We start from the raw sequence: 144,179 nt of genomic DNA on the forward strand, positions 1-144,179 counted from the left end.
CTGTGTCCCCTCCTATCTGCCCCCCTCTCTCTCTCTCTGTGTCCCCTCCTATCTGCCCCCCCCTCTCTCTCTCTCAGTGCCCCCTCCTATCTGTCCCCCCTCTCTCTCTCTCAGTGCCCCCTCCTATCTGCCCCCCTCTCTCTCTCAGTGCCCCCTCCTATCTGCCCCCCCTCTCTCTCTCAGTGCCCCCTCCTATCTGCCCCCCCCTCTCTCTCTCAGTGTCCCCTCCTATCTGCCCCCCCTCTCTCTCTCAGTGCCCCCTCCTATCTGCCCCCCCCCTCTCTCTCTCTCTGTGTCCCCTCCTATCTGCCCCCCCTCCTCCCTCCCCCTCGCGGCTGCGCAGTGTCTCGCTGTCGGTGTTAGTGGATGTGGTGATCTCGGTGTTGGAGCTGCGGACTGAGGGGGCGGATTCTCTCGGTTTATGGAGAGAGTGTGACCGGGAGACACTGACCGACCGACCGAACGACCTACCGGGGGGCACCGAGCGGTGAGTGATAGCACTGCGTCACCATGGCAACACTGCAACCTGGCAGCACTGCATCACTAGGCCACCATAACCACAACGTGACAGCACTGCATCACCATGGCAACACTGCAACCTGGCAGCACTGCGTCACTAGGCCACCACCATAACCACAACACGACAGCACTGCGTCACCATGGCAACACTGCAACCTGGTAGCACTGCATCACTAGGCCACCATAACCACAACGTGACAGCACTGCATCACCATGGCAACACTGCAACCTGGCAGCACTGCATCACTAGGCCACCATAACCACAACATGGCAACACTGCATCACTAGGCCACCATAACCACAGCATGACAGCACTGCATCACCATGGCAACACTGCATCACTAGACGACCACCATAACCACAACATGACAGCACTGCATCACTAGGCTACCATAACCACAACATGACAGCACTGCATCACCATGGCAACACTGCATCACTAGACAACCACCATAACCACAACATGACAGCACTGCACCTCTAGGCCACCATAACCACAACATGACAGCACTGCATCACCATGGCAACACTGCATCACTAGACAACCACCATAACCACAACATGACAGCACTGCACCTCTAGGCCACCATAACCACAACATGACAGCACTGCATCACCATGGCAACACTGCATCACTAGACAACCACCATAACCACAACATGACAGCACTGCACCTCTAGGTCACCATAACCACAACATGACAGCACTGCATCACCATGGCAACACTGCATCACTAGACGACCACCATAACCAAAACATGACAGCACTGCATCACTAGGCTACCATAACCACAACATGACAGCACTGCATCACCATGGCAACACTGCATCACTAGGCCACCACCATAACCACAACATGACAGCACTGAATAACTAGGTCACCACCATAACCACAACATGACAGCACTGCATCACCATGGCAACACTGCATCACTAGACAACCACCATAACCACAACATGACAGCACTGCATCACTAGGCCACCACCATAACCACAACATGACAGCACTGCATCACTAGGCCACCACCATAACCACAACATGACAGCACTGAATAACTAGGTCACCACCATAAGCACAACATGACAGCATCGTTCCCTTGATGCTTTGCATGCCGGTAGAATGCATCATGGACGCTGTATTTTTAAAACATCTAGGGAGCTACCTTTTGGGCAGCCCTGGCTTAACGTACAGTATACGCCGTAGTGAAGTTGTTCTGGTGAGTACAGTCCCTGCAGGCAATTGTAACGTAAACATTGCCTTTTCAGAGAGGCTAATTGGGTGTCTGTCTGTTGGTGTTGATTGTCTGTCTGTCTGTCAGTCTCTGTTTTTGTTGATTGTTTGTCAGTCTCTGTTGTTGCTGATTGTTTGTGATTCTCTGTTGGTGCTGATTGTCTGCATGTCTGTCTCTGTTGGTGTTGATTGTCTGTCCCTGTTGGTGTTGAATGCCTGTCATTTTCTTGCTGTCCATTGTCTTTCTGTCTCTGTTGGTGTTGATTGTCTGTATTTCAGTCTTTTTTTTGTGAAAATTCTGCAATTTGCACTTTTTCAGACTAGATGGGAATGAAGTTCCGATCTAAATTGTTGTTTTTATTTTGACAGTTACTCATGGTACATACATTATTATTATTATTATTATTATTATTATTATTATTATTGCCATTTATATAGCGCCAACAGATTCCGTAGCGCTTTACAATATTATGAGAGGGGGGATTTAACTATAAATAGGACAATTACAAGAAAACTTACAGGAACGATGGGTTGAAGAGGGCCCTGCTGTAGGAGGTGGGGTATAAAACACATTAGGACAGGAAACAGCAATCAAATAGGGTGGGAGTGAAGCAGAGCTGGAGGAGAGAGTAAAGAAAGTACTGCCCTTTAGTAGAGAGCGAGAGACAGGTATGTGAGGTAGAGGTTAGTCTGGGAGGCCATAAGATTTCCTAAAGAGATGGGTTTTAAGGCACTTCTTAAACTAGGGGAGAGTCTGATGGCGGTAGCCTGGCTATTCCATAGGAAGGGAGCCGCCCGCGAGAAGTCCTGCAAGCGCGAGTTGGCCATACGGGTGCGAGCAGCGGACAGGAGAGACCGAGAAGGAGCATACCTATGGATCTGTGAAGAGATATAAGATGGGCTAAGATTATTCAATGCTTTATAGGTATGGGTTAGCACTTTGAATTGACTCCTATAGGATACAGGGAGCCAATGTAAGGACTGACAGAGGGGTGAGGTGTGAGAGGACCCACTGGAGAGGAAAATCAGTCTGGCGGCAGCATTCATTACAGACTGCAGCGGGGCAATACGGCTTGTGGGGAGACCAATCAGGAGAGGGTTACAATAATCCATGCAGGAAATTACTAGAGCACGGACAAGCTCCTTGGTAGCGTGTGGACATAAACAATAACACCCATGATCTCTAATTGCATAATTAGTTGAATGACCATGTAATAATATATATAAAACAAGATCATTTCTGCAAAGCTTATTATTCCCTGCGTCTAAGAAGTCTCCATTGTAATATGGACGACAGTGCTGCTACAATATTAAAGGGACACTATAGTCACCTAAACAACTTTAGCTTAATTAAGCCGTTTTAGTGTATAGATCATGCTTCTCAGGTTTCACTGCTCAATTCTCTGCCATTTAGGAGTTAAATCACTTTGTTTCTGTTTATGCAGCCCTAGCCACACCTCCCCTGGCTATGATTGACAGAGCCTGCATGAAAAATCAAAACTGGTTTTACTTTCAAACAGATGTAATTTACCTTAAACAATGTTATCTTTTGCTCTGTAAATTAAACTTTAATCACATACAGGAGGCTACCATAGCAGGGGATAAGAAAATCTAAATTAAACAGACCTTGCAATAAAGGAAGGATTAGAACATTAGATTAATCTTTACAGGAAGTGATTAGGAAGGCTGTGCAAGTCACATGCAGGGAGGTGTGACTAGGGTTCATAAACAAAGTTATTTAACTCTTAAATGGCAGAGAATTGAGCAGACAGACTGCAGGGGCATGATATATACACCAAAACCGCTTCATTAAGCTGAAGTTGTTTCGGTGACTATAGTGTCCCTTTAACTTTGCTGAGGGCAGATAATTGTGGGATGACAATCACTGAAGCAGCATTGTGACCAAACGTTGGGAGTCCCTGTACTTTTCATATATAAAATATCTAGCTAAGAGTGCCTGGAGTTTACATGAACTCTTCAAGCAGTGCTGCAGTGGTTATGGTGATATGAGTACCATGCCCTCCCCAACGTAAGTAGTTACATTGTTTGCTAATGGACTTATTACTTTGGGTCAGCTGTGGCGATGATCATTTACTGTAAGATACTGGAGGGTACTGGAGGGTGACCGGTTTCTGCCAGTGTTACTACCCATTGTTGTGCTGGTGAGGTGTGACAGCCTGGGCTAGAGGGATGCTGTGTATCTGCGTGTTTAGTGTTCTGGCATTTCCCATGATGCTGGGCAAGGGACAGAGAGGTGGGCTGGTCTGGCTCACTTTTAATTATTATAAAACCAATTTAAACATCATTAAACTGAGCATTAACCAGTTTCCTCTCAAGGTGCGAAATGCGGAAGCCAGATGTCCTGTCCGTAAAACGTTCCACGTGGCCGCCAGATGTCCTGTCCGTAAAACGTTCCACGTGGCCGCCAGATGTCCTGTCCGTAAAACGTTCCACGTGGCCGCCAGATGTCCTGTCCGTAAAACGTTCCACGTGGCCGCCAGATGTCCTGTCCGTAAAACGTTTCATGTGGAGGCCAGATGTCCTGTCTATAAAACATTCCACGTGGAGACCAGATGTCCTGTCCGTAAAATGTTCCATGTGGAGAACAGATGTCCTGTCTGTAAAACACACCACGTGGCCGCAAGATATAGTGTATCTAGAATTATCTTTTTGTGGTGGATGTTCAGTCCCTTCATTGAACATTTTATAACAATCAGCCATTTTATAACGATAACGACTTCTTCATATTGTCATACAACCTGTGCTGTTTTTCACTTGGTCAATTCTCTGATGACAGAATATGTTCACACCTCAGAGTTTCATGTTTGGTTCCCAGCAGGGGAACAGAAGCATTGCATTACATGTGGCTTTATTACTAAATAATGTGGAATTAGGCTTTCTGGCAGAAGTAAGTTTCCATCCCTGTGATGTGGTAGAGGAAAGGCTTACATCCCTAGAGGCGCTTCCAGTTTGCACAGACACAGTGATGGGTGCAGGGAGAGTTCCTTCAGATAGTCTCAGCTCTCTCTCGTTGCAGAGAGTGGTTCATAGCGTGCATGCATTGCTAAGAACCACCACGTCTCATCATTTCTCATATTTTCTTTCCTTATCCCCCATATTTAGTAAATATGTGCTAGTGAGTTGTGAAATATAAAATGAAACGTAGAAATCCTCACGGCTGTATTTACATCTTGTCTGGTACTGCTGGGCGCCTCCATCTTGGCTCCTTGTCATTTATTGTTATAAGCTCCGCCCATTGCACCTGGCATTCAGCAATGTGTGCCTTGACTGTGCCAAGACTGAATGTTTTTCTAAACATTTATTGCTGGATTGATTAGCACTCTATATGACTCTGCATAGAGTATTTTAGCTTCACATGTAGGGGGTTCTGAAAGAGGATAAATGAATAGAGAAAACCCATAATAGACATGGATGATCAATGACAGTTACATGTGCTTTATTGTTTAAACATTAATAAGTGAGAGATAGAAGCGATACCTGTAAATGTCCCTTGTTCACTCTAGTTGCTCTCGATATTTATCAGTGATTGTGCCGAGGTCAGGAATAGCTGAAATCCCTCAGCCAATCCTGGGGATCTTTTTGCGCAGATTATAGAGGTTGTTCCATAAGGTGCGTTCCATACTGCAAGGTGTGAATTACCTCGCTATTCACGCGGGAAGGGAAAATGTAATATTACAATCATGTTTAAAGTGAAACTATTCCAGTAATGGAGAAATCATTTCATTCAGTTGTGTTTGGATTCAGGATTCATTGGACCCTACAGGATGGGGGTAAATATGAGCGACTGGCGTAACCCTGAAGGTGGCCCTGGCACCCTGCAGCTTTATTGATTTTGTTGCTGTTGTGTGGTGGCTGCTGTGAAGCTGTAGATGTGAAGCTGCAGCTGCTGCAGCTCCTCTTGGCCGACAGATGTGTGAGTTAGTGTAGTGTCATCCGTAGGGGCCAGAGTGAATCAGAGAAGTTTCACGCAGGATTGTCTGTAATACTCTGTATTGTGTCTGCCCCAACCCCTGCATTGTGCTCGGATTATAGGGATCACAGGATCTATAGATATTGATGACGGGGCAAAACTCGCTGTAGAAAAATAGGCACTATATGAATGCCCCCTCCCCCTGCGTGGCGTGAGCAGGCAGGCACATACATCACATGCTCTAGCACTTTCTATACGGTGATCCCAAGAGGTAAGAACAGGATTTAATATTATGGTTACAGAATCCAATCCGATCTAATTATCCTGCTGGCGGCCTCTTGCAGGATGGACACAGTATTACTCTGGCACTGAGAGGGTTAAATCCATTGCTTCGCATCGTGCTAGGAAACCGATCGGGGAGATAAATAGCCCTCACACATACTACGGCCATATAATATTACTATTTATAAAGCACCAACAAATTCCGCAGCGCTGTACAATGGGTAATAAAATGAAAAATGAAAAAAAGTAAGAATATAATTGAAATGTATAAAGTAATGTTCTGCTTCAGCGTGGAGCGGATTAGGTAACATTGTCAATATGAATGATATAGATATATTTAGTTAATTACCTGAACATATCGTGCTGCCGATGACATTTTGAAGATCTGTACATTTTATTATATTTACTTATCCCATTATTCAGTAAAGACGCCTGGAAAATGAAATGTATAAAAAATTCACAATATCTTGGGTCCCTGTCAGTCGTCATTATAAGCTCTGCCGTTTACTGTCAATCAATATAGTGGTGGGGTCTTAGCCAACTATGCGGAAGAGGGTCTTTTATTCTTGGTCTCTAATCTGTTTGTATTTATTATTTATTATTTATTTTTTCAAAATGGCCCAAAAAAATTTAACTTTTCTCTTCCCAAATTTTTCCATTTTTGGCAGGAATATCCAATTTTAAATACACAAGAAAATTTTGAGTGGTAAAAAAAGATAAATTCTACTTAAATAATTAGTTAAAAATAAACTATTTTCAGAAGCAAAAAATGATGGACAGATTGGCCTATTGTACAGCGCTACGGAATCTGGTGGCGCTATATAAATAATAATAAAATAATAATAATATATCCACTGCAGCGCCGAAATATATGCCGTTCGTTCAGAATAGCGGACGGAACAATTAACTTTCAATAGATTGCACCAAGAAAACTGTCTGCGATACTTTGACAAATCTCTCTCACTCAGCGGAGGAGAAACAGAGCACAAACATCATCGGAAAGGTGTCTTTAATTTTCATATTTATTAAAGAGTTCTAAAAACAGCCTAAACAATCTTTAATTTCGTTTTATTTCCTTATTTCCCAATCTGCCAGTATCCTGTGTTCATGTCAGGTTGATTCTGGCGGTTTACAAAAAAAGAAAGCTTAGACACACCGCCTTTGTGGGGACTTAAGTGATCGAAAAGTTGATACATTTATTGTGATGCTGAAAAAGCCGCGCGATTTGAAAAACGAAGGTTAGCAACCAAAAAAAAAGAATTAATAAATTGGGCCAAAAAAAAGAACATAACTGAGATGCTTTGCCGAATCCCCACAATGTTCCTATTACTCCTCCAACGCAGCGTGCTGAGCTGGGAAATCATGGATATGAATTGAAAGTTAAACAGACCATCTCATGGAAACCATTAACACAAATTGTAGGGGATTTACAAGGTTTTATTCAGTATTGCCCTTCCCAGGAAGTTGATAATCAGTCACTTTTATCAGTAATATCACAAAGTTTGACATTATTCTCGAATAGTCCTTTTTTCCACAGAATTTAGTTTTTTACTTAATGGGGCACCCGTTATAAACTGTTACATATTCTCTCATCGCCTTCGGTCCCCTCATATAACACCTGGCTGCCCCCCACACTCAGCGCTGGGGCACCCCGCCTGCTATCGAACAAATTGAATTTGTTTTACTTGTAACCACTGAGCGATAAAAAAGCCTAATGTTGATATTATCTATTAAATGTTACAATAGTTGCCCTAAAGGACCATAACATCACATTGTTGCCTCTAAGCTCCATAACGACTGCATGTCCCCCTGAGCTAAGTCAGGGCAGTGCCAGCCCATTGGCAGAGAATGCCAGCTGGGAGTGCCCTGTGCCGCCAGTCTTAGCTCAGGCAGAGAGATCCGTCTCGTACCGAGGTAGATTGGAGGCCCCTGGTAAGACGTCAAACCTTTCATTGACTACTTGCCGCGGGCGGGGGGGCACCATAACCACTGCTGTATTCTTTTTAAGTTGGACCAGAGATATTTTTAAGACAGCTGCCCTTGACCTGATTTAAGACGCAAATCGCTGAGCATTGTGTTTATGGCTGCGTCTCATTGCATTAATTGTGTTAATGACAGTCATCAGAAATGACATGATAATGTTGTTTTAAGGGTGTAACTCTGTGAGAACTGTGTGGGTTTACATAAAATAAAAAATAAAATAAAAAATCACATTTTGGGTGTGTATTTATCATTTAAACCCCTGTTTATATTTGCCCATACAGATCCCATTAGTTCATTCACTCCCTGATTTAAAAATGGAAGACACTGGGGGACATTAAAATTGTTTATAGAGGGGTGACCGCAGGCTCCCACACACGTTAGATGCACTGTGTAGGTTAGGTTACAGTTAGTTATACTGGGTGGGTTTATATTATTAAAGGGACACTCCAGGCTCCCACACACGTTAGGTGCACTGTGTAGGTTAGGTTACAGTTATACTGGGTGGGTTTATATTATTAAAGGGACACTCCAGGCTCCCACACACGTTAGATGCACTGTGTAGGTTAGGTTACAGTTAGTTATACTGGGTGGGTTTATATTATTAAAGGGACACTCCAGGCTCCCACACATGTTAGGTGCACTGTGTAGGTTAGGTTACAGTTAGTTATACTGGGTGGGTTTATATTATTAAAGGGACACTCCAGGCTCCCACACACGTTAGGTGCACTGTGTAGGTTAGGTTACAGTTAGTTATACTGGGTGGGTTTATATTATTAAAGGGACACTCCAGGCTCCCACACACGTAAGATGCACTGTGTAGGTTAGGTTACAGTTAGTTATACTGGGTGGGTTTATATTATTAGAGGGACACTCCATGCTCCCACACACGTTAGAAGCACTGTGTAGGTTAGGTTACAGTTATACTGGGTGGGTTTATATTATTAAAGGGACACTCCAGGCTCCCACACACGTTAGATGCACTGTGTAGGTTAGGTTACAGTTAGTTATACTGGGTGGGTTTATATTATTAAAGGGACACTCCAGGCTCCCACACACGTTAGGTGCACTGTGTAGGTTAGGTTACAGTTATACTGGGTGGGTTTATATTATTAAAGGGACACTGCAGGCTCCCACACACGTTAGATGCACTGTGTAGGTTAGGTTACAGTTAGTTATACTGGGTGGGTTTATATCATTAAAGGGACACTCCAGGCTCCCACACACGTTAGATGCACTGTGTAGGTTAGGTTACAGTTAGTTATACTGGGTGGGTTTATATTATTAAAGGGACACTCCAGGCTCCCACACAAGTTAGATGCACTGTGTAGGTTAGGTTACCGTTATACTTGGTGGGTTTATATTATTAAAGGGACACTCCAGGCTCCCACACGTTAGGTGCACTGTGTAGGTTAGGTTACAGTTATACTGGGTGGGTTTATATTATTAAAGGGACACTCCAGGCTCCCACACACTTTAGATGCACTGTGTAGGTTAGGTTACAGTTATACTGGGTGGGTTTATATTATTAAAGGGACACTCCAGGCTCCCACACACGTTAGGTGCACTGTGTAGGTTAGGTTACAGTTATACTGGGTGGGTTTATATTATTAAAGGGACACTCCAGGCTCCCACACACGTTAGATGCACTGTGTAGGTTAGGTTACAGTTAATTTTACTGGGTGGATTTATATTAATAAAGGGACACTCCAGGCTCCCACACACGTTAGATGCACTGTGTCGGTTAGGTTACAGTTAGTTATACTGAGTGAGTTTATATTATTAAAGGGACACTCCAGGCTCCCACCCCCGTTAGATGCACTGTGTAGGTTAGGTTACAGTTAGTTATACTGGGTGGGTTTATATTATTAAAGGGACACTCCAGGCTCCCACACCCGTTAGATGCACTGTGTAGGTTAGGTTACAGTTATACTGGGTGGGTTTATATTATTAAAGGGACACTCCAGGCTCCCACACACGTTAGATGCACTGTGTAGGTTAGGTTACAGTTAGTTATCCTGGATGGGTTTATATTATTAAAGGGACACTCCAGGCTCCCACACACGTTAGATGCACTGTGTAGGTTAGGTTACAGTTAGTTATACTGGGTGGGTTTATATTATTAAAGGGACACTCCAGGCTCCCACACACGTTAGGTGCACTGTGTAGGTTAGGTTACAGTTAGTTATACTGGGTGGGTTTATATTATTAAAGGGACACTCCAGGCTCCCACACACGTTAGATGCACTGTGTAGGTTAGGTTACAGTTAGTTATACTCGGTGGGTTTATATTAATAAAGAGACACTCCAGGCTCCCACACACGTTAGGTGCACTGTGTAGGTTAGGTTACAGTTAGTTATACTGGGTGGGTTTATATTATTAAAGGGACACTCCAGGCTCCCACACACGTTAGATGCACTGTGTAGGTTAGGTTACAGTTAGTTATACTGGGTGGGTTTATATTATTAAAGGGACACTCCAGGCTCCCACCCCCGTTAGATGCACTGTGTAGGTTAGGTTACAGTTAGTTATACTGGGTGTGTTTATATTATTAAAGGGACACTCCAGGCTCCCACACACGTCAGATGCCCTGTATAGGTTAGGTTACACATAGTTATACTGGGTGGGTTTATATTATTAAAGGGACACTCCAGGCTCCCACACACGTTAGATGCACTGTGTAGGTTAGGTTACAGTTAGTTATACTGGGTGGGTTTATATTATTAAAGGGACTCTCCAGGCTCCCACACACGTTAGATGCACTGTGTAGGTTAGGTTACAGTTAGTTATACTGGGTGGGTTTATATTATTAAAGGGACACTCCAGGTTCCCACACACGTTAGATGCACTGTGTAGGTTAGGTTACAGTTAGTTATACAGGTTGGGTTTATATTATTAAAGGGACACTCCAGGCTCCCACACACGTTAGATGCACTGTGTAGGTTAGGTTACAGTTATACTGGGTGGGTTTATATTATTAAAGGGACACTCCAGGCTCCCACACACGTTAGGTGCACTGTGTAGGTTAGGTTACAGTTATACTGGGTGGGTTTATATTATTAAAGGGACACTCCAGGCTCCCACACACGTTAGGTGCACTGTGTAGGTTAGGTTACAGTCATACTGGGTGGGTTTATATTAATAAAGGGACACTCCAGGCTCTCACACACGTTAGATGCACTGTGTAGGTTAGGTTACAGTTAGTTATACTGGGTGGGTTTATATTATTAAAGGGACACTCCAGGCTCCCACACACGTTAGATGCACTGTGTAGGTTAGGTTACAGTTAGTAATACTGGGTGTGTTTATATTATTAAAGGGACACTCCAGGCTCCCACACACGTTAGATGCACTGTGTAGGTTAGGTTACAGTTATACTGGGTGGGTTTATATTATTAAAGGGACTCTCCAGGTTCCCACACACGTTAGATGCACTGTGTAGGTTAGGTTACAGTTAGTTATACTGGGTGGGTTTATATTATTAAAGGGACACTCCAGGCTCCCACACACGTTAGGTGCACTGTGTAGGTTAGGTTACAGTTATACTGGGTGGGTTTATATTATTAAAGGGACACTCCAGGCTCCCACACACGTTAGATGCACTGTGTAGGTTAGGTTACAGTTAGTTATACTGGGTGTGTTTATATTATTAAAGGGACACTCCAGGCTCCCACACACGTCAGATGCCCTGTGTAGGTTAGGTTACAGTTAGTTATACTGGGTGGGTTTATATTATTAAAGGGACACTCCAGGCTCCCACACACGTTAGATGCACTGTGTAGGTTAGGTTACAGTTAGTTATACTGGGTGGGTTTATATTATTAAAGGGACTCTCCAGGCTCCCACACACGTTAGATGCACTGTGTAGGTTAGGTTACAGTTAGTTATACCGGGTGGGTTTATATTATTAAAGGGACACTCCAGGTTCCCACACACGTTAGATGCACTGTGTAGGTTAGGTTACAGTTAGTAATACAGGGTGGGTTTATATTATTAAAGGGACACTCCAGGCTCCCACACACGTTAGATGCACTGTGTAGGTTAGGATACAGTTATACTGGGTGGGTTTATATTATTAAAGGGACACTCCAGGCTCCCACACACGTTAGGTGCACTGTGTAGGTTAGGTTACAGTTATACTGGGTGGGTTTATATTATTAAAGGGACACTCCAGGCTCCCACACACGTTAGGTGCACTGTGTAGGTTAGGTTACAGTCATACTGGGTGGGTTTATATTAATAAAGGGACACTCCAGGCTCTCACACACGTTAGATGCACTGTGTAGGTTAGGTTACAGTTAGTTATACTGGGTGGGTTTATATTATTAAAGGGACACTCCAGGCTCCCACACACGTTAGATGCACTGTGTAGGTTAGGTTACAGTTAGTTATACTGGGTGTGTTTATATTATTAAAGGGACACTCCAGGCTCCCACACACGTTAGATGCACTGTGTAGGTTAGGTTACAGTTATACTGGGTGGGTTTATATTATTAAAGGGACTCTCCAGGCTCGCACACACGTTAGATGCACTGTGTAGGTTAGGTTACAGTTAGTTATACTGGGTGGGTTTATATTATTAAATGGACACTCCAGGCTCCCACACACGTTAGGTGCATTGTGTAGGTTAGGTTACAGTTAGTTATACTGGGTGGGATTATATTATTAAAGGGACACTCCAGGCTCCCACACACGTTAGATGCACTGTGTAGGTTAGGTTACAGTTAGTTATACTCGGTGGGTTTATATTAATAAAGAGACACTCCAGGCTCCCACACACGTTAGGTTAGGTTACAGTTAGTTATACTGGGTGGGTTTATATTATTAAAGGGACACTCCAGGCTCCCACACACGTTAGATGCACTGTGTAAGTTAGGTTACAGTTAGTTATACTGGGTGGGTTTATATTATTAAAGGGACACTCCAGGCTCCCACACACGTTAGGTGCACTGTGTAGGTTAGGTTACAGTTATACTGGGTGGGTTTATATTATTAAAGGGACACTCCAGGCTCCCACACACGTTAGGTGCACTGTGTAGGTTAGGTTACAGTCATACTGGGTGGGTTTATATTAATAAAGGGACACTCCAGGCTCTCACACACGTTAGATGCACTGTGTAGGTTAGGTTACAGTTAGTTATACTGGGTGGGTTTATATTATTAAAGGGACACTCCAGGCTCCCACACACGTTAGATGCACTGTGTAGGTTAGGTTACAGTTAGTTATACTGGGTGTGTTTATATTATTAAAGGGACACTCCAGGCTCCCACACACGTTAGATGCACTGTGTAGGTTAGGTTACAGTTATACTGGGTGGGTTTATATTATTAAAGGGACTCTCCAGGCTCGCACACACGTTAGATGCACTGTGTAGGTTAGGTTACAGTTAGTTATACTGGGTGGGTTTATATTATTAAAGGGACACTCCAGGCTCCCACACACGTTAGGTGCATTGTGTAGGTTAGGTTACAGTTAGTTATACTGGGTGGGATTATATTATTAAAGGGACACTCCAGGCTCCCACACACGTTAGATGCACTGTGTAGGTTAGGTTACAGTTAGTTATACTCGGTGGGTTTATATTAATAAAGAGACACTCCAGGCTCCCACACACGTTAGGTTAGGTTACAGTTAGTTATACTGGGTGGGTTTATATTATTAAAGGGACACTCCAGGCTCCCACACACGTTAGATGCACTGTGTAAGTTAGGTTACAGTTAGTTATACTGGGTGGGTTTATATTATTAAAGGGACACTCCAGGCTCCCACACACGTTAGATGCACTGTGTAGGTTAGGTTACAGTTAGTTATACTGTGTGGGTTTATATTATTAAAGGGACACTCCAGGCTCCCACACACGTTAGGTGCACTGTGTAGGTTAGGTTACAGTTAGTTACACTGGGTGGGTTTATATTATTAAAGGGACACTCCAGGCTCCCACACACGTTAGGTGCACTGTGTAGGTTAGGTTACAGTTAGTTATACTGGGTGGGTTTATATTATTAAAGGGACACTCCAGGCTCCCACACACGTTAGGTGCACTGTGTAGGTTAGGTTACAGTTAGTTACACTGGGTGGGTTTATATTATTAAAGGGACACTCCAGGCTCCCACACACGTTAGGTGCAATGTGTAGGTTAGGTTACAGTTAGTTATACTGGGCGGGTTTATATTATTAAAGGGACACTTTAGGCTCCCACACACGTTAGATGCACTGTGTAGGTTAGGTTACAGTTAGTTATACTTGGTGGGTTTATATTATTAAAGGGACACTCCAGGCTCCCACACACGTTAGATGCACTGTGTAGGTTAGGTTACAGTTAGTTATACTGGGTGGGTTTATATTATTAAAGGGACACTCCAGGCTCCCACACACGTTATATGCACTGTGTAGGTTAGGTTACAGTTAGTTATACTGGGTGGGTTTATATTATTAAAGGTACACTCCAGGCTCCCACACACATTAGATGCACTGTGTAGGTTAGGTTACAGTTAGTTATACTGGGTGGGTTTATATTATTAAAGGGACACTCCAGGCTCCCACACACGTTAGATGCAGTGTGTAGGTTAGGTTACAGTTAGTTATACTGAGTGGGTTTATATTATTAAAGGGACACTCCAGGCTCCCACACACGTTAGATGCACTGTGTAGGTTAGGTTACAGTTAGTTATACTGAGTGGGTTTATATTATTAAAGGAACACTCCAGGCTCCCACACACGTTAGATGCACTGTGTAGGTTAGGTTACAGTTAATTATACTTTGTGGGTTTATATTATTAAAGGGACACTCCAGGCTCCCACACACGTTAGATGCACTGTGTAGGTTAGGTTACAGTTAGTTATTCTGGGTGGGTTTATATTATTAAAGGGACACCCCAGGCTCCCACACACGTTAGATGCGCTGTGTAGGTTAGGTTACAGTTACTTATACTGGGTGTGTTTATATTATTAAAGGGACACTCCAGGCTCCCACACACGTTAGATGCACTGTGTAGGTTAGGTTACAGGTTTACTGGGTGTGTTTATATTATTAAAGGGACACTCCAGGCTCCCACACGTTAGGTGCACTGTGTAGGTTAGGTTACAGTTAGTTATACTGGGTGGGTTTATATTATTAAAGGGACACTCCAGGCTCCCACACACGTTAGATGCACTGTGTAGGTTAGGTTACAGTTAGTTATACTGGGTTGGTTTATATTATTAAAGGGACACTCCAGGTTCCCACACACGTTAGGTGCACTGTGTAGGTTAGTTTACAGTTAGTTAAACTGGGTGGGTTTATATTATTAAAGGGACACTCCAGGCTCCCACACACGTTAGATGCACTGTGTAGGTTAGGTTACAGTTAGTTATACTGGGTGGGTTTATATTATTAAAGGGATACTCCAGGCTCCCACACACGTTAGGTGCACTGTGTAGGTTAGGTTACAGTTAGTTATACTGGGTGGGTTTATATTAATAAAGGGACACCCCAGGCTCCCACACACGTTAGATGCACTGTGTAGGTTAGGTTACAGTTAGTTATACTGAGTGGATTTATAAAATTAAAGGGACACTCCAGGCTCCCACACACGTTAGATGCACTGTGTAGGTTAGGTTACAGTTAGTTATACTGGGTGGGTTTATATTATTAAAGTGACACTCCAGGCTCCCACACACGTTAGATGCACTGTGTAGGTTAGGTTACAGTTAGTTATACTGGGTGTGTTTATATTATTAAAGGGACACTCCAGGCTCCCACACACGTCAGATGCCCTGTGTAGGTTAGGTTACAGTTATACTGGGTGGGTTTATATTATTAAAGGGACACTCCAGGCTCCCACACACGTTAGGTGCACTGTGTAGGTTAGGTTACAGTTAGTTATACTGGGTGGGTTTATATTATTAAAGGGACACTCCAGGCTCCCACACACGTTAGATGCACTGTGTAGGTTAGGTTACAGTTAGTTATACTGAGTGGGTTTATATTATTAAAGGGACACTCCATGATCCCACACACGTTAGATGCACTGTGTAGGTTAGGTTACAGTTAGTTATACTGAGTGGGTTTATATTATTAAAGGGACACTCCAGGCTCCCACACACGTTAGGTGCACTGTGTAGGTTAGGTTACAGTTATACTGGGTGGGTTTATATTATTAAAGGGACACTCCAGGCTCCCACACACGTTAGGTGCACTGTGTAGATTAGGTTACAGTTAGTTATACTGGGTGGGTTTATATTATTAAAGGGGCAATCCAGGCTCCCACACACGTTAGATGCACTGTGTAGGTTAGGTTACAGTTAGTTATACTGGGTGGGTTTATATTATTAAAGGGGCAATCCAGGCTCCGACACACGTAAATGGTGTACTTTGCAGACTGTTTTAGTTGTAAGCAGCCTGTTTTTACTTGCTGATATTATAATTTGTATCAGTAAAACAATGAGCTGTAACAATAATGTAACTAACACCCATATACGGAGTATGGGGTTTATTACTAACCCTGTACAGACACTGCTTTACCTGCTAGATTCCCTGTGGACACTTTGCATTCTGTAATAAAGGCGTGCAATGCATGCTGGGCCTGTAGTGAGTGCTGCGGCCTCCGATGGCAGTCAGTACGGAGAAGGATTATTTATAAAACGTGCTCCTGGGTGTCATGAGAAATCTAAACTGCAAACAATCACCACAATGTGATGCCACAGAAATCTGTCCGTGGATGTGGCTGGTGCTTTCTGTTTAGAATAGAAACATAGAATAAGATAAGAACCATTCGGCCCATCTAGTCTGCCCAGTTTTCTAAATACTTTCATTAGTCCCTGGCCTTATCTTATAGTTAGGATAGCCTTATGCCTATCCCACGCATGCTTAAACTCCTTTACTGTGTTAACCTCTACCACTTCAGCTGGAAGGCTATTCCATGCATCCACTACCCTCTCAGTAAAGTAATACTTCCTGATATTATTTTGAAACCTTTGTCCCTCTAATTTAATACACTGGGTTATTTTTATTGATATAATTCACAGTAAGTGTGAAGTGGTAGGAATTCAGAGATAAAACCAAACAATACACAGAGTCATTGTCTTCACTTTGTTACTGTGAGCTGATGTTATGTGTAATTTGAGTTGACTTTGAATTCTCCGTTTGACACAGTGAATTGTGTTTCTCGCACAGTACTTTCTGATAGTGACATTCTATTTAACTCTTTAGTAAATGACTAGAACCGTTTTGGTTATATTAAATCATGCCTTGTATAAAATGCAGATTACTTTACTGTGTTATGTATGATACAACTCCCTGTACACCATAAATAGTGTACATACCCCATCGGGCTTGTTTTATTAATTGAATGCACAGTGTGATGGTTAGGGCTGGCTTTACCATCTCTGCTACCCAAGTTTAGATTCCTCAGCTTGGGGTGTGTTTGGATGGATGTGACTAGTTTGGGGTCTGTGATTGGAGGGATGTGGCTAGTTTGGGGTCTGTGATTGGAGTGATGTGGCTAGTTTGGGGTCTGTAATTGGAGGGATGTGGCTAGTTTGGGGTCTGTGATTGGAGGGATATGGCTAGTTTGGGGTCTGTGATTGGAGGGATGTGGCTAGTTTGGGGTCTGTGATTGGAGGGATGTGGCTAGTTTGGAGTCTGTGATTGGATGGATGTGGCTAGTTTGGGGTCTGTGATTGGAGGGATGTGGCTAGTTTGGGGTCTGTGATTGGAGGGATGTGGCTAGTTTGGGGTCTGTGATTGGAGGGATGTGGCTAGTTTGGGGTCTGTGATTGGAGGGATGTGGCTAGTTTGGGGCCTGTGATTGGATGGATGTGGCTAGTTTGGGGTTTGTAATTGGAGGGATGTGGCTAGTTTGGGATCTGTGATTGGAGGGATATGGCTAGTTTGGGGTCTGTGATTGGATGGATGTGGCTAGTTTGGGGTTTGTGATTGGAGGGGTGTGGCTAGTTTGGGGTCTGTAATTGGAGGGATGTGGCTAGTTTGGGGTCTGTGATTGGAGGGATGTGGCTAGTTTGGGGTCTGTGATTGGATGGATGTGGCTAGTTTGGGGTTTGTGATTGGATGGATGTGGCTAGTTTGGGGTTTGTGATTGGAGGGATGTGGCTAGTTTGGGGTCTGTGATTGGATGGATGTGGCTAGTTTGGCGTCTGTGATTGGGGGGATGTGGCTAGTTTGGGGCCTGTGATTGGAGGGATGTGGCTAGTTTGGGGCCTGTGATTGGAGGGATGTGGCTAGTTTGGGGTCTGTGATTGGAGGGATGTGGCTAGTTTGGGGCCTGTGATTGGATGGATGTGGCTAGGTTGGGGTTTGTGATTGGATGGATGTGACTAGTTTGGGGTCTGTGATTGGATGGATGTGGCTAGTTTGGGGCCTGTGATTGGATGGATGTGGCTAGTTTGGGGCCTGTGATTGGAGGGATGTGGCTAGTTTGGAGTTTGTGTTTGGAGGGATATGACTAGTTTGGGGTCTGTGATTGGATGGATGTGGCTAGTTTGGGGTCTGTGATTGGAGGGATGTGGCTAGTTTGGAGTCTGTGATTGGAGGGATGTGACTAGTTTGGAGTCTGTGATTGGAGGGATGTGGCTACTTTGGGGTCTGTGATTGGAGGTATGTGGCTACTTTGGGGTCTGTGTTTGGAGGTATGTGGCTAGTTTGGGGTCTGTGATTGGATGGATGTGACTAGTTTGGGGTCTGTGATTGGAGGGATGTGGCTATTTTGGGGTCTGTGATTGGAGGTATGTGGCTAGTTTGGGGTCTGTGATTGGATGGATGTGACTAGTTTGGGGTTTGTGATTGGAGGAATGTGGCTAGTTTGGGATCTGTGATTGGATGGATATGGCTAGCTTGGGGTCTGTGATTGGAGGGATGTGGCTAGTTTGGGGTTTGTGATTGGATGGATGTGACTAGTTTGGGGTCTGTGATTGGAGGGATGTGGCTACTTTGGGGTCTGTGATTGGAGGGATGTGGCTAGTTTGGGATCTGTGATTGGAGGGATGTGGCTAGTTTGGGGTCTGTGATTGGAGGGATATGGCTAGTTTGGGGTCTGTGATTGGAGGGATGTGGCTAGTTTGGGGTCTGTGATTGGAGGGATGTGGCTAGTTTGGGGCCTGTGATTGGATGGATGTGGCTAGTTTGGGGTCTGTGATTGGAGGGATATGGCTAGTTTGGGGTCTGTGATTGGAGGGATGTGACTAGTTTGGGGTCTGTGATTGGAGGGATGTGGCTAGTTTGGGATCTGTGATTGGAGGGATGTGGCTAGTTTGGGGTCTGTGATTGGAGGGATGTGGCTAGTTTGGGGCCTGTGATTGGATGGATGTGGCTAGTTTGGGGTCTGTGATTGGAGGGATATGGCTAGTTTGGGGTCTGTGATTGGAGGGATGTGACTAGTTTGGGGTCTGTGATTGGAGGGATGTGGCTAGTTTGGGGTCTGTGATTGGATGGATGTGGCTAGTTTGGGGTCTGTGATTGGAGGGATGTGGCTAGTTTGGGATCTGAGATTGGAGGGATGTGGCTAGTTTGGGGTCTGTGATTGGAGGGATGTGACTGTACTTAACTTCCTACTTCCCATTAAGTACCGGGCTCTGCAATGTATGCAGGGTTAATAGAAAGTAGGAATGGAAGTACAGGGTTAATGGGAAATAGAAAGGGAAGTACAGGGCTATGCAATGTATGCAGGGTTAATGGGAAATAGGAAGGGAAGTACAGGGCTACGCGATGTATGCAGGGTTAATGGGAAGTACGAATGGAAGGTCTGGGCTCTGCGATGTATGCAGGCTTAATGGGAAGTAGGAAGGGAAGTACAGGGCTATACGATGTATGCAGGGTTAATAGGAAGTAGGAAGGTAAGGTCTTGCCTCTGCGATGTATGCAGGATTAATGGGAAGTAGAAAGGGAAGTACAGGGCTATGCAATGTATGCAGGGTTAATGGGAAGTAGAAAGGGAAGTACAGGGCTATGCGATGTACGCAGGCTTAATGGGAAGTAGAAAGGGAAGTACAGGGCTATGCAATGTATGCAGGGTTAATGGGAAGTAGGAAGGTAAGGTCTTGCCTCTGCGATGTATGCAGGATTAATGGGAAGTAGAAAGGGAAGTACAGGGCTATGCAATGTATGCCTCTGCGATGTATGCAGGATTAATGGGAAGTACAAAGGTAAGTATAGGGCTATACGACGTATGCAGGATTAATGGGATGTAGGAAGGGAAGTACAGGGCTATGCGATGTACGCAGGATTAATGTGAAGTACAAAGGTAAGTACAGGGCTATGCGACAAATGCAGGGTTAATGGGATGTAGGAAGGGAAGGTCTGGGCTCTGCGATGTATGCAGGGTTAATGGGAAGTAGAAAGGGAAGTACAGGGCTACGCGATGTATGAAGGGTTAATGGGAAGTAGAAGGGAAGGTCTGGGCCCTGCGATGAATGCAGGATTAATGGGAAGTAGAAAGGGAAGGTCTGGGATCTGCGATGTATACAGGGTTAATGGGAAGTAGAAAGGGAAGTACAGGGCTATGCAATGTACGCAGGGTTAATGGGAAGTAGGAAGGGAAGTACAGGGCTATGCGATGTACGCAGGCTTAATGGGAAGTAGAAAGGGAAGTACAGGGCTATGCGACGTATGCAGGGTTAATGGGAAGTAGGAAGGGAAGGTCTGGGCCCTGCGATGTATGCAGGGTTAATGGGAAGTACAAAGGGAAGTACAGGGCTATGCGACGTATGAAAGGTTAATGGGGAATAGGAAGGGAAGGTCTGGGATCTGCGATGAATGCAGGATTAATGGGAAGTAGAAAGGGAAGGTCTGGGATCTGCGATGTATACAGGGTTAATGGGAAGTAGAAAGCGAAGTACAGGGCTATACGATGTATGCAGGGTTAATAGGAAGTAGAAAGGGAAGTACAGGGCTATGCGATGTATGCAGGATTAATGGGAAGTAGAAAGGGAAGGTCTGGGATCTGCGATGTATGCAGGATTAATGGGAAGTAGGAAGGGAAGGTCTGGGATCTGCGATATATGCAGGATTAATGGGAAGTAGGAAGGGAAGGTCTGGGATCTGCGATGTATACAGGGTTAATGGGAAGTAGAAAGGGAAGTACAGGGCTATGCAATGTACGCAGGGTTAATGGGAAATAGGAAATGTTCTGTGCTATGCGATGTATACAGGGTTAATGGGAAGTAGGAAGGAAAATGGATGTTACTAAAGGGTTGGATGTGAATCTCATGTTGATTATGAACATGTAACTCTCGTTCCAATTTAACATTACTGGTTTTCTAGTTTTTACATTTAGTGTAAGTTAAAGGGACACTCCAGGTCCCTAAGGCAGTTTCTATTGCTGAAGAACTTGTGTAAAGCGTTGGTACTCTCTTTTTCATTTTACATAAAATGCAGATTTCAATAGAAATTGACAGTTTTGTAAATGAACTTTGTTACACCCCCCCTGGCTGTCAATCAGACCTGTCCTGTTACTTCCTGGTTTGGTTAGCTCAAGGGAGATAAACACAAGAGGCAGCTGTGGCAAAACTAGCCACTTCATTGTACAACTGGGTCCATTCGCTTATTTCCATGTGCAAAGACTATGTGCATTCGTTAATTTAACTTCACGAACAGAACAGGGATATACTGTTCATGAAAACGAATAAAATACCGAATGGAGGACCACACAAGGGAGTCGTGTGTCCCCAATTAAGAACTGGAAACATAAGGAAACCACAAACACCTAATGGTTGAATGGGTGGTCACGGTTCGTATGAAGGAACACACGGCGGCGGCCATCTTTGTTTTACGAACGCCCAGCGGTGTTTGGTCGTCGAGTGCATGGAACTAAAATCATCTACCCGACCTTGCGAACACCGATGGACTTCCATACCGTTCGTGTAGATAGTTCAGTTCGCCTAAATTAAACCACCGACCTTACTACACACGACTAACCAGTATATAAATGTGTATGTTCATCTGTTAATTCGTAGGAACTCCCGAAAGAAGCCTGCAATTGCTTGGAAATGTTTTGGGGCTCTCCCCTCGTGGCTGACCGGTCCATAACTTAACTCGAATGGCTTTTCTATTCTAACGTACGGATCTGAGCGGTATTTCGACAGATTGTGCGCTCAGATCTCAGCTATTTAATGAAGTGTCTTTCGTGGAGTTCGGGTAAATATTATATGAATTATGATATTTTAACCACTATTGTGTGATTTTCTGTACGGAGAGATAATGTAATTAAAGGTGTACTCTTACGCAATTATCTCTCCAGTACAAAAAATGATTATGGGAAATGTTATTGTATACTAAGTTTTCCACAAGGTCCACCAGGGGAAAACCCCTGCAATGTCATTATAGAAAACCCTTGCATGGGGATTTGTATTATACCGGCTATGGTTCAATAAAAGTTCAGTTTACTCCCAAAACTGTGTGTCGTCCAGTTGTTGGGGAATGGGATTGGAATTACTACGCTACTCTTTATTTACATTCTGACTATGTCTACCAGCGGAGATATTGCAGGTTACACTTCTACTCCGCTACAGCAGCAATTGCCCAGAGGACCTGCCGTGCAAAGACTTCTCATTGAGCTGCATTGGGAAGGCTGTGATTGGACAGTCACAGAACGTCTGGGCGGGGTTAGAAGGGGAGGGTTTGTAAAGACTGCAGACAAGAGAGCTGCTGCTTTATTCCATGTTGTTTTTAGATATACTCTCTAATAATGTAAAAATGCATAATTAAATCTATGCACGCTTTTATTTGCGGCACATATTTTAAACAGTGATATTTCTTTATTTTTTTATTTGAGCTGTGGATCGTCCCTATAATAATACTTTTTGTCCCATCAGTCTAAGTGAAAAGTCCCTGAAAGTGACTACATCCTTTAACAAATGTTCGTGTTCAGGGATCTGAGCAGAAAGGCTTTTTACCCTGGTTATAGAAAAACCATGGTATATGTTAAAGGGAAACTCCAGTGCCAGGAAAACAATCTGCAGGTCCCCTCTCCCTCCCACCTCCCATCCCCCGCCCCTTCAGGTCACTTACCTGAGACCCCGCCGATGTCCCTCGGCGGTGTTTTTTTTTTTTTATAATTCTTTCTTTTATTTAAGGCATATGAGATGGGGTACAGAAGGTAGAGCAGGGGAAACGTATGCATAGGTACATCATGGGATCAATACAACACTAGCATTAATGCAACACATTTCTAGGATTTAGATGCCTCATTTTTATGTTTTGTTGTTTAACGAGGGTGAAACCATAGTAGATTTAGATTAAGATTAACCAGGGCATCATAGCCCAGTGATAGTGACACGAAGTAAACTTATATCACATGCATAGTTATACCGTTGATTTGTCTGTGCCTTACGGCTGCTATTTTCGTGACAGCTGAATTAGTGTAAGAGTAACAGGCTAGGTATAGAAGTAGAACAGTGTGTGTAGACTATATAGCGGGCTATAGAGCTGTAAGTCATAGCATGCTAATACATATGGCGTAGGTAAAATTAAAGGGCATGAGTATTATCGGCATACATAACATTACAGGCATAGCAGGTGATAACTAAACTAAACATGCTATATAGTGGGGTCTGAGCATTAAGAGTAAAACTTATGAGGAACAGGCTACGTAAATAACTTTGTTCTAGCTGTACAAAGCTGGGCTGTTTAGCTTAAACAAGTGAGAGAGTCTGGTGCATATCTAGCGTAAAAAATACCAGACAAATAGAAAAATATCAGGTTATGAATATGGCATGAAACAGGTGCTCAATAGTTCTCTAACCCCGTGTGTTCAAATTCAGCCACATGTACAGGCAGTTAGGCATGCTTATGTCCCAGTATGGTGTGCCTGGGGCTGTATGAGTAGTCCAGGTAGGTTCATTCAGCCGACACCCTTGCGTGAGGTCGATTCTAGCGTGTCCGCCGGTGTTGCCGCTGGGAGTTGCTTCCATACGTCCTGGGGCTGCGGCCTGCAGGGAGCAGTTGTGGGCGACTGCTTGCTTGTGATGGTGACTGGTGTTGCTGTCCCAGGGTTTGGTCGCTGGGTTAGGTGGAGTCGTGGGTGGCCTTGGTGTTTTACACCCAGTGGGCGCCTCAGTTGTTCCTTTCTCAGGGCATGCATGCGCCGTTTGTGCTGTGCTTGGTTGTGGAAGGCTGTTCGCTCCCTTGGGGGGTGGCGGGGTACCCGTGGCTGACCTAGCTTGTCTGCCTTCCTGGGGCCTCGTGGGGTCTTTGGCGTGGCGCGCCTGGCAGCAATGGCGGGCTCCGCCACGTGTTTAGTGCTTGGCTTTCTTTGTGACCCGGGGGGCTCCCCTTGTTGATGGCCACCCCCTGTGGGTGTGTGTCTCCGCTGTACCTGTTTGTGGTGGTCGGCTTTGTGTGTGAGTTTGCGCCAGAATCTCTGGATCAGGTCGTCCAGTCGCTGTTCCAACGATTTATGCTGCTCATCTGTCTCCTGCTCGAGGGCAGCTGCCGCCATCTTGGAATCTGTAGCTTGGCAATGCGTGCAGCGTTAGCTGTCCCGTGGGGATGTTCAGGTGAGTCGAGCTGCTTGATGACCGGGATAACCCCCTCCGGTCGGGGGGGGGGGGGAAGAGAGAGATTTCCTTGCCGCGGCACCTGTTGAAGCTGTTACCCCGGAGAGCGGCCGTCTCTCCGTGGTCCGTCCTCAGGTAGGCCGCAAGCCCCCTTGCGTCAGGGCGGCTGTGCAGAGGGTCGTAGGAGGTACCGTTTTGGTCGGTAGCCCTTCCTGATGCGAGGTACGGTGTGCAGCAGTCTGTGGGGTGTCGTGTTCGGGCGCTGTACCCCGGTTTTCCCCTCCAGACGCGGGAGCTCCGGTAAGGCACGTCTGGACTGCTTGCCTGCTTGGCTCCGCCCCCTCCTCGGCGGTGGTTTTGGGTCGGTGTCGCTCCTCCCAGTAATCGCGTCACCAGGTGGGCGAGACTGATCCCGCCCGCCGACTGAGGAAACCTAATGCGCATGCGCGTCAATGCCGCGCACGCGCATTAGGTCTCCCCATAGGAAAGCATTGAAAAAGATTTCCTATGGGGAATTGTCTAATAGACAGCCACTAGAAGTGGAGTTAACCCTGCAATGTAATTATTGCAGCTTATAAAAAACTGCAATAATTACAGTTGCAAGGTTAAGAGTAGTGGGAGTTGGCATCCAGACCACTCCAATGAGCAGAAGTGGTCTGGGTGCCTGGAGTGTCCCTTTAAGAAACCCGTGCATAGCCTCTCCCTTTTGTACAGAACTTCAGAGGTAAAACACAGGCAGAAAGGAACTGTTTACCTCCTGCAGGGTTTGGTTGTTACAGCCATGGAGTCACTGTCACTCACAGCACATTCCGGATCTCATGGTAACCAGACACACAGAGCCCCAGGGCATCTCCATTGGTGTCACTGACCAGGTGAGTAGATCTGTGTGCTCTGATAGTGAGTATATCTGTGTCACTGTCTGACTGCTCTCATAGTGAGTATATCTGTGTGCTCTCATAGTGAGTATATCTGTGTCACTGACTGCTCTCATAGTGAGTATATCTGTGTCACTGTCTGCTCTCATAGTGAGTATATCTGTGTCACTGTCTGCTCTCATAGTGAGTATATCTGTGTCACTGACTGCTCTCATAGTGAGTATATCTGTGTCACTGACTGCTCTCATAGTGAGTATATCTGTGTTACTGACTGCTCTCATAGTGAGTATATCTGTGTCACTGACTGCTCTCATAGTGAGTATATCTGTGTCACTGACTGCTCTGATAGTGAGTATATCTGTGTCACTGACTGCTCTCATAGTGAGTATATCTGTGTCACTGACTGCTCTCATAGTGAGTATATCTGTGTCACTGACTGCTCTCATAGTGAGTATATCTGTGTCACTGTCTGACTGCTCTCATAGTGAGTATATCTGTGTTACTGACTGCTCTCATAGTGAGTATATCTGTGTCACTGACTGCTCTCATAGTGAGTATATCTGTGTTACTGACTGCTCTCATAGTGAGTATATCTGTGTCACTGACTGCTCTCATAGTGAGTATATCTGTGTCGCTGACTGCTCTCATAGTGAGTATATCTGTGTCACTGACTGCTCTCATAGTGAGTATATCTGTGTCACTGACTGCTCTCATAATGAGTATATCTGTGTCACTGTCTGCTCTCATAGTGAGTATATCTGTGTCACTGACTGCTCTCATAGTGAGTATATCTGTGTCACTGACTGCTCTCATAGTGAGTATATCTGTGTCACTGACTGCTCTCATAGTGAGTATATCTGTGTCACTGACTGCTCTCATAGTGAGTATATCTGTGTCACTGACTGCTCTCATAGTGAGTATATCTGTGTCACTGTCTGACTGCTCTCATAGTGAGTATATCTGTGTCACTGACTGCTCTCATAGTGAGTATATCTGTGTCACTGACTGCTCTCATAGTGAGTATATCTGTGTTACTGACTGCTCTCATAGTGAGTATATCTGTGTCACTGACTGCTCTCATAGTGAGTATATCTGTGTCACTGACTGCTCTCATAGTGAGTATATCTGTGTCACTGTCTGACTGCTCTCATAGTGAGTATATCTGTGTTACTGACTGCTCTCATAGTGAGTATATCTGTGTCACTGTCTGCTCTCATAGTGAGTATATCTGTGTCACTGACTGCTCTCATAGTGAGTATATCTGTGTCACTGACTGCTCTCATAGTGAGTATATCTGTGTCACTGACTGCTCTCATAGTGAGTATATCTGTGTCACTGACTGCTCTCATAGTGAGTATATCTGTGTCACTGACTGCTCTCATAGTGAGTATATCTGTGTCACTGTCTGACTGCTCTCATAGTGAGTATATCTGTGTCACTGACTGCTCTCATAGTGAGTATATCTGTGTCACTGACTGCTCTCATAGTGAGTATATCTGTGTCACTGTCTGACTGCTCTCATAGTGAGTATATCTGTGTCACTGACTGCTCTCATAGTGAGTATATCTGTGTCACTGACTGCTCTCATAGTGAGTATATCTGTGTCACTGACTGCTCTCATAGTGAGTATATCTGTGTCACTGTCTGACTGCTCTCATAGTGAGTATATCTGTGTCACTGACTGCTCTCATAGTGAGTATATCTGTGTCACTGTCTGCTCTCATAGTGAGTATATCTGTGTTACTGACTGCTCTCATAGTGAGTATATCTGTGTCACTGTCTGACTGCTCTCATAGTGAGTAAATCTGTGTCACTGACTGCTCTCATAGTGAGTATATCTGTGTCACTGACTGCTCTCATAGTGAGTATATCTGTGTTACTGACTGCTCTCATAGTGAGTATATCTGTGTCACTGACTGCTCTCATAGTGAGTATATCTGTGTCACTGACTGCTCTCATAGTGAGTATATCTGTGTCACTGACTGCTCTCATAGTGAGTATATCTGTGTCACTGTCTGACTGCTCTCATAGTGAGTATATCTGTGTTACTGACTGCTCTCATAGTGAGTATATCTGTGTCGCTGACTGCTCTCATAGTGAGTATATCTGTGTCGCTGACTGCTCTCATAGTGAGTATATCTGTGTCACTGACTGCTCTCATAGTGAGTATATCTGTGTCACTGACTGCTCTCATAATGAGTATATCTGTGTCACTGTCTGCTCTCATAGTGAGTATATCTGTGTCACTGACTGCTCTCATAGTGAGTATATCTGTGTCACTGACTGCTCTCATAGTGAGTATATCTGTGTCACTGACTGCTCTCATAGTGAGTATATCTGTGTCACTGACTGCTCTCATAGTGAGTATATCTGTGTCACTGACTGCTCTCATAGTGAGTATATCTGTGTCACTGTCTGACTGCTCTCATAGTGAGTATATCTGTGTCACTGACTGCTCTCATAGTGAGTATATCTGTGTCACTGACTGCTCTCATAGTGAGTATATCTGTGTTACTGACTGCTCTCATAGTGAGTATATCTGTGTCACTGACTGCTCTCATAGTGAGTATATCTGTGTCACTGACTGCTCTCATAGTGAGTATATCTGTGTCACTGTCTGACTGCTCTCATAGTGAGTATATCTGTGTTACTGACTGCTCTCATAGTGAGTATATCTGTGTCACTGTCTGCTCTCATAGTGAGTATATCTGTGTCACTGACTGCTCTCATAGTGAGTATATCTGTGTCACTGACTGCTCTCATAGTGAGTATATCTGTGTCACTGACTGCTCTCATAGTGAGTATATCTGTGTCACTGACTGCTCTCATAGTGAGTATATCTGTGTCACTGACTGCTCTCATAGTGAGTATATCTGTGTCACTGTCTGACTGCTCTCATAGTGAGTATATCTGTGTCACTGACTGCTCTCATAGTGAGTATATCTGTGTCACTGACTGCTCTCATAGTGAGTATATCTGTGTCACTGTCTGACTGCTCTCATAGTGAGTATATCTGTGTCACTGACTGCTCTCATAGTGAGTATATCTGTGTCACTGACTGCTCTCATAGTGAGTATATCTGTGTCACTGACTGCTCTCATAGTGAGTATATCTGTGTCACTGTCTGACTGCTCTCATAGTGAGTATATCTGTGTCACTGACTGCTCTCATAGTGAGTATATCTGTGTCACTGTCTGCTCTCATAGTGAGTATATCTGTGTTACTGACTGCTCTCATAGTGAGTATATCTGTGTCACTGTCTGACTGCTCTCATAGTGAGTAAATCTGTGTCACTGACTGCTCTCATAGTGAGTATATCTGTGTCACTGACTGCTCTCATAGTGAGTATATCTGTGTTACTGACTGCTCTCATAGTGAGTATATCTGTGTCACTGACTGCTCTCATAGTGAGTATATCTGTGTCACTGACTGCTCTCATAGTGAGTATATCTGTGTCACTGACTGCTCTCATAGTGAGTATATCTGTGTCACTGTCTGACTGCTCTCATAGTGAGTATATCTGTGTCACTGACTGCTCTCATAGTGAGTATATCTGTGTCGCTGACTGCTCTCATAGTGAGTATATCTGTGTTACTGACTGCTCTCATAGTGAGTATATCTGTGTCACTGACTGCTCTCATAGTGAGTATATCTGTGTCACTGACTGCTCTCATAGTGAGTATATCTGTGTCACTGTCTGACTGCTCTCATAGTGAGTATATCTGTGTCACTGACTGCTCTCATAGTGAGTATATCTGTGTCGCTGACTGCTCTCATAGTGAGTATATCTGTGTTACTGACTGCTCTCATAGTGAGTATATCTGTGTCACTGACTGCTCTCATAGTGAGTATATCTGTGTTACTGACTGCTCTCATAGTGAGTATATCTGTGTCACTGACTGCTCTCATAGTGAGTATATCTGTGTAACTGACTGCTCTCATAGTGAGTATATCTGTGTCACTGACTGCTCTCATAGTGAGTATATCTGTGTCGCTGACTGCTCTCATAGTGAGTATATCTGTGTTACTGACTGCTCTCATAGTGAGTATATCTGTGTCACTGACTGCTCTCATAGTGAGTATATCTGTGTCACTGACTGCTCTCATAGTGAGTATATCTGTGTCACTGTCTGACTGCTCTCATAGTGAGTATATCTGTGTCACTGACTGCTCTCATAGTGAGTATATCTGTGTCGCTGACTGCTCTCATAGTGAGTATATCTGTGTTACTGACTGCTCTCATAGTGAGTATATCTGTGTCACTGACTGCTCTCATAGTGAGTATATCTGTGTCACTGACACAAATAAGCTGGTGTGCTGTAAGTCACTATTGGTTGTTGTATGTGGTGTGTTGTTATGTGTGTGTTTATGTTTTATTTACTGTATTTATTTTTAATTCTTTTGTGCACAGTGTTAATGTGTCACCAAATGAATGTGTGCACCTGACCATCACACCAAAACAGCTTGTCGGGCATCCCATTCCAAAACTTGTTATTATTTTGGAATTCACCCACCCTTAGAATCTCCATACACAGTTCGTTAGTGAGGTAGCCTGTCCATCGTTAGTGAGGTAGCCTGTCCATCGTTGGTGAGGTGGCCTGTCCATCGTTGGTGAGGTGGGCCTGTCCATCGTTAGTGAGGTGGCCTGTCCATCGTTAGTGAGGTGGCCTGTCCTTCGTTAGTGAGGTGGCCTGTCCATCATTGGTGAGGTGGCCTGTCCTTCGTTAGTGAGGTGGCCTGCCCATCGTTAGTGAGGTGGCCTGTCCATCATTAGTGAGGTGGCCTGTCCTTCATTAGTGAGGTAGCCTGTCCATCGTTAGTGAGGTAGCCTGTCCATCGTTGGTGAGGTGGCCTGTCCATCGTTGGTGAGGTGGGCCTGTCCATCGTTAGTGAGGTGGCCTGTCCTTCGTTAGTGAGGTGGCCTGTCCTTCGTTAGTGAGGTGGCCTGTCCTTCGTTAGTGAGGTGGCCTGCCTATCGTTAGTGAGGTGGCCTGCCCATCATTAGTGAGGTGGCCTGTCCATCGTAAGTGAGGTGGCCTGACCATCGTTAGTGAGGTGGCCTGCCCATCGTTAGTGAGGTGGTCGCTCATTCTTTCATGATATGCCCTGTCTAGTGAGTGAGGTGGCCTATCCATTATTAGTGAGGTAGCCTATCTATCGTTAGTGAGGTGGCCTATCCATCGTTAGTGAGGTGGCCTGTCCATTATTAGTGAGGTAGCCTATCTATCGTTAGTGAGGTGACCTATCCATCGTTAGTGAGGTGGCCTGTCCATCGTAAGTGAAGTGGCCTATTCATCATTAGTGAGGTGGCATGTCCATTGTTAGTGAGGTGGCCGCTCCTTCTTTCATGTCATGCCTTGTCTTTCTTTAGTGAGGTGGCCTGCCCATCGTTAGTGAGGTGGCCTGCCCATCGTTAGTGAGGTGGCCTGCCCATCGTTAGTGAGGTGGCCTGCCCATCGTTTGTGAGGTGGCCTGTGTATATTATCCTTTTGTTCTTCGAGTTCTTGTGATCCTCTAAATCTTTTTTTTCTGACCGAGAAAATATTGCTACGCACCCTTTAGTTTGGTTCTGGTGGTCCCACCCATTGGATTTTTTTTCATTGATTTTTAAATGGATTTGTTATTAGACTGGTTATAGTCTGTCTTTTCTTTGTATTATTTCCATATCTTCTGTGACATCCCCCACCCATTGATTGACCATTCTGCATGTGTGTACCTGGCACCTGAGCTTGTTGTTCTTTGAATCAAGGGTACATTTTTGGTTTAAAAAAAAATAATACATTTCAATTTTGAATCAAACAGCCAGACTTGAAATATGCACTATATAAATTATCTACCATGTTAGAATTGGTGTAGAACCCACCATTATTCGGGGACTCTGACGTAATTAGTGTAGGAACCACAGATATTGGGGTTCTCTGACGTAACTAGTCTAGGACCCACCGATATTGGGGTACTGTGACGTAATTAGTGTAGGACCCACTGATAGTAGGGTACATTGACGTAATTAGTGTAGGACCCACCGATAGTGGGTTACTGCGACGTAACTAGTGTAGGACCCACTGATATTGGTGCACTGTGACATAATTAGTGTAGGACCCACCGACAGTGGTGTATCCTGGTTTTGTGCTGCCCTAGGCCAGCGCCTCCCGCCCGACCGTCCGCCCACCTGGCTTGTCAGTTAGCCGCAATATCATTGGGGTACTGTGATGTAATTAGTGCAGGACCCACCAATATTGGGGTACTGTGATGTAATTAGTGCAGGCCCCACCAATATTGGGGTACTGTGACGTAATTAGTGTAGGACCCACCGATATTGGGGTACTGTGATGTAATTAGTGCAGGACCCACCAATATTGGGGTACTGTGATGTAATTAGTGCAGGACCCACCAATACTAGATTAGTTTGATGAGATAGACGATTGTAAGTACGTAACCTTATAAAATGTAAACCTTCATTTTTATGTGTGCTGTCCCTTAATCTGTATTATGTATACATTTTGGTCTCTACGTCAGAATCATTCCTGTAAAATGCATGTTCTGTTAAACTTACATTTCTGTTAAATTGACATTTCTTTGTTAAACTTACCGATCATGCAGGTATCTTGTATACTGAGCATTGCTAGTTCCTGAAAGGGACACTTCATCTGATGACTCTCAGTGAAATGGTCTGGGTGCAGTAGCCCTATAGTTTGAGCCCTTCAATGTAAAACATTACAGTTTTATAAAACCTCTAGGGTTAAATCCATCTCTAGTGGCTCAAGTGGCTGTCTTCCTGACATCTGCACCGACTAAGCTAAACTCGGTAACGCTGCAGCGCTGTGCAATATTATAAAGGGGTACATTTACCAATAGCTCTCTCTATCCTTGGTGATACATTAATGTGAGAAGTGGCAGGCCAAAATAGTCCATCTGGAAAGAGTCACGCTATGTGTCCAGTATGGCTAATTTGAATTTAAATTTAAAATTCACTTTGAATTCCTGACACTTCTCGTTTTTTTATATCCCTGAGAGTCCCGCGGCAGCCAGCAGGGAAATGGTTAGTGAATCAGCCCTGAGTGACATTGTTGCAAAATCTAGTTTTATTCTCACTTGGCATGATCACACTCCCCTCTCTATATTTCTGGCCTTTCCTGATTTCGATACAGCCTCTGCCTGTCCTTGTGATAACGGCTTTATTCAGTGAAGCTCTCGGAATGCAGATATTTGCTGGTTAGGCTGCACACTCACACTCCCATGACTGCCAGTCGTCTGAGCCAAGCACATAAACTAACACAGACAACTCCCAGTATGCTCAGCCAGGCAGCTACCTATATCCTTCCTAGCTCTGAGGTTTACCAGTCACAAAGGAAGACGGTGTTTTGATTGACAAATCTGTTGTAACAAAAAGTACTACGAATGACTTTTACCATCACAGAAAAATCTTTACATTAATTATCATCACACTTTAAAGGGGCACTCAAGACTTCTATTCCTACAGCACTTGAGCTTGCCGATAGAAATTGAGACTGTACTGAATTAACTTTGTTACATCCCCCTGGCTGTCAGACACCCGTCCTGTTACTTCCTGGTTTGTTTAGCTCAGGGGAGATAAACTCAAGGAGGCAGCAACTGCCCAGAGCACCTGCCGTGCAAAGACTTCTCATTGAGCTGCATTGGGAAGTCTGTGATTGGACAGCCACAGAGAGTCTGGGCGGGGTTAGAAGGGGAGGGCATGTAAATACTGCAGACAAGAGAGCTGCAGCTATTACAAGTTGTTTTTAGATATACCCCAAGAAAAAATGCATAATTAAATGTTATTTACTACGCAATAATTTATATTATATTTTTTTTCTTTGGGCAGTGGGATGTCCCTTTAAACTGCAGACGTTTGAGAAGCAGTTCCATTGTAGAAGGGATAAAAGCCAGAATCTTTGCATTCTACATTGGACTTCAGTCGGATCCTATTTGACCGGTACGGATCTGGATCTGGCTAGATTTGTTCATATTTCATTAGAGCACAATAAGACCATAGAGGACTAATTAGTATCTCCCAGAAATATTGCTGGATCACAACAGAACCAAGGCAAAGGGGGCAATCCAATCCTTCTGGATCCATTGCTATTTCCTGAATACATTTCATAGAATTGTTTTTTTGATCAGGACAGATTCATTCATAATTAATAGGAAAGTGATCCTGCCACATCCATCAATATTTCCCAAAGCTTTCACCAGAAATTACCATTCCATCCAGCAGCCTTTATTGAATAATTGACAAAAACTGAACTGAAAGACGTTTTCTTAGTTAATCGTATCGATCCTGTAAGTGTCTTCTTGTGCGTCGAGTACCGCTTTGCATTAAGGGTTAACAGTTAGAATGAGAAGTATTGGCAATTAATAACTATTGGCAGCATGATCAATAAGCATTTAAACAGGACAAAGTGCAAACTGGTGTCTGAATGATTGGAAGAAAGAACCTTGTAACGGATCCCCTATACTCCGAGTATATCCGTTATACGTCTCCCAGCTCCCAAGTAAACCAGTGATCAGAGCGCTTGGTTACCCAAACATCAGCCGAGACAACATTTTATTATGCCACACTCGGCTTTTATGCACAGCCCCATGCAAGGGGTCTTCAGTACCAACAAACAGGGGTCGTATCCCAGGGTCCTCTACACCGGGAAGCCAAAACGATGGTGGGGGCTTCATCCCAGGAGCCTCTGTGCCTGGGAGTCAAGGCGTGGGAAGAGAGACTGTCTCTTTTTCTCCCAGGCACAGAAAAGCCCACCAAACTAGCCAGTGCCTCAAAAGTTTCCCCACTAACCCCAGACGTCATTGGCACATTCTCCAATCCAACTCTGTTTGCAAGGTTCCTGTGCAAGAAAACTGTCTCATTTTGGGGTACGAATGCTCCTCATTAATTACTTCCCTTGCGGTTTCACACTTATGTTGCCAGTGCGAACATTGCGGTTTCTCATTCTAAATAATTGGTGGGAGCGTTCTAATAGGGCACTGGGGCGGTGCCCATTCAGGAGACGAATAGGTTCCATTCTTATGACGCGCCCGAACAGGGGGTCAGGGTGTTGCACAGTAATACTGGGTGAAAGTCCATGAATGAACACAGTTCTTGTCACTGGCACCAAATAGGTCGTTTCGGTACATTCAGGGCTCGCGTCTCTCTCTGGTGGATATCTCCACGTAGGTAGCACCAGGGAGAGCGCTCTTTGGGCAGACAAACAAGGGGCTGGGACAATGGGATTGAAGGGGTGGTAGAGCGGGGCAGGTGGGACGCAGTTCGTTACAAACCTCATTGTTCTTATTGATAGATGGCCAGCATATTGTCAGGGTACCTGTGGTCTCTACCTCCGAAAGAGGTAGAGACTTAGCTGTTCCTCCATCCAGACGGTCTGATGGCTCCCTTCCCCGCGGTCTATCCGGTCATGCTAGGCCGGCCGCGAGGGAGTGACTGCCTTTTACAGCATCTAGGCAGGAAGTAGTCATCAGGACACTCCCCCGGAACGACCTGTCAGTCAATTGCTGCAGGACCAATCAAGACGCCTCGAAGGCGTGGTTACTGCTCTGAACAGGGTATTTAACAGAGCTTCTTTCATTAGCTCATTGCCCTGTCGTGGTTCTAGCTTGTTCTAGTCACTCAGTGCTTGTGTATTCTATTTTCCCTTTTGGTTTTGACCCGGCTTGTTTACCTTACTCTGCTTATCTCTGTTACCCTTGATTCGGCTTGTCTCTCGCTTACCTGTCTTCTGTTACCCTCGACCTCGGCTTGTCTTTGACCATTCTATACAGTGCTACTTACGTTAGTCCGGCCATTCTAAGGTCCGGTATACGTATCTGGCTACTGTTTGTACTCTGCGTGTTGGATCCCTGTCCCGATCCTGACACATATTCCGCAGCGTTGTACAATGCTTCGATAAAACTTGTTTGTCACTTAGTTTAAAGGGTTAACTGTATCGCAAGGAAGTGGTTAATGTATCAGCCCTGAGTGACTTTCCCGATTTCGATACAGTCTCTGCCTGTCCTTGGGGTGGGGGTGTTTATTGCTAGCTGACAGAGAATCCATTTAGGTAAAGTCGTTACTAGGTTTCTGTTTATTTTTAGGGATTGTTTATTTTCTAGTTTTGTTAAACTTCCGTCTAAGTTTCTTCACATTCTTGAATCTGTCTTCTTTGGACTGATCGGACACATGTCTGTGCGGTAAGGCTCTCTGACCGGCGTTGGGCTTTGTGATTTGAGAGCGATTGCAGGGCCACCAGCCTGCATTGGGTAGGATCCATTTTTAAATAGTGGGGCATTGACACGGGAATTTTCAGCTGAAATCTTAGCTAAGTTGGGTAATTTTGGTAAATTTTTCCAGTTAAGACATAATGCCCTAAAGTTGGCCATTCGCCACAATTCACAGGTAAATAAACCATTGTGTGTGTTTATTTCTGCATACAGTTACTGCTACCATTATGTAACTAAAGGCTTATTCGTAGATACGTCAACAAGGCACCTCCTGCCAGAGTTCACTGTGAGTGGATAGAAGCCGAGGAACAGTGGTGAGTTCTGTTGCAGCCATGCATGTGTGTATCTGAGACTGTCCGGTAACATTGTCGGCGCAGTGAATTTTGTTGAATTTTGCTGACTGTCTCTATAATCCTCTGTGCTGTCGTAGTGGGAAGAAAGGTAAACAGAATGATTGGAATATTAATTTAGAATCCAAAGAAAGCATCCCAGGAAGTCTTCTTTCTCCCCGATATTGCTGCATTTTTCTTTCCTCTTTTCTGCGCTCTTATCGCCTGCACGGAAGAGAATTGTTTGAAGGCGGTATAATTTATTAATGTACAGATTGATTAATGCCTCCTATAAGATCAGTTTATATCAGGAGAGCTTGGATTGTAATTAAGTTGTAAATAAATCCGTGTTTACTGTATAGCAGCTAGTAGCCACGCGTTGGCCGAGGGCTGTAAAAGCATTATATCCTTTATTATACAGAAAAATACAAAAAAAAACACAGTTACAATAATTGTTAAAGAGACAGTCTGTGTGTAGATGATAGTAATCTGTATTATTATTTCTCTAGCTTGTTATATGATAAGGAAAAGGATCCTCCTTGTAATAATTCCATACAAATCCTTTTGCTATGTGGGTCTTTCCTCTCTGGGTACATTCCACATCTCCGGTAAAAACCCGTTACAGCACGATCAGCACACCTTGCAGCTTATCACGTAACAACTTTTAGGTTCTCTCTGTTTATAGCGTAGAGAGATCCCAATGTCCAGCTTTTACTCTTTGTTATTGTGTGGGACATGTGGCCTCCGTAGTTGGGTGTTTTATCAAGGTGTGCGGATTCTGTGCTGGCAAGGTGTGCGGGTACTACGCTGACAAGGTGAGGGTACTATGCTGGCAATGTGTGCGGGTACTTCGCCGGCAATGTGTGCGGATACTACGCTGGCAATGTGTGTGTGTACTATGCTGGCAAGGTGTGCAGGTTTTACGCCGACAAGGTGTGCAGATTCTATGCTGGCGAGGTGTGCGGGTACTACGCTGGCAATGTGTGCGGGTACTATGCTGGCAAGGTGTGCGGGTACTATGCTGGCAAGGTGTGCGGGTACTATGCTGGCAAGGTGTGCGGGTACTATGCTGGCAAGGTGTGCGGGTACTATGCTGGCAAGGTGTGCGGGTACTATGCTGGCAAGGTGTGCGGGTACTATGCTGCCAAGGTGTGCGGATTCTATGCTGCCAAGGTGTGCGGATTCTATGCTGCCAAGGTGTGCGGATTCTATGCTGCCAAGGTGTGCGGATACTACGCTGGCAATGTGTGCGGATACTATGCTGCCAAGGTGTGCAGGTTTTACGCCGACAAGGTGTGCGGATTCTACGCTGGCAAGGTATGCAGGTACTACGCTGACAAGGTGAGGGTACTATGCTGGCAATGTGTGCGGGTACTTCGCCGGCAATGTGTGCGGATACTACGCTGGCAATGTGTGTGTGTACTATGCTGGCAAGGTGTGCAGGTTTTACGCCGACAAGGTGTGCAGATTCTATGCTGGCAAGGTGTGCGGGTTCTTTGCTGGCAAGCTGTGCGGGTACTATGCTGCCAAGGTGTGCGGGTACTATGCTGCCAAGGTGTGCGGGTACTATGCTGCCAAGGTGTGCGGGTACTATGCTGCCAAGGTGTGCGGGTACTATGCTGCCAAGGTGTGCGGGTACTACACTGGCAAGGTGTGCGGGTACTTCGCCGGCAAGGTGTGCGAGTACTTTGCCGGCAAGGTGTGCGAGTACTTTGCTGGCAAGGTGTGTGGGTACTACCTTGGCAAGGTGTGCGGGTACTATGCTGGCAAGGTGTGCGGGTACTTTGCTGGCAAGGTGTGCGGGTTCTATGCTGGCACAATGCCTGCTATTCTATACATTTTATTGCTGTTCAGACGACGCAGTGTAGATAGACAGAGTGCGGAGTCCGATTCCTCTGGCGTCTTATCAGTGAAACTCTCGGAAAGCAGATATTTGCTGGGTGGCTTTGAGTTTAAGTACACTCACACACCCATTACTGCCAGTCGTGCGAGCCAAGCACATAAACGGGCATATCAGCGCCTGACAACTCTGTGTAAGTACATACACTCCCCTGAACATGCATACATTGTAAGGGTGCTGCTGGGGCCAATCTAATGTGCAGAGTCCCTGGAGGAAGTATTTCCCAAGAAAATGGATTCATCTTATAAGATCAGACATTGGGCTGTTAGAGTAGGACCTGCCAAAGATGGGGTACATTGACGTTGTGGCAGACTAATGCAATGTATGATCATATACTGTAACTAAACCCACATCATTTGTTGCCTAGATTAGGTGTTTTTAAATAAAACGATTCCATTGTGTGAGCTTTGAAGTTGCTGTTTAGTGCGCTGGATCTTGTGTATTGTATAAATTGGCCCCAGCAGCACCCTATAATGTATGCCCTATAATGTATATCCTATAATGTATATCCTATAATGTATGCCCTATAATGTATATCCTATAATGTATATCCTATAATGTATATCCTATAATGTATGCCCTATAATGTATATCCTATAATGTATATCCTATAATGTATGCCCTATAATGTATGCCCTATAATGTATGCCCTATAATGTATATCCTATAATGTATATCCTATAATGTATATCCTATAATGTATATCCTATAATGTATGCCCTATAATGTATATCCTATAATGTATGCCCTATAATGTATATCCTATAATGTATGTCCTATAATGTATGCCCTATAATGTATATCCTATAATGTATATCCTATAATGTATGCCCTATAATGTATGCCCTATAATGTATGCCCTATAATGTATATCCTATAATGTATGTCCTATAATGTATATCCTATAATGTATATCCTATAATGTATGCCCTATAATGTATGCCCTATAATGTATGCCCTATAATGTATATCCTATAATGTATATCCTATAATGTATGCCCTATAATGTATATCCTATAATGTATATCCTATAATGTATGCCCTATAATGTATGCCCTATAATGTATATCCTATAATGTATGCCCTATAATGTATATCCTATAATGTATATCCTATAATGTATATCCTATAATGTATATCCTATAATGTATGCCCTATAATGTATATCCTATAATGTATATCCTATAATGTATGCCCTATAATGTATATCCTATAATGTATATCCTATAATGTATGCCCTATAATGTATATCCTATAATGTATGCCCTATAATGTATATCCTATAATGTATATCCTATAATGTATATCCTATAATGTATGCCCTATAATGTATATCCTATAATGTATGCCCTATAATGTATATCCTATAATGTATATCCTATAATGTATGCCCTATAATGTATATCCTATAATGTATATCCTATAATGTATATCCTATAATGTATATCCTATAATGTATGCCCTATAATGTATGCCCTATAATGTATGCCCTATAATGTATATCCTATAATGTATATCCTATAATGTATATCCTATAATGTATGCCCTATAATGTATATCCTATAATGTATGCCCTATAATGTATATCCTATAATGTATGCCCTATAATGTATATCCTATAATGTATATCCTATAATGTATATCCTATAATGTATATCCTATAATGTATGCCCTATAATGTATATCCTATAATGTATATCCTATAATGTATATCATATAATGTATATCCTATAATGTATATCCTATAATGTATGCCCTATAATGTATATCCTATAATGTATATCCTATAATGTATGCCCTATAATGTATATCCTATAATGTATATCCTATAATGTATATCCTATAATGTATATCCTATAATGTATGCCCTATAATGTATATCCTATAATGTATATCCTATAATGTATGCCCTATAATGTATATCCTATAATGTATATCCTATAATGTATATCCTATAATGTATGCCCTATAATGTATATCCTATAATGTATGCCCTATAATGTATATCCTATAATGTATCCTATAATGTATGCCCTATAATGTATATCCTATAATGTATCCTATAATGTATGCCCTATAATGTATATCCTATAATGTATGCCCTATAATGTATATCCTATAATGTATCCTATAATGTATGCCCTATAATGTATGCCCTATAATGTATATCCTATAATGTATGCCCTATAATGTATGCCCTATAATGTATATCCTATAATGTATATCCTATAATGTATATCCTATAATGTATATCCTATAATGTATATCCTATAATGTATATCCTATAATGTATGCCCTATAATGTATATCCTATAATGTATATCCTATAATGTATATCCTATAATGTATATCCTATAATGTATATCCTATAATGTATGCCCTATAATGTATGCCCTATAATGTATGCCCTATAATGTATATCCTATAATGTATATCCTATAATGTATATCCTATAATGTATATCCTATAATGTATGCCCTATAATGTATATCCTATAATGTATGCCCTATAATGTATATCCTATAATGTATGTCCTATAATGTATGCCCTATAATGTATATCCTATAATGTATATCCTATAATGTATATCCTATAATGTATGCCCTATAATGTATGCCCTATAATGTATATCCTATAATGTATGCCCTATAATGTATATCCTATAATGTATGTCCTATAATGTATGCCCTATAATGTATATCCTATAATGTATATCCTATAATGTATGCCCTATAATGTATATCCTATAATGTATGCCCTATAATGTATATCCTATAATGTATGCCCTATAATGTATGCCCTATAATGTATATCCTATAATGTATATCCTATAATGTATGCCCTATAATGTATATCCTATAATGTATGTCCTATAATGTATATCCTATAATGTATATCCTATAATGTATATCCTATAATGTATGCCCTATAATGTATATCCTATAATGTATGCCCTATAATGTATATCCTATAATGTATGTCCTATAATGTATGCCCTATAATGTATGCCCTATAATGTATATCCTATAATGTATGCCCTATAATGTATATCCTATAATGTATATCCTATAATGTATGCCCTATAATGTATATCCTATAATGTATATCCTATAATGTATATCCTATAATGTATGCCCTATAATGTATGCCCTATAATGTATATCCTATAATGTATATCCTATAATGTATGCCCTATAATGTATATCCTATAATGTATATCCTATAATGTATATCCTATAATGTATATCCTATAATGTATGCCCTATAATGTATGCCCTATAATGTATGCCCTATAATGTATATCCTATAATGTATATCCTATAATGTATGCCCTATAATGTATATCCTATAATGTATATCCTATAATGTATATCCTATAATGTATATCCTATAATGTATGCCCTATAATGTATATCCTATAATGTATATCCTATAATGTATATCCTATAATGTATATCCTATAATGTATATCCTATAATGTATATCCTATAATGTATGCCCTATAATGTATATCCTATAATGTATATCCTATAATGTATATCCTATAATGTATGCCCTATAATGTATATCCTATAATGTATATCCTATAATGTATATCCTATAATGTATATCCTATAATGTATGCCCTATAATGTATGCATGTTCAGGGGAGTGCAGCCTCTTGGTTTTTATATATAAATATATTTGGAGTCTAGGCCAACTCCCCAGTTTTGCACCCCTGCCTGTCACAGGTGCCTCCTTTAATCTTGACCTGCAGAGAGCCCCAGGAGGAAGCATTTCACTGGTAAGTGAGTTAGTCTCAGATATTAGGACAGGACCTGCCAATGATGGGCTACGTTGACGTTGTGGCAGGCTTATATGATCATATGCTGTAACTAAACCCACATTATTTTTGCCTCAGTCTGGTGTTTTTGGAGAAACGATTACATTCTGTGAGCTTTGACATTGGTGTTCACTGAGTGAGCTGGATCTTGTATGTATCTCCTAGAATGCTCACCCAGCCGGCTGCCTATCTCATAGCTCTCAAGTTTACCACGTCCATGTTTTGTTTGACAAATCTGCTGTAATAAAAAGTGCTATGAATGGAAATACAATTCTTAAAGGGACACTATAGTCACCAGAACAACTACAGCTTAATGTACGGAATACAGTTTAAAGGATCACTATTGGGTCAGGAACACAAACATGTATTCCTGACCCTATAGTGCTAAACCCACAGGGAAAGCATTGGATTGGCTAAAATCGGCACAAAATGCTGTTTTGTCCAATGAGCACCTCCTCATAGATGCATCTCTATGAGGAAATTCAGCGTCTCCATGCAGAGGGTGGAGACGCTAAACGTCAGGGCTGCTTACTGTGCAGCCAGGAAGCCCCTCTGTAGCGGAGTAGAAGTATAAACTGTAATATCTCCGCTGGTAGACGTAGTCAGCATACAAATAAAGAGTAGCGTAATAATTCCAATCCCATTCCCCAACAACTGGACGTTAACACAGTTTTTGGAGTCAACTGAACTTTTATTGAGCAACAGCCGGTTTTATACAAATCCCCATGCGAGGGGTTTCCTTAATGACATTCCAGGAGTTTTCCCCTGGTGGACCTTGTGGAAAACTGAGTGTACAATAAAATTTCCCGTAATCCTTTTCTGTACTGGAGAGATAATTGTGTAAGAACAATCTTTTAATTCAATTATCTCTCAGTGCAGAACATTACACTATATTTTTAAAACATAATAATTGGTATAATATTTATCAGAACTCCACGAAAGACACTTCACTGGATAGTTGGGATTTGAGCGCCCAATCTGTCGAAATACCGCTCAGATACGTTCGGTAGAATAGAAAAGCCATCAGAGTAAAGTTTTGGACCGGTCAGCCACGAGGAGGGAGCCCCAAAACAATTCCAGGCAATTGCAGGCTTTGACCAGTCTTCTTTCGGAAGTTCATACGAATGAACAGAAGAATGTACATAGTTATATACTGGGTAGTCGTGTGTCTAAAGGTCTGTGGTTTCTTTTGAGCGAACTCCTCTCTATTTGGACAAACGGAATTATCTGTACGAACGGTATGGAAACTTTGGCCAGTGTTTGTGACCAAATGGCTACTAAAAAAGACTGGACATACCCCATTTGCAATACCTTGGGTTGTCTACTATTGCAAATGGTATGCCATTATGGGTGTAAATTTAATTCCTGGGCTACTATACAATCTCAAAGGCAACGTAACCAATCTGGGGGATTTCAATGTCAAATGTAACGTGCTATATTTGACTCTGTAACTTCCCAAAACACCATAAAACCTGTACATAGGGGGTACTGTTTTACATGTGAGACATCGCTGAATACAAATATGTGTATTGTATTGCAGTAAAAGCAAACAGTATTATGACATTCACAGTTAAAATGTCATGTAGAGGGGGCGGGGCCGGACCGCCGAGCTGGCTGGTCGCATGCAAGACCAGCTCCTGCAACCTAAAATGAAACCATACACTGACCTTAAGATTATCATCTCGAAACAGACCGGCAACGGCGGCCCCCACCGGGCGGAGTATCCTGGACCCAGGGTGAGGCTGGCCTGATAGGCTTCAGTCCCCTGGGAGAGAAAGCCGATCTGACTCCATTGCGGCCTACCCCGGAGGCAGGCGGGGCGGACGGCCGCCGCCCTGCAGCACACCGTCCAGCACTCAGAGTCAGACCCATGGGGACACCGGCCCCGTACCCCCCCCCCCTATGGACCGGGGGGGTGATCCCGGTCTACACATCCTCGAGATCCGATCGTTACAACCGATCAGCAGGGAGCCCAGCATGAGACCGCATGGGATGCAAAATGGCCGCCGCGCCTAACACACACCGGAGAAACAGGGGGCATGACAGGCACGAATGGCGAAACCTGCAATCCAGCCACAGACACCAAGTTGGCGGAGGCCAAGTGGTAAGGAGTCCTGGTCAGTGCCCTCTTGGGCTGCTCACCCACAACGGCAGCGCATAATGGGCACAGGTCCAGGCCGTAATCCCACACCTGCTAGCACCCCTGCAACCTAGCATGCCGCCTGCCCCAGACTTCACCAACCTGCCGGACCCATGTGGCTGCCACATAAATCAAGGATATTGTCCTGAGCTTACCAGCTCTAAGCGCTGCAGAATATGTTGGCGCTACCCTACCTCACCACTCGAACGGAATACAGACCTCGGAGCACAAGTTCAGCACAGCCCACAATGCGACAGGGCTGCTGCCCAGCGAACTACACCGGCACAGAGCCCATCCACAACCAACGAGGGAAGATACCCTGCAGTGCTCTGGGCCCAGCAGCCTATCCTCCAGAGCTGGTGTGGGCTGACCGAGGTGGACTGACCCAGAGACAATCTGAGGCCCTGCAGGCCCTACAACAGAGACACTGCAAAATCCCACTGCACAGTATGTCTCACAGTATGGCCCTGGCACAACGCCACCTGGGGAAACAACAACATACCAGCAGCTGGGGTGGGCTAGGTGACTCCCGAGACTACTGAGTTAATTATCCTATTTATGCCGACCTACTTACTGCTAGACAACCTAATACAGTTGATTTTACCGGGCCTCATTGTTTTTGGTTCTGCCTAATGTATCCCCTAGCGTACCTCTATGATACCTCCTTTAACGTGACATATACCGTAGTGCCAACATGATCTTCTCTGTTTTAACAATCCCTATGTCTACTATTTACCAAGCCTGAATACAACTGTTTAATCATAAGATCTTTTGTTTGTATGCTAGTTGAGTTGGTGCTGTCTTTTTCATGCACATGGATATCTCATGGCGAGCATAATATGCTACCAGTGTGAGCCTGATCAGTTACCAATATGATGTTTAGCTGCCCACTCTGACCATGTTAATGTCTGCCTACCCAATGTGCCTTGATAACACGGTCTCACCAGATGGTCTCTCTCCTGATGCCCATAACAAATTGTAACGTGCCCCCTGTGCCTAACCGAGTTTAAGCTACCGTATTATTATTTTCATTTCAGGGAGCGCTACGTTAACATTTTGTCACTCATCACTATTTTATACCTAACGGGACTTTTCGCAACTAAATGGTTAACGCTTGTTTAAACATTAATATAAAAATGTGCCTGTTCCTCAAATGTCACTTCCAGTTTTGGATGTATAGTATTGAAACTTGTTTACGATGCTGTGATATGTAAAACGCTTATATGTAATTTTCATAAATGCACAACCAAAATAAAGAATTTAAAAAAAAAAAAAGTCATGTAGAACTAAAAAAATAACAACATTTCTTATTTTCTCCCATTCTTTTCATATTAAATGATGTTTCATAGCTAAATATTTGATATTAAATGAAAGCCCTGCTTCCCCTGAATAAAATGATATATAATAAGGGACAGACATATAGCGCAAATGCCAGGTTTTGTTTACGTTTTGTTCACAACGTGTACATATGGCTCAGTCCTCAAGGGGTTAATCTACAGTATACAGCTTAATGTACGGCATACAGCTTAAAGGATCACTATAGTGTCAGGAAAACAAACAAGGGCTCCCCTCCCTTGGCCCTTCAGTTACTTACCCTAATCCAGCTGTGGGCTCCCTATCACTGTTCTCCTATGGGCGTTCTGCACGCTGGATGCAATTTTATATCTGAGGGGTTAAAACCTGAGGGACTCGGCACCCAGACCACTTCATTGAGCTGAAGTGGTCTGGGTGACTATAGTGTCCCTTTAATGTACAGTACACAGCTTAATGTATAGTATATAGCTTAATGTACGGCACACAGCTTAAAGGAACACTATAATCACCTTAATGAAGCAATCTTTGTGTGTAGATCATGTCTCTCAGATTTTACTGCTCAATTCACTGCCATTTAGGAGTTAAATCACTTTGTTTCTATTTATGCAGCCATTGTCACACCTCCCCTGGCTATGATTGACAGACAGTCTGCATGGAAACCAAAACTGGTTTCACTTTCGATCAGATGTCATTTACCTTAAAGAATTGCTCTGTAAATTGAACTTTAATCACAGACAGGAGGCTGTTGCAGGGTCTAGCAAGCTATTAACATAGCAGGGGGAAAGAAAATCTAAATGAAACAGAACTTGCAATAAAGAAAGGATAAACTTTAGATGACTCTTTACAGGAAGTGTTTATATAGGCTGTGCAAGTCACATGCAGGGAGGTGTGACTAGGGCTGTATAAACAAAGGGATTTAACTACTAAATGGCAGAGGGTTGAGCAGTGAGGCTGCAGGGGCGTGTTCTATACACCAAAACTGCTTCATTAAGCTAAAGTTGTTTTGGTGACTATAGTGCCCTTTTAATTAAGTGGTTCTGGTGTCTGTATCCTGCCCCTTTCAAAGAAAAGGCAGTGTTTACATTACTGTGTAGTAACACCGCCAGTGACAGTCCCTCAGACAGATACTAGAGGTGCTTCCTAATCCAGTGGTGGACAGTGTGCAGCACCTACGTCCAGTGTGTCCACGCTCTGTATGGAGCTGCTGATCGTTCCCCATAGAGATGCGATTAGCGCAGCGTTTTACCATGCATGTGAACTAGCCTCTCGATATTTTCCTATTGGCTGAAATAGTCAAGTTTGATTGTCTCAGCCATGGAGGCGGGGCCAGCCACGGGGATACCGACATGGCGTGGGAAAAAAGTAACGCAGGGAGCAGAGCAAGAAGATTACAGCTCCCCGCCTCCATGCTCTCCTAGCCGGCTGGATGCCTCGGCTGACCGGGCTGACTAACGCCCAGTCACTATGGCGACCTGGGATGTGTCGAGCCCTGCTCTATAAGGGATTTAGGTGTGAACACTAAAAGTGCATCTGGCCATTGGTGCAGGTTACTGTGAGAATTGCCATTTAGGTTTATGTTTGACTATTTTCACAATATTTTGTCCATCCTGGCCATATCCACAGGGCTATTTACCAGTGTGAGGATTGCAGGGATTTCAAAGTGTATTTTCAGTTCCCCCAGCCTGTATTTCGGGAGCGTTTACCGGAGTCAGACCTGCCTTTTCTTAGAGAATGTTTAACGAGAGCAGATAATGATCTACTGACAGAACAAGTCTCCACATGTTTAAATAACACTCCAGCGTTTCACATGTAGGCCCCTGGTAACCAGACTGAAAGCAGAGCCAGTTTAGAGAATCTGCCCAGTTTGGCTTTTCTCGCCTTAACATAAAAATTCACCTGGAATTGTCAGTTTACTAAATAACCCAAATATACCAAAGAATGTCTTTGTGTATCACAGCCTTGCATCACCCGAATCAAGTGTACAACACACACCACACACTGTGACACTCAGCCTCCCAGGTGGTCTTCCCAATTTACCATCCCGATAACAGCAAAATGTGCAAACACTAATCTGGGATTCAGCTAAACATCGAAAATAGGGATAAACAAATAACACACGGTTAGACTTTGTGCTGTAGATGTGCCTTGGGGTGCCTCCCCTGATTTAGGCTGGGGGACACCTCGCCAGCAGAATGTCCAGACATCAGAAGTAAGGTAAAAGCCACTTCTTGCAATAATTTGTGTATATTTATTGCATACAAATTATTTGTAAAGAACGACAAGCGGGAATTATAAAATAAATAAAATAGTTCCAACGCGTTTCTTCCACCTAGTTACTACACACGAGCAGTAACAGTGATATAGAAATATGTTAAACAAAAGTACAAAACTACAAGCAATTGCCAAAAAACATACAGCCTGAAAAATCCCTACCCTCCCATTGTCTTTATATAGGGCCAGCTCAGCCATCGGTATTGGGGTTCGCTCAGCCATCGGTATTGGGGTTCGCTCAGCCATCATTCTTGGTGTTCGCTCAGCCATCGGTATTGGGGTTCGCTCAGCCAGCAGTATTGGGGTTCACTCAACCAGCATTCTTGGGGTTTACTAAGCCAGCAGTATTGGGGATCGTTCTGCTTGCATTGTTGGGGTTCGCTCAGCCAGCAGTATTTGGGCTCACTCAGCCAGTGGTATTGGGGTTTGCTCAGCCAGCATTGTTGGGGTTCGCTCAGCCAGCATTCTTGAGGTTCGCTCAGCCAGCAGTATTGGGGTTCGCTCAGCCAGCAGTATTGGGGTTCACTCAGCAAGCATTCTTGGGGTTCACTGAGCCAGCAGTATAGGGGATCGCTCTGCCAGCAGTATTGGGGATCGCTCTGCCAGCAGTATTGGGGATCGCTCTGCCAGCATTGTTGGGGTTCACTCAGCCAGCATTTTGGGGTTCACTGAGCCAGCAGTATTGGGGATCGCTCTGCCAGCATTGTTGGGGTTTGCTCAGCCAGCAGTATTGGGGTTTGCTAAGCCAGCAGTATTTGGGTTCACTCAGCCAGCATTATTGGGGATCGCTCTGCCAGCATTATTGGGGTTCACTGAGCCAGCAGTATTGGGGATCGCTCTGCCAGCATTGTTGGGGTTTGCTCAGCCAGCAGTATTGGGGTTTGCTAAGCCAGCATTATTGGGGTCCACTGAGCCAGCAGTATTGGGGATCGCTCTGCCAGCATTGTTGGGGTTTGCTCAGCCAGCAGTATTGGGGTTCACTCAGCCAGCAGTATTGGGGTTCACTCAGCCAGCAGTGAGCTCCATGACCTGACTGATATCTCCAGAGATTTGGAGTATTGCTGGCTCAGAGCGACTGCTGTCTGTTTCTGTGCCTCCAGCGTGCTGCCGTACAGCCTCAGCAGATTCATTGTATCAGCAGGTTTCATTCTGTTATAGTGTAAATTATCAGTGGCAGTCTGTGCCCGCTGCTGCCAACGGGCTGCATGAATAATTCCATAAACGGGCAGTGCCACACGGCACTCTCACTGTGACGGGTTTACAACCTGGAAATGTATTGTCTCATTAAAACAAAGGAAAAACATTTAACATCTCTCTAACTGTCCTGTATCTAGAAATATCCGTCTTGGTTAAATAGAAACACCCCATGTCCTCAGATACAGAATGTCTCACAGAGGGACAGAATATCTCTGGATAAGCCTGCATACTTTTATAGTGATACAAAAGGGTAGTAGATACCTGGAATAGCCTTCCAGTGGGAGCAGTAACAGTGATATAGAAAGGGTAGTAGATACCTGGAATAGCCTTCCAGTGGGAGCAGTAACAGTGATATAGAAAGGGTAGTAGATACCTGGAATAGCCTTCCAGTGGGAGTGGTAACAGTGATATAGAAAGGGTAGTAGATACCTGGAATAGCCTTCCAGTGGGAGTGGTAACAGTGATATAGAAAGGGTAGTAGATACCTGGAATAGCCTTCCAGTGGGAGCAGTAACAGTGATATAGAAAGGGTAGTAGATACCTGGAATAGCCTTCCAGTGGGAGTAGTAACGGTGATATAGAAAGGGTAGTAGATACCTGGAATAGCCTTCCAGTGGGAGAAGTAACAGTGATATAGAAAGGGTAGTAGATACCTGGAATAGCCTTCCAGTGGGAGCAGTAACAGTGATATAGAAAGGGTAGTAGATACCTGGAATAGCCTTCCAGTGGGAGCAGTAACAGTGATATAGAAAGGGTAGTAGATACCTGGAATAGCCTTCCAGTGGGAGCAGTAACAGTGATATAGAAAGGGTAGTAGATACCTGGAATAGCCTTCCAGTGGGAGCAGTAACGGTTATATAGAAAGGGTAGTAGATACCAGGAATAACCTTCCAGTGGGAGCAGTAACAGTGATATAGAAAGGGTAGTAGATACATGGTATGACCTTCCAGTGGGAGTAGTAACGGTGATATAGAAAGGGTAGTAGATACCTGGAATAGCCTTCCAGTGGGAGCAGTAACAGTGATATAGAAAGGGTAGTAGATACATGGTATGACCTTCCAGTGGGAGTAGTAACGGTGATATAGAAAGGGTAGTAGATTCCTGGAATAGCCTCCCAGTGGCAGAACACACGCTAACCATGTAATTAGAGGCTATTGAAGCTCTATAAGTTAGATTTCGCGTGAATTGTTTTATTCCTGCTGGTACAATGTAACTTCCTCTCTGACGGAGTAGTTATACAGTTGCATCATTGTTGTACTTGACACAGTCCCTGGGGACGTACCCTTGTTCTCTGTGAGATGGTTGTTTATTTTGTTAATTACTAGTAAGAATAATTTCCTTTGTGGCACTTGTTTCTAGACTGGCAACAACTAAATATGAGGTAAATTAGTCTTTTTTAAAGCTTTTTCCACTGTAGCACCCCCGTTAATTCCTCATTATTTTCCCTGCATGCTGTGCTTGGCTCATCATTGAGTTGATTGGCATTTTATTGGCATGTATGGTGGGGGCATGCGCCGTAGCTGGCATTGTGATTCAATTACGCCTGACAGGGCTCATTGTTTTACTTTAATTTCGCTTGAAGTTACTTTTGTAATCCAACAAAAAGCTGGGTTTTCTCTCTACCCTTCGAAGCTCCCGATAGACAATGGATATGGCAAGGTTGTGTATAAACCCCTACAGTCCCGCTACTTCCCCATAAAAACATCATTTTGTAATATATTTACTGCATTGCCAGTATTTAACCCATTGAGACATTCATTACAAATTAGTTCTATGTTTAAGACATAAAATGGTGATAATCAGAGACTGTGTTAGTTACAATGAAATATTAAAGATGGTATGACCCAGTGTGAGTTCCCTGTGAATGGTGAGACAGGTGGTATGACCTAGTGTGAGTTCCCTGTGGATGGCGAGACAGGTGGTATAACCCAGTGTGAGTTCCCTGTGAATGTGAGACAGGTGGTATAACCCAGTGTGAGTTCCCTGTGAACGTGAGACAGGTGGTATGACCCAGTGTGAGTTCCCTGTGTAACAGAGCTTCCTGTAGCCCGGTTGGGTACCTCCGCCGACGGATGCTCCTAGTGCTCACCGAGGAATCCGAGCACTCCTCCAGACACCATAAGTACTGAATACCCCACACCCGCCGCAGCTTGGTTGGGGTCTCGCCGTCTCCTACCCACCCTGGACCTACGACAAGGCTCCAGGTTCCAGTGGGTGAACCTCTCTTCCTCCAGAGAGTCAAGCAAGAATAGCTATTACAAGTGCTCAGAGAATCCAAAGGAGTATAGTGATTATAGCAATCCGTTGTAGTGATATAGCTATCCCCTCCACACAGGAGACAATTAAGTTGAGGGTGAAGAGGAACTGAATTTTAATGGATACCTTTTATGCAAGTTTCCCAACAAGGGTGAAACCCACGTGGACCTTGTTGGGCCCAGGGACACAAAGTTAACAAACCAATAAAAATAGTTCTACAGTTAGACACTCCCATACAATATACACAATCCTTCCCCTCTGCCTGGGAGATAATTAAGGTAGATAATGCATTAACTTAACCATCTCCAGGCAGAAAAATGTTACATCCCCTGATAGCCCTGATGATCTGGGTGAACAACATATCCAAATATCACCCAGATCAGATCAGGGGTTCAGAAATGTTATGGAAGTCAGAGTTTTGCCAAGGCGTGGGCATGGTACCATGCCTACAACAGTTCCAGAGAATCGTGGCTAAGTGCCGCTGGAGGACCGACCGGGAACCATGAGGTTTTCAGTCCGAAAATAGTTCCAGGGCATTCGCGGCTAAGTCCCCCTGAAGTCTATTTGCGGTTTTGCGAACTGTGGCCATAAAAATCCAAAAAGGCATAAAACCAAGTTTTATCACAGGGCCATTGTCACAGGGTAGGAGACTGGCAAACAGGCCCCTCCAAAAACCAGCGGTGAGGTCACTTTCGCCACAAGATCTCTCTTAGAGAAAGAGACAAAGTAAGGCTCCTGCTATCTAACCACATACATCTGTCATGCCAGAAAATACTTAAAATCTCTTAAAGGAACACTATAGTCACCTAAATTACTTTAGCTAAATAAAGCAGTTTTAGTGTATAGATCATTCCCCTGCAATTTCACTGCTCAATTCACTGTCATTTAGGAGTTAAATCACTTTGTTTCTGTTTATGCAGCCCTAGCCACACCTCCCCTGGCTATGATTGACAGAGCCTGCATGAAAAAAAAACTGGTTTCACTTTCAAACAGATGTAATTTGCCTTAAATAATTGTATCTCAATCTCTAAATTGAACTTTAATCACATACGGAGGCTCTTGCAGGGTCTAGCAAGCTATTAACATAGCAGGGGATAAGAAAATCTTAATTAAACAGAGCTTGCAATAAAGAAAGCCTAAATAGGGCTCTCTTTACAGGAAGTGTTTATGGAAGGGTGTGCAAGTCACATGCAGGGAGGTGTGACTAGGGTTCATAAACAAAGGGATTTAACTCCTAAACGGCAGAGGATTGAGCAGTGAGGCTGCAGGGGCATGTTCTATACACCAAAACTGCTTCATTAAAGGGACACTCCAGGCACCCAGACCACTTCTGCCCATTGGAGTGGTCTGGGTGTCAACTACCACTACTCCTAACCCTGCAGCTGTAATTATTGCAGTTTTTTATAAACTTCAATAATTACATTGCAGGGTTAACTCCACCTCTAGTGGCTGTCTGCTAGACAGCCACTAGAGGTCACTTCCTGATTTCTAGCAAGGATTTTCCTTGCTAGAGCGTCGCTGGATGTCCTCACGCTGTGTGAGGACCTCCAGCGTCGCTCATTTCCCCATAGGAAAGCAGTGAAATTCGTTTTCAATGCTTTCCTATGGGGAGACCTAATGTGCATGCACGACATTGCCCCGCATGCGCATTAGGTCTCCTCGGCCGGCGGGCGGGATCAGTCATGCCCACCGGCCGACGGAATCAGAAGGAGGAGCGGCGCGGAGGAGACAGCGACAAGAGACATCGTCGCTGCCTCAGGTAAGTGACTGAAGGGGTTTTCACCCCTTCAGTAACCGGGGATTGGGGGGTGGGAGGGAGAGGGGACCTCCAGTGCCAGGAAAACAGAGCGGAGAGACCGAGAAGGAGCATACCTATGGACCTGTGAAGAGATATAAGAGGGGCTAAGATTATTCAATGCTTTATAGGTATGGGTTAGCACTTTGAATTGACTCCTATAGGATACAGTGAGCCAATGTAAGGACTGACAGAGGGGTGAGGTGTGAGAGGACCGACTAGAGAGGACAATAAGTAATGTTTAAACTCCTTCACTGTGTTAAGCTCTACCACTTTTGCTTGAAGGCTATTCCATGTATTCATGGAGTGTGATCTGTCCCTTTGTATCTGCTTACTAATTGTCAGGGTACCTGCGGTCTCTACCTCCGAAAGAGGTAGAGACTTAGCTGTTCCTCCATCCAGACGGCCTGATGGCTCCCTTCTCCACGGTCTATCCGGTCATGCAAGGCCGGCCGCGAGGGAGTGACTGCCTTTTACAGCATCTAGGCAGGAAGTTGTCATCAGGACACTCCTCCGGAACAACCTGTCACTCAATTGCTGCAGGACCAATCAGGAAGCCTCGGAGGCGTGGTTACTGCTCTGAACAGGGTATTTAACAGAGCTTCGTTCATTAGCTCATTGCCCTGTCGTGGTTCTAGCTTGTTCTAGTCACTCAGTGCTTGTGTATTCTATTATCCCTTTTGGTTTTGACCCGGCTTGTTTACCTTACTCTGCTTATCTCTGTTACCCTTGATTCGGCTTGTCTCTCGCTTACCTGTCTTCTGTTACCCTCGACCTCGGCTTGTCTTTGACCATTCTATACTGTACTACTTACGTTAGTCCGGCCATTCTAAGGTCCGGTATACGTATCTGGCTACTGTTTGTACTCTGCGTGTTGGATCCCTGTCCCGATCCTGACATTACGACAGGGCCAATGGATCCTGCAAGTACAAACAGTCAGCTTGCTTCTCCTGATCCTAGGTTTGAAGCCATGGATCACAGAATGGATCAGATGGCGCTTGCGCTACAGGCTCTATTATCTCGTGCCAATAACCCACCAGAGGAGATACGTAATACCCCTGTTTCTCCTGTCGGTTCAGGTCTAGAGGTAGCCACAGTGGGTGCTTCTTCTCGCATTACCCCCCCAGTACGCTATGGTGGGGCTCCTGAGAAGTGTCGTGGTTTCTTAAACCAGATTAGTATCCATTTTGAATTGCAACCTCGCTCTTATCCTACAGATAGGGCAAAGGTAGGATTTATTATCACCCTACTTATTGAGAAAGCTCTGAGATGGGCCAACCCATTATGGGAGAACGATAACCCATTAGTTTATAACTATAACGCCTTTGTAGCTGCTTTTAGAAGAACATTTGACCCTCCAGGTAGAAAGGTTAATGCAGCCAGATTACTGTTGCGTCTGAAACAGGAGAACCGAACACTGGTGGATTATGCACTAGAGTTCAGGTCTCTGGCGTCAGAGGTCAAGTGGAATGAGCAGGCGTATATGGATGTATTTTTGAATGGCTTATCTGAAGTAATCCTTGATGAGGTTGCTACCAGAGAACTCCCTGAGAATTTAGAGGATTTAATTTCGTTCATCTCTCGTATAGATGAACGTTTAAGAGAGAGACAGAACACTCGAGAGAGGAACCGGAGACCTTCTTTTAGGTTAGCCCCCGCTTTTCCAAGTCCTGACTCCACGGTATCTTTGCTTCCTGAACCTATGCAGATAGGGTATACCCGCCTCTCTGAGGAGGAAAGACAGTACAGGAGAAGAGAGGGTTTGTGTATGTATTGTGGAGCTAAGGGTCATTTACTCTCGAACTGTTCTAACCGCCCGGGAAACGCTCGCACCTAAGTCTCTCTAGAGGACAGGCCTTGGGTGTTTCTATTTTGTCCTCTACTCCTAATTATAAAGATCACAGGCTTCTGCTACCAGTTTCCTTAACTTGCGGGAGGGAAGTAGTAAGGGCTATGGCTTTGATAGATTCCGGTGCTGCTGAGAATTTTATCGACCAAGCCTTTGCTAGTAAGAACAATTTCCCATCCCAGCTAAGGGAGACACCCTTGGCCGTTGAGGCCATAGATGGTAGACCACTACTAGACCCTGTTATCTTTCGTGAGACCATACCCATTGAGTTAAATGTTGGTATCCTACACGTGGAGAATTTATCTCTTCTGCTCATTTCGTCTCCTTCCGTTCCCATAGTTCTGGGGTACCCATGGTTGAAAGAACATAACCCTATTATCGATTGGGAGTTAGGGGAGATACTCTCGTGGGGCCAGGGCTGCCAGGATCGGTGTTTGTGCAAGGTTTCTCCATTAGCTAATATTAACATACAGGAGAATCCTACTCAGTCCACAGAAAGACAAATACCAGACCTTTACCTAGACTTAAGGGCAGTGTTTGACAAGAAGAATGCCGATTCTTTGCCGCCACACCGGTCATTTGACTGTAAAATTAAGCTTCTACCCGGGACTATGCCTCCGAGGGGCCATGTATATCCTTTGTCTGTTCAGGAAAACTCGGTTCTAGAGGAGTATATTCAGGAGAATTTAGAAAAGGGATTCATCAGGAGGTCTTCTTCTCCGGCCGGAGCGGGGTTCTTTTTCATTAAAAAGAAGGATGGCACGCTGAGACCTTGTATCGATTACCGAGGCTTGAATAAAATAACTGTCAGAAATGCCTATCCTATCCCACTGATTACCGAGTTATTTGATCGTCTTAAGGGCTCCAAAATCTTCACCAAGTTAGATCTCAGAGGGGCTTACAATTTGGTGAGAATCCAGCAAGGTCACGAGTGGATGACGGCATTCAATACCCGGTATGGCCATTACGAATACACTATTATGCCATTTGGACTATGCAATGCTCCTGCAATATTTCAAGAGTTGATTAATGAGGTACTTAGGGAGTTTCAGCACGATTGTGTTATTGTTTACCTGGACGACATACTAATACACTCTAAGGAGATTGAGACTCACCATAGACAGGTCAGAAAGGTGTTACACAAACTTCTGCAACATGGTCTATACTGCAAATTGGAGAAGTGCAGTTTTGATCAGTCTCAGGTAGACTTTCTTGGGTACGTGATTTCTGGGGAAGGTTTTAAAATGGATCCTGGTAAACTCCAATCTATTTTAGACTGGCCTTTGCCCAAAGGACTCAAGGCTATCCAAAGGTTTATTGGTTTTTCCAACTACTATAGGCGCTTCATTAAGGGTTACTCCTCTATCATTGCGCCTATTACCAATATGACGAAACAAGGGGCTGATACTAAGTTCTGGTCTGAGGAGGCTCTTGGTGCTTTTAAGACTCTCAAGGAACTTTTTGCCTCAGCTCCCATTCTAGTTCATCCTGATACGACTCTGCCTTTCTTGCTCGAGGTCGATGCTTCTGAGACAGGAGTTGGGGCTGTTCTGTCTCAAAGGTTAGGGGTGGATAAACCGTTACACCCTTGTGGTTTCTTCTCTAAAAAATTTTCTGGGCCTGAGAGCAGATATGACATCGGGGAGAGGGAACTGTTAGCGGTCATTAAGGCTTTAAAGGAGTGGAGACATTTACTGGAAGGGACACTACACCCTGTTACTATCCTAACGGATCATAAGAACTTGTCTTATATTGGGGAGGCTAAGCGCTTGTCCGCCAGGCAGGCTCGCTGGGCTTTGTTCCTCACTCACTTTAATTATGTACTTACGTATAGACCTGGTTCTAAGAACTCTAAAGCCGATGCTTTGTCTCGTCAATATGAACCATCCACTATAACTGAACCACTTCTGTCCTCCATAGTTCCTAAGGGGAATATCATCGCGAATCTCAGGATTCACTCTCCATTGCTTTCTTTTTTTTTTTTTAATTCTTTATTTTTGGTGCAAATAGAATTAACAAACATTCCTGTGGTGCCACGACAGCAGGCACAGGTGGAATAATGCATACAAAGTCATGACGGTATACAGTTGCACATTTTTTGTTATGAAATAGTTGGTATACATACCAGTGGGCGTTGCGAGTAGAATAGTTACATCGGCAATTTTAGTAAAGAGTGATTAAAATATAAATTATATTCTTTGCCGTGAAAATAATAACATGCTTGGGGACCTAGGCTAAGAATACTTCGAACAAATATATCTCAAAACTTTCCTACGAACAATCTGATTGAACAATATAACTGAGGTTCAGGAGGTCAACAACATTCAGCTGCTAATGATCTGTCTAGCCCTGTAGTGTACAAACAGTTAAGGTCATACTGTGTGACATATTTCTCAACAATACAGAGAATAAAATTGCTCACGTTAGAGCTAAAACAATAATTTCCGCGCTTGAAAAGTATGTTGCATAGCTACACTGCGCATACATGTCTACCTCATTCGATCAGGCATATTAGCTGTGACTATGCATAGGCTGAAACAGATTAATCAGTGGAACGCACTGCATTTAAAAACAGCGTGCGTATGGCGGTTCCAACGTCTATAACTTGGGTTAAACCTTAATTAACCGGTACTGCCGTGCAGTGTGTGGGTGGTTGGATTAAGTTTGTGCGTCTATGCATGGTTGTGTAGTACCGCCGTGTATTAGAGGTTTGGGTATAGTAGTCTGAGTGAGTAACAGGACTGGCTGAGCAGACACGGGGTACAGCGGGCCTGTGAAGTGTAGCATGCGTCTGTAAGGTAGACCAATGATTAGTTGGGAAAACTATTGGACTAGTATAACAGACCCCCCACGTTGTCCTCCTTCAGTAGATCTACAATTTGTGTTGGTTTGGTGTGGTGAACAGTATGAGAGGTCTGGAAAAGGGTAATATACAGTGAGACATCAGTGGAGAGCGCCATGCCTATGAGCTAACAATATAATAAACTTAGATAACAGAAAACAACGGATTGCTGAGGCCTTATTGGGAGCAATCACACAATTGGGTGTTTCAACCTAGTCAGGGTGGCCGTCGTGGTGAGCGTTACTGGTGTTTAATCGCCAGTGTAATGTCACCAGTGGTGTACTAGGATGGCGAGCTGTATCTATATCTGGTAATGATCATTACACACGGTTAAGGCAGGGTTGAGCTCAAGAGGTATGCTAGACTATTGTCGGGTGGGGGAGGGGGAGCAACGCGGTCGAGAGGCCTTTTTGCTAAAGAAATGTAATCAGCTAGCGTTTAATTTAAGTAGCTTAATAGCCGTATCTTGGCTGTATAACAGGTAAGTATATTAAACAGTTGGATTGTTAAATCCGGCACAACAAGGTTCAGTGTCCGACATATAACAGGCAAGCACAGTTCCCCTCAGCGCGGCCTTGGGTCCGCACGGGGTTAAGTGTGACTCTTAAATTATGCATTTAACGAAAAAGAAAAACGAAAACAGAACAATACATATCAGGGTATAGTAGGCAGGATAGCGTCCCTTTAGATATGAGGCGGCGGCTTTTCAGCTGATCATCAGCGGGGTGAGGCCAGGGCGGTCTCAAGTCGTAGCTGTGATCCCAGAAGTTGAGGCTGGTACTCTGGGTATGAACACACGGGTGGTTGCGGGGTCCCAGCTATGCGGGTTCAGGCCTGTCTGTGTTGCCTGGTTTAGTGAGTCCGGAGGGAGTCCCAGAGCCTGCAGGCATTTTGCCGCGTCCTGCTGGTCACGGACGGTGATGGTGGTGTCTTCCCTTGGAATTAATAGCGTGCGAGCCTGGCCCCAGCGGTAGCTGGTGTTCTTCATGCGCAGGAGGGAGGTGAGCGGACGAAGTGTTCGTCTCCAGGCAAGTGTACCCCCAGAAAGGTCTGCAAAGAATCCGAGTGCCATTCCTTCGAAGTTGTAAGGTGTGTGTCCCCTGATAGCGGCCAGCAGCGCTGCCTTGTCTTTGTGGCACTGGAATTGTATCACTAGGTCACCCTGAGCTGAGGGAGGTGCTTTGGCCGATTTAGGGATTCTAAATATCCCGTCTAGTGGCACTGTCTTCGCCTGTTTTGGGGTCAGGATGGCTGTGAGGAGGCGCCTGGCAAAGTGGGGAAGTTCTTCTGCCGGTATGTTGTCCGACACCCCTCGAATTTTTAGATTCTTCTGTCTCCGTTTATCTTCCAGGGCATCAAATTTGCTTTCTTGTGCCCTGGTCAGTTGTCTGAGTTCCTCCACCTCCTGTCTCAGCTCCGTCAGCTGCCTGCCTTGCTCTCTCGAGGTGTTTTCCACAGCGCCAATGCGTCCTGTCAGGCCTCGCAGGTCCTCTCTTAACAAGGCCACATCCGCCGATATTTTCATTTGGAGGTTTGTGATCAGTTCTCTGATTGCGGGTAGCGTTGCCGGGGTTGTGTCGGGCGCAGGGCAAACAGGTGCTGTGCGGATCGCCGGTGGTGCTTTCTGCGGTGTGCAGTCGGTTTCCTCCTCCTCCGATGCTCCGTCGGTGAAATCGGAGCAACCGCCATGGAGGGACGCCATTTTAGCCTCGTGTGTGCTGTAGGCCTGGCGCCAGAGGTCTCCAATGTCCATACCCTGTCTGGGTCTGTCAGGCTTTGGTTTTTTTGCTTTCCTGCCCATTGGGTGGCAATTGGGGTCTCCCTGGTCGTTTCTGGGGTGTGGGTCCACCCTATTATTTGAGTTTTGTCGTCGGTATAGCCGGAGCTCGGAGGCCATGCGACTGTCTCCTTCGCTTGTCAGGCCACGCCCCCCTCCATTGCTTTCTGAGATCATGAAGTTTCAGCATTTGGCACCCAAACAGACTCCTGGGGATCGGCACTTCGTTCCTGCCGCTCTCCAACTGGAGGTGCTACGCTGTCTCCATAACAGCAAGGTGGCTGGGCATCCTGGCATCCGCAAGACTTATGCGCTGGTCTCTAAAGATTTTTGGTGGCCTGACTTACGCAAGGATATTAAAGAATTCATCGGGGCATGAGAAGTTTGTACCAAGACCAAGCTACCCCATTCGCTTCCATGCGGATTTCTGCACCCTTTAGAGGTTCCTGAAAAGCCTTGGTCCTGCCTGGCAATGGACTTCATTGTTGATTTGCCTATCTCTAAAAAGCAGACTGTCATCCTCACTGTGGTAGACAGATTTACTAAAATGGCTCACTTCATTCCCTTACCTAAACTCCCATCTTCGCCCGAATTAGCGGAGATATTCGCCAGGGAGATTTTCCGTTTGCATGGGATACCTTCCCAAATTGTCTCTGACAGAGGCTCCCAATTTGTTTCCCGTTTTTGGAGATCATTCTGCTCCCAACTAGGCATCAAATTGAATTTCTCCTCTGCCTATCATCCTCAGTCCAATGGAGCTGCTGAACGCACTAACCAAAAAGTTGAACAATATTTACATTGTTTCGTTTCAGAACACCAGGACGATTGGGTCGGTTTGATTCCTTGGGCGGAGTTTGCACATAACAATCTCATTTGTGATTCTACGCATTCTAGCCCTTTTTTCTTGCATTATGGCTTTCATCCTTCCATCCTTCCTTCGGAGTCTTCTTCTCAAGGGATACCGTCGGTGGATGTTCATGTTGCCAATTTAAGAGAGTTGTGGGATCAAACTCGACAAATCCTTTTGCACAATTCTACGCTGGTTAAAAAACACGCTGACAAACGTAGAAGGGCAGCACCGGTGTTTGTTCCAGGCGATAGAGTATGGTTAAGTACTAGAAACATTCGGTTAAAAGTGCCGTCCATGAAGTTTGCTCCTCGATATATTGGACCTTACAGGGTACTGTCTCAAATTAACCCAGTTGCGTATCGTTTAGCGTTGCCTAATGCCTTACGCATTCCTAATTCATTTCATGTTTCCTTGCTAAAACCATTAATATGTAACAGGTTCTCCTCCACGATCGCCCCTCCCCGCTCAGTTCAGGTGGAGGGTCAGGAGGAGTATGAGGTCAATTCCATCGTTGATTCTCGAATCTCCCGGGGGAAACTGCAATATCTGGTCGATTGGAAGGGTTATGGTCCTGAGGAGAGAAGTTGGGTACCTCAGGAGGCGGTGCGTGCTCCCCGTCTCCGCAGGGCGTTTCACTCTCGATTCCCTTCTCGCCCTGGTGTATTCCGCCCGGTGGGCGTATCTGAGAGGGGGGGTACTGTCAGGGTACCTGCGGTCTCTACCTCCGAAAGAGGTAGAGACTTAGCTGTTCCTCCATCCAGACGGCCTGATGGCTCTCCACGGTCTCCACGGTCTATCCGGTCATGCAAGGCCGGCCGCGAGGGAGTGACTGCCTTTTACAGCATCTAGGCAGGAAGTTGTCATCAGGACACTCCTCCGGAACAACCTGTCACTCAATTGCTGCAGGACCAATCAGGAAGCCTCGGAGGAAGCCTCGGTATTTAACAGAGCTTCGTTCATTAGCTCATTGCCCTGTCGTGGTTCTAGCTTGTTCTAGTCACTCAGTGCTTGTGTATTCTATTATCCCTTTTGGTTTTGACCCGGCTTGTTTACCTTACTCTGCTTATCTCTGTTACCCTTGATTCGGCTTGTCTCTCGCTTACCTGTCTTCTGTTACCCTCGACCTCGGCTTGTCTTTGACCATTCTATACTGTACTACTTACGTTAGTCCGGCCATTCTAAGGTCCGGTATACGTATCTGGCTACTGTTTGTACTCTGCGTGTTGGATCCCTGTCCCGATCCTGACACTAATAAAATAATTACTAATCTAATCACTGTAATTAATCCTCTTCTTATATTTCTGACTAACAAGGTAAGCTGTCAGTTAGTGAATATGGTACCAGAGAATGTCCTGTATGGCGGGAGTCTCCTGTCCATAAATGTCCTGTATGGCGGGAGTCTCCTGTCCATAAATGTCCTTTATGGCAGATGTCTGCTATCCATGAATGTCCTGTATGGCAAGAGTCTGCTGTCCATGAATGTCCTGTATGGCAAGAGTCTGCTGTCCATGAATGTCCTGTATGGCAGATGTCTCCTGTCTGTGAATGTCCTGTATGGCGGGAGTCTCCTGTCTGTGAATGTCCTGTATGGCGGGAGTCTCCTGTCTGTGAATGTCCTGTATGGCGGGAGTCTCCTGTCTGTGAATGTCCTGTATGGCAGATGTCTCCTGTCCGGGGATGTCCTGTATGGCGGGAGTCTCCTGTCTGTGAATGTCCTGTATGGCAGATGTCTCCTGTCCGGGAATGTCCTGTATGGCGGGAGTCTCCTGCCTGTGAATGTCCTGTATGGCGGGAGTCTCCTGCCTGTGAATGTCCTGTATGGCGGGAGTCTCCTGTCTGTGAATGTCCTGTATGGCGGGAGTCTCCTGTCTGTGAATGTCCTGTATGGCGGGAGTCTCCCGTCTGTGAATGTCCTGTATGGCAGGAGTCTCCCATTTGGGAATATCCTGTATGGCAGGAGTCTCCAGTCTGAATGTCCTATATGGCTGGAGTCTCCCATTTGGGAATATCCTGTATGGCGGGAGTCTCCAGTCGAGGAATGTCCTGTATGGCGAGAGTCTCCTGTTAATTAATATATTATTATTATATGGTTTTTATAGAGCTCCAAAATGTTCCATAGCACTGTACATGAGTACTGTTGGTACAATTAAAAACACAAAGATAAAATACATCAGAGACCATACAAAATGTGACAAATAAATACAGGAGGGGTTAAGGGCCCTATTCCAGTGGTAACAATCTAGAATGGTTGGATAAAAGTGGGGAGAAACGGGATGTGGGCTCTGCAAATGTGAGATGAGGGCTACTGAGTTAAGTTGATTAAACCATTTTCCAAACAGTTAGATAACCGTTTAATTTCATAAGGTTAGATTCCCCATAAAAAACTTCACTGAGATGATGTTAAAGGGGTCGATTTTCCCTTAACAAAAACATCATGTTCAGCAGCTCTGAAGACTAACTGTGTTTTCACTCAAATGTGTCGTCTCGGGTAGATTTCTTTTTTATTTCAGTACCCATTGAGCATTTTGGTACACTGTTGAGCAATTCATTGAAAAGGTATCAAAAGCATTATACATGTTGCAGTGCTAGAATTTATATTGATAGATTGCAAAAATAGCAGTGTATTGATTTCCCTTGTTATTTAGTCTATAAAAGATACTCTCTATGGACTACACAATGATCAAACTGCATGACAATACCACACTGAATATGTCATGGGTGGTGGGTGCTCGGTACTACTATATGTGAGATGGAAGGATTGCCGCAATTAAAAGCAATCTTTTTTATTTTCTTGCAGCTGGGGGATGGCGGTCAATGTTCATTCCACGTCTGTGAGCAGTGAGAACCTGAGTCGCCATGACTTTTTAGCGTGGGTGAATGACTCCTTACAGCTAAATTATTCCAAGATCGAACAGATGTGCTCAGGTAAGAAATAGGACAAGGCAGTTAGATGCGCTCCGGTAAGGAATAGGACAAGGCAGTTAGAGGTTTTCCGGTAAGGAATAGGGCAAGGCAGTTAGATGCGCTCCGGTAAGGAATAGGGCAAGGCAGTTAGATGTGTTCCGTTAAGGAAAAGGACAAGACTGTTAGATGTGTTCAGGTAAGAATTAGGACAAGGCAGTTAGATGTGCTCCGGTAAAAAAATAGGACAAGGCAGTTAGATGTGCTCCAGTAAGGAATAGGAATAGACGTGCTCAGGTAAGGAAAAGGACAAGACTGTTAGATGTGTTCAGGTAAGAATTAGGACAAGGCAGTTAGATGTGCTCAGGTAAGGAAAAGGACAAGGCAGTTAGATGTGCTCCCGTAAGGAATAGGACAAGGCAGTTAGATGTGTTCCGGTAAGGAAAAGGACAAGGCAGTTAGATGTGCTCCGGTAAGGAATAGGACAAGGCAGTTAGATGTGTTCCGGTAAGGAAAAGGACAAGGCAGTTAGATGTGCTCCGGTAAGGAATAGGAATAGACGTGCTCAGGTAAGGAAAAGGACAAGGCAGTTAGATGTGTTCTGGTAAGGAAAAGGACAAGGCAGTTAGATGTGCTCCGGTAAGGAATAGGACAAGGCAGTTAGATGTGTTCCGGTAAGGAAAAGGACAAGACAGTTAGATGTGCTCCGGTAAGGAATAGGACAAGGCAGTTAGATGTGCTCCGGTAAGGAAAAGGACAAGACAGTTAGATGCGCTCCGCTAAGGAAAAGAACAAGGCAGTTAGATGTGCTCCGGTAAGGAATAGGACAAGGCAGTTAGATGTGCTCCGGTAAGGAAAAGGACAAGACAGTTAGATGCGCTCCGGTAAGGAATAGGACAAGGCAGTTAGATGTATTCCGGTAAGGAATAGGACAAGGCAGTTAGATGTGCTCCGGTAAGGAAAAGGACAAGACAGTTAGATGCGCTCCGGTAAGGAAAAGGACAAGGCAGTTAGATGTGTTCCGGTAAGGAATAGGACAGGGCAGTTAGATGTGCCCCGGTAAGGAATAGGACAAGGCAGTTAGATGTGCTCCGGTAAGGAATAGGACAAGGCAGTTAGATGTGTTCCGGTAAGGAATAGGACAAGGCAGTTAGATGTGTTCCGGTAAGGAATAGGACAAGGCAGTTAGATGTGCTCCGGTAAGGAAAAGGACAAGGCAGTTAGATGTGTTCCGGTAAGGAATAGGACAAGGCAGTTAGATGTGCTCCGGTAAGGAATAGGACAAGGCAGTTAGATGTGCTCCGGTAAGGAATAGGACAAGGCAGTTAGATGTGCTCCGGTAAGGAATAGGACAAGGCAGTTAGATGTGCTCCGGTAAAAAAATAGGACAAGGCAGTTAGATGTGCTCCAGTAAGGAATAGGAATAGACGTGCTCAGGTAAGGAAAAGGACAAGACTGTTAGATGTGTTCAGGTAAGAATTAGGACAAGGCAGTTAGATGTGCTCCGGTAAGGAATAGGACAAGGCAGTTAGATGTGCTCCGGTAAGGAATAGGACAAGGCAGTTAGATGCGCTCTGGTAAGGAATAGGACAAGGCAGTTAGATGCGCTCCGGTAAGGAATAGGACAAGGCCATTAGATGTGTTCAGTTAAGGAAGTGCTGCCATATTATGAATATTTAGTATTTTTAAGCTGGATGGGGTTTATGTCAGTTTATGCAGCTGAGCATTCGGGATTCTGGGTCAGCAGCCAAAGATGCCCTCCTATATATTTACAATGTTATTGAGTGCATGGTACATGGCAAACTTACTGGAGCCCTTCTCCTAGACTTTCCACAGGCATTCAATAAAGTTAACCATAACATTAATCATAGGTCATCTCTCTCTAAACTGGTCTTTAACATAGGTAGATTACAGATCTCCTGCCCTGCCCTGCAGCTGGGTGAGGTTAGGAGGGAGGTGACCTGGATGGGGGTTTTAGACTTCTACTTCTAGAATGCTGCATGATATTAGGAGCGAGATTACCTGCATGGTAAATTATGCCTTAATAACCCTACAAATATTTTCCCAGCCGTATAATTTAAGCTCATGTGTCTATAATTTCCAGACAATGATTTTAAACCATTTTGAATATAGGAATTACATCTGCCTTCCTCTAATCCCCCAGTTTCTGAAAGAAAATAATCTTTAGCAATTAAAAATAAAGGTTCACTTATTCCCACAGTTAGGGACACTATAGTCACCTGAGCAACTTTAGCTTAATGAAGCAGTTTTGGTGTATAGAACATGCCCCTGCAGCCTCACTGCTCAATCCTCTGCCATTTAGGAGTTAAATCCCTTTGTTTATGAACCCTAGTCACACCTCCCTGCATGTGACTTGCACAGCCTTCCATAAACACTTCCTGTAAAGAGAGCCCTATTTAGGCTTTCCTTATTGCAAGTTCTGTTTAATTACGATTTTCTTATCCCCTGCTATGTTAATAGCTTGCTAGACCCTGCAAGAGCCTCCTGTGTGTGATTAAAGTTCAATTTAGAGATTAAGATACAATTATTTAAGGTAAATTACATCTGTTTAAAAGTGAAACCTGTTTTTTTTTCATGCAGGCTCTGTCAATCATAGCCAGGGGAGATGTGGCTAGGGCTGCATAAACAGAAACAAAGTGATTTAACTCATAAATGGCAGTGAATTGAGCAGTGAAATTGCAGGGGAATGATCTATACACTAAAACTGCTTTATTTAGCTAAAGTAATTTAGGTGACTATAGTGTTCCTTTAATTACTTGTGAGTGAATGCCATTTGGCCCTATGGCTTTGTTTACATTAACTTTCTTTAGTTGCTGTAGCACATGTTTTAGAGTGCTGGTTGAGGTTGGGAGAGAGGTGACCTGTATGGGGAGTTTAGTGTTACAGTTTTAGAGTGCTGGTTGAGGTTAGGAGGGAGGTGACCTGTATGGGGATTTGTGTTCCAGTTTTAGAGTGCTGGTTGAGGTTAGGAGGTTGGTGAACTGTATGGGCATTTGTGTTCCAGTTTTAGAGTGCTGGCTGAGGTTAGGAGGTTGGTGACCTGTATGGGGATTTGTGTTCCAGTTTTAGAGTGCTGGCTGAGGTTAGGAGAGAGGTGACCTATATGGGGATTTGTATTCTGGTTTTAGAGTGCTGGTTTAGGTTAGGAGAAAGGTGAGCTATATGGGGATTTTAGTGTTCCAGTTTTAGAGTGCTAGCTTAGGTTAGGAGAAAGGTGAGCTATATGGGGATTTGTGTTCCAGTTTTAGAGTGCTGGCTGAGGTTAGGAGAGAGTTGAGCTATATGGGAATTTTAGTGTTCCAGTTTTAGAGTGCTGGTTGAGGTTAGGAGGTTGGTGACCTGTATGGGGATTTGTGTTCCAGTTTTAGAGTGCTGGTTGAGGTTAGGAGAGAGGTGAGCTATATGGGAATTTTAGTGTTCCAGTTTTAGAGTGCTGGTTGAGGTTAGGAGAGAGGTGAGCTATATGGGGATTTGTGTTCAAGTTTTAGAGTGCTGGTTTAGGTTAGGAGAAAGGTGAGCTATATGGGGATTTTAGTGTTCCAGTTTTAGAGTGCTGGTTGAGGTTAGGAGAGAGGTGAGCTATATGGGGATTTTAGTGTTCCAGTTTTAGAGTGCTGGTTGAGGTTAGGAGAGAGGTGAGCTATATGGGGATTTTAGTGTTCCAGTTTTAGAGTGCTGGCTGAGGTTAGGAGGTTGGTGACCTATATGGGGATTTGTGTTCCAGTTTTAGAGTGCTGGTTGAGGTTAGGAGAGAGGTGAGCTATATGGGAATTTTAGTGTTCCAGTTTTAGAGTGCTGGTTGAGGTTAGGAGAGAGGTGAGCTATATGGGGATTTTAGTGTTCCAGTTTTAGAGTGGTGGCTGAGGTTAGGAGAGAGGTGAGCTATATGGGAATTTTAGTGTTCCAGTTTTAGAGTGCTGGTTGAGGTTAGGAGAGAGGTGAGCTATATGGGGATTTTAGTGTTCCAGTTTTAGAGTGCTGGCTGAGGTTAGGAGAGAGGTGAGCTATATGGGGATTTTAGTGTTCCAGTTTTAGAGTGCTGGCTGAGGTTAGGAGAAAGGTGAGCTATATGGGGATTTTAGTGTTCCAGTTTTAGAGTGCTGGCTGAGGTTAGGAGAAAGGTGAGCTATATGGGGATTTTAGTGTTCCAGTTTTAGAGTGCTGGCTGAGGTTAGGAGAGAGGTGAGCTATATGGGAATTTTAGTGTTCCAGTTTTAGAGTGCTGGCTGAGGTTAGGAGGTTGGTGACCTATATGGGGATTTGTGTTCCAGTTTTAGAGTGCTGGCTGAGGTTAGGAGAGAGGTGAGCTATATGGGGATTTTAGTGTTCCAGTTTTAGAGTGCTGGCTGAGGTTAGGAGAAAGGTGAGCTATATGGGGATTTTAGTGTTCCAGTTTTAGAGTGCTGGCTGAGGTTAGGAGGTTGGTGACCTATATGGGGGTTTGTGTTCCAGTTTTAGAGTGCTGGTTTAGGTTAGGAGAAAGGTGAGCTATATGGGGATTTGTGTTCCAGTTTTAGAGTGCTGGTTGAGGTTAGGAGAGAGGTGACCTATATGGGGATTTTAGTGTTCCAGTTTTAGAGTGCTGGTTGAGGTTAGGAGAGAGGTGAGCTATATGGGGATTTTAGTGTTCCAGTTTTAGAGTGGTGGTTGAGGTTAGGAGAGAGGTGACCTGTATAAGAAATGATTCTAGTTATAGGAAGTGGAATGTCTTCTGATGGGATGTTATAATAGAAATTGCTCTTGTCTCCGCCTAGGGGCTGCTTACTGTCATTTCATGGATATGCTATTCCCAGGATGTATACAATTAAAGAAAGTGAAGTTTCAAGCCAAACTAGAACACGAATATATCCACAACTTTAAAGTCTTACAAGGGGCCTTCAAAAAGATGAGCGTGGACAAAGTAGGTGCTGTGTGTATTACCTGTGTGTACTTTATCTTTCTGTGTCTTTACATCAGAATAATCTTTACTACAGCTTTCACGCCATTTGTATCCCCTTTATAAATAAATGAGAGTAATACAGTGGGTGATTTTCTGCATTGTGTCTATTGCGTGTGTGCTTAATTAAGTGTAATGTATATGTTTCATAGAGCATGTAGAGAGGACCTTTTCGTACCTTCCTTCTGCCTCCCTCATCTCAAATTCTGCCTTCTACCATACTCTGATTTCTGTCTCCACTTCTCTCCTACCTATGCTGACTGCTGCCTCCACTTTCCTCCTACCCAGACTGCTGTCTCCACTTTCCTCCTACCCAGACTGCTGTTTCCACTTTCCTCCTACCCAGACTGCTGTTTCCACTTTCCTCCTACCCAGACTGCTGTTTCCACTTTCCTCCTACCCAGACTGCTGTCTCCACTTTCCTCCTACCCAGACTGCTGTCTCCACTTTCCTCCTACCCAGACTGCTGTCTCCACTTTCCTCCTACCCAGACTGCTGTCTCCACTTTCCTCCTACCCAGACTGCTGTCTCCACTTTCCTCCTACCCAGACTGCTGTCTCCACTTTCCTCCTACCCAGACTGCTGTCTCCACTTTCCTCCTACCCAGACTGCTGTCTCCACTTTCCTCCTACCCAGACTGCTGTCTCCACTTTCCTCCTACCCAGACTGCTGTCTCCACTTTCCTCCTACCCAGACTGCTGTCTCCACTTTCCTCCTACCCAGACTGCTGTCTCCACTTTCCTCCTACCCAGACTGCTGTCTCCACTTTCCTCCTACCCAGACTGCTGTCTCCACTTTCCTCCTACCCAGACTGCTGTCTCCACTTTCCTCCTACCCAGACTGCTGTCTCCACTTTCCTCCTACCCAGACTGCTGTCTCCACTTTCCTCCTACCCAGACTGCTGTCTCCACTTTCCTCCTACCCAGACTGCTGTCTCCACTTTCCTCCTACCCAGACTGCTGTCTCCACTTTCCTCCTACCCAGACTGCTGTCTCCACTTTCCTCCTACCCAGACTGCTGTCTCCACTTTCCTCCTACGCTGACTGCTGTCTCCCCTTTCCTAATGTGCCATCGAATCTAGTGCGCCATTAAATCTAATGTGCCATCGAACCTAATAGATATGCGCACTATCCATATATAATCACACACAAACTGTCCATGTATATATATATATATATATAATCACACACACAAACTGTCCATATCTGTAGCGGAGAGCTGATTTCCCACAGCTTAACTCCACTGGTATATTAGAATAATGCAAGTAATAAATCCAAGAGAGTATCCACCACAATCAGCAATAAAATCCAATAGTATCCCATCACCTTTCCCAATCACTGGACGACACACAGTATCAGGAGTTGAACTGAAGTTTAATGGCAACATTCCTGCTTTTATGGGATTCTCCCATGCAAGGGAGGGATTCACCACAATTAGTACAGTAACCAATCACATAGACGTTACCTCCCACACATCTCTTCCCCTTAGCTTAACAGTTAAAGGGACACTCCAGGCACCCAGACCACTTCTGCCCATTGGAGTGGTCTGGGTGCCAACTCCCACTACTCCTAACCCTGCAACTGTAATTATTGCAGTTTTTTATAAACTGCAATAATTACCTTCCAGGGTTAACTCCACCTCTAGTGGCTGTCTAATAGACAGCCACTAGAGGTCACGTCCTGGATTATAGCAAGGATTTTCCTTCAGTAACTGGGGATTGGTGGGTGGGAGGGAGAGGGACCCTCCAGTGCCAGGAAAACGTATTGTTTTCCTGGCACTGGAGTTTCCCTTTAACATAATTATAAAGTACATACTTTTCCCCAATTCCTGGATGTACCCCAAATATGGTAGGCACACCTTTAATATGGTACCCCCCTGGTAGCCCTGATCTGGGTGAGGAACATATCCAAAAATCACCCAAATCACCCAGATCAGACCAGGGGTTCGGGAGTTATGAGAAGGCAAAGATTTGACCGACCGCATGGGTAAAGTAGCCAAAAATAGTGAGATCTGACCCTGACCCTGTTCGTGCATCAAAAGTCCCGAATGGCTATGCCATCCATGGTTGAGTTGGTAGTCGGATGAATCCCCTAGTTCGTGGGATTCATCCTACCGAACGACGGGGCCGTTCGTGTGTTTCAATCGGCACTTTCTGAAGTCCTGGAGGTCTTAGCGGTGTTCGGTTAGTCGAGTGTCCGTTTTGAGTTCCAGACACTCGACGACCAAACACCGCTGTTCGCGGGTTTAAGATGGCTGCCACCACGTGTTCGGCTGCCGCCAATTGTTCGGCTGCCGAAATGGTGTCCACCTAGGGAATACAACAGAGTGTTCGTGCGTTTAAACCAAGGGAATGGAACGATCATACAGGGAGGTAAATTACAGCCACACTTCACACCAGGGTGGTCCGGTTGTTCGGTACTTTGGTTCGTATGGTGAATAGCCGTTCACATGCAGACTTGTACATCTTTTTACCGAACAAAGCATGGCCACATATGGTTGTACAGGAAAAACTCTTAGGTTCCAACAATAAAAGGGAATATATTGGACAGCCAAAGGGGTTCTGCTACAATATCTATATATATATACATACATACACTCACACACAAACTGTCCATATCTATATATATATATAATCACACAAACTGTGTCTCTTGCAGATAATCCCAGTGGAACGATTGGTGAAAGGAAAGTTCCAGGATAACTTTGAGTTTGTCCAGTGGTTTAAAAAATTCTTTGATGCCAATTATGATGGGAAAGAATATGATCCAATGTTGGCCAGACAAGGACAGGATGTGGCACCTATGCCAAACCCAGGAGAACATAAAATCAAGAAGCCAATTGGCACTGCAGGTACATAAATACAATACAATAAAACAAGCGGAACAAATGGCGCTATCAATAAAGTTATAAAATAAAAATACAAAAAAGGAGAGCAGCACCTAAACAAACAGTGTATTAGCCCCCAAAAACTCCTAAAACCACAAAAAACAGACAATAGATGCGCTATGATCTAAAGTACAATATTGTTCAAACAACACAAAGTGCAAATCCCAGTGCAATGGTATAAAGTGCTTAATGTGACAAGACACTTATACACATTTATAACAATCTGTGTCACCAATGACATAAGGTGATAATGTACAGCAATCTGTGTGAGTAATTCACTCTAAAGGGCACTAAAAACGTGTAAGCTAAAAAACACTTATGTGATATTGTGCAAAAAATATGTATAAAACAACTTACACTAGCAGCAAATTCTCAGGTAAATTTCCAATAATAGAAGCATAGAAAACAGAAAATATATATAGTGTGAAACTGTAAAATACAGAGAACATAAAAGTGTAGGTGAGGTAGGTAATCAACTCACAGACATAGAGCAAATGAGTCTGCTCTAACTTTCACAGCCTTAGTAAATGGACTTTCACTCCAGCCAGTGGTATAAAATGAACAGCCTTTATTTCAATATGGATAAAACACCAAAGCTTCCAATATTACCCTGTTCCCTTGTAGCAAAACGACGGTCCTGCTGCTGGGTACATGCAGTAGCCGGCCGGCCAAAGTGTCCTGCAATTTACTGTTGCAGCTCCGTTTTTCGATCGAGCTACTCCGGGAGGCGGGGTCAAGCGTGATGATGTCAGATGACGCGTTTCGCCGAATCACACGGCTTCCTCAGATCTGCCGTTCTCCCTCCACGCAGTCCCTTATAAGTCCGCCCAGATGGGCATAATATGTAAATAAAAGGTTCTCACTGGCTGACTTCAAAGTCCATCAATCCTTATGATATTTTCGGCTCTCTCATATTTAAAGTGCAAACACCTTTTAGTATAACATCAACTATTGCTTAAATAAACCTAGAGTTACCATTCCTTAGAGACATCGCACATCCTGCCATATATTAATACATGTTAACCTTATGGGAGATATTTTATTTAAAACATAAACACCAATTTATTCCAAGTAACCAACTAAAGTTACATACCCCTTACTAAATAGTAAAAAAAAACAGTAAGATTAAAAGGGACAGCTCATTATTTACAAGACTGATATCAAATACAAACAACAAAAAACCTGCTTAGAGAAGGGAAAGAAGAGTAAAAATCAAAAAATTAATTAAAGTGAAAAATTTAAAAATTAACAATAGCATCATACAGGTATCAAAAATGTATATAATTTTTTTTAATAAAAAAATATATAAAAAAAAAAATTATATACATTTTGATACCTGTATGATGCTATTGTTAATTTTTAAATTTTTCACTTTAATTAATTTTTTGATTTTTACTCTTCTTTCCCTTCTCTAAGCAGGTTTTTTGTTGTTTGTATTTGATATCAGTCTATCTTAGGGGGGGGATCAGCTGGACTGCCCAAGTAACCGAGTGCCCACGGCACCAAGGATCTACCCACCGACGGACTGGAGTCTGCCCAGGGTGGGGGCACAAGAGGGTGACCCATTGCGGAGATGCCCGCGGGTGTGAATGGCCCATCTTAACTGGACAACATAAAGGACTCATCCTGCTGAAAGCTCAGATGCTGAGGACAACACTGCTCCTGTCTTATTTAAAGTTTTATTATTATTTTTTCTTTCATAAGCATTCATTAATTGACATAACCAATTGTAGACGACTGTTATGGATCACTGAAATTAATATATGCGTTAGTCGTGTTTAACCTGTTTTTGATCATTTTAAATATAACGTTTTGAGACTGACATACATGGTGACATAATTTGACTAAAATGTGTGCTGTAGGCTTATGTTATTTTCTGCTATGTATTTAAATAATACGCTATACCATGAAACTGTAAAGCTACATATTATCCTTGATGCACATATTTGCCTTCCCTGATGTATGTAAAAATTACGCAAAAAGTGCACTGTTCCTCATGGCACATACCTGCTAAACTTCTACTCAATATTAAGCTTATGTTTCTTTACTTTTTTTATTCTCACGCTAAACTTGTTAGCAATACTATGAAACGTCTAATTAACTAAAAAATGTGCAAGTTATTTTTATGCCACAACTATGTCTATCACTCTATGAACACCGTGCTTGTTTGAGCTGTTGTGGCTATACAAGCAATGTTGTAATCTCCTATGCACAACGAAAATAAAGAATTAAAAAAAAAAAATAAATATATAAAAAAAATATACTATAAAAAGTTAAAAAGATCAAATTCTATGTTTAGACCTCCAAAGTATCAAGTTTATACACCCACTTCATCTCCTCTTTTCCTATATTATTTATATGATTGCCACCTCGCCACGTTTTGTTCGCTATTTTAATCCCTAAAAAAAACAGACCCTTGGGGTCCTGGTTATGATACTTTTTGAAGTGGGCTGAAACGCTGTGGTTCTCATAACCTTTAAGGATGTTATTTACATGTTCATAGATTCTCTTGTGCAAAGGTTGAATTGTACGGCCTACATATTGCAGCCCACAGGGACAAATTAAAAGATAAATACAATTTTTACTAAAACAAGTCATAAAATCTTTTATATAAAAATCCTTGTCTACGTATTTTGTCCTAAACTTATTTATTCCCTTAAGGCATTTATTTTTATTTAGGAAGGGTGTAGAAAGTAGGCACTCTGACACTTTGTCATCACTTAGTCGTTTAAAACATTCTTTAAGATAGTCATTAGTGTCTTGTATAACTATACTAGCCCCTTTATAAATTCATATTACAGCAATACCCCAGAGTGCCTACTTTCTACAGCCTTCCTAAGATTCACAAGGATGCAAAACATCCCCCGGTAGACCTATCGTTTCGGGGATAGACTCAGTGTCTGCGAATCTCTCCAAATACGTAGACATTTGGTTACAGGATCTAGTAAAAACCATGCCTTCGTATGTCAAAGACACTGTATTTTATTTTTAGCCACCACTGTATACTGTTGCAGGACACTTTGGCTGGCCGGCTACTGCATGTACCCAGCAGCAGGACCGTCTTTTTGCTACAAGGGAACAGGGTGATATTTGAAGCTTTGGTGTTTTATCCATGTTGAAATAAAGGCTGTTCATTTTATACCACAGGCTGGAGTGAAAGTCCATTTACTAAGGCTGTGAAAGTTAGAGCAGACTCATTTGCTCTATGTCTGTGAGTTGATTACCTACCTCACCTACACTTTTATGTTCTCTGTATTTTACAGTTTCACACTATATATATTTTCTGTTTTCTATGCTTCTATTATTGGAAATTTACCTGAGAATTTGCTGCTAGTGTAAGTTGTTTTATACATATTTTTTGCACGATATCACTTTAAGTGTTTTTTAGCTTACACGTTTTTAGTGCCCTTTAGAGTGAGTTACTCACACAGATTGCTGTACATTATCACCTTATGTCATTGGTGACACAGATTGTTATAAATGTGTATAAGTGTCTTGTCACATTAAGCACTTTATACCATTGCACTGGGATTTGCACTTTGTGTTGTTTGAACAATATTGTACTTTAGATCATAGCGCACCTATTGTCTGTTTTTTACTGCAGGTACATAGGTACAACCCTTGGTGGGCTATTCCTCAACTGGTTTATACTTTTAATTGAGACAATTTGAAAATGTCCCATCAGTCATCAGAGCCATTATTTATTTACCTGTGAGGGTCTCTGTGTTACAGTATGGTAAGGCCCTTGGCATTGTGGGTAATTGTGTACTCTGGCTGATTCCTATTATAATTACCTCTAATGACCGGAAACATACTGTATTCCAGGGTTGGTCACCATCTGCTGTCCGTGAACTACAATTCCCATCACCCTCAGCAAGGTTCATGTAATGGGTCTTTGATTATTGAGTCCAGATTTGTTCAGTCTGTTTGCTATACTTCTAATTCGCAGTGTCTCACTGTTTACCCCTTGCGTGTATATGCAGGTAAAGCACATCATTGCTATAACTTCATTCCTTGTTTCTCCAGTCCCACAGAGAACGTCCCCCACAGCTCCCAAAATCATGCAGCCCATTGTCAGAGTGCACAACGCAGCACCCCCAGTCAGAAAAAATATGCAGATCACCAGAAATGGGGGCCACGAGATGGACACGCAGATAATGGAGCTCAACCAACAGGTGAGAGCTGGATGCCTTACTGTATGGGAACCCAGGAATAGTCTCCACAGCCCCTAATCTACAAATCCCACTACACTAGCATTTTATAATATATAATATGTCCTGGCCACTCGTTATATTACACAGGGAAGGAAAATACACATAGGGCATGTGGGGAATGGTTGTTTAATACAGTCTGTGTATAAATGGGGGCTCATCGTACAGACTGTGTATAAATGGGGGCTCATCGTACAGACTGTGTATAAATAGTGTCTCATCGTACAGACTGTGTATAAATGGGGGCTCATCGTGCAGACTGTGTATAAATGGGGTCACATTGTGCAGACTGTATAAATAGGGTCTCATCGTACAGACTGTGAATAAATGGGGGCTTATCGTACAGACTGTGTATAAATAGGGGCTCCTCGTGCAGACTGTGTATAAATAGGGGCTCATCGTACAGACTGTAAATAAATGGGGGCTCATCGTACAGACTGTAAATAAATGGGGGCTTATCGTACAGACTGTGTATGAATGGGGGCTCATCGTACAGACTGTGTATGAATGGGGGCTCATCGTACAGACTGTGTATAAATGGCGGCTCATCGTACAGACTGTGTATAAATGGGGTCACATCGTGCATACTGTGTATAAATAGGGGCTCATCGTACAGACTGTATAAATAGGGGCTCATCGTACAGACTGTGAATAAATGGGGGCTTATCGTACAGACTGTGTATGAATGGGGCTCATCGTACAGTCTGTGTATAAATGGGGGCTCATCTTACAGTCTGTGTATAAATGGAGGCTCATTATACAGACTGTGTATAAATGGGGGCTCATCATACAGACTGTGTATAAATGGGGTCTTATCGTTCAGACTGTATAAATGGGGGCTCATCATACAGACTGTGTTTAAATTGGGGTTTATCGTACAGACTGTGTGTAAATGGGGTCTCATCATACAGACTGTGTATAAATGGGGGCTTATCGTACAGACTGTATATAAATGGGGGCTCATCGTACAAACTGTGTATAAATGGGGGCTTATCGTGCAGATTGTGTATAAATGGGGTCACATCGTGCAGACTGCGTATAAATGGGGGCTCATCATACAGACTGTATAAATGGGGGCTCATCGTACAGACTGTATAAATGGGGGCTTATCGTGCAGATTGTGTATAAATGGGGTCACATTGTGCAGACTGTATAAATGGGGGCTCATCGTACAGACTGTAAATAAATGGGGGCTTATCGTACAGACTGTGTATAAATGGGGGCTCATCGTGCAGACTGTATATAAATGGGGGTTTGTGACGAAGTGCCCTTCGCCACTTGTGCCTGGAGGGGACTACTGGCTAGCCTCCTGCCTTCCGACTATGGCCCCTGTGCTGATAGCTGTATTTTACCCTGCAGAAAGGTTTATTTGTGTATTTCTACCGGGGCGTTCGGTACTTTCAGTATGTGAGTAGTGCTACCCCAGATAGCTATGCCATGGAGCCTATTTGTGTAATGAGAGACTATGGAAAAGACTTTGGCTCCATGGCGATTGCACTGTATGTAGGTGATCTGAGCGCCATTCAGTAATAATGTGCGCTCAGATCTAAGCTATCTGGGGATATGTTGCATGTATATGGTTTATGTAGTAATTGTAACATTGTGTAATTTTATGTCTTTTTGTAACCATGTGGTTAATGGAGTCTTGCCTCTGCCCTGGGAGATAATTTGATTACTTCCCAATTATCTCCAGGATAGAGAGGAGGGATTGTGATGTCACTGTGGGGGTGTTTTGTTTGTATTTTCTGTGATTGGCTAATATCCAATATGTGTCCCATTGTTCCATCAGATCCCCTAGGGGAGTATCCACCTGGTGGACACTTGCATAAATACCGGGCAGGTAGCCCTCAATAAACCAGACCTATTTGCACCTTTCTTGAAGCCTTGGCTCATGCTTGGGGGATGGGATAACTACACTCTGGGGATTGCTATAATCACATACTCCCCAGAGTCAGCTCTTGCAAGAGCTTGTTTTGTTCCTGGTTCCTGCTCTCTGGATTTCGGAGAGGTTCACCCACTGGAAGCTGGATCCTCGGCAAGCGCTAGGAGCACCGATTGGCGGAGGTACTCGGTCGGAGTGCCAGCGGTCCGTCACAGGGCTTATCGTACAGAGTGTGTATAAATGGGAGCTTATCGTGCAGACTATATAAATGGGGGCTTATCGTGCAGGCTATATAAATGGGGGCTTATCGTACAGACTGTGTATAAATGGGGGCTTATCGTACAGACTGTGTATAAATGGGGGCTCATTATACAGACTGTGTATAAATGGGGGCTCATCGTACAGACTGTGTATAATTGGGGGCTCATTATACAGACTGTGTTTAAATGGGGGCTCAGCGTACAGACTGTGTATAAATGGGGGCTCATAATACAGACTGTGTATAAATGGGGGCTCATCGTAGAGACTGTGTATAAATGGGGGCTCATTATACAGACTGTGTTTAAATGGGGGCTCAGCGTACAGACTGTGTATAAATGGGGGCTCATAATACAGACTGTGTATAAATGGGGGCTCATCGTAGAGACTGTGTATAAATGGGGGCTCATCGTAGAGACTGTGTATAAATGGGGTCACATCGTACAGACTGTGTATAAATGGGGGCTTATCGTGCAGATTGTGTATAAATGGGGTCACATCGTGCAGACTGTGTATAAATGGGGGCTCATCGTACAGACTGTGTATTAATTGGGGCTCATCATGATGATTGTGCATAAATGGGGGCTTATCGTGCAGACTGTATAAATGGGGGCTCATCATACAGACTGTGTATAAATGGGGTCTTATCATACAGACTGTGTCTAAATGGGGACTCATCGTTCAGACTGTATAAATGGGGGCTCATCATACAGACTGAGTATAAATGGGGGCTTATCATACAGACTGTGTGTAAATGGGGGCTCATTATACAGACTGTGTATAAATAGGGGCTCATCGTACAGATTGTATAGTAATGGGGACTCATCGTACAGACTGTATATTAATGGGGGCTTATCATACAGACTGTATATAAATGGGGTCACATCGTGCAGACTGTATAAATAGGGGCTCATCGTACAGACGGAATAAATGGGGGCTTATCGTACAGACTGTGAATAAATGGGGGCTTATCGTACAGACTGTGTATAAATAGGGGCTCATCGTACAGACTGTATAAATGGGTGCTCATCTTACAGACTGTGTATAAATGGGAGCTTATCGTGTAGACTGTGTATAAATGGGGACTCATCGTGCAGACTGTATAAATGGGGGCTCATTGTACAGACTGTATATAAATGGGGACTCATCGTGCAGATTGTGTATAAATGGGGACTCATCGTGCAGACTGTGTATAAATGGGGGCTGATCGTGCAGACTGTGTATAAATGGGGGCTTATCGTGCAGACTGTGTATAAATGGGGTCACATTGTGCAGACTGTTTATAAATGGGGGCTTATCGTGCAGACTGTGTATAAATGGGGACTCATCGTGCAGACTGTTTATAAATGGGGGCTTATCGTGCAGACTGTGTATAAATGGGGACTCATCGTGCAGACTGTTTATAAATGGGGACTCATCGTGCAGACTGTGTATAAATGGGGACTCATCGTGCAGACTGTTTATAAATGGGGGCTTATCGTGCAGACTGTGTATAAATGGGGACTCATCGTGCAGACTGTTTATAAATGGGGGCTTATCGTGCAGACTGTGTATAAATGGGGTCACATTGTGCAGACTGTTTATAAATGGGGGCTTATCGTGCAGACTGTGTATAAATGGGGACTCATCGTGCAGACTGTTTATAAATGGGGACTCATCGTGCAGACTGTGTATAAATGGGGGCTGATCGTGCAGACTGTTTATAAATGGGGGCTTATCGTGCAGACTGTGTATACATGGGGACTCACCGTGCAGACTGTTTATAAATGGGGGCTTATCGTACAGACTGTGTATAAATGGGGACTCATTGTACAGACTGTGTATAAATTGGGGGTTGTCGTACAGACTGTATATAAATGGGGGCTTATCGTGCAGACTTTTTATCAATGAGACCACATTCAGATTTTCTGAAGGGGTATAGAACAGACTTAGAGATGCTTCTGCCTGGCAAATACTATGTTTTTTTTTTGTTGTTTTTTTTTTTTTATGGGTCCAAAATCCCCATTCACATTATCAACTTGATTACAAGATTTCACTCCCAAAGTCTCACAGTTCTTTAACTATCACCAGATTAATCAGACTTGCATTCAGACCCTAGATAAGCATGAATGACGAGGACAGATTTTGAAGATTTGTGGTATGTTGGTACCAAAAGATGGTTCTCACACTCGATAACACAGGGATTCCAAATATCATCTTTACCCTCAGCATCTCGTAGATATTCTGGATATAACCTGGGGTTACTGGTGTGGACATGGCACAGGAGACTTTTAGTGGACCTGTCTCAGGGTCCGACCCTTTTTGAATTAAGTCTGTCGGGTTATGATCCTGTGGATCTGCTTTTTTCATTTACCCACTTACTGCTCAGGGTCTAGAAGAATTCTGTCAAAATGATTGCGGCAAAGCACATTCTCCAGCTCACTTGGAAGAGAACTTCTGCCCCCTCCTTGGTGGAAGAAATTAGAGTGTGAGAAATGCCATTTCTTACGCTGTAAGCAACAGGTTCTATAGGCTGGAATCCCTCTCACCCTGGAGTTTCCTGGCGAGGCGTTTGTGATTAACTGCCATTAGCTATACGAGTTCCATACAATAACTCCGTTTGATAGCTTGTTTCCCCAGGATGCTGCATACTTGTCATGTTTTTTTTTATTACTTCTGGTCCCCTGTCTACGAGGCTCACATGGGAACCTTGGTGGTGGGGGTCTCGTTGCTGCACTCCAGTTTTATACAGTCTGTACGATGAGCCCCCATTTATACACAGTCTGTACGATGAGCCCCCATTTATACACAGTCTGTACGATAAGCCTCCACGTTATTTATGATGATTTTTATACCCTTTGACCTGCGTTTTTTCTATATACCCTGTACATGGATCACAGACACATTTTGTACCTTGTTATCTATAGCAACTCTCGAAATATCAAAGTGAGTGAGACTTGCAGGGTTAGTCACTATCATTAGTGATGGAATGAAGGTCAACCTTTTTTTTATTTTAATTAGTAGAGTCAGTTATTACCTTTTTTGGGGCTGGAGAACAAAAAGAGATCCACATCTCTGTCGGGGTACCGTCACAAGTCACATGAAATGGACAGAAAGTATATTAACAGAATAATTACAGAGTAAAATATGAAGAATCCTGCTTCGTCCTGGCACATTGGACACTAGTTATTTGGTGTAACTATAGTAAGAAGTCCACCTTAATGCAGGGTGTTGAGATCTGGTTTAAAGGCACACTATAGGCACCTAGACCACTTCATCTCAGTGCAGTGCCCTGGGTGCATTACCCTGTAGTTTTAGTCCTGCAATGTAAAACCGTTACGTTTTGGAGATACAGCAATACATTGCAAAACTAACCATTTATCCAGGGGATGTCTTCCTAACAAGCACAAGAGGGCGCTTCCGGTCCGACTCAGTTCTCTAATCAATGGTTCTCATAGAGGGTATTTAATTGGAGGAGCGCAGCGCTTGTGAAAGAAGTCCGCATGCTTGCCAACGTTAAATATATTAAGCTTACATTTTATGACAGAAAAGAGGGTGGGCAGAGGTCAGTGTAATGGCATGGAACGTAGTCCTGACAAAAAGATTGTTTTAGGTTCCCTTTCATTGTAGGACCTGTCAGTGTCTGCTTATTACCAAGTCCAATATTCTGATTCTCTACTCCACACCATGTAGTTGATGGAGATGAAATTGACGGTGGATGGACTGGAGAAAGAGCGAGACTTCTACTTCAGCAAACTCCGAGACATTGAGTTGATCTGCCAAGAACACGAGAGTGAGAATGCAGCAGTCCTCTCCAAGATCATCGACATCCTGTATGCTACAGAGGTGCGTCTTGATTTTCCTTCCCATGGAAATGACAGTGTTTAGAATCCATTATGCAGTATGACAATCCTAGTATATTATAAGTAAAGTCTGAAAACTTACTTATCTTACAGCTGCAGAGCGGGACGTCAGGTCAGGTATTTATTAGATACACTTAGAACACCTGATTGTTTACGATTATTGCTGTGTGTGTTGGAAAGGCGCTTTACTGTGTATATCATAAATTCAAGAGTTATCCTCTGTTTCTACACTCTCACCCACCTCAAACCATGCAAAAATAAAAAGGTTAAGGAGGATAAACTACCGCCAACCTGTAGTGCGGAGCAAATATCGGTGTTTGATTTAGACACCTATACCTATTTAGGATACTGATGATTAATTCAAATACTGCAAATATGAGAGAGACAAATCCTCTATAGTGCAAAACCTTATAACACAAAGACATGGAGTGTGAAGACGCTGGTTAAACTCACATGGAACTGGGCCTCAAATGAAAGACTCAGATGGTATTTTTACTAGTGTACAAAGATCCCCCTTCTGGATTCCTTGAGAATAAGCTCAGGATAAAGAAAGAAATAGAAGCAATAGCTCCTCTCGTAATGTATCCAGGTACCAGATAACTAGTATGCAAAACAGATGACTGCTCACCTTTACTGGAGTCCACCTGGCTTTAGGTGGAATGGCCAATGTGCCTGATTAGAGGGCACCCTTTTTGTGAAAGCAGACCGTAGTAAAGCTCTCAGGACTTCAAAAGATGCATTACAAATAAACATAAAAACAATAGCTAAAAGGCTAAATATATTAATTAATAGTCCAGAGGTTTTCCTCCTTCCGAGGCGCGTTTCGCCCACTCTGTGGACTTTGTTAATCGGTAAAGTCTGCTTCCTCCTTGACATTTTAAAATGTACCGGTTCTAGGCCCATTGGTTGCCGCTTTCCCAATGCTGCCAATGAAATGCACTAGATTGGAAACGTGGTCTTCTCAGCTGGTACATGTGCACTGTATCCATCATGGAAATGATGCTGTAGACCAAGCCGCATCACTTCCTTCTACAATTCCGCCATCTTTGTTATGGGGAGGGTCAGTCCTCTTAAACCGGAAGTGACGTGGCGCATCATCTTTCGCACGTCAATTCCATTGTAGTGGGAAAAAGACTTGTGAGTGTTCATGGCTTGCTCCAAAATTACAGCAACTCACACACACACATTTCCATTAACATACATACAAAAGAGAGGGGAAAAAAATTAAATATATAAATCAATTAACTGCATATATTTACAAAGCTTTAGTAAACTCAAAAATGTATGTTATAAAACAAAAGGGGATTTCTATAGCCCTGGGTGTTTTATTAAACCGATAGTTAATATTTACTGCATAAATATTCCAATAAATATACATATTTTATAAATTTCCACATGGATTTGTGAGAGGTATATTCATCACCTCTTCTCTCACATATACATTACAGTTATACGATAATCAATCAATATCGCTCAATAAATACTACCTAAAAACAATAAAATAGAGAAATGAAAAATGCCATATTTTGACATCACTATTCAGGACAAATGGTGCCAAAGAATTCTGTAGTGGACCCCGGATAACCTGACCAGTTACCTCTGCTAATAGCTTCCTTCAGATGTTTAGGAACCACTTTTGAATATCAAGAGACCCATTTCCCCCTAGTAATTGGACGACACACAGCTCTGGAGGTATAACAATTTTATTGAGCCACACACAATTTTATGCAAAGACCCATGCAAGGCGTCTACAACACACACAAACAGGGGTCGTATACCAGGATCCTCTATACCAGGAAGCCCCAGCGTGGGAACGGGGGGTCGCTGTCCCTTTGTCTCCCAAATATGGAAAGCCCGCCACACAGGGCGACAGAGAGGCCTTCATCAAAAGAGACCGTCCCTTTGTCTCCCTGGCTCAGAAAGTCCACCAAACTGGCCAGTGCCCCAAAAGTGTCCCCACCAGCCTCAGACGACCGCACAATGGCACTTTCCCTGACTAATCTCTATTCGCGAGGTTCTTGTGCTGAAACCTGCAATGGGGTACGAATCCTTTCCCTGGTTGGCGTTCGCCTATACGAAATGGCGGCCACTCAGAGGAGCATTCATTAATTACTTCCCTTGCGGTTTCACACTTATGTTGCCAGTGCAAAGTTGTGGTTTCGCACTTATGTTGCAAGAGCGAACGTTCTGATTAATTGGTGGGAACGTTCTAATGGGGTGCCGGGGGGAGGGTGGGCGGGGCTTGCCATCAGGGCCGGCCTTAGGGGTGTGCGAGCTGTGCGGCCGCACAGGGCGCCATGGACCTGGGGGCGCCCTGTGGCCGACACAGCTCGCACATGGCCGGAGTGCAGGGGAGCTAAAACAGGTACCCGGGTGGAGGATTAATTATTCTCCACCCGGGTCTATTAAAAAAAAAGTTTTTTTTAAATCGCGGCAGAGGGGGCGGGGCTTACCGCAAGGCTGGGACGGGGCTTATCGCGAGGCGGAGGCAGGGCTAATACCTCCCGAAGCCCCTGCTGCACAGGAAGAGGGAAGGAGTCCCTGCTTCCCCATCAGCCAACAGCATCCACTGGAAAGAGGTAAGTGTGTGTGTGTGTGTGTGTGACTGTCTGTCTGTCTGTCTGTCTGTCTGTCTGTGTGTGTGTGTGTGTGTGTGTGACTGTGTGTGTGTGACTGCCTGCCTGTGTGTGTGTGTGACTGTGTGTGTGTGTGACTGCCTGCCTGTGTGTGTGTGTGTGTGACTGTCTGTGTGACTGTCTGCCTGTGTGTGTGTGTGTGTGACTGTCTGTGTGACTGCCTGTGTGTGTGTGACTGCCTGTGTGTATGTGTGTGTGACTGTCTGTCTGTGTGACTGCCTGCCTGTGTGTGTGACTGTCTGTCGGTGTGTGTGTATGTGACTGCCTGTGTGTGTGACTGCCTGCCTGTATGTGTCTGTCTGTGTCTGACTGCCTGCGTGTGACTGTCTATCTGTATGTGTGTGTGTATAACTGTCTATGTGTGTGTGTATAACTGTCTGTTTATGTGTGTGTAACTGTCTGTCTATGTGTCTGTCTGTGTGTGTGACTGTCTGTCTGTGTGTGTCGCTGTAGCTGTGCCATTGTGTGTGCCTGTACCTGTATGTGTGACTGCCTTTAACTGAGTGTGTGTGTGTACATGCTTGTAACCAAGTTTAAATTTCCCCCACCCCTTCCGGTCAAGGCCGCACTTTGACTGACAGACGCTCACTCACTGACAGACGTTCACTCACTGACAGACGCACACTCTCATATACACTGACAAACAATGACATACACACACTATTACTTGGACACTCACTGACAGACGCACACTCTCACTGACAGACACACGCCGCCACTGACCGAAACATACACACTAACTGACCGGCACACACACACTCACTGACTGACACATACACACTCACTGACCGACACACACATTCACTCACAGACACACACATTCACTTACAGACACACACACTTACACACTTACAGACACATACAGACACACACATTCACTTAGACATACACACTCACAGACACACACACACAGACATTTCCACTAACACTCACAAACTAATATTTTTTTTTATTTTATTTTAAATCTACCCAGCCTCCCTGGGAGACCTGGAGTGGATTTCTTACCTGCAGTCCAGTGTGGCTGCTGGGCCGGCAGGCAGGGGGCGCACAGGCTGAGTAGGTGGCGCTTAGTGATACCGGGAGCCGGACTGACGTCATATTCCGTCTCCCAGCTTCATTAAGCGGCGCAGAGGGAGCTGAGCAGGAAGAGCTCAGGTGAGTATGCTCCATCGCTGCCAGCCTCGTGGGGGCTCAAAAGTGGCCAGCCGGCCAGCTCTTGAGCCCCCCAGGACGCGAGGCAAGCAAGGGATCTGCCTGGGGGTTTAGCGGCTTTTTTTTCCGCCCCCTGCAAAGTGCCGCCCAAGGCAGATGCCTTGTTTGCCTTGCGATACACACGACCCTGGTACCTGTGTGTGTTACTGTATTCAGGCAACTTGGTGGGGGGTGAAGGGGGTGCCATGAAGACTTTTCGCACAGGGCGCCTAATTGCCTAAGGCCGGCCCTGCTTGCCATCGAACCTGTTCATACGCCATTTGTCATGGCTCCATGAGAAATCTTCTAATCTGCTCCATCCCTGCAAAACTAAAGCTGATACAGCTTCATAAACTATCTAGCCTGATTAACAGTATAAATAGTGGTGCAAATCTGCGGCCTACCTCAAACCACGGCTCCTGGATCTCGAGGTATTCCTCGGCGGAACTACTGTGGAGAGAGATGGGCTTGCTTTACCTCCCACACTGACTCCCACGCAAGACAACAGGGCAACTATGGGGCGCCGATCTCAAAAGCCCACGGCCAACGGCAGGGACATAGGGTCTATGTTGCAGAGGTCTGCACAGCACAAACCAGCACCAGCAACAGACCCACCCGAGCACGACCCAGCTTCCACAGCAGGACGCAAGGAGACAGAGACAGTGCAGGACTCCCTGCAAATCTCACCTGCTGACCCCTAGGATGACTCGGCTCCTACCACTAAACGTAACCTGCGTATCCTGCTAGAGGACATCCATAGACTACTGACGGCGGACTCCGCTCTGCTCAAGACTGAAGTGCAGGCTGTCACAGAAAGGGTAAGGGCCTCGGAAGAGGACATTATCAATATACACATTACCCTGGCCACCCTCAATGACTCAGTGCACCAACTCCAGACCCAACACAGGACCCTATCAGTTAAACACAGGCCATGGAAGACCACCAACGCTACTCTCACATTAAAATACGTGGTGTCCCCAATACTAATGGGGCACCGAGGAGGTCCTCGTTCGGGAGACGAACGAGAAGGGAAGCAATCCACGAACACTCCCCCTGGCTGGCATTAATCTATACGACATGGCGGCCACCGAGGGGAGCGCTCATTAATTGCTTCCCTTGCGGTTTCGCACCTGTGTTGCGAACGTTCTATTTGGACGTTCTAACCAGCGTTCTAAATGGGATATCAGGGTGGTCCCCGTTCGGGAGACGAAGGAGTTCCTTTCGGATTAGCGCTCCTGAATGGGGAGCAGATTACACTATACGAAGGCAAGGGAAAAACACCCTAAAAAGCGGTGGTACCACCACAAATTCAAATTAAAAGTCCATCTCATCTTTTGTTGTTGCATCTATATAATCAAGTCTTCCCCCCTCCAATTTGTCTCCACTCTCTGGATACCAATAAATTGGAAGTGTTTGGGATCAGTATCAAGTCTATGGTTAAAGTGCAGTCAGAGATTTTCAAACCCATTGTTAAAGAACCACTATAGTGCCAGGAAAACCAACTTGTTTTCCTGGCACTATGAGGTCTTTAGGTCCCTCCCACCCTCATGCCCCCCCTCCTGTCGGTCTGAAGGGGTTAATCACATACCTTTCTCCAGCACCGGGTTCCCACGGCGCTGGGGAAATCTCCTCCCTCTTCCGACGTCAGCGCTGAATGATTTTCACAGTGAGAAGCGCCTCTTGCGGCTGTCAATGAGACAGTCACTAGAGGCTGGATTAACACTAATGTAAACATACAGCTGCAGGGTTAACCCTAGTTGGACCTGGTACCCAGACCACTTCTCTGGGTGCCTATAGTGGTCCTTTAATATTGTGTATGTGGTCTCGTATTCTTACGAGATAATATCTTACAGAAAATATCGTGCATAACGTTACATGGAGGTCAAAGCTATACCATAATGTATTACTCCAGGTGTAACAAGGCAGAAAGAGGTATATAAAACCAATAAAAACATTCAAAACAAGTGAATTATAAGAAGGGGGCTAATAAATGTAAAAAAGATCGGAAGAAATGAAAAATAAGTAAAAATAATAAGCAGATCTGTAAAAAATCTATAAAAAATCTTTAAATATGATGAAAAATAGTTAAAAAACTCTAAAAGTCTTAGGATCATTATTAGCCCCCCTCTTATAATTCACTTGTTTTGAATGTTTTTATTGGTTTTATATACCTCTTTCTGCCTTGTTACACCTGGAGTAATACATTATGGTATAGCTTTGACCTCCATGTAACGTTATGCACGATATTTTCTGTAAGATATTATGTTTAACTTACTTATGTATTATATATGCATAATGTTTATAATTTAAACTTCCTCACTATATTTAGTGCAAGATATATTGATTCTTATGTTACCTATATATTGTTATGTACATATTGTTTTAAATGTATTACCCCTAAGTTCAATAATATACCATCCTTATGTTATACCTATATCTCTTCAAAGTAGAGTGTAATATATAATATATACATAAATCGAAGTGCTACTAATATGACCTTAAGCTAAGCATATTCGATGCCCATATCTAAGATGGCGGTTATGCACTCAAATAACCAAGCTCACATGTATTCATCTACTTTAGCTATTAGCTAGCATACACGCTCTGGAACGCAACGCACGCTGTTCCCCTAGCGTTGCGTGCGTTCCACCTGAGCGTCGTCATTACTAATTACACCAAGATACCGTTCCGGAATGACGCGTATATCACGTCACTTCCGGTGCGACGCGAATGCCGCGTCATCAGTTTGGCGACATTTGCGTTCCATATAGACCACCCGGAAATAGAAACACAAACAACCCGGAAATTGGAACCACCACACCATCAACGAATTTCCCAATCTACAGCCATATTTAAACGGATCCATGAGGGAGATGTTCCACACTTCTGAAGAAGCCCTGTGAGGCGAAACGCGTAAAGTGGACTTTTTATACTTGTTATTATATTTGATTGTTATATATATTAAAGTACTTTTTATAGTATACTTTTTTTATATTCCAATTACTATTATTTTTTTACTCCCTGGATCCTGCATATCCTCGGTGGGGATTATACCACCTAGGCTGTTCACACTAGAGCAGGTTTTATGCTCTAGAAATTGTAAGTACAATACTATTTATACTTTTAATCATCCTATTAGTACTTACTTCACCATTTGCTGCTATATTTTCATTTTATGATCTACGTACTACTGCACCTTGGAAAATCCCTGAAGCAACACCACCATATATCCCGAGACGGGGATTATACCGTCCAGGCGCATCACAGCTGAGCTCTGTTATAGCTCATCCCTATGTGAGTGGACTGTGTATAGCTTTATTTATCCTTTGCACTTACTTACTGTACTGCACTATTATATTTTACTTTTTATTTTGAGGTTACCATCTACTGTCGAAATATCCATCAAATATATGTATGTATAATTTTTTATACCAATACCTCTAGGCGCGGTATACACTCTCTTTCTCCAATTTCTATTCACATACAAGGTTTTGGGAATCCTTGTTTTGTACACTGCTGCCTGTTCACCATTTACTATAGCGAGCGCCTATTATCCTCTTGTTTTTTGGGTAGTTTTGCCTGTCTATTTCATTAAGTAGCAAAAAACGAATAATCCCACGAATGGTTTCCCCTGGCTCCTAGCAGCGATTGTTCCCCTCATTCGAATGAACAAAAGTGCCGAACAGCACTCTTCTAGCTGTTTGGGAAATAAAGATCCAGCGTTCGTTTGGGACTGGTGTTCGGGAAGTCGAGTGTCCGATTTTAGTTCCAGACACTCAACGACCAAGTCCTGCTGCCTTTGTTCGCATAAAAAAAAAGATGGCCGCCATTTTCTCAGCCACGTGGCATTCGGTAGTACAGGCCGCACAGGTAGAAGGTTCAATTGAGGCATTTCTTTGAAGTTTAACGAGCCAGGGGGTGGTCTCTGTTCGGTAGTTACATCTACCGAATGAACAGGGAAGAAATATTGAACATAAAAGAGGGATTTCTTCACATGGAAACATAGAATGTGACGGCAGATAAGAACCATTCGGCCCATCTAGTCTGCCCAAATTCACAATTACATCTCCCTCAATATAAATGTTTAGATCCAGAAAATGAACGTAATTCTTACTAATATCACTCCAGTTTGATGCCCAAATCCTTAGTATTTAAATATTTTAAAGAGGAGGTTAGGGAGAATTTGTCACCTCTCCAGATATGTTATTAATGTAACGGCGATATAGCACCAGGTTTGCCTCTCAGCAGCCCAGCATGACGTGAGGTGTTAGTATTTATTAGATACACTTACAGCAATGTGTTGTTACTGCCGATACTGGATACTGTTCTATTTGCATTTATGTATAAAATATCTCTAAGTGACTGTAAGATATGGTTAACATATTCATTTCATGCAGTATTCCCTGTCACGTGTTACTAATATAACCTCACTCTCCTATTTTTGAACACTTTAAATGACACTATATCCGTGATGATATGTCCCTTGCGTCTCTGGCACTGCAGGTGTACCATTCAGGCACGCTGTCGTCCCTGGGTTTCTTTTACCTAACCTGCACCACTAACTGCTCCACTAAATGCTATGACTCCGCTTTGGTAGCGTATCAACTGGCAATGCAAGATATACTGCACTGGTTTTACTAACAAAGTAGCGTTTGTCCAATCTGTCAGGGGGAAGGATTTTCATATATCCCTTTCCCATTTACCAAATGAAGGAACATGGGAAACGTTATCTAGTGTATCAAACAATTTATTACATTGGAAATTCCTCCCTTCTTTTGACTACAAATGATATGAGAATTAAGATAATGATCTTTAATTATCGTTTTAGTTAACAGAAAATTCTTGATCCTTAAATATTGGAATATTTCCCTAGATAAAAGATTATACTTAGATTGTAGTTGTGTAAATGTCACCGGTTTAGATCCTTCAAATAAATCTCCAATTTTTTTTTTATTCCAAGATGTGCCCAGGTTTTAATATTCATATCTGACATAGCATAGTGGAGTATTTCTATTGGTGTATTAGATAATAAATTTCCTTTAAGTTCCAGTTTATTATTCAAATATTTTGCAAAATCTACCATGTCTCTTATAATTTTATTAGAAAATTGCTCCGTTTCCAAGACCCCTAGATTCAAAAGTCCTAGCCACCCTAAAATGTGTAGCTTTTGTCCTGGTCCTAATTCCTGTTCTATTTTAGTCCAAGATTTAAAGATGTTTTGGACCAAGTTTAACCATAACATAAGCTGGGAGGCCCTACTTGCTTCATACATCTTGGTCACATCAGGGCATGCTATACCCCCTTTCCGGTAGCTTCTGCAAAGAATCTCCGCCGCTATTCTAGGTGGTTTATCACGCCATATAAAGCTAGAGAATAGGCTTTGAAAGCGCTTGAGAGTCCCCCGTTCAATTCTATATGGGATCATCCTAAAAAAATAGAGGAGTTTTGGGATCAGATATGATTTAATAATATTAACTCTCCCTATCCAAGATGATTCTAGCCTCCTCAATTTGTGTGTCTGGAGTTGCAGATCTTTATATAGATGATCAAAATTCATTGAAATTACCTTGACTGTATCAAATGATATCTTTATACCTAGGTAATCAATTTTATCTTTTACACATGCTACATGAAAATGGGAGGTCAAGGTTTCTAACTGTAGCTTGGTCAATAAAAAAAGTAGCACTTGGGACTTGTTAATATTAACCTTGTAGTTAGAAAATGTACTATATATGGAAATGTCCTCTAATAACGGTGGAATTGATAGTAGAGGATCAGCAAGAGTAAGTAGGACATCATCAGCAAATAAAGATATCTTAATATGTTCCTCTTGAAATTCTATACCTTTTATCTTATTATTCTGTCTGATCATTGTGGCCAGAGGTTCAATTGTAAGAATATATAAAAGCGGGGCTAACGGGCAACCCTGCCTAGTTCCATTTTTAATATCAAAGAGATCAGAATCAGAGTAAGGACTGCTGATTTTTGCCGAGGAGTTTTTATATAAGGATAAGGTTTTACCTCTAAATGCTCCTTCCAATACGAAATGGCCCATGACAGAGTCCAGGAATCTCCAACTGACTCTGTCAAAGGCCTTCTCGGCATCTAGAGCAATAATAACAGATTCCTTGTGTTGTTCATTTACTCTAGTTATTATATTAAAAATCCTCTGTGTATTGTCAGAGGTGCTTCTTCCTTTCACAAATCCTGACTGATCCCAATTAATCAAATCTCCCAATACTTCTTTTAATCGATTAGCCAAAATGCCCGAAAATATTTTAATATAAATATTAATTAGTGATATTGGTCTATAGTTAGCAATTATTGTATTATCTTTATCTGGCTTAGGGATCGGTATAATTGTTGCTAACATCATCTCTTTTGGAAATGGGGCATGACCAGATACTAACGAGTACATCTCTAGAAGAATTGGAGTAATAGTTTTCATATATGTTTTATAAAAAAATAGCAGAGAATCCGTCTGGGCCCGGTGCCTTATTTGGTTTTAGTTTCTCTATCGCTTCTTCAATTTCTGATTCACTAAAAGGGGCATTTAGATATTCAAATTTTTCTTGACCTAACCTAGGAAGTTTGAGTTTCCTAAGAAATCCATCAATTTCACCTTTACTTGCCTTGACCTCTCCCAAATTATATAACGAGCTATAAAACTCTGCAAAGGCCTCTGCTATGTCTTTAGGCAAGTTTACAAGCCTCCCTCCCTTTGTCATCAGTTTTTTTATAGATTTATCTTTGTGTTGGTTCTTAATTTTATTGGAGAGATCCCTATTAGTTTTGTTATTATTATGGTACCATCTTTGTGTGAGAAAGGTTAGATTTTTATTAATCACCTCATACATTTTTTCCTTAATAGTTAACTTTAAGTCACCACAATTCTTTATAATCCTTCATTCTCGCATATCACCATCATTCTCTATAATCCTTCCTTCTCTCGTATCATCATTCTCTATAATCCTTCCTTCTCTCGTATCACCATCATTCTCTATAATCCTTCCTTCTCCCATATCATCATTCTCTATAATTTTTCCTTCTCTTATATCATCATTCTCTATAATCTCGTATCACCATCATTCTTTATAATCCTTCCTTCTCTCATATCACATCATTCTTTATAATCCTTCCTTATCTTATATCATCATTCTTTATAATCCTTCCTTCTCTCATATCACCATCATTCTCTATAATCCTTCCTTCTCTCATATCACCATCATTCTCTATAATCCTTCCTTCTCTTATATCATCATTCTCTATAATCCTTCCTTCTTCTGTATCATCATTCTCTATAATCCTTCCTTCTCTCGTATCACCATCATTCTCTATTGTCCTTATCCTTCCTTCTCTCGTATCATCATTCTCTATAATCCTTCCTTCTCCCGGATCAACATTCTCTATAATCCTTCCTTCTCCCGTATCATCATTCTCTATAATCCTTCCTTCTCCCGTATCATCATTCTCTATAATCCTTCCTTCTCCCGTATCATCATGCTCTATAATCCTTCCTTCTCTCATATCATCATGCTCTATAATCCTTCCTTCTTCCGTATCATCATTCTCTATAATCCTTCCTTCTCTCGTATCACCATCATTCTCTATTATCCTTATCCTTCCTTCTCTCGTATCATCATTCTCTATAATCCTTCCTTCTCCCGGATCAACATTCTCTATAATCCTTCCTTCTCCCGTATCATCATTCTCTATAATCCTTCCTTCTCCCGTATCATCATTCTCTATAATCCTTCCTTCTCCCGTATCATCATTCTCTATAATCCTTCCTTCTCTCGTATCATCATCATCATTCTCGATAATCCTTCCTGTTCTTATTTCATCATTCTCTATAATCCTTCCTTCTCTCGTATCATCATTCTCTATAATCCTTCCTGCTCTTCTCCCGTGTCATCATTCTCTATAATCCTTCCTTCTCCCGTATCATCATCATTCTCGATAATCCTTCCTTCTCCCGTATCATCATTCTCTATAATCCTTCCTTCTTCCATGTCATCATTCTCTATAATCCTTCTTTCTCTCGTATCATCATTATCTATAATCCTTCCTTCTCCCATATCATCATCATTCTCGATAATCCTTGCTTCTCTCGTATCATCATTCTCTATAATCCTTCCTTTTCCCGTGTCATCATTCTCTATAATCCTTCCTTCTCTCGTATCATCATTCTCTATAATCCTTCCTGCTCTTCTCCCGTGTCATCATTCTCTATAATCCTTCCTTCTCCCGTATCATCATCATTCTCGATAATCCTTGCTTCTCTCGTATCATCATCATCATTCTCGATAATCCTTCCTTCTCCCGTATCCTCATTCTCTAAAATCCTTCCTTCTCTCGTATCATCATTATCTATAATCCTTCCTTCTCCCGTATCCTCATAATTCTCGATAATCCTTCCTTCTTCCGTATCATCATCATCATTCTCGATAATCCTTCCTTCTCCCGTATCATCATCATCATCATTCTCTATAATCCTTCCTTCTCCCGTATCCTCATTCTCTATAATCCTTCCTTCTCCCGTATCCTCATTCTCTATAATCCTTCCTTCTTCCATGTCATCATTCTCTATAATTCTTCCTTCTCCCGTATCATCATTCTTAATAATCCTTCCTTCTCTCGTATCATTTTCTATAATCCTTCCTTCTTCCATGTCATAATTCTCTATAATCCTTCCTTCTCCCGTATCATCATTCTCTGTGATCCTTCCTTCTCCTGTATTATCATTCTCTATGATCCTTCCTTCTCTCGTATCATCATTCTCTATGATCCTTCCTTCTCTCGTATCATCATTCTCTATGATCCTTCCTGCTCTTATTTCATCATTCTCTATAATCCTTCCTTCTCCCGTATCATCATGCTCTATAATCCTTCCTTTTCCCATATCATCATTCTCTTTAATCCTTTCTTCTCTCATATCATCATTCTCTATAATCCTTCCTACTCTTATTTCATCATTCTCTATCATCCTTCCTTCTCCCGTATCATCATGCTCTTTAATCCTTCCTTCTCCCGTATCATCATTCTTTATAATCCTTCCTTCTCTCGTATCATCATTCTCTATAATCCTTCCTTCTTCAATGTCATAATTCTCTATAATCCTTCCTTCTCCCGTATCATCATTCTCTATAGTCCTTCCTTTTCCTGTATCATCATTCTCTATAATCCTTCCTTCTCCCATATCATCATCATTCTCGATAATCCTTGCTTCTCTCGTATCATCATTCTCTATAATCCTTCCTTTTCCCGTGTCATCATTCTCTATGATCCTTCCTTCTCTCGTATCATCATTCTCTATAATCCTTCCTTCTCTTGTATCATTATTCTCTATAATCCTTCCTTCTCCCATATCATCATAATTCTCGATAATCCTTCCTTCTCTCGTATCATCATTATTCTCGATAATCCTTCCTTCTCTCGTATCATCATCATTCTCGATAATCCTTCCTTCTCCCGTATCATCATTCTCTATAATCCTTCCTTCTCCCGTATCATCATTCTCTATAATCCTTCCTTCTCCCGTATCATCATTCTCTATAATCCTTCCTTCGCTTGTATCATCATTCTCTATAATCCTTTCTTCTCCTGTATCTTCATTCTCTATAATCCTTCCTTCTCCCGTATCATCATTCTCTATAATCCTTCCTTCTCCCGTATCATCATTCTCTATAATCCTTCCTTCTCCCGTAGCATCATTCTCTATAATCCTTCCTTCTCCCGTATCATCATTCTCTATAATCCTTCCTTCTCCCGTATCATTATCATTCTCGATAATCCTTCCTTCTCCCGTATCCTCATTCTCTATAATCCTTCCTTCTCCCGTATCATCATTCTCTATAATCCTTCCTTCTTCCATGTCATCATTCTCTATAATCCTTCTTTCTCTCGTATCATCATTATCTATAATCCTTCCTTCTCTCGTATCTTCATTCTCTATAATCCTTCCTTCTCCCGTATCATCATAATTCTCGATAATCCTTCCTTCTTCCGTATCATCATCATCATTCTCGATAATCCTTCCTTCTCCCGTATCCTCATTCTCTATAATCCTTCCTTCTCCCGTATCCTCATTTTCTATAATCCTTCCTTCTTCCATGTCATCATTCTCTATAATTCTTCCTTCTCCCGTATCATCATTCTTAATAATCCTTCCTTCTCTCGTATCATTCTCTATAATCCTTCCTTCTTCCATGTCATAATTCTCTATAATCCTTCCTTCTCCCGTATCATCATTCTCTGTGATCCTTCCTTCTCTCGTATCATCATTCTCTATGATCCTTCCTGCTCTTATTTCATCATTCTCTATAATCCTTCCTTCTCCCGTATCATCATGCTCTATAATCCTTCCTTTTCCCATATCATCATTCTCTTTAATCCTTCCTGCTCTTATTTCATCATTCTCTATCATCCTTCCTTCTCCCGTATCATCATGCTCTGTAATCCTTCCTTCTCCCATATCATCATTCTCTTTAATCCTTCCTTCTCTCGTATCATCATTCTCTATAATCCTTCCTTCTTCAATGTCATAATTCTCTATAATCCTTCCTTCTCCCGTATCATCATTCTCTATAGTCCTTCCTTTTCCCGTGTCATCATTCTCTATAGTCCTTCCTTCTCTCGTATCATCATTCTCTATAATCCTTCCTTCTCCCATATCATCATCATTCTCGATAATCCTTGCTTCTCTCGTATCATCATTCTCTATAATCCTTCCTTTTCCCGTGTCATCATTCTCTATGATCCTTCCTTCTCTCGTATCATCATTCTCTATAATCCTTCCTTCTCTTGTATCATCATTCTCTATAATCCTTCCTTCTCCCATATCATCATAATTCTCGATAATCCTTCCTTCTCTCGTATCATCATCATTCTCGACAATCCTTCCTTCTCTCGTATCATCATCATTCTCTATAATCCTTCCTTCTCCCGTATCATCATTCTCTATAATCCTTCCTTCTTCAATGTCATAATTCTCTATAATCCTTCCTTCTCCCGTATCATCATTCTCTATAGTCCTTCCTTTTCCCGTGTCATCATTCTCTATAATCCTTCCTTCTCTCGTATCATCATTCTCTATAATCCTTCCTTCTCCCATATCATCATCATTCTCGATAATCCTTGCTTCTCTCGTATCATCATTCTCTATAATCCTTCCTTTTCCCGTGTCATCATTCTCTATGATCCTTCCTTCTCTCGTATCATCATTCTCCATAATCCTTCCTTCTCTTGTATCATCATTCTCTATAATCCTTCCTTCTCCCATATCATCATAATTCTCGATAATCCTTTCTTCTCTCGTATCATCATCATTCTCGATAATCCTTCCTTCTCTCGGATCATCATCATTCTCTATAATCCTTCCTTCTCCCGTATTATCATTCTCTATAATCCTTCCTTCGCTTGTATCATCATTCTCTATCATCCTTCCTTCTCCCGTATCATCATTCTCTATCATCCTTCCTTCTCCCGTATCATCATTCTCTATAATCCTTCCTTCTCCCATATCATCATTCTCTATAATCCTTCCTTCTCCCGTATCATCATTCTCTATAATCCTTCCTTCTCCCGTATCATTATCATTCTCGATAATCCTTCCTTCTCCCGTATCATCATCATTCTTGATAATCCTTTCTCCCGTATCTTCATTCTCTATAAACCTTCCTTCTCCCATATCTTCATTCTCGATAATCCTTCCTTCTCCCGTATCTTCATTCTCGATAATCCTTCCTTCTCCCGTATCTTCATTCTCGATAATCCTTCCTTCTCCCGTATCTTCATTCTCGATAATCCTTCCTTCTCCCATATCATCATTCTCTATAATCCTTCCTTCTCCCGTATCTTCATTCTCGATAATCCTTCCTTCTCCCGTATCATCATCATTTCGTTCCTGGAAACTGGAGCAGTTACAAATATATTTTAGAATTAGTAAAGTTAAGTTGAGTTTTAATAACATAAAAAAATTAAATTAGTAGCTGGCTATTAGTGAGAATGGAAAGCCCTATGCCTTGTTAAATAATGTCGTTTTCTTTGTATGAGCTTACCGAAGTGAGCCGTTTGGTTTTGTTGGAGAGGGCTGATCACTTTGTTTCTCTTTGTTCATTACAGGAAGGATTTGCTCCTCCGGAAGACGATGAAAATGACGAAATTCAGCCTGAGGATCAGGATGAATACTAACTATGTTTCCTACTCGTCTCCTGGCCGCACTGCATTATATATATAAATATATAGGTGCTCTTCCTGCCCGTTACACATCAGTCATTCTGCAATATGAACATCTTAATTTGGGATCAGCACACATGCTCCTGCACTAATACTCTTCATTACAGTTACTGGCGATTCCACTGGGAATCCAACCTGTGGTCATCTCCCAGGTCTAACATATCCACCAAATGTGAACTCCGCAGAGGGAGCTGTGGGCCTTTATCTTCTGAGTTTTTATTTAAAGCTTGCTAAGCGTGGTGATTTCTTTAACGGGAGATAGCCTCACTCTCTGTGTGGAGGTTTAAAGCTCGTATTGTTTGTTCTTGTTTTACACTGTCTCTGTACAGGCCTGCAGAGGCGTTCGGCATGGGCCCCTGGCAGGGGATCGATTACTAATTGTTGTATTCCTATGTTATATGTGTGTCTATGCATCTCATTGCATTTCTACTTTCTGTTCTTTCATGTATTCTACCTTTATACTGATCATACTTGATTCTTTAAAACGATGTGTTTACCATGAATGAAACTCACTTTAGTAATTCTATCCATAATTATTTGATTCCCCACAAGAGCGATAACTTCACATTCCAAGTGGACCCAGGTATATACCCTAAACGGTAAGGAGAATCCATTGCATCTAATCTTTATAGAATATTTAAAGAAATTGCCAACCCTCACTGTATTCATATATACAAATATGATTTATTCTATATCTGATATAGGAATGCTGTGATGTATATAATTATACGGAAAGTAAATCGAACCAACCTTAATCTTCTTTTAAGTGAACATGGATTTACTCCTATCACTGCATAGTCACGCTCTTTCTATATGAGTAAAGAAAACCAAACAACCATCTGGTCATAAATAAATCGCATATCGAAGAAATTGTGCGTATAAATGTAAATACCATATATTCTCTAACTGTCCCTCTCCTTGGGATTATTGGATGTTCCTTTCCTGGCCCGGTTCTCATTACAAAGCTGCTCCGTAAGTGTCCTTGGAACATATTTATGAGAAACACTGCTCAGATCATAGTGAGATGATCTAGAACCCACAAAAAGAGGAATGGGCTGTATATATCGAATTTATTGGTCTGTGATACTTCCATTAGAGGCTGCTCTAATCACATAACCATGGCAAGTTTTATTTCCTTAGCCGTCTGGTAAATGTTTGCCGTATCCTGTATCAGACATATCAATTTGTTCCTCAAGTCCCTATAGACCAGTCATGGTTTAGGGCAGAGGTAGGCAACTTTTGGCACTCCATATATCATAGACTACATCTCCCATAGTGCTCTTACTGCCCTAATGATGGCAAATTATTAAGGGACATGCCGTCCACATCTGGAGTGCTGAATGTTGCCTACCCCGGGTTTAGGGTATATCCAGTTCTCTTCCAGTGGGTACAGCGATGCAGTCTAATTTCTGGTGGGTCTTAAGGTTTTGTTTGAGAAGCACTTACCTAGGCCAGTCACTTCCAGGACACCTTAGTGAGAATAAGTCTTGGTTAACACACCGGTGTCTTCCTTTCTCTCCCTCCTAAATTATATTGCCTCAGGTCCTTCTGCCTCTTTCCATTGTCTGTCTCTCTCAGGTCCGATGTCGTCCTTGTTGATGTGGGCCAGTTGTATTATATATAAGAGTCTGTTGTCTGCTGTAGAATCCTTTCTGGGGTCCTTTGTAGCAGGAGCGTTGAACGATTGGAGATGTATATTTTTGAACAAGATTTATATGCACTTTTTTGACCCAACACAGAAAACCAGCCGAGAGCTGGGAACATGAAGTTCCTTTGCGCTCTCACCGATGAGGGATATGTCACCCAGCACTTTGCTGTTTACGCTAGACAGACTTTGCAACTGAAGGGGTCTGGCAGTGTGGTTTGCCAGTCCGCATCAAGTCCAGCTTGAAATGGTAACCTCTAGTGTACTGGAGAATTCAGTTACAAAGATTAAAAAGTAACGTTTTTGGGGTTCAGTCATATGGTATGGTTTCCATAATAAGAATATAGTTTATATATAAATATATATTTTATAGTTTGGTTTTATTGTCTACTAAAAGTAGTTATTTTAATTTAATTTATTTGTTTCTAATTTATTAATTCAGCTTTTAGACACACAGAAAGAAATAGAAACCTGTTGTGTGGCCTCGACTTTCTAAAGAAAGCTATTTTGCCTTATTCGATAACCCTCCCGTGGGGGTAACTGTATTCAATTTGTAATTCCTTTATCTCGGATGCTGATTGAAATTAAATTATATAGGATTCAAACAGTGTGAATTTCCAATATTAGGGCAGATTAGGAAAATTAAAAACAAAGTTTGACTTTTTTTTGCCTAAAATTAGAAATAAATTTCCCAACAAATCACACTTTGGTAAATAACTATGAAAATGTCATGCCTGGAACCAAGATGGCATTATATTTTTTGAGTTGAAACAGCATGTTTTCCAGCAGGGAGCAGCTGAGGATCCCCCTGAGAGTGTACACTGTCCTGTTCTCGGCACAGTCCGCACCGTTGGGTGGGTTACAAACTTCACAACCCATCTATCTGTCATTAGGAAAGACCTTAGCTTGCAGACCTGTGATCCTTTACAGGTAATAAAAGCTTCTGTTCCCCTGTCCATCATTCACAGCACGGAAATGACTTGTGTACAGCGTGCCTACAGCTCTGTCGCATACTGTGTCCTTGTTCTGCATCCCCTACTGTAAATGCTGCTCGTGTCACAGAATCCATATAAACATGATAAACTGCAGTTTGGATAAAGGGTTTTTTTGGTGCACGTAGGCTGACTTTTCTGTGTTGGAATAAGCTGGGAATTAAAATTTTTTATTTTTTTCTATTAATACGATTTATTGTGTGAGAACCCCTTTCATTATCAGAGGGGTAGAGATTTGGGGTCTTAAAGTTTATCTGAGGTTTGCAGGAGTTATCCGTAAAATGCGCCAGATGCATCCACTGTAAGACGCAGTTACCCAGAAAACAGTGAATTTTAACACTTAACCCTTGTGAACAAAATGAAATTATTTCAAAACCACATGCTGATGGTTATTGTGTTGGGAGATTTGTTCTAACAAAGTACAGAATAGTTATTCCAAGATAATCTTGGTAATTTATTTTATACATGTAATAATAAACAAATGTAAACCTATAAACAAATTGTTAAAAACAGTTTGTGGTGTTATGGTTACACACTGTTCTTATTTAAACAGTCTGTTCTTACAATGGTGTGCGGGGGAGGGGCACAAGGACATTGAGCTGTAGTTGTGAGCTGTAGTGGTTATGGTCCCTGGAGTGTTCTTTCAAACCATAATATTGCTCATTCGTGGTGTATAGGCCAGACACCATTGAGTATTATTATTTCTGATAGTTCTGAATAAAGAACACAGATTTGCTACATTAATTCACAGTTCAGCTATATTTCCCAGCTCAGCTCGTTTTCCCTAGAATGTACAATTTCCTTACCAATTTCCAGGTGAGTGACCCCATTTTTATCAAATTTTCTCCTTACGAAATGAATGTGTTTCTTACAGGACCCCAAACGACCCTTCAGAATAACAAACTGTATTGTATAATGATTCCCAAATTAAGTGAACTAGGAGTGCCTGGCGCATTTCACACATCTCTTAATGCAAGCTGCCTTTGCTTCAGCCGGTATCTGATTTACTTATCAGTAAAGTTGTGTTATTTTGGATATTCACAGCATTTTGGGGGATCTGTTCTTGGATTGAATCAGTAACATTCTACGGTTGCAGATACCTCGCCAAAAGATTCTGTGGGCATTCTGAACTTCTCCGTTAGTTAATGTAACATCAGCTCCTTCTAGGATATTTGGTTGCGGAATAAGATGCTTTTTAACCTCTTTGAGTGCTGAAGTGTTGGGAGTTGCATTGGGTCTCATTACATCATCATTCGAGTTAATGAAAGGCCGGTAGGTGTTTGTACTTACTTGTGAAGGTCAATGAATGTGAAACACAATGGGTGGAATCTGGGAGCTTTGCCAATACGTTGATATTGCCGGGCGAGATGGTTTAACCTTCACACTGATCGTTAATTACCCTTGCAATTGCTTTCATTATGCAACCTTCCAATTTAAAGGAACACTCCAAGTACCAAACCAACACAGCACGATGTAGTGGTTATGGTGCCCTGATACCTTCCCAGTGTAAACAGTCAAACTATTTGCTAACAGTTTACTTTCTTTCCTTGGTCCTCCGGGAGCCAGTCCTGCTATTTGCAGTCAGAAGGTCTTAGCATGAACTGAGCCCAGCGATCAGAGCTCAGCTCATTGGCTAAGAACAATCAACCTTAGTGGCTATGGTGTTTGGAATGTTAATGCATTAATTTTTGCAGCTTTATTGGAAAATTTTGTAAGTTTGTTTGAGCAAAGGTTTGTTCAGCATTTACTGCAGTCAGTTTTGAGGCAACATTGTCTTCATAGAAAATGCTAAAATAAGAACGGTCACTTCTTATGTTCCCTTCCTGAACACTGCCATTGTAAGTGTGAGTAACCTAATGAAGGTCGGCAGGATGTTGACATTGCGTAATCGCACCAGAGTGCGTGCGCGGTTTGCAGATTTTGTGAATTCAGCAATGACGGCTGACGTGGATGTGATGGGCTCCTGACTGAGTCGCCTAAAATGGCAGCCCTCAGGGAGGTGTCTGTGGAGGAGAGTTTTTCTTTTAAAGGGTCTATTATATAAACAAGCTAAGATTTGGGAACTGGCTTGCAAGTAATAACACTTAAATAAACTCTTTGTTTTAATTGCTCACAAAATATCCTAATTTCAGCATGACAAGCTGCAACCTCCAGCAGTATCTAAATAAAAGCTGGAGGGAAACAACTGGCCACCCTGCAGGGTTATTTTAGTTTGACACCGTCTGTGACACCGTCTAGCCTGGGCCGCCCCATGCATGTTACCATGGACGTGATTAATGAAAGTGTGAAATTCCTGCAACTGACCCTTATCAGCAACCCTTTCCTTCCACCAGCCACCCCTCCATACCACGTCCCATCATACTTGGACAGATCCCACATGGACTTGTTAAGTTGCTAGCGGATTGATTATTTATTTGTTTTTTTGCACACCTCTATAAGCAACTGAAACCTATTCGGTGGATTCCTCTGTTCCTTAACCACCTTCTTACAGCTTTCTGCAAAAGTCAAACTGTTCTACTATTACCAAGAGACACTCCGTGATTCATATCTTCTGTTAATCCATGATAATGCTGTTCAAATCTTGGCATCTGTGTTAGGTTTGATTTCAAATAAACTGGTGTGGAAATAAAACTCTGTGTGATGTTATCGATTTCACGCACCTAGAGGTGGGATATGCTCAAGCAAAAACAGGAAATTCAAATGTTTAATAATGACTTCTTTCTACTTCATTTACTGCTATTAGTCCTGCAATAATGCTTTTTATAGGATATGGTCTGGTGTCTCCTTTTTATCCTTCAGACATACAATATGGAACGTCTTAGTAACCGAAATAGCTGCCTGCCCAAGTAGATACCGTCCTAGTAACCGAAATAGCTGCCGGCCCATTCAAACGTGCGTTCGAATTGCCGAACGGGACTTAGTCTCTGCAGCTGAAAGTTCAGTGTAGGAGAAGGTGTTCGGTTAAATGTGTAGCCGATTTCAGTTTCATGGATTTTGCTACACATACCGCTGACCTCGTTCGAATGAACAAAGATGGCCGCCGTCACGTGTTGGTTTGCACGAACTGCGGCCCCCCAGCGCTCGGCAATTTACCTACAGCAGGCTCCCAGCCTGGGAGGTAAATTGCCTGCACACTTCCACTTCTGGGTGGTCCGCCTGTGTGGTACTTGGTTCAGTAAGCCCCATTTACTGAACCAAGTGGAAAATAGCAATGAGCAAAATATTTTAACTAAGTCTGGGGACACAGTCTTAAAGGGGCATTGTCCATGGTCCAATACAAGTCCATAAGCCACAATGCAGTTCTTAAAAGGGCCAGCAGCAGCACAATATAAATCCATTAGCCCAAATAATGTTTGTAAAGTTCCAAATCTCCCAGGGGCCATAGTCATGCGGAAGGAGGCTTGCAATCAGGCTCCTCCAACAGCCAGGGGAAAAGGGCCGCTTGTCACCTAAAAATCCAGTGACAAAAGGCGTTTTGTCATAGCTGCCTGTCCAAGTAGATAACGTCCTAGTAACCAAAATAGCTGCCTGCCCAACTATACAATGACTTAGTAACCAAAATAGCTGCCTGCCCAACTATACAATGACTTAGTAACCAAAATAGCTGCCTGCCCAACTAGATAATGTCCTCGTAACCGAAATAGCTGCCTGCCCAATTAGATAATGTCCTCGTAACCGAAATAGCTGCCTGCCCAATTAGATAACGTCCTAGTAACCAAAATAGCTGCCTGCCCAAGTAGATAATGACCTAGTAACCGAAATAGCTGCCTGTCCAAGTAGATACCGTCCTAGTAATCGAAATAGCTGTCTGCCCAATTAGATAACTGTGACGGAACCAACCTGGCCACTGGAGGCGATATTCCCCTTTCCAGATGCACAGGCAGCAACTGTAAGCACCAATCTCCCTAACTGCAAACTCTACGAATCCTGGAAACAGCCGAACAGGAAAACCATATGAAAGGGTTACACTCCTGGCAGTCAGCATACAATCCAATTCCCCCAATAACGAGACGACACTTCGTTTTGAGGGTTAAGCAGAATCTGACTGTACTGGCACATACAGCCTCTTTTATTCCCAATCCAGAAACATAGTAGTGCCCACAGGGTTTTACAGAACAACCTATCAATCCGTACAATACACACAGACACTCCCACACAAAATCCTCCCCTCTGCCTGTGATATGATTACTGAACACAATGGGTAATCTCATTATCACAGGCAGAGGAATACAGTTTATTAAAACATATCACAGGGGCCCCAAAACATGCAATAACCCCGTATAAAGTATATCCTCTGAACCGGCTGGGTGAACCACATATCCAAAATTCACCCAGATCTGTTCAGTAGTTTGGAAAATACAGTTTAATGCAGATTCCGCAGAACATATACAGATTATATAAAAAATAATTACTGTATAATGTGTCCCCTGTTGTATAGTTTAAAATTACTGCACGATGTCTTTGCGCACCAAATACCGGCGAGATGGCACCGTGTAGAAAAGTCACAACAGTGTCTGTGAGTTAAAATGGCCGCCATCTATTGTTCTCACCATGTGCTTCATCCATTGTTCTCGCCATGTGCCTCTGATACATGAAATGGTGGCCACCCAGTAACTCCACAGTATGTCCCCAGATGGTTCTTAAAGGGCCAGTAGCAGCATAATACAATACAACATGCCCAAATCAGTTATTTCAAGGGCCAAACATCCCAGGGACCATAATCACAGGGCAAGAGGCTGGCAAGCAGTCCTCTCCAGGCACAAGTGGCGGGGCTGATGCCGCCACATTTCTCCCCTTTACCCACCAGACTAACAGGGTATCGGACCTCCTGCCGGTCAGTGCCCTGGTTAGTCCAGCAACCCACCCACAAAACAGAATCCGCAGTATAACCCACCCACAAGAAAAAGTTACTACACCTGGGGTAGTGGGTAGCTTGTCCATGTCCAGGAGCTCCACATCGGCTCTGGGGGGTACTAGTGCTCCGGATCGGTGGGTTGCGGAGTGGGCAGAGACCAGCGGTACTCTGCCCTGCTGCCAGCGCTACCATGGGAGTAGCCTGGTTAAAGCCCAGTTGAGGGAATGGCGTAGTAGGCTCCCCACTTTGAACTCGGTACTGCTGCTGGAGGGCATGACAGGCCGTCTCCCCTTTGGATGAACCTCCCTGCTGTCGGGGGACAGGGCTGACCATCCCTTGCCCCTGGGAGGCATATGCAGAGACCACGGTCCCATCTGCACTGGTGTGGGGCTTATCATCTCCCCTTGGTGGGCTAGGCTGCCTTTGGGGAGAGGGGGTACCAAGTTCCTCTCCCATACCCACTTTCTGTCGCTGGGGAGAGGGGGTGACAAGCTCCTCTCCCTGACTCTCCGCTGATTGAGGGGGGGACCGACTGTCTCCCCTTCCAATATATTGTCCTGCTGCAGTGGGGCGAGACCAACTGCCTCATCTGCACCATCTGGGAGAATAGGATCTCCCCTTTGTGAATTAAGCTGCCGCTGGGGAGCAGTGGTCACCGACTCCTCTCCCTGGAACACTTTCAGCCGCTGGGGAGAGGGGGTAGCAGGTTCCTTTCCCTGACACTCTCTCTGCTGGTGGAGGGGGGGACCGACTGTCTCCCCTTTCAATATTTCGTCCTGCTGCCGGGGTGCGAGACCGACGGTCTCTGCTCCCTGCAGGACACTCTGCCGCTGAGGAGGAAGGACGGCACCTTCAGCTCCCTTTAACACACACTGCCGCTGGGGAGGAAGGACGACACCTTCAGCTCCCTGTAACTCACTCTGCCGCTGGGGAGGAAGGACGACACCTTTGGCTCCCTGTACCACACACTGCCGCTGGGGAGAAAGAACGGCACCTTCAGCTCCCTGGGATACATACTGCCGCTGGGGATCCTCGCAGGACCAGTCTAGGAGGTCCGCTACCTCGGGTACCACTGTATGCTGATATGCTGAAACATTACTGGGAGTATTATTGCTGTGGAGCTCTGTTATACACTCAGACACATTACTGGGAGTATTATTGCTGTGGGGCTCTGTTATACACTCAGACACATTACTGGGAGTATTATTGCTGTGGAGCTCTGTTATACACAGACATATTACTGGGAGTATTATTGCTGTGGAGCTCTGTTATACACTCAGACACATTACTGGGAGTATTATTGCTGTGGAGCTCTGTTATACTCTCAGACACATTACTGGGAGTATTATTGCTGTGGAGCTCTGTTATACACTCAGACACATTACTGGGAGAATTATGGCTGTGGAGCTCTGTTATACACTCAGAAACATTACTGGGAGTATTATTGCTGGGGAGCTCTGTTATACACACAGACACATTACTGGGAGAATTATTACTGTGGAGCTCTGTTATACACTCACACATTACTGGGAGTATTATTGCTGTGGAGCTCTGTTATACACTCAGACACATTACTGGGAGTATTATTGCTGTGGAGCTCTGTTATACTCTCAGACACATTACTGGGAGTATTATTGCTGTGGAGCTCTGTTATACTCTCAGACACATTACTGGGAGTATTATTACTGTGGAGCTCTGTTATACTCTCAGACACATTACTGGGAGTATTATTACTGTGGGCTCTGTTATTCACTCAGACACATTACTGGGAGTATTATTGCTGTGGAGCTCTGTTATACACTCAGACACATTACTGGGAGTATTATTGCTGTGGGGCTCTGTTATACTCTCAGACACATTACTGGGAGTATTATTGCTGTCGAGCTCTGTTATACTCTCAGACACATTACTGGGAGTATTATTACTGTGGAGCTCTGTTATACACTCACACATTACTGGGAGTATTATTTCTGTGGAGCTCTGTTATACACTCAGTCACATTACTGGGAGTATTATTGCTGTGGAGCTCTGTTATACCCTCAGTCACATTACTGGGAGTATTATTGCTGTGGGGCTCTGTTATACACTCAGGTACATTACTGGGAGTATTATTGCTGTGGAGCTCTGTTATACACTCAGACACATTACTGGGAGTATTATTGCTGGGGAGCTCTGTTATACACACAGACACATTACTGGGAGAATTATTACTGTGGAGCTCTGTTATACACTCACACATTACTGGGAGTATTATTGCTGTGGAGCTCTGTTATACACTCAGACACATTACTGGGAGTATTATTGCTGTGGAGCTCTGTTATACTCTCAGACACATTACTGGGAGTATTATTGCTGTGGAGCTCTGTTATACTCTCAGACACATTACTGGGAGTATTATTACTGTGGGCTCTGTTATTCACTCAGACACATTACTGGGAGTATTATTGCTGTGGAGCTCTGTTATACACTCAGACACATTACTGGGAGTATTATTGCTGTGGGGCTCTGTTATACTCTCAGACACATTACTGGGAGTATTATTGCTGTCGAGCTCTGTTATACTCTCAGACACATTACTGGGAGTATTATTACTGTGGAGCTCTGTTATACACTCACACATTACTGGGAGTATTATTTCTGTGGAGCTCTGTTATACACTCAGTCACATTACTGGGAGTATTATTGCTGTGGAGCTCTGTTATACCCTCAGTCACATTACTGGGAGTATTATTGCTGTGGGGCTCTGTTATACACTCAGGTACATTACTGGGAGTATTATTGCTGTGGAGCTCTGTTATACACTCAGACACATTACTGGGAGTATTATTGCTGTGGGGCTCTGTTATACACTCAGACACATTACTGGGAGTATTATTGCTGTGGAGCTCTGTTATACACTCAGACACATTACTGGGAGTATTATTGCTGTGGAGCTCTGTTATACACTCAGACACATTACTGGGAGTATTATTGCTGTGGAGCTCTGTTATACACTCAGTCACATTACTGGGAGTATTATCGCTGTGGAGCTCTGTTATACACTCAGACACATTACTGGGAGTATTATTACTTTGGAGCTCTGTTGTACACTCAGACCCATTACCGGGAGTATTATTGCTGTGGAGCTCTGTTATACACTCTGTCACATTACTGTGAGTATTATTGCTGTGGGGCTCTGTTATACACTCAGACACATTACTGGGAGTATTATTGCTGTGGGGCTCTGTTATACACTCAGTCACATTACTGGGAGTATTATCGCTGTGGAGCTCTGTTATACACTCAGACACATTACTGGGAGTATTATCGCTGTGGAGCTCTGTTATACACTCAGACACATTACTGGGAGTATTATTACTTTGGAGCTCTGTTGTACACTCAGACCCATTACCGGGAGTATTATTGCTGTGGAGCTCTGTTATACACTCAGACACATTACTGGGAGTATTATTGCTGCGGAGCTCTGTTATACACCCAGACACATTACTGGGAGTATTATTGCTGTGGGGCTCTGTTATACACTCAGACACATTACTGGGAGTATTATTGCTGTGGGGCTCTGTTATACACTCAGACACATTACTGGGAGTATTATTGCTGTGGGGCTCTGTATACTAATCTAAGACTACAAGTCCCGTCATGCACCTGCCGCCTCAATGACAGCCACGTGTGTAGTGACGTCACAGATGGAAGACAGACGTGGCTGACTGGGGCCTCCCGAGCAGAGCGCATGCGCAATCCGTGCAAGTGTAAAGTGCAGCCAATCAGCAACTGGGACGTCACCGCTGCGACAGCTCTGTTATACACTCAGACACATTACTGGGAGTATTATTGCTGTGGAGCTCTGTTATACACTCAGACACATTACTGGGAGTATTATTGCTGTGGAGCTCTGTTATACACTCAGACACATTACTGGGAGTATTATTGCTGTGGAGCTCTGTTATACACTCAGACACATTACTGGGAGTATTATTGCTGTGGAGCTCTGTTATACCCTCAGTCACATTACTGGGAGTATTATTACTGTGGAGCTCTGTTATACCCTCAGTCACATTACTGGGAGTATGATTGCTGTGGAGCTCTGTTATACACTCAGACACATTACTGGGAGTATTATTGCTGTGGAGCTCCGTTATACACTCAGACACATTACTGGGAGTATTATTGCTGTGGAGCTCTGTTATACACTCAGACACATTACTGGGAGTATTATTACTGTGGAGCTCTGTTATACACTCAGACACATTACTGGGAGTATTATTGCTGTGGGGCTCTGTTACACACTCAGACACATTACTGGGAGTATTATTGCAGTGGAGCTCTGTTATACACTCAGACACATTACTGGGAGTATTATTACTGTGGAGCTCTGTTATACACAGACACATTACTGGGAGTATTATTACTGTGGAGCTCTGTTATACACTCAGACACATTACTGGGAGTATTATTGCTGTGGAGCTCTGTTATACACTCAGACACATTACTGGGAGTATTATTGCTGTGAGCTCTGTTATACACTCAGACACATTACTGGGAGTATTATTGCTGTGGAGCTCTGTTATACACTCAGACACATTACTGGGAGTATTATTGCTGTGGAGCTCGGTTATACACTCAGACACATTACTGGGAGTATTATTGCTGTGGAGCTCTGTTACACACTCAGACACATTACTGGGAGTATTATTGCTGTGGAGCTCTGTTATACACTCAGTCACATTACTGGGAGTATTATTGCTGTGAGCTCTGTTATACACTCAGACACATTACTGGGAGTATTATTGCTGTGGAGCTCTGTTATACACTCAGACACATTACTGGGAGTATTATTGCTGTGGAGCTCTGTTATACACAGACATATTACTGGGAGTATTATTGCTGTGTAGCTCTGTTATACACTCACACACATTACTGGGAGTATTATTACTGTGGAGCTCTGTTATACACTCAGACACATTACTGGGAGTATTATTGCTGTGGAGCTCTGTTATACACTCAGACACATTACTGGGAGTACTATTGCTGTGGAGTTCTGTTATACACTCAGACACATTACTGGGAGTATTATTGCTGTGAGCTCTGTTATACACTCAGACACATTACTGGGAGTATTATTGCTGTGGGGCTCTGTTATACACTCAGACACATTACTGGGAGTATTATTGCTGTGGAGCTCTGTTACACACAGACACATTACTGGGAGTATTATTGCTGTGGGGCTCTGTTATACACTCAGACACATTACTGGGAGTATTATTGCTGTGGGGCTCTGTTATACACTCAGACACATTACTGGGAGTATTATTGCTGTGGAGCTCTGTTATACACTCAGACACATTACTGGGAGTATTATTGCTGTGGGGCTCTGTTATACACTCAGACACATTACTGGGAGTATTATTGCTGTAGAGCTCTGTTATACACTCAGACACATTACTGGGAGTATTATTGCTGGGGAGCTCTGTTATACACTCAGACACATTACGGGGAGTATTAATGCTGTGGAGCTCTGTTATACACTCACACACATTACTGGGAGTATTATTGCTGTGGAGCTCTGTTATACACTCAGACACATTACTGGGAGTATTATTACTGTGGAGCTCTGTTATACACTCAGACACATTACTGGGAGTATTATTGCTGTGGAGCTCTGTTATACATTCAGACACATTAGTGGGAGTATTATTGCTGTGGAGCTCTGTTATACACTCAGACACATTACTGGGAGTATTATTACTGTGGAGCTCTGTTATACACTCAGACACATTACTGGGAGTATTATTACTGTGGAGCTCTGTTATACACTCAGACACATTACTGGGAGTATTATTACTGTGGAGCTCTGTTATACACTCAGACACATTACTTTGAGTATTATTGCTGTGGGGCTCTGTTATACACTCAGACACATTACTGGGAGTATTATTGCTGTGGGGCTCTGTGATACACTCAGACACATTACTGGGAGTATTATTGCTGTGGAGCTCTGTTATACACTCAGACACATTACTGGGAGTATTATTGCTGTGGGGCTCTGTTATACACTCAGACACATTACTGGGAGTATTATTGCTGTGGAGCTCTGTTATACACTCAGACACATTACTGGGAGTATTATTACTGTGGGGCTCTGTTATACACTCAGACACATTACTGGGAGTATTATTGCTGGGGAGCTCTGTTATACATTCAGACACATTAGTGGGAGTATTATTGCTGTGGGGCTCTGTTATACACTCAGACACATTACGGGGAGTATTAATGCTGTGGAGCTCTGTTATACACTCACACACATTACTGGGAGTATTATTGCTGTGGAGCTCTGTTATACACTCAGACACATTACTGGGAGTATTATTACTGTGGGGCTCTGTTATACGCTCAGACACATTACTGGGAGTATTATTGCTGGGGAGCTCTGTTATACACTCAGACACATTACTGGGAGTATTATTACGGTGGGGCTCTGTTATACACTCAGACTCATTACTGGGAGTATTATTGCTGTGGGGCTCTGTTATACACTCAGACACATTACTGGGAGTATTATTGCTGTGGAGCTCTGTTATACACTCAGACACATTACTGGGAGTATTATTGCTGCGGAGCTCTGTTATACACTCACACATTACTGGGAGTATTATTGCTGTGGGGCTCTGTTATACACTCAGACACATTACTGGGAGTATTATTACTGTGGAGCTTTGTTATACACTCAGACACATTACTGGGAGTATTATTGCTGTGGAGCTCTGTTATACACTCAGACACATTACTGGGAGTATTATTGCTGTGGAGCTCTGTTATACACTCAGACACATTACTGGGAGTATTATTGCTGTGGAGCTCTGTTATACACTCAGACACATTACTGGGAGTATTATTGCTGTGGGGCTCTGTTATACACTCAGACACATTACTGGGAGTATTATTGCTGTGGGGCTCTGTATACTAATCTAAGACTACAAGTCCCGTCATGCACCTGCCGCCTCAATGACAGCCACGTGTGTAGTGACGTCACAGATGGAAGACAGACGTGGCTGACTGGGGCCTCCCGAGCAGAGCGCATGCGCAATCCGTGCAAGTGTAAAGTGCAGCCAATCAGCAACTGGGACGTCACCGCTGCGACAGCTCTATTATACACTCAGACACATTACTGGGAGTATTATTGCTGTGGAGCTCTGTTATACACTCAGACACATTACTGGGAGTATTATTGCTGTGGAGCTCTGTTATACACTCAGACACATTACTGGGAGTATTATTGCTGTGGAGCTCTGTTATACACTCAGACACATTACTGGGAGTATTATTGCTGTGGAGCTCTGTTATACCCTCAGTCACATTACTGGGAGTATTATTACTGTGGAGCTCTGTTATACCCTCAGTCACATTACTGGGAGTATTATTGCTGTGGAGCTCTGTTATACACTCAGACACATTACTGGGAGTATGATTGCTGTGGAGCTCTGTTATACACTCAGACACATTACTGGGAGTATTATTACTGTGGAGCTCTGTTATACACTCAGACACATTACTGGGAGTATTATTGCTGTGGAGCTCCGTTATACACTCAGACACATTACTGGGAGTATTATTGCTGTGGAGCTCTGTTATACACTCAGACACATTACTGGGAGTATTATTGCTGTGGAGCTCTGTTATACACTCAGACACATTACTGGGAGTATTATTGCTGTGGAGCTCTGTTATACACTCAGACACATTACTGGGAGTATTATTACTGTGGAGCTCTGTTATACACTCAGACACATTACTGGGAGTATTATTGCTGTGGAGCTCTGTTATACACTCAGACACATTACTGGGAGTATTATTGCTGTGGAGCTCTGTTATACACTCAGACACATTACTGGGAGTATTATTGCTGTGGAGCTCTGTTATACACTCACACATTACTGGGAGTATTATTGCTGTGGAGCTCTGTTATACACTCAGACACATTACTGGGAGTATTATTTCTGTGGAGCTCTGTTATACACTCAGTCACATTACTGGAAGTATTATTGCTGTGGAGCTCTGTTATACACTCAGACACATTACTGGGAGTATTATTTCTGTGGAGCTCTGTTATACACTCAGTCACATTACTGGAAGTATTATTGCTGTGGAGCTCTGTTATACACTCAGTCACATTACTGGGAGTATTATAGCTGTGGGGCTCTGTTATACACTCAGACACATTACTGGGAGTATTATTGCTGTGGAGCTCTGTTATGCACTCAGACATATTACTGGGAGTATTATTGCTGTGGAGCTCTGTTATACACTCAGACACATTACTGGGATTATTATTATTGTGGAGCTCTGTTATACACTCAGTCACATTACTGGGAGTATTATAGCTGTGGGGCTCTGTTATACACTCAGACACATTACTGGGAGTATTATTGCTGTGGAGCTCTGTTATGCACTCAGACATATTACTGGGAGTATTATTGCTGTGGAGCTCTGTTATACACTCAGACACATTACTGGGATTATTGCTGAGGAGCTCTGTTATACGCTCAGACACATTACTGGGAGTATTATTACTGTGGAGCTCTGTTATACACTCAGACACATTACTGGGAGTATTATTGCTGTGGAGCTCTGTTATACACTCAGACACATTACTGGGAGTATTATTGCTGTGAGCTCTGTTATACACTCAGACACATTACTGGGAGTATTATTGCTGTGGAGCTCTGTTATACACTCAGACACATTACTGGGAGTATTATTGCTGTGGAGCTCGGTTATACACTCAGACACATTACTGGGAGTATTATTGCTGTGGAGCTCTGTTATACACTCAGTCACATTACTGGGAGTATTATTGCTGTGAGCTCTGTTATACACTCAGACACATTACTGGGAGTATTATTGCTGTGGAGCTCTGTTATACACTCAGACACATTACTGGGAGTATTATTACTGTGGAGCTCTGTTATACACTCAGACACATTACTGGGAGTATTATTACTGTGGAGCTCTGTTATACACTCAGACACATTACTGGGAGTATTATTACTGTGGAGCTCTGTTATACACTCAGACACATTACTGGGAGTATTATTACTGTGGAGCTCTGTTATACACTCAGACACATTACTGGGAGTATTATTACTTTGGAGCTCTGTTATACATTCAGACACATTACTGGGAGTATTATTGCTGCGGAGCTCTGTTATACACTCAGACACATTACTGGGAGTATTATTGCTGTGGAGCTCTGTTATACACTCAGACACATTACTGGGAGTATTATTGCTGTGGAGCTCTGTTATACACTCAGACACATTACTGGGAGTATTATTACTTTGGAGCTCTGTTATACATTCAGACACATTACTGGGAGTATTATTGCTGTGGAGCTCTGTTATACACTCAGACCCATTACCGGGAGTATTATTGCTGTGGGGCTCTGTTATACACTCAGACACATTACTGGGAGTAGTATTGCTGTGGAGCTCTGTTATACACTCAGACACATTACTGGGAGTATTATTGCTGTGGAGCTCTGTTATACATTCAGACACATTACTGGGAGTATTATTGCTGTGGAGCTCTGTTATACACTCAGACACATTACTGGGAGTATTATTGCTGCGGAGCTCTGTTATACACTCAGTCACATTACTGGGAGTATTATTACTGTGGAGCTCTGTTATACACTCAGACACATTACTGGGAGTATTATTGCTGTGGAGCTCTGTTATACACTCAGACACATTACTGGGAGTATTATTGCTGTGGAGCTCTGTTATACACTCAGACACATTACTGGGAGTATTATTGCTGTGGGGCTCTGTTATACACTCAGGCACATTACTGGGAGTATTATTACTGTGGAGCTCTGTTATACACTCAGACACATTACTGGGAGTATTATTGCTGTGGAGCTCTGTTATACACTCAGACACATTACTGGGAGTATTATTGCTGTGGGGCTCTGTTATACACTCAGACACATTACTGGGAGTATTATTGCTGTGGAGCTCTGTTATACACTCAGACACATTACTGGGAGTATTATTGCTGTGGAGCTCTGTTATACACTCAGACCCATTACCGGGAGTATTATTGCTGTGGGGCTCTGTTATACACTCAGACACATTACTGGGAGTAGTATTGCTGTGGAGCTCTGTTATACACTCAGACACATTACTGGGAGTATTATTGCTGTGGAGCTCTGTTATACACTCAGACACATTACTGGGAGTATTATTGCTGTGGAGCTCTGTTATACACTCAGACACATTACTGGGAGTATTATTGCTGCGGAGCTCTGTTATACACTCAGTCACATTACTGGGAGTATTATTACTGTGGAGCTCTGTTATACACTCAGACACATTACTGGGAGTATTATTGCTGTGGAGCTCTGTTATACACTCAGACACATTACTGGGAGTATTATTGCTGTGGAGCTCTGTTATACACTCAGGCACATTACTGGGAGTATTATTACTGTGGAGCTCTGTTATACACTCAGACACATTACTGGGAGTATTATTGCTGTGGAGCTCTGTTATACACAGACACATTACTGGGAGTATTATTGCTGTGGAGCTCTGTTATACACTCAGACACATTACTGGGAGTATTATTGCTGTGGGGCTCTGTTATACACTCAGACACATTACTGGGAGTATTATTGCTGTGGGGCTCTGTATACTAATCTAAGACTACAAGTCCCGTCATGCACCTGCCGCCTCAATGACAGCCACGTGTGTAGTGACGTCACAGATGGAAGACAGACGTGGCTGACTGGGGCCTCCCGAGCAGAGCGCATGCGCAATCCGTGCAAGTGTAAAGTGCAGCCAATCAGCAACTGGGACGTCACCGCTGCGACAGCTCTGTTATACACTCAGACACATTACTGGGAGTATTATTGCTGTGGAGCTCTGTTATACACTCAGACACATTACTGGGAGTATTATTGCTGTGGAGCTCTGTTATACACTCAGACACATTACTGGGAGTATTATTGCTGTGGAGCTCTGTTATACACTCAGACACATTACTGGGAGTATTATTGCTGTGGAGCTCTGTTATACCCTCAGTCACATTACTGGGAGTATTATTACTGTGGAGCTCTGTTATACCCTCAGTCACATTACTGGGAGTATTATTGCTGTGGAGCTCTGTTATACACTCAGACACATTACTGGGAGTATGATTGCTGTGGAGCTCTGTTATACACTCAGACACATTACTGGGAGTATTATTACTGTGGAGCTCTGTTATACACTCAGACACATTACTGGGAGTATTATTACTGTGGAGCTCTGTTATACACTCAGACACATTACTGGGAGTATTATTGCTGTGGAGCTCTGTTATACACTCAGACACATTACTGGGAGTATTATTACTTTGGAGCTCTGTTATACATTCAGACACATTACTGGGAGTATTATTGCTGCGGAGCTCTGTTATACACTCAGACACATTACTGGGAGTATTATTGCTGTGGAGCTCTGTTATACACTCAGACCCATTACTGGGAGTATTATTACTTTGGAGCTCTGTTATACATTCAGACACATTACTGGGAGTATTATTGCTGCGGAGCTCTGTTATACACTCAGACACATTACTGGGAGTATTATTGCTGTGGAGCTCTGTTATACACTCAGACACATTACTGGGAGTATTATTGCTGTGGAGCTCTGTTATACACTCAGACCCATTACCGGGAGTATTATTGCTGTGGGGCTCTGTTATACACTCAGACACATTACTGGGAGTAGTATTGCTGTGGAGCTCTGTTATACACTCAGACACATTACTGGGAGTATTATTGCTGTGGAGCTCTGTTATACACTCAGACACATTACTGGGAGTATTATTACTTTGGAGCTCTGTTATACATTCAGACACATTACTGGGAGTATTATTACTTTGGAGCTCTGTTATACATTCAGACACATTACTGGGAGTATTATTACTTTGGAGCTCTGTTATACATTCAGACACATTACTGGGAGTATTATTGCTGCGGAGCTCTGTTATACACTCAGACACATTACTGGGAGTATTATTGCTGTGGAGCTCTGTTATACACTCAGACCCATTACTGGGAGTATTATTACTTTGGAGCTCTGTTATACATTCAGACACATTACTGGGAGTATTATTGCTGCGGAGCTCTGTTATACACTCAGACACATTACTGGGAGTATTATTGCTGTGGAGCTCTGTTATACACTCAGACACATTACTGGGAGTATTATTGCTGTGGAGCTCTGTTATACACTCAGACCCATTACCGGGAGTATTATTGCTGTGGGGCTCTGTTATACACTCAGACACATTACTGGGAGTAGTATTGCTGTGGAGCTCTGTTATACACTCAGACACATTACTGGGAGTATTATTGCTGTGGAGCTCTGTTATACACTCAGACACATTACTGGGAGTATTATTACTTTGGAGCTCTGTTATACATTCAGACACATTACTGGGAGTATTATTGCTGCGGAGCTCTGTTATACACTCAGACACATTACTGGGAGTATTATTGCTGTGGAGCTCTGTTATACACTCAGACCCATTACCGGGAGTATTATTGCTGTGGGGCTCTGTTATACACTCAGACACATTACTGGGAGTAGTATTGCTGTGGAGCTCTGTTATACACTCAGACACATTACTGGGAGTATTATTGCTGTGGAGCTCTGTTATACACTCAGACACATTACTGGGAGTATTATTGCTGTGGAGCTCTGTTATACACTCAGACACATTACTGGGAGTATTATTGCTGCGGAGCTCTGTTATACACTCAGTCACATTACTGGGAGTATTATTACTGTGGAGCTCTGTTATACACTCAGACACATTACTGGGAGTATTATTGCTGTGGAGCTCTGTTATACACTCAGACACATTACTGGGAGTATTATTGCTGTGGAGCTCTGTTATACACTCAGACACATTACTGGGAGTATTATTGCTGTGGGGCTCTGTTATACACTCAGGCACATTACTGGGAGTATTATTACTGTGGAGCTCTGTTATACACTCAGACACATTACTGGGAGTATTATTGCTGTGGAGCTCTGTTATACACTCAGACACATTACTGGGAGTATTATTGCTGTGGAGCTCTGTTATACACTCAGACACATTACTGGGAGTATTATTGCTGTGGGGCTCTGTTATACACTCAGACACATTACTGGGAGTATTATTGCTGTGGAGCTCTGTTATACACTCAGACCCATTACCGGGAGTATTATTGCTGTGGGGCTCTGTTATACACTCAGACACATTACTGGGAGTAGTATTGCTGTGGAGCTCTGTTATACACTCAGACACATTACTGGGAGTATTATTGCTGTGGAGCTCTGTTATACACTCAGACACATTACTGGGAGTATTATTGCTGTGGAGCTCTGTTATACACTCAGACACATTACTGGGAGTATTATTGCTGTGGAGCTCTGTTATACACTCAGACACATTACTGGGAGTATTATTGCTGCGGAGCTCTGTTATACACTCAGTCACATTACTGGGAGTATTATTACTGTGGAGCTCTGTTATACACTCAGACACATTACTGGGAGTATTATTGCTGTGGAGCTCTGTTATACACTCAGACACATTACTGGGAGTATTATTGCTGTGGAGCTCTGTTATACACTCAGACACATTACTGGGAGTATTATTGCTGTGGGGCTCTGTTATACACTCAGGCACATTACTGGGAGTATTATTACTGTGGAGCTCTGTTATACACTCAGACACATTACTGGGAGTATTATTGCTGTGGAGCTCTGTTATACACTCAGACATATTACTGGGAGTATTATTGCTGTGGAGCTCTGTTATACACTCAGACACATTACTGGGAGTATTATTGCTGTGGAGCTCTGTTATACACTCAGACACATTACTGGGAGTATTATTGCTGTGGAGCTCTGTTATACACTCATACACATTACTGGGAGTATTATTGCTGTGGAGCTCTGTTATACATTCAGACACATTACTGGGAGTATTATTGCTGTGGAGCTCTGTTATACACTCAGACACATTACTGGGAGTATTATTGCTGTGGGGCTCTGTTATACACTCAGACACATTACTGGGAGGATTATTGCTGTGGGGCTCTGTTATACACTCAGACACATTACTGGGAGTATTATTGCTGTGGAGCTCTGTTATACACTCAGACACATTACTGGGAGTATTATTGCTGTGGAGCTCTGTTATACACTCAGACCCATTACCGGGAGTATTATTGCTGTGGGGCTCTGTTATACACTCAGACACATTACTGGGAGTAGTATTGCTGTGGAGCTCTGTTATACACTCAGACACATTACTGGGAGTATTATTGCTGTGGAGCTCTGTTATACACTCAGACACATTACTGGGAGTATTATTGCTGTGGAGCTCTGTTATACACTCAGACACATTACTGGGAGTATTATTGCTGCGGAGCTCTGTTATACACTCAGTCACATTACTGGGAGTATTATTACTGTGGAGCTCTGTTATACACTCAGACACATTACTGGGAGTATTATTGCTGTGGAGCTCTGTTATACACTCAGACACATTACTGGGAGTATTATTGCTGTGGAGCTCTGTTATACACTCAGACACATTACTGGGAGTATTATTGCTGTGGGGCTCTGTTATACACTCAGACACATTACTGGGAGTATTATTGCTGTGGGGCTCTGTTATACACTCAGACACATTACTGGGAGTATTATTGCTGTGGAGCTCTGTTATACACTCAGACACATTACTGGGAGTATTATTGCTGTGGAGCTCTGTTATACACTCAGACACATTACTGGGAGTATTATTGCTGTGGAGCTCTGTTATACACTCAGACACATTACTGGGAGTATTATTGCTGTGGGGCTCTGTTATACACTCAGACACATTACTGGGAGTATTATTGCTGTGGAGCTCTGTTATACACTCAGACCCATTACCGGGAGTATTATTGCTGTGGGGCTCTGTTATACACTCAGACACATTACTGGGAGTAGTATTGCTGTGGAGCTCTGTTATACACTCAGACACATTACTGGGAGTATTATTGCTGTGGAGCTCTGTTATACACTCAGACACATTACTGGGAGTATTATTGCTGTGGAGCTCTGTTATACACTCAGACACATTACTGGGAGTATTATTGCTGTGGAGCTCTGTTATACACTCAGACACATTACTGGGAGTATTATTGCTGCGGAGCTCTGTTATACACTCAGTCACATTACTGGGAGTATTATTACTGTGGAGCTCTGTTATACACTCAGACACATTACTGGGAGTATTATTGCTGTGGAGCTCTGTTATACACTCAGACACATTACTGGGAGTATTATTGCTGTGGAGCTCTGTTATACACTCAGACACATTACTGGGAGTATTATTGCTGTGGGGCTCTGTTATACACTCAGGCACATTACTGGGAGTATTATTACTGTGGAGCTCTGTTATACACTCAGACACATTACTGGGAGTATTATTGCTGTGGAGCTCTGTTATACACTCAGACATATTACTGGGAGTATTATTGCTGTGGAGCTCTGTTATACACTCAGACACATTACTGGGAGTATTATTGCTGTGGAGCTCTGTTATACACTCAGACACATTACTGGGAGTATTATTGCTGTGGAGCTCTGTTATACACTCATACACATTACTGGGAGTATTATTGCTGTGGAGCTCTGTTATACATTCAGACACATTACTGGGAGTATTATTGCTGTGGAGCTCTGTTATACACTCAGACACATTACTGGGAGTATTATTGCTGTGGGGCTCTGTTATACACTCAGACACATTACTGGGAGGATTATTGCTGTGGGGCTCTGTTATACACTCAGACACATTACTGGGAGTATTATTGCTGTGGAGCTCTGTTATACACTCAGACACATTACTGGGAGTATTATTGCTGTGGAGCTCTGTTATACACTCAGACACATTACTGGGAGTATTATTGCTGTGGGGCTCTGTTATACACTCAGACACATTACTGGGAGTATTATTACTGTGGAGCTCTGTTATACACTCAGTCACATTACTGGGAGTATTATTGCTTTGGAGCTCTGTTATACACTCAGACACATTACTGGGAGCATTATTGCTGTGGAGCTCTGTTATACACTCAGACACATTACTGGGAGTATTATTGCTGTGGAGCTCTGTTATACACTCAGACACATTACTGGGAGTATTATTGCTGTGGAGCTCTGTTATACACTCAGACACATTACTGGGAGTATTATTGCTGTGGGGCTCTGTTATACACTCAGACACATTACTGGGAGTATTATTACTGTGGAGTTCTGTTATACACTCAGGCACATTACTGGGAGTATTATTGCTGTGGGGCTCTGTTATACACTCAGACACATTACTGGGAGTATTATTGCTGTGGAGCTCTGTTATACACTCAGGCACATTACTGGGAGTATTATTGCTGTGGGGCTCTGTTATACACTCAGACACATTACTGGGAGTATTATTGCTGTGGAGCTCTGTTATACACTCAGTCACATTACTGGGAGTATTATTGCTGTGGAGCTCTGTTATACACTCAGACACATTACTGGGAGTATTATTGCTGTGGAGCTCTGTTATACACTCAGACACATTACTGGGAGTATTATTGCTGTGGGGCTCTGTGATACACTCAGACACATTACTGGGAGTATTATTGCTGTGGAGCTCTGTTATACACTCAGACACATTACTGGGAGTATTATTGCTGTGGAGCTCTGTTATACACTCAGACACATTACTGGGAGTATTATTGCTTTGGAGCTCTGTTATACACTCAGACACATTACTGGGAGCATTATTGCTGTGGAGCTCTGTTATACACTCAGACACATTACTGGGAGTATTATTGCTGTGGAGCTCTGTTATACACTCAGACACATTACTGGGAGTATTATTGCTGTGGAGCTCTGTTATACACTCAGACACATTACTGGGAGTATTATTGCTTTGGAGCTCTGTCATACACTCAGACACATTACTGGGAGTATTATTGCTGTGGAGCTCTGTTATACACTCAGACACATTACTGGGAGTATTATTGCTGTGGGGCTCTGTTATACACTCAGACACATTACTGGGAGTATTATTGCTGTGGAGCTCTGTTATACACTCAGACACATTACTGGGAGTATTATTGCTGTGGAGCTCTGTTATACACTCAGACACATTACTGGGAGTATTATTGCTGTGGAGCTCTGTTATACACTCAGACACATTACTGGGAGTATTATTGCTGTGGGGCTCTGTTATACACTCAGACACATTACTGGGAGGATTATTGCTGTGGGGCTCTGTTATACACTCAGACACATTACTGGGAGTATTATTGCTGTGGAGCTCTGTTATACACTCAGACACATTACTGGGAGTATTATTGCTGTGGAGCTCTGTTATACACTCAGACACATTACTGGGAGTATTATTGCTGTGGGGCTCTGTTATACACTCAGACACATTACTGGGAGTATTATTACTGTGGAGCTCTGTTATACACTCAGTCACATTACTGGGAGTATTATTGCTTTGGAGCTCTGTTATACACTCAGACACATTACTGGGAGCATTATTGCTGTGGAGCTCTGTTATACACTCAGACACATTACTGGGAGTATTATTGCTGTGGAGCTCTGTTATACACTCAGACACATTACTGGGAGTATTATTGCTGTGGAGCTCTGTTATACACTCAGACACATTACTGGGAGTATTATTGCTGTGAGCTCTGTTATACACTCAGACACATTACTGGGAGTATTATTGCTGTGGAGCTCTGTTATACACTCAGACACATTACTGGGAGTATTATTGCTGTGGAGCTCGGTTATACACTCAGACACATTACTGGGAGTATTATTGCTGTGGAGCTCTGTTATACACTCAGTCACATTACTGGGAGTATTATTGCTGTGAGCTCTGTTATACACTCAGACACATTACTGGGAGTATTATTGCTGTGGAGCTCTGTTATACACTCAGACACATTACTGGGAGTATTATTACTGTGGAGCTCTGTTATACACTCAGACACATTACTGGGAGTATTATTACTGTGGAGCTCTGTTATACACTCAGACACATTACTGGGAGTATTATTACTGTGGAGCTCTGTTATACACTCAGACACATTACTGGGAGTATTATTACTGTGGAGCTCTGTTATACACTCAGACACATTACTGGGAGTATTATTACTTTGGAGCTCTGTTATACATTCAGACACATTACTGGGAGTATTATTGCTGCGGAGCTCTGTTATACACTCAGACACATTACTGGGAGTATTATTGCTGTGGAGCTCTGTTATACACTCAGACACATTACTGGGAGTATTATTGCTGTGGAGCTCTGTTATACACTCAGACACATTACTGGGAGTATTATTACTTTGGAGCTCTGTTATACATTCAGACACATTACTGGGAGTATTATTGCTGTGGAGCTCTGTTATACACTCAGACCCATTACCGGGAGTATTATTGCTGTGGGGCTCTGTTATACACTCAGACACATTACTGGGAGTAGTATTGCTGTGGAGCTCTGTTATACACTCAGACACATTACTGGGAGTATTATTGCTGTGGAGCTCTGTTATACATTCAGACACATTACTGGGAGTATTATTGCTGTGGAGCTCTGTTATACACTCAGACACATTACTGGGAGTATTATTGCTGTGGAGCTCTGTTATACACAGACACATTACTGGGAGTATTATTGCTGTGGAGCTCTGTTATACACTCAGACACATTACTGGGAGTATTATTGCTGTGGGGCTCTGTTATACACTCAGACACATTACTGGGAGTATTATTGCTGTGGGGCTCTGTATACTAATCTAAGACTACAAGTCCCGTCATGCACCTGCCGCCTCAATGACAGCCACGTGTGTAGTGACGTCACAGATGGAAGACAGACGTGGCTGACTGGGGCCTCCCGAGCAGAGCGCATGCGCAATCCGTGCAAGTGTAAAGTGCAGCCAATCAGCAACTGGGACGTCACCGCTGCGACAGCTCTGTTATACACTCAGACACATTACTGGGAGTATTATTGCTGTGGAGCTCTGTTATACACTCAGACACATTACTGGGAGTATTATTGCTGTGGAGCTCTGTTATACACTCAGACACATTACTGGGAGTATTATTGCTGTGGAGCTCTGTTATACACTCAGACACATTACTGGGAGTATTATTGCTGTGGAGCTCTGTTATACCCTCAGTCACATTACTGGGAGTATTATTACTGTGGAGCTCTGTTATACCCTCAGTCACATTACTGGGAGTATTATTGCTGTGGAGCTCTGTTATACACTCAGACACATTACTGGGAGTATGATTGCTGTGGAGCTCTGTTATACACTCAGACACATTACTGGGAGTATTATTACTGTGGAGCTCTGTTATACACTCAGACACATTACTGGGAGTATTATTACTGTGGAGCTCTGTTATACACTCAGACACATTACTGGGAGTATTATTGCTGTGGAGCTCTGTTATACACTCAGACACATTACTGGGAGTATTATTACTTTGGAGCTCTGTTATACATTCAGACACATTACTGGGAGTATTATTGCTGCGGAGCTCTGTTATACACTCAGACACATTACTGGGAGTATTATTGCTGTGGAGCTCTGTTATACACTCAGACCCATTACTGGGAGTATTATTACTTTGGAGCTCTGTTATACATTCAGACACATTACTGGGAGTATTATTGCTGCGGAGCTCTGTTATACACTCAGACACATTACTGGGAGTATTATTGCTGTGGAGCTCTGTTATACACTCAGACACATTACTGGGAGTATTATTGCTGTGGAGCTCTGTTATACACTCAGACCCATTACCGGGAGTATTATTGCTGTGGGGCTCTGTTATACACTCAGACACATTACTGGGAGTAGTATTGCTGTGGAGCTCTGTTATACACTCAGACACATTACTGGGAGTATTATTGCTGTGGAGCTCTGTTATACACTCAGACACATTACTGGGAGTATTATTACTTTGGAGCTCTGTTATACATTCAGACACATTACTGGGAGTATTATTACTTTGGAGCTCTGTTATACATTCAGACACATTACTGGGAGTATTATTACTTTGGAGCTCTGTTATACATTCAGACACATTACTGGGAGTATTATTGCTGCGGAGCTCTGTTATACACTCAGACACATTACTGGGAGTATTATTGCTGTGGAGCTCTGTTATACACTCAGACCCATTACTGGGAGTATTATTACTTTGGAGCTCTGTTATACATTCAGACACATTACTGGGAGTATTATTGCTGCGGAGCTCTGTTATACACTCAGACACATTACTGGGAGTATTATTGCTGTGGAGCTCTGTTATACACTCAGACACATTACTGGGAGTATTATTGCTGTGGAGCTCTGTTATACACTCAGACCCATTACCGGGAGTATTATTGCTGTGGGGCTCTGTTATACACTCAGACACATTACTGGGAGTAGTATTGCTGTGGAGCTCTGTTATACACTCAGACACATTACTGGGAGTATTATTGCTGTGGAGCTCTGTTATACACTCAGACACATTACTGGGAGTATTATTGCTGTGGAGCTCTGTTATACACTCAGACACATTACTGGGAGTATTATTGCTGCGGAGCTCTGTTATACACTCAGTCACATTACTGGGAGTATTATTACTGTGGAGCTCTGTTATACACTCAGACACATTACTGGGAGTATTATTGCTGTGGAGCTCTGTTATACACTCAGACACATTACTGGGAGTATTATTGCTGTGGAGCTCTGTTATACACTCAGACACATTACTGGGAGTATTATTGCTGTGGGGCTCTGTTATACACTCAGGCACATTACTGGGAGTATTATTACTGTGGAGCTCTGTTATACACTCAGACACATTACTGGGAGTATTATTGCTGTGGAGCTCTGTTATACACTCAGACACATTACTGGGAGTATTATTGCTGTGGAGCTCTGTTATACACTCAGACACATTACTGGGAGTATTATTGCTGTGGGGCTCTGTTATACACTCAGACCCATTACCGGGAGTATTATTGCTGTGGGGCTCTGTTATACACTCAGACACATTACTGGGAGTAGTATTGCTGTGGAGCTCTGTTATACACTCAGACACATTACTGGGAGTATTATTGCTGTGGAGCTCTGTTATACACTCAGACACATTACTGGGAGTATTATTGCTGTGGAGCTCTGTTATACACTCAGACACATTACTGGGAGTATTATTGCTGTGGAGCTCTGTTATACACTCAGACACATTACTGGGAGTATTATTGCTGCGGAGCTCTGTTATACACTCAGTCACATTACTGGGAGTATTATTACTGTGGAGCTCTGTTATACACTCAGACACATTACTGGGAGTATTATTGCTGTGGAGCTCTGTTATACACTCAGACACATTACTGGGAGTATTATTGCTGTGGAGCTCTGTTATACACTCAGACACATTACTGGGAGTATTATTGCTGTGGGGCTCTGTTATACACTCAGGCACATTACTGGGAGTATTATTACTGTGGAGCTCTGTTATACACTCAGACACATTACTGGGAGTATTATTGCTGTGGAGCTCTGTTATACACTCAGACATATTACTGGGAGTATTATTGCTGTGGAGCTCTGTTATACACTCAGACACATTACTGGGAGTATTATTGCTGTGGAGCTCTGTTATACACTCAGACACATTACTGGGAGTATTATTGCTGTGGAGCTCTGTTATACACTCATACACATTACTGGGAGTATTATTGCTGTGGAGCTCTGTTATACATTCAGACACATTACTGGGAGTATTATTGCTGTGGAGCTCTGTTATACACTCAGACACATTACTGGGAGTATTATTGCTGTGGGGCTCTGTTATACACTCAGACACATTACTGGGAGGATTATTGCTGTGGGGCTCTGTTATACACTCAGACACATTACTGGGAGTATTATTGCTGTGGAGCTCTGTTATACACTCAGACACATTACTGGGAGTATTATTGCTGTGGAGCTCTGTTATACACTCAGACCCATTACCGGGAGTATTATTGCTGTGGGGCTCTGTTATACACTCAGACACATTACTGGGAGTAGTATTGCTGTGGAGCTCTGTTATACACTCAGACACATTACTGGGAGTATTATTGCTGTGGAGCTCTGTTATACACTCAGACACATTACTGGGAGTATTATTGCTGTGGAGCTCTGTTATACACTCAGACACATTACTGGGAGTATTATTGCTGCGGAGCTCTGTTATACACTCAGTCACATTACTGGGAGTATTATTACTGTGGAGCTCTGTTATACACTCAGACACATTACTGGGAGTATTATTGCTGTGGAGCTCTGTTATACACTCAGACACATTACTGGGAGTATTATTGCTGTGGAGCTCTGTTATACACTCAGACACATTACTGGGAGTATTATTGCTGTGGGGCTCTGTTATACACTCAGACACATTACTGGGAGTATTATTGCTGTGGGGCTCTGTTATACACTCAGACACATTACTGGGAGTATTATTGCTGTGGAGCTCTGTTATACACTCAGACACATTACTGGGAGTATTATTGCTGTGGAGCTCTGTTATACACTCAGACACATTACTGGGAGTATTATTGCTGTGGAGCTCTGTTATACACTCAGACACATTACTGGGAGTATTATTGCTGTGGGGCTCTGTTATACACTCAGACACATTACTGGGAGTATTATTGCTGTGGAGCTCTGTTATACACTCAGACCCATTACCGGGAGTATTATTGCTGTGGGGCTCTGTTATACACTCAGACACATTACTGGGAGTAGTATTGCTGTGGAGCTCTGTTATACACTCAGACACATTACTGGGAGTATTATTGCTGTGGAGCTCTGTTATACACTCAGACACATTACTGGGAGTATTATTGCTGTGGAGCTCTGTTATACACTCAGACACATTACTGGGAGTATTATTGCTGTGGAGCTCTGTTATACACTCAGACACATTACTGGGAGTATTATTGCTGCGGAGCTCTGTTATACACTCAGTCACATTACTGGGAGTATTATTACTGTGGAGCTCTGTTATACACTCAGACACATTACTGGGAGTATTATTGCTGTGGAGCTCTGTTATACACTCAGACACATTACTGGGAGTATTATTGCTGTGGAGCTCTGTTATACACTCAGACACATTACTGGGAGTATTATTGCTGTGGGGCTCTGTTATACACTCAGGCACATTACTGGGAGTATTATTACTGTGGAGCTCTGTTATACACTCAGACACATTACTGGGAGTATTATTGCTGTGGAGCTCTGTTATACACTCAGACATATTACTGGGAGTATTATTGCTGTGGAGCTCTGTTATACACTCAGACACATTACTGGGAGTATTATTGCTGTGGAGCTCTGTTATACACTCAGACACATTACTGGGAGTATTATTGCTGTGGAGCTCTGTTATACACTCATACACATTACTGGGAGTATTATTGCTGTGGAGCTCTGTTATACATTCAGACACATTACTGGGAGTATTATTGCTGTGGAGCTCTGTTATACACTCAGACACATTACTGGGAGTATTATTGCTGTGGGGCTCTGTTATACACTCAGACACATTACTGGGAGGATTATTGCTGTGGGGCTCTGTTATACACTCAGACACATTACTGGGAGTATTATTGCTGTGGAGCTCTGTTATACACTCAGACACATTACTGGGAGTATTATTGCTGTGGAGCTCTGTTATACACTCAGACACATTACTGGGAGTATTATTGCTGTGGGGCTCTGTTATACACTCAGACACATTACTGGGAGTATTATTACTGTGGAGCTCTGTTATACACTCAGTCACATTACTGGGAGTATTATTGCTTTGGAGCTCTGTTATACACTCAGACACATTACTGGGAGCATTATTGCTGTGGAGCTCTGTTATACACTCAGACACATTACTGGGAGTATTATTGCTGTGGAGCTCTGTTATACACTCAGACACATTACTGGGAGTATTATTGCTGTGGAGCTCTGTTATACACTCAGACACATTACTGGGAGTATTATTGCTGTGGGGCTCTGTTATACACTCAGACACATTACTGGGAGTATTATTACTGTGGAGTTCTGTTATACACTCAGGCACATTACTGGGAGTATTATTGCTGTGGGGCTCTGTTATACACTCAGACACATTACTGGGAGTATTATTGCTGTGGAGCTCTGTTATACACTCAGGCACATTACTGGGAGTATTATTGCTGTGGGGCTCTGTTATACACTCAGACACATTACTGGGAGTATTATTGCTGTGGAGCTCTGTTATACACTCAGTCACATTACTGGGAGTATTATTGCTGTGGAGCTCTGTTATACACTCAGACACATTACTGGGAGTATTATTGCTGTGGAGCTCTGTTATACACTCAGACACATTACTGGGAGTATTATTGCTGTGGGGCTCTGTGATACACTCAGACACATTACTGGGAGTATTATTGCTGTGGAGCTCTGTTATACACTCAGACACATTACTGGGAGTATTATTGCTGTGGAGCTCTGTTATACACTCAGACACATTACTGGGAGTATTATTGCTTTGGAGCTCTGTTATACACTCAGACACATTACTGGGAGCATTATTGCTGTGGAGCTCTGTTATACACTCAGACACATTACTGGGAGTATTATTGCTGTGGAGCTCTGTTATACACTCAGACACATTACTGGGAGTATTATTGCTGTGGAGCTCTGTTATACACTCAGACACATTACTGGGAGTATTATTGCTTTGGAGCTCTGTCATACACTCAGACACATTACTGGGAGTATTATTGCTGTGGAGCTCTGTTATACACTCAGACACATTACTGGGAGTATTATTGCTGTGGGGCTCTGTTATACACTCAGACACATTACTGGGAGTATTATTGCTGTGGAGCTCTGTTATACACTCAGACACATTACTGGGAGTATTATTGCTGTGGAGCTCTGTTATACACTCAGACACATTACTGGGAGTATTATTGCTGGGGAGCTCTGTTATACACTCAGACACATTACTGGGAGTATTATTGCTGTGGGGCTCTGTTATACACTCAGACACATTACTGGGAGTATTATTGCTGTGGAGCTCTGTTATACACTCAGACACATTGCTGGGAGTGTTATTGCTGTGGAACTCTGTTATACACTCAGACACATTACTGGGAGTATTATTACTGTGGAGCTCTGTTATACACTCAGACACATTACTGGGAGTATTATTGCTGTGGAGCTCTGTTATACACTCAGACACATTACTGGGAGTATTATTGCTGTGGAGCTCTGTTATACACTCAGACACATTACTGGGAGTATTATTGCTGTGGAGCTCTGTTATACACTCAGACACATTACTGGGAGTATTATTGCTGTGGAACTCTGTTATACACTCAGACACATTACTGGGAGTATTATTGCTGGGGAGCTCTGTTATACACTCAGACACATTACTGGGAGTATTATTGCTGCAGAGCTCTGTTATACACTCAGACACATTACTGGGAGTATTATTGCTGTGGAGCTCTGTTATACACTCAGACACATTACTGGGAGTATTATTGCTGTGGAACTCTGTTATACACTCAGACACATTACTGGGAGTATTATTGCTGGGGAGCTCTGTTATACACTCAGACACATTACTGGGAGTATTATTGCTGCAGAGCTCTGTTATACACTCAGACACATTACTGGGAGTATTATTGCTGTGGAGCTCTGTTATACACTCAGACACATTACTGGGAGTATTATTGCTGCAGAGCTCTGTTATACACTCAGACACATTACTGGGAGTATTATTGCTGTGGAGCTCTGTTATACACTCAGACACATTACTGGGAGTATTATTGCTGGGGAGCTCTGTTATACACTCAGACACATTACTGGGAGTATTATTGCTGTGGGGCTCTGTATACTAATCTAAGACTACAAGTCCCGTCATGAACCTGCCGCCTCAATGACAGCCACGTGTGTAGTGACGTCACAGATGGAAGACAGACGTGGCTGACTGGAGCCTCCCGAGCAGAGCGCATGCGCAAACCGTGCGTCACCGCTGCGACAGGGCCGGGATCCCGGAAGTGACGCAGAATAGAGGTGCTGCTCCATCTGCAGACATGGCGTCCGGTACCGGTGCTGCGGACGGGAAATGGAAAGTGGTGAAAAAAGGGAAAAAGAACGAGAGGAAAGCCCTGGGAGAGAGTAACATCACCGCCGGGGGTCAGTGTCCTGTATCCACTACTACTGTAATATCCTCCCTGTAATATCTCCCCATACCCTGCACACAGTCACTCCCTATATACACACACAGTCATACACCGCCGGGGGTCAGTGCCCTGTATCCACTACTACTGTAATATCCTCCCTGTAATATCTCCCCATACCCTGCACACAGTCACTCCCTATATATACACACACAGTCATACACCGCCGGGGGTCAGTGCCCTGTATCCACTACTACTGTAATATCCTTCCTGTAATATCTCCCCATACCCTGCACACAGTCACTCCCTATATACACACACAGTCATACACCGCCGGGGGTCAGTGCCCTGTATCCACTACTATTGTAATATCCTCCCTGTAATATCTCCCCATACCCTGCACACAGTCACTCCCTATATACACACACAGTCATACACCGCCGGGGGTCAGTGCCCTGTATCCACTACTACTGTAATATCCTCCCTGTAATATCTCCCCATACCCTGCACACAGTCACTCCCTATATATACACACAGTCATACACCGCCGGGGGTCAGTGCACTGTATCCACTACTACTGTAATATCCTCCCTGTAATATCTCCCCATACCCTGCACACAGTCACTCCCTATATACACACACAGTCATACACCGCCGGGGGTCAGTGTCCTGTATCCACTACTACTGTAATATCCTCCCTGTAATATCTCCCCATACCCTGCACACAGTCACTCCCTATATACACACACAGTCATACACCGCCGGGGGTCAGTGTCCTGTATCCACTACTACTGTAATATCCTCCCTGTAATATCTCCCCATACCCTGCACACAGTCACTCCCTATATATACCCACAGTCATACACCGCCGGGGGTCAGTGTCCTGTATCCACTACTACTGTAATATCCTCCCTGTAATATCTCCCCATACCCTGCACACAGTCACTCCCTATATAAACACAGTCATACACCGCCGGGGGTCAGTGCCCTGTATCCACTACTACTGTAATATCCTCCCTGTAATATCTCCCCATACCCTGCACACAGTCACTCCCTATATATACCCACAGTCATACACCGCCGGGGGTCAGTGTCCTGTATCCACTACTACTGTAATATCCTCCCTGTAATATCTCCCCATACCCTGCACACAGTCACTCCCTATATATACCCACAGTCATACACCGCCGGGGGTCAGTGCCCTGTATCCACTACTACTGTAATATCCTCTCTGTAATATCTCCCCATACCCTGCACACAGTCACTCCCTATATATACACACACAGTCATACACTGCCGGGGGTCAGTGTCCTGTATCCACTACTACTGTAATATCCTCCCTGTAATATCTCCCCATACCCTGCACACAGTCACTCCCTATATACACACACAGTCATACACCGCCGGGGGTCAGTGTCCTGTATCCACTACTACTGTAATATCCTCTCTGTAATATCTCCCCATACCCTGCACACAGTCACTCCCTATATATACACACAGTCATACACCGCCGGGGGTCAGTGCACTGTATCCACTACTACTGTAATATCCTCCCTGTAATATCTATATATATATATATATATATATATATATATATATATCTATAGAGAGAGATATTACAGTAGTAGTGGAAACAGGACACTGACCCCCAGCGGTGTCTCTCCCTCTCTCCCTCCCCGCGTTGGGCATCTTTCTTACTAATGCGGATGATTTTATTTTAGGACTATAGAACGTTCTCTAGTTCATCTCTCTCCTTATTAGAGAGTTTAAAGGATCACCTGGCTCCCCGACAGGGTGCCTCCATTGAAGGATGCTCCAAGCGCTCCGCTACATACCACAACCACTGTAGACCCCACGAACCACCGCAGCTTGGTTGGGGTCTCGCCGTCTCCTACCCACCCTGGACCTACGACAAGTCTCCAGGTTCCGGTGGGTCAACCTCTCCTCCAAGAGAGTGAAGCAGGAGCAAGCTCTTACAAGAGCTCAGTGATTATAGCAAGGGAATATGCAGAGCATAGCAATCCCTTGTAGCAGATTCCCCCAATAAGAGACAGGACTCAGATTGAGGGTGAAATAGAACTGGCTGTACTGGCACATACAGCCTCTTTTATTCCCAATCCACAAACATAGTACTGCCCACAGGGTTTTGAAATACAACCAATCAATCCGTACAATACACACAGACACTCCCACACAAAATCCTCCCCTCTGCCTGTGATATGATTACTGAACACAATGGGTAATCTCATTATCACAGGCAGAGGAATACAGTTTTATAAAACATATCACAGGGACCCTAAAACGTTCAATAACCCCATATAAAGTATATCCTCAGAACCGGGGGATCTGCGTGAACCACATATCCAAAATTCACCCAGATCCGTTCAGTAGTTGGGAAGATACAGTTTAATGCAGGCTATATGAAAATTAATTACTGTATAATGTGTCCCCTGTTGTATAGTTTAAAATGATGGCACCGTGTAGAAAAGTCACAACAATGTCTGTGAGTTAAAATGGCCGCCATCCATTGTTCTCACCATGTGCTTCATCCATTGTTCTCACCATGTGCCCCTGATACATGAAAGTGGCCACCCAGTAACTCCACAGTATGTCCCCAGATGGTTCTTAAAGGGCCAGCAGCAGCATAATACAATACAATATGCCCAAATCTGTTATTTCAAGGGCCAAACCTCCCAGGGACCATAATCACATGACAAGAGGCTGGCAAGCAGTCCTCTCCAGGCACAAGTGGCAGAGCTGTTTCCGCCACAGAGAGCTTCTTGGGGGGGGGATTGGATTTAGCTATTATTTTCAACTTCTGCCTTATTACTCTCATTTTAGGGACACCCTTTCCCCAAATCTCCTATAGCATTATAGAACGTTTGCTCTCTTAAGGCTCCGATATTTAGATACCTTTATTCACATATTGTGGCGAAACCAACCTCGCCACTGGGCCCTGGAGAAGCCTGTTTGCTAGCCTCCTACCTACTGACTATGGCCCCTGGGTTATTTGGGGCATATTGTACTGTATATTGCTGCTACTGGCCCTTTTAACAGCATCTATGGACACATTGGGACTTTGGGGACTACTGTCCCTTTAAGACTGAAGCATATTGTAGTGTACTGCCTGTAATATTATATGTGTATTTATATATGTGTTAAGTTTAACCTGGGTGATTTGTATGCAGCATTCAACTGATTGTTCGGTAGGATCACTCCATTCAGTATATTGAGTGAAACTACCGAACAACCAGACCACCCAGGAATAAGTGTGCCTCCCATTACAGTTTGCAACAATGTTGCAAACAGGTAATTGGCAATCAGTGTAATATATTCTTTGTCCTCTGGGTGGCCGCCATTCGGGAAACAAACACGTGGCGGCGGCCATCTTAAACTACCGAACAGCGGTGTTTTGCCGTCGAGTGTCTGGAACTGAAATCAGACACTCGACTAGGCAAACACCGCTGAGACCTCCAGACTTCCAGGATTTCGTGGGGAAACTACCGAACGGCCAGCCGTTCGGTAGAAAGAAACTCACGAACTAGGGGATTCATGCGAATCCCCCTTAGTCTCTATAACACCAGTAATTCGCCTGTTTCTATTCCCTTTTCTGTGACCGACCGCAGGGCCAAAATGCATGGAACTGTTTTCGGATACTTTACCCATGCGGTCGGTCAAATCTTTGGAACCCCATATCTCCCGAACTGTTCATCCGAATGACTTGAATATGTTGTCCCCCTGAATAAGGGCTATCCAGCGATGCTGGATTTAAAGGTGTACCCCCTGTTTTTGGGGTACATCCAGAACTTGGCTGAAAGGGTGTACCGGATAATTGGGTTTAATGTTATCTGAGGGGAGGGGATGTGTGGGCTGAACCATGTATGTGATTGGATATTTTATGCCTCCCCCTGGGTGTGGACTGTATGTGTATTATTGTAATAAAAGCCAGGCTGGATGAGCCAGTCCAGAGTTCCTGTTTTACCCTCAAAGTGATGTGTCGTCTCATTATTGGGGGAAGGATTTATTGCATGCTGTTCCAGTTGACTGCTAGGAGTACAAGCCTATTCGTATGGTTCCTATTCAATGGTCTACAGCATTCATATGCTTGGGAGAATTTAAAGGTTTCTCGGATTCGGTGATTGTGGTGTCTGCCAGAGTGCTTGGAGTCCTCAGGAAGCACTAGGAGCATCCATTAACGGAGGTACTCAGTCGGGGTGCCAGGCGATCCGTTACACATATGTACATTGAGTATTAGTCCGTGATTATTTGGATATGCTTGGTCTTTGGTCACACTAACTGCCTATTTCTCCGGGACATATTCTCGGTAATAAGAAGCATCATGGCTATTTAGTGGTTATACCTTTAGACCATTATTATAGCCTTTTCTCTTTAGGTTTTGATTAGACCCCCCCCTATCTCAACGGGGGATACATTTACTTGTGAATTGGTATCTTTCTTTACACAAGGGTGTGGCGAATCCGACCTCGCCACGTGTCCTTGGAGGGGGCTGCTTGCCCGCCTCTTGCCTTTGGACTATGGACCCGACTTTATGTGAATGTGTTAACCCAGATAGCTATGCCATGGAGCCCATTCGTGTAGTTAAAGACTTCCGCTCCATGGCAATTGAACTGTGTGAATAGGATCTGAGCGCTATTTGGTAGTTTTGTGCGCTCAGATCCCAGCTATATGGGGATATGTGACATGTCTGTGTTTTATGTATAAAATGTGACTGTGTATTTTATAGTATAATAATACTTTATGCTCACCATGTGCATAATGGAGTCTTGTCTCTGTCCTGGGAGATAATTGAATTACTTCTCAATTATCTCCAGGATAGACTCTGAAACCGGTCTGGGCCAGATAGCCATGTGCCAGCCAGGGCCCAAAAGATATTTTACTAACTTCTGAACCCCTGGTCTGATTCATGCCATTTTTTTGATATGTTGTTCCCTTGAATGGATTGATTGTGAATATGTATTTTTATGTGAATTGGATATATGGTTTTAGAGTTATGAATGTTGGTTAAAAAGTTACTTTTAAACTGTATGTATAATTGGATTACCTCTCAGGCTAAGGGGAGGGAATCTGGGGGATGTAACCATTGTGGGATTGGTGTATTGTAAATCCCTCCCTTGCATGGGAGAATCCTTTATAAGACAGTGTGTGAATAAATCTGGAGTTCCTGTTTTAACACTCAAAGTGAAGTGTCGTCTTATTCTTGGGGGAGGATTTATTGCATGCTGTTTCAGTTTGACTGCTAGGAGTGTAAACCTATTCGTATGGTTTCCTATTCAACTGTCTACAGCATTCAGAGGCTTGAGAGGATTTATATGCTTCTCCGATACGGTGATTGTGGTGTCTGCCAGAGTGTTTGGAGTCCTCAGGAAATGCTAGGAGTATCCTTTAACGGAGGTACCCAGTCGCGGTGCCAGGCGATCCGTTACAAAGGGTATTTTAATAGTGGCTTGATCTCTCGGCTCAACATCCAGGGAACACTATTATATTACCATACTTTGGCCACATATACCCATTTTTCTAACAAGTCCATTATATCCCCTCTTAATCCCTCGGATCATTTACACAGACTGTCTACATCTTTTGCAACTTATTATTTAGATACAGTCACTTATTTTGGATTAGTTTGTGCGAGATACTGGACGGTCCTATTTTACTATGTTTGTTTGTTATTTTCTTCGTGTTGTTCCTTATGAGGGACTAATAAAGAGAGTATATTGTTCTAGCTCTCTATTTAGGCACTGTTCATACATTTGCAGAGCAGCTTTTCAGTAAAGGATACAAGGTCTAATAGGGGGGCAGATCTTCTTAATCTGCTACCCTTTAGTCCTTCTCTCTTTCCTTATTTTGTTTTGGTGTTAAGCCCTGCTGTATCCTACAGCCGTTACAACTTTGGTGTAGGGACACGTTCCATTTCTTACCACTGTTGTATTTCTTTGATTCTAAGATCATTGCTGATATCTTTCCTCCTTGGCATTGCGTTACGGCACACTTATTCTCCAGACCAGCAAACTGCTGAATCTTCACCTTTTATAGAGGTTTTCACAGTTACTAATGGTCAATTAATCAATGGCATTTGAGTAGCAGCACCTGTCTGTTACCTAGCCTCTTTGTTTCTACAAAAGCAGTATGGTTGTTCTTAGTTTTTCACACATGGCTTCTCCTTTTATTTTTGTTAAATAAAGCATGATACAGTGTAATACGGCATGTGTTCACCTGAGGTTATATTTACCTAATTTTAAGACCTGCTAAATAGCAGATGACTGCTATTATATCCCAATATTTAAAAACGACAGAGTTCACAGAGGGAATACTTTCTTTTTCCCGTGACTGTATCTGTGGCGGAACCACTGCATATCCGTGAATTGCCTTTCTTTATATTGTGTGTTTTCACCAATTTTTCATTTATTGTGCCCTCTCCCTGTTCGCTAGGTCTTCCACGAAAGGAATCCATTCACCTTTCAAACAGAGACCACCCCAATACCTCATTTAGAATGTTAGGTTAGAACATTTACACCTGGCTAAATAGGTGCCAAAACACAAGGGAAACAATTAATGAGCTTCCCTGGGCACCTGCCTTTCATATAGGCAAATGCCACCAGGGGGAGCATTCGAGGATTGTTTCCCGACTCTCATGACTCTCGAACAAGGACCTCCCTGGTGCCCCATTGGAACGTTCACACCAATTAATCAGAACGTTCACACTCACAACATACAGTTGCAAGAAAAAAGTATGTGATCCCTTTGGAATGATAGGAATTTCTGCACAAATTGGTCATAAAATGTGATTTTTATAGACAATTTGTCTTACCGTGGACTGATGAACAGCAAGGCTTTTGGAGATACTTTTATAACCCTTTCCAGCTTTATGCAAGTCAACAATTCTCAATGGTAGGTCTTCTGAGAGCTCTTTTTTGATGCAAGGCATCATTCACATCAGGCAATGCTTCTTGTGAAAAGCAAACTCAGAACGTGTGTGTGTGTGTTTTTTATAGGGCAGGGCAGCTGTAATCAACACCTCCAATCTCATCTCATTGATTGGACTCCAGTTGGCTGACATCTCACTCCAATTAGCTCTTGGAGATGTCATTAGTCTTGGGGTTCACATACTTTTTCCACCTGCACTGTGAATGTTTACATGGTGTGTTCAATAAAAACATGGCAACATTTCATTCTTTGTGTGTTATTAGTTTAAGCAGACTGTGATTGTCTATTGTTGTGAATTAGATGATGATCAGATCACATTTTATGACCAATTTGTGCAGAAATTCCAAAGGGTTCACATACTTTTTCTTGCAACTGTAAGTGTGAAACTTCAAGGGAAGTAATTAATGAATGCTCCCCTGGGTGGCCGCCTTTTCATATTGACAAACGCCGTCCAGGGGGAGCATTCGTATTCCGAAAGGAGACGCTTACTTAGCCGGTTTCCCTGAGGTTGGTGGGGACACTCATGGGGCACTGACGAGTTTGGCGTGCTCTCATGAGCCTGAGGACAATGCCCGGTTGGGCTTTTCTGTGCCTGGGAGACAAAGGGACGGTCCCAATTAAAGTAACACTATAGTCACCTAAATTACTTTAGCTTAATGAAGCAGTTTTAGTGTATAGATCATTCCCCTGTAATTTCACTGCTCAATTCACTGTCATTTAGGAGTTAAATCAATTTTTCTGTTTATGCAGCCCTAGCCACACCTCCCCTGGCTATGATTGACAGAGCCTGCATGGAAAAAAAACTGGTTTCACTTTCAAACAGATGTAATTACCCTTAAATAATTGTATCTCAATCTCTAAATTGAACTTCAATCACATACAGGAGGTTCTTGCAGGGTCTAGCAAGCTATTAACAGAGCAGGGGATAAGAAAATCTTAATTAAACAGAACTTGCAATAAAGAAAGCCTAAATAGGGCTCTCTTTACAGGAAGTGTGTATGGAAGGCTGTGCAAGTCACATGCAGGGAGGTGTGACTAGGGTTCATAAACAAAGGGATTTAACTCCTAAATGGCAGAGGATTGAGCAGTGAGGCTGCAGGGGCATGTTCTATACACCAAAACTGCTTCATTAAGCTAAAGTTGTTCAGGTGACTATAGTGTCCCTTTAACCGCACCTGGACTCACAGGCACAGAGGCTCCTGGGAAGAAGACCCACTGGGGTGGGAAACCCTGTGTTCACAGGGGTGGGCTCTGGGGTCAAAGGGAACAAAGTCCCTTCCCGCGCTAGGGTCCCAGAGAGGGAGGATCTTGGGATGTGATAGTGTCTGTGTGATTCACCCCTTGCAGGGGGTTATGCATAAAAGCCTTGTGTGTATGGACAATAAAATTGTGTTGTACCTCCAGGACTGTGTGTCGTCCAGTTACTGGGGGGAAATGGGTCTATTTGTATTTTTACATGGTTCTTGACCGGCTGAAGGGAGGGAATTAGCTGAGGTAACCAGTCGAGTTACCCGTGGTTCGCTACAGTATCTATTAGTCATAATGTATACACTCTGCTTGTACACACCTTGTCATTTCTGTAGGCACCCTTTTAATTCTTATATTTATTTTCCATATACACATATATAGGAGTGCACAGCTTTTCACTCCAATCAGTTTTGACCTCCACATGGTTTTTTAATTTTATTATTTTTTACTACCCCACATGTTGTCTGCTACTTAAAGGGTCACCGCAGACCCCTAAACATCTTTAGCTTGTTTCAATAGAAATTTACACTTTTCTAAATGAACATGGTTACACCCCCTTGGCAATCAAGCAGAAAACAGATAATGTTACTTCCTGGTTTCGTTAGCTCTATGCAGCCGACCTCAAAAGGCAGCAATTGCCCAGAGCACCTGACTCACTTCTTATCGAGCTGAATTGGAAAATCTGTGATTGGCCGCCACATAAAGTCTGGGCGGGGTTAGAAGGGGAGGGATTGCAAAGGCAGCAGACGAGATCTGCTGTTTTTGCAAACTGTTTTTAGGTATATCCCCAATGAAAAAAATAAATAAATGCATGCAAGTTTTCATTTGGGGTATATCTACTAACCAGTGATTTTTATTTATTTTGTATTTGGGCAGTGGAGTGTCCCTTTAAGTTGAGCAGCAGTTGGTCAAATAACCGTAAAGCCTGATGCCTGAAAGCCTTTAACTTTCATATAATTCTGTTGGTTTCTCTAATTTAGAACGAATGCTGGAGATCTCAACAACATTCCAAATAATGGCAACCAAACCAGGCCCATGCATTATGCATGTTTAATTCTTAGCTTGAAGTGCATTTGCTCAGCGTTTTTGTTTGTGGCTTTATGGGTTCTCATTGTAAGTGTTGACTTTTCACTTAATGCCAGCGTTTGTAGGGCAGCCTCGCTGCTCGGAAGGCTCTGTGAGGGTGGTGGCTGACTGCAAATCATATTATTGCTCCACCTCACGTGGCAGCCTTGTTCCTGCTCTCTTAATGTGGGACAAGGGTACATCTTCCTATCTGGGCTTGTCTGTGAGCTGTCCCACAGGGTCAGTCATTCGTGCCAACTTTTTGATTTATTAATGGCTCGTTCTCTGTGTCCTTCTCAGTTGCAATTAAGACATCAACTACGTTGTATGAAATGGGGTTTGAGAAAATCCTGAAGAAACAAAACAAAGAACAGGTCCCTCCAAATATCAGCACTGAGCCAGCACCACAGAAAAAGCAGCAAGGCAGCAAGACCACCAAAAAAGCACAGAGTCCTGTCATGAGTTCTGCACACAGGAAATTCAACACTCTGGAGGAGGCTTTGAAAGCGGTGAGTGTAGGTTTACTGTATGTACCACGTAGTGTGTAATCATGTAAATATCTGTAAACTCCTGCGGGGAGACAAGCTGTGAGTAAGGAAGGCTCTGTGTAGATCAGTCTGGGGGGAGAGAATCTGTGAGTATGGAAGGCTCTGTGTAGGTCAGTCTGGAGGAGAAGCTGTGAGTATGGAAGGCTCTGTGTAGGTCAGTCTGGGGGAGAGAAGCTGTGAGTATGGAAGGCTCTGTGTAGGTCAGTCTGAGGGAGACAAGCTGTGAGTATGGAAGGCTCTGTGTAGGTCAGTCTGGGGGAGAGAAGCTGTGAGTATGGAAGGCTCTGTGTAGGTCAGTCTGGGGGAGACAAGCTGTGAGTATGGAAGGCTCTGTGTAGGTCAGTCTGGGGGAGACAAGCTGTGAGTATGGAAGGCTCTGTGTAGGTCAGTCTGGGGGGGGAGAGAATCTGTGAGTATGGAAGGCCCTGTGTAGGTCAGTCTGGGGGAGAGAAGCTGTGAGTATGGAAGGCTCTGTGTAGGTCAGTCTGGGGGAGAAGCTGTGAGTATGGAAGGCTCTGTGTAGGTCAGTCTGGGGGGAGACGCTGTGAGTATGGAAGGCTCTGTGTAGGTCAGTCTGGGGGAGACGCTGTGAGTATGGAAGGCTCTGTGTAGGTCAGTCTGGGGGAGAGAAGCTGTGAGTATGGAAGGCTCTGTGTAGGTTAGTCTGGGAGAGAATCTGTGAGTATGGAAGGCTCTGTGTAGGTCAGTCTGGGGGAGACGCTGTGAGTATGGAAGGCTCTGTGTAGGTCAGTCTGGGAGAGAATCTGTGCGTATGGAAGGCTCTGTGTACGTCAGTCTGGGGGGGGAGAGAATCTGTGAGTATGGAAGGCTCTGTGTAGGTCAGTCTGGGGGGGGAGAGAATCTGTGAGTATGGAAGGCTCTGTGTAGGTTAGTCTGGGAGAGAATCTGTGAGTATGGAAGGCCCTGTAGGTCAGTCGGGGGGGGGGGAGAGAAGCTGTGAGTATGGAAGGCTCTGTGTAGGTCAGTCTGGGAGAGAAGCTGTGAGTATGGAAGGCTCTGTGTAGGTCAGTCTGGGAGAGAATCTGTGAGTATGGAAGGCTCTGTGTAGGTCAGTCTGGGAGAGAAGCTGTGAGTATGGAAGGCTCTGTGTAGGTCAGTCTGGGAGAGAATCTGTGAGTATGGAAGGCTCTGTGTAGGTCAGTCTGGGAGAGAATCTGTGAGTATGGAAGGCTCTGTGTAGGTCAGTCTGGGGGAGAGAAGCTGTGAGTATGGAAGGCTCTGTGTAGGTCAGTCTGGGGGAGACGCTGTGAGTATGGAAGGCTCTGTGTAGGTCAGTCTGGGGGAGACGCTGTGAGTATGGAAGGCTCTGTGTAGGTCAGTCTGGGGGAGAGAATCTGTGAGTATGGAAGGCTCTGTGTAGGTTAGTCTGGGAGAGAATCTGTGAGTATGGAAGGCTCTGTGTAGGTCAGTCTGGGGGAGACGCTGTGAGTATGGAAGGCTCTGTGTAGGTCAGTCTGGGAGAGAATCTGTGCGTATGGAAGGCTCTGTGTAGGTCAGTCTGGGGGGGGAGAGAATCTGTGAGTATGGAAGGCTCTGTGTAGGTCAGTCTGGGGGGGGAGAGAATCTGTGAGTATGGAAGGCTCTGTGTAGGTTAGTCTGGGAGAGAATCTGTGAGTATGGAAGGCCCTGTAGGTCAGTCGGGGGGGGGGGGGGGGGGAGAGAAGCTGTGAGTATGGAAGGCTCTGTGTAGGTCAGTCTGGGAGAGAAGCTGTGAGTATGGAAGGCTCTGTGTAGGTCAGTCTGGGAGAGAATCTGTGAGTATGGAAGGCTCTGTGTAGGTCAGTCTGGGAGAGAAGCTGTGAGTATGGAAGGCTCTGTGTAGGTCAGTCTGGGAGAGAATCTTTGAGTATGGAAGGCTCTGTGTAGGTCAGTCTGGGAGAGAATCTGTGAGTATGGAAGGCTCTGTGTAGGTCAGTCTGGGAGAGAATCTGTGTAGGTCAGTCTGGGGGAGACGCTGTGAGTATGGAAGGCTCTGTGTAGGTCAGTCTGGGAGAGAATCTGTGCGTATGGAAGGCTCTGTGTAGGTCAGTCTGGGGGGGGAGAGAATCTGTGAGTATGGAAGGCTCTGTGTAGGTCAGTCTGGGGGGGGAGAGAATCTGTGAGTATGGAAGGCTCTGTGTAGGTTAGTCTGGGAGAGAATCTGTGAGTATGGAAGGCCCTGTAGGTCAGTCGGGGGGGGGGGGGGGGGGGGAGAGAAGCTGTGAGTATGGAAGGCTCTGTGTAGGTCAGTCTGGGAGAGAAGCTGTGAGTATGGAAGGCTCTGTGTAGGTCAGTCTGGGAGAGAATCTGTGAGTATGGAAGGCTCTGTGTAGGTCAGTCTGGGAGAGAAGCTGTGAGTATGGAAGGCTCTGTGTAGGTCAGTCTGGGAGAGAATCTGTGAGTATGGAAGGCTCTGTGTAGGTCAGTCTGGGAGAGAATCTGTGAGTATGGAAGGCTCTGTGTAGGTCAGTCTGGGGGAGAGAAGCTGTGAGTATGGAAGGCTCTGTGTAGGTCAGTCTGGGGGAGACGCTGTGAGTATGGAAGGCTCTGTGTAGGTCAGTCTGGGGGAGAGAAGCTGTGAGTATGGAAGGCTCTGTGTAGGTTAGTCTGGGAGAGAATCTGTGAGTATGGAAGGCTCTGTGTAGGTCAGTCTGGGGGAGACGCTGTGAGTATGGAAGGCTCTGTGTAGGTCAGTCTGGGAGAGAATCTGTGCGTATGGAAGGCTCTGTGTAGGTCAGTCTGGGGGGGGAGAGAATCTGTGAGTATGGAAGGCTCTGTGTAGGTCAGTCTGGGGGGGGAGAGAATCTGTGAGTATGGAAGGCTCTGTGTAGGTCAGTCTGGGAGAGAAGCTGTGAGTATGGAAGGCTCTGTGTAGGTCAGTCTGGGAGAGAAGCTGTGAGTATGGAAGGCTCTGTGTAGGTCAGTCTGGGAGAGAATCTGTGCGTATGGAAGGCTCTGTGTAGGTCAGTCTGGGGGGGGAGAGAATCTGTGAGTATGGAAGGCTCTGTGTAGGTCAGTCTGGGGGGGGAGAGAATCTGTGAGTATGGAAGGCTCTGTGTAGGTTAGTCTGGGAGAGAATCTGTGAGTATGGAAGGCCCTGTAGGTCAGTCGGGGGGGGGGGGGGGGGGAGAGAAGCTGTGAGTATGGAAGGCTCTGTGTAGGTCAGTCTGGGGGAGAGAAGCTGTGAGTATGGAAGGCTCTGTGTAGGTCAGTCTGGGGGAGACGCTGTGAGTATGGAAGGCTCTGTGTAGGTCAGTCTGGGGGAGACGCTGTGAGTATGGAAGGCTCTGTGTAGGTCAGTCTGGGGGAGAGAAGCTGTGAGTATGGAAGGCTCTGTGTAGGTTAGTCTGGGAGAGAATCTGTGAGTATGGAAGGCTCTGTGTAGGTCAGTCTGGGGGAGACGCTGTGAGTATGGAAGGCTCTGTGTAGGTCAGTCTGGGAGAGAATCTGTGCGTATGGAAGGCTCTGTGTAGGTCAGTCTGGGGGGGGAGAGAATCTGTGAGTATGGAAGGCTCTGTGTAGGTCAGTCTGGGGGGGGAGAGAATCTGTGAGTATGGAAGGCTCTGTGTAGGTTAGTCTGGGAGAGAATCTGTGAGTATGGAAGGCTCTGTGTAGGTCAGTCTGGGGGAGACGCTGTGAGTATGGAAGGCTCTGTGTAGGTCAGTCTGGGAGAGAATCTGTGCG

The 144,179-nt window shown here is 43.6% G+C and overlaps 2 protein-coding genes across 4 annotated transcripts in view; both read left to right on the forward strand.

Annotated features, from left to right (window-relative positions):
- Positions 1 to 339: 339 nt before the first annotated feature.
- On the forward strand, positions 340 to 102,140 carry MAPRE3 (microtubule associated protein RP/EB family member 3). Of its 3 annotated transcripts, XM_063441899.1 has the most exons (8): positions 35,482 to 35,498; positions 35,780 to 35,842; positions 62,669 to 62,796; positions 67,548 to 67,693; positions 70,387 to 70,579; positions 74,642 to 74,790; positions 80,639 to 80,791; positions 96,759 to 102,140. In XM_063441899.1, the coding sequence occupies exons 1-8, from the start codon at positions 35,488 to 35,490 to the stop codon at positions 96,825 to 96,827; spliced, it is 912 nt and encodes a 303-aa protein (XP_063297969.1). In that variant the 5' UTR covers positions 35,482 to 35,487; the 3' UTR covers positions 96,828 to 102,140. The 3 variants fall into 3 exon arrangements, with proteins under 3 accessions (XP_063297971.1, XP_063297970.1, XP_063297969.1); XM_063441901.1 differs by lacking the exons at positions 35,482 to 35,498; positions 35,780 to 35,842 and adding an exon at positions 340 to 487; XM_063441900.1 differs by lacking the exons at positions 35,482 to 35,498; positions 35,780 to 35,842 and adding an exon at positions 25,281 to 25,304.
- A 28,421-nt stretch (positions 102,141 to 130,561) lies between these two features.
- Positions 130,562 to 144,179, forward strand: part of LOC134585796 (transmembrane protein 214-A-like) — a 49,333-nt gene continuing 35,715 nt past the window's right edge. Inside the window, exons 1-2 of the mRNA XM_063441266.1 lie at positions 130,562 to 130,708; positions 140,248 to 140,456. Of these exons, the coding sequence (XP_063297336.1) occupies positions 130,606 to 130,708; positions 140,248 to 140,456 (312 nt within the window). The 5' untranslated portion in view covers positions 130,562 to 130,605. The remainder of the gene's footprint in view (positions 130,709 to 140,247; positions 140,457 to 144,179) is intronic.

This window comes from Pelobates fuscus, chromosome 2 (genome assembly GCF_036172605.1).
Source record: "Pelobates fuscus isolate aPelFus1 chromosome 2, aPelFus1.pri, whole genome shotgun sequence".
In the NCBI taxonomy this organism is placed as follows: domain Eukaryota; kingdom Metazoa; phylum Chordata; class Amphibia; order Anura; family Pelobatidae; genus Pelobates; species Pelobates fuscus.

What these genes read in the sequence shown, in the direction of transcription:
- MAPRE3 (XM_063441899.1), top strand. An exon ending in ATAGAAGCCGAGGAACAGTG is followed by an intron (nt 35,843 to 62,668) that starts GTGAGTTCTGTT and finishes ATTTTCTTGCAG; the next exon opens with CTGGGGGATGGCGGTCAATG. An exon ending in ACATCCTGTATGCTACAGAG is followed by an intron (nt 80,792 to 96,758) that starts GTGCGTCTTGAT and finishes TGTTCATTACAG; the next exon opens with GAAGGATTTGCTCCTCCGGA.